The sequence below is a fragment of the Hippopotamus amphibius genome, chromosome 10 (genome assembly GCF_030028045.1).
Source record: "Hippopotamus amphibius kiboko isolate mHipAmp2 chromosome 10, mHipAmp2.hap2, whole genome shotgun sequence".
NCBI classification, from domain to species: Eukaryota; Metazoa; Chordata; class Mammalia; order Artiodactyla; family Hippopotamidae; genus Hippopotamus; species Hippopotamus amphibius.
In genome coordinates, this window is record NC_080195.1 from 109980850 (window position 1) to 110125028 (window position 144179).

General features: G+C 45.6%; 1 protein-coding gene across 1 annotated transcript; it reads right to left on the reverse strand.

Annotated features, from left to right (window-relative positions):
• Positions 1 to 2560: 2560 nt before the first annotated feature.
• KCNJ6 (potassium inwardly rectifying channel subfamily J member 6) lies at positions 2561 to 116404 on the reverse strand. Its single transcript, XM_057696444.1, has 3 exons — positions 116317 to 116404; positions 81393 to 82313; positions 2561 to 2886 (listed from the first exon to the last, which is right to left on the reverse strand). Exons 1-3 carry the CDS (start codon positions 116402 to 116404, stop codon positions 2561 to 2563), a joined length of 1335 nt encoding a protein of 444 aa, XP_057552427.1.
• Positions 116405 to 144179: the final 27775 nt, after the last annotated feature.

Below are 144179 nucleotides of genomic sequence, written 5' to 3' on the forward strand. Positions count from 1 at the left end.
GGCCCTTCCTAAGGCTACAGTGACGTAAGGCCACAGTACCTCCCCACAGCCTGGCAAGAAGTGTATGGGGCTCCCTCCTCCTCCTCAACTACAACCTCCTCTTTGGAGTGTGTGGAATGAACAAACGATTCAACAAATACTCAATGCAAAAAGTGAAATGTTGGCAAAGAGGAAAGAGCTATGGCCAACAGTTTTGTTTTCCATATGGTCAGTGCCAAGAAGCAGTTGTCTTGATACAAGGTGTCAGAAGTGGGAGAAGAGAGACTGCCCTGCCCCCCACCCACCCCATGTCAAATTGAGGAGCTACTTTCCTTGTTTCTGGGACATGCTTTTTGGTAGACAAGGTCCCCAGACTACAGTGAAGGCCTGTGCTGTCTGGTCAGGGAGGGCAAGGGCAACAGGGAGGGGCGGCTAGTTTGAACTCTTTGACCTCCATGGTGCAAAGCCTCAAACTGAGCACAGCTGTAGAAGCTGAAAATGAACTTGGATCCAGTCAATGAATGTTTATGATGGATGATTATGTTAGGGAACAAACAGTGTATAAATGCAAAATTAATGCAGGAGATCTGCTTCAGTGCAAAATCTCCACCTGCCCTTGAGGTTTTGTCTAAGATTCTCTTCCTTTCCTTATTTTTTCATTTGAAAATTTTTTCATTTCGAAAATTAGATTTTCGCTATAAAATACTATTCCTTTCTCCCCTCCTTTTCCCCTTTCTTTCTTCCTTCCTTTCTTCCTTCCTTCCTTCCTGCCTTTCTTTCTTTCTTTCTTTCTTTCTTTCTTTCTTTCTTTCTTTCTTTCTTTCTTTCTTTCTTTCTTTCTTTCTTTCTTTCTTCTTTCTTTCTTTCTTTCTTTCTTTCTTTTCTTTCATTCTTTCTTTCTTTTCTTTCTTTCTTCATTTATCTTTGCAGATTAAAATGAATTAAGGCTGTAGTTTATTGTTAGTTTTCTTTGATTGGAAGACACTTTGGATTTGATTTCTAACCTGTGGCATACTCTAGAGAGATTTCTTAGACAGTCACCAGGATTGGTCATCCAATCTTTGAATGTTGAACTCTGGTAATTTCATAATAATAAAAGAAATAATAATAATAATAAATACCAATGCAAGAAATGCTGATGGATAAGCCCCCCAGGTACAGGAAGAGTGCCATGGAGTCAAGGTGTGTGAGATCAGTGATTACAGTATACTTAGTCTATTACATGCCATCATGAATTTCATGACTTTAGACCCAAACTATCTTTTACTAACTTACCATGTCTCATTTTTCAACTGTGATTGTAGAGTGGAAACAATTGGAGGGTCAGTGGTTTTGCAGAAGAAAAGTTTCTGAAACTATGGTTCTACAAAGGGTGAGAGCTCACTTGAAAAGCATAAGCACATCATTGGTGGGAATTCCCTGGCAGTTCAGTGGTTAGGACTTGGCACTCTTACTACTGGGGCCCTGGGTTTGATTGCTGGTCAGGGAACTAAGATCCCATAGGCCCTGTGGCATGGCCAAAAAGAAAAAAACAAACAAAAAAACTCCCAACATCCCCTCAAAAAACCCAAAAAACACATATCATTGGTGAAATGCCAGAGCATGTCTTCCTTCTGAAATTCTGCCCCAGGCTTGTCAGTGAGGCCCTTATTGTCTTAAAAAAGAGACCCCAGTTTTGTAAACATTTCACAGTATATCAGCATACTGGTGGTGGGTTTTGCCATCTACTGAACCTCCAAACTTCCCCCAGACCTATGGCTTATTAGATTCAATGAAAGGGAACAGTGAGGTACCCAAACGACTGCCAGTCTGGGACACAGAACAAAGGCCATGCACTGAAGGGCCAGTGGTCAATGGGACCAAAGAAATCCAGAAAACAAAGACATGGGAACAAAAGGTGTACTGTACTTTGGGAATCTTTTTTTTTTTAAATCTTATTTCTAAAGTTATATATCTAAACCTACATTAATTTTACATCTATGTACATAATTTAGAAGTTGTGTTCTACAGTACTTTTGTACATGCTGGGTTTTATTACTAACTGCAAAAAAAATAATTACATAAGGCATATATATGTACAGTGTTTTGTCTTCACCTCCCCTGGGTCCTTTAACTGCAATGCCCGCAGGGGGCAAGCACCTTGCCCTGTAGATGAAATTTATTGAGATGTATAAAACTGAGGGCTCAACTCCATATCTCACTGCATGAATGAATAGGCACCAGAGACCTTCCTCATCATATCCCCGGTAAACTCTTTGACTCTTTTGAGTGATCTGGTATTGTACAACACATGCAGGTAAGTAGCGTAAATCTCTAGGAGTTGGATGTGTCGTATTCAGGGAGGAGACCAGGCTTGGGCCACAAATGAGGGCACATGATGCCTTAACCCAATCTGCATCTACCTTGTCAATCTGAATAACTGAGAGGGCAGGTAGATATTTTACACCTTGAAGATTAGTTTTCTGGTAATGCCAAACTTAAATATAAGGAAAGAACAAAGTAACAGAGACAGAAAAGAAAGAGAATGAGAGACAAGGGAAGGCTGAGGGGGGAGAGGAGAAGGGGTGGCCCAGCCAGGGGACTAAACTTTGGATTCGTTCTCTAAATTCGCCACATCACCGTTCCTCTCTGTCTGCTCCTCAGGGTTCTTTTCTTCCTCCTCAGTCTCCAGTTCTGCGTGTTGGTTCAGTTTGCTGGAGACGGACCAGCTCAGGGGCAGCTCGGCCCTGCTGGCTAACTCGGCCAGCTCTTTGGCACTGAGAGATGGGGTGCTGGTCTCATAGGTCTCGTGGAAGCTGTTGTAGTCGACTTCGTAGAACCCGTCCTCCAGTGTCAGGACAGGGGTGAACCGGTACCCCCAGAGGATCTCACTGGTGATGTAGGAGCTTCGAGCTTGGCACGTCATCCCTGCAGAGAGGAGAACGGAGGCTTTAGTGTGTGTGAGTGTGGGCTTTGCATCGCCCAGGGGACTCAGGGAGCCGGGCATGATGGCTGCATGTGATGTTGAGACTGTGACCTGCGTAGGCTGCTGTAATAGGGAAGAACAGATCTGAATCCATGTTAAATCTGCTTCTTTTACTTTAACCTTGTATTCTGTTGCTTTTGCTGTAAGTTAAGAATGTTGCCTATAGCCTGACATATACAAGATAGCCCATTCTCAAAGCTCTGACCTTTAAAGATATAACACTTTTCCATTGATATAGAGATAAAAAGTTGCAGAAGAGAGAAGAGCATTTGTCTTGTTGGTGGTTTACAGGAGCATCATGACCTGACCCATGTGAACAGCTGTAAGAACAAAGGTTTCCGGCACCAAGAAGTTTGCAACAACCAACCACACCTGCTCTCCTTTTAGTATAAAAGACGCCTGCATTCTAACTGGGGTAAGATGATTCTTTGGGACACTAGTCCACCATCTTCTCAGTCTGCTGGCTTTCTGAATAAAATTGCTATTTCTTGCCCCAGCAACTCGTCTTCCGATTTATTGGCCTGTCTTGCAGCAAGCGGTGCGAGCTTGGACTTGGTCACAGTGCCACAACTACAGGGGTATCTCTCTTGTTGTAGACATGTGCTACTATGCCAGAGGACATGTGGTGGAGACGTCAGGCTTCCCTGTGGAATCCCAGGGAGCGACGTGAGAGTTCTGGCTCACACTAGACAAGACTTGTCTGCAGGGTCGTGTATGTGCACAGGAAAACGTGTGCACACGTGGTTGTGCCTTGTCCACCGTTTGCTCCAGGATCACCTAACGTCATGACTCTGGTCTCACATTGCTTTTATGGGCTTTTCCTGAGCCCTACTGGGATTTGAGTGTTCTGGCCATAGACTTAGAATGAAATCTGACGTATAGAACTATACTTATACTGTCTTTAAACTGGAGGCCGCAGATTAGTGTTACTCTCCCACTGCTGTGACACATAGGCTACGACTGTGGTCCCCCAAATGAGGTTGGAAGGGATGCGCATCTGAGTGTGTACTCTCCCCAGGACCAGGGGAGACGGTTGTTCAGATTGTGTGGTAATATAATACTTTAAAGTTGCCCCCCAGCTCACCCACCCTTCCTGCTTATAGATAAGAAGACTTTTTCCAATTTGCACAAAAATGCCATAAGAGCTACTGGCAGCTCAGGAGTCAGGGATAGCTTCCTTTTAAATATGAAAAGGAAGAACAAGGGAAATCCCACTCATCTCTTTAGAAAAGAAAACCAGGCAACAAGTTTGCTGTAAAATACGGGGAATACCATTGGTGCATCTTTTTCTGAGGTTGAAGAATTCTCTTATGAAACTTCTCAGGAAACAAAAGCGTTCGTCGAGCCATTCCTTCAGGGTTGACTTTTCCATTAGCTCAGTAGGCCCAGTGCTAAGTGCCCATCGTGTTGCTAGGGACCCACGGAAATTTTTATTTTCTTTCAAAGTCAGAAGGATAAAAAAAGCAATGTTAGATAGAAGAAAATATTAATATATTCATCTTTATATAAAGTATATTACATATTATATAGAGTAAATGATATAATTATATATATTATATTATATAATTATATAAAATGTAATTAGAGAATTTTTAAATGGAATAAAGGGCCCACAAAGGTAAAAGTACGTAGGACTCATGATAGTCCTAGTGCAGCCCTGTGTTCATTCATCCAGGGAAGCAGTCAGTACATTAGCCCTTAGGACAGCCAATAAGATGTCCGATCGCTTTATGCTGAATGCAGTTGTGGTAAGAACAGGACATGTAGGTGTTACACAGAAGGGTTCTGATCTACAAAATATTGCCACAGCAGCGCACCTGCTCCTCATGGCTATAAGAAGAAAGTTGGGGCCAGGGACTGAAGTGATTGGCCCACTGCGGCTGGCAGAGTCTGAGCCCACACAGCCCCCTTCCAGCCTTCTGCTCTTCCTCTGAATCTCAAAATTGAATGGTACCCATCTTCAGTGTTTCCCTGAATGACCCAATTATTTGGTCCACCCACCCTCATGCCTCTAAAAGAAGTATTGCAGGGCCACTGGGCATTGCAAAGCAAAGAACAATAGCATCTTGCTTTTATTTCTCAAACAATGTCTCTCTTCTGAGTTACCAATTCTTTACCTGTGTTTCGCAGTGATGGGGGAAGACAGGTGAGGATAGGGTTATGTGGGCACAAACAGGAAGTCAACAGGAAAAGGTGATAAAATAACTTTATAACTTTTTCTTTTGCCCATCAAGGAAGCATATGTTTATTGTAATGTGACTAGAAAACAGAGATAGGCAAATAAAATAAAATCCACCTAGATTTTCATTTCTGGCTATGTAAATAGCCAAATGGAACTAGAAATTAAAAATACAAGTATTAAAATTAAAATCTGTATGGAGGTTTAATATCCCATTGGAATTGGCTGAAGAGAGAATTAGAAACTTGGGATACAGGTATGAAGAAACAGCATAGGATGCAGCCAAGAGGATGTCATTGGGGCTGATGGAGGAAGGGCCTCTGAAAACCCTCTCCTCCATGAAAGCAATGAGAACGCTGGCAGAAACTGACCAAGCAAACTCTTTTAGAACTCTGTAAATGAACTCCAGGAGTGTTTGCTCAAGAAAAATGGCTGAATCTCAGTAAAACTCTGAGCTTTATGGAGTTTTAACTCCCCCCCTGCTCGGCTTTATGTTAGCCTTCAAATCAACAGCCTGCAATCATGGTGCAAAAAAGCAGCCTAGCAACCACTGGAGGGGTCAGAGCAGGATTGGAGCTCTTTCAAAACCCCGTGCTCAGAATTGTCATTGTTTGAAGTTTCCAGCAGTTCCCTAGAAAACCTCACTTACAAGGCTTGTCTCTTCTTGACCTGGCACAGAGCTTGCCCAGGGCAAATAGCCCGTTCCCTTGGGTCGTTTGTCAAAAACAACCTATGGCTAAATTTTGTACTCCCCGCCAAATTCATATGTTGTTCTAACCCCCAGTATCTCAGATCATGACTATATTTGGAGAGAGGGTCTTTAAAGAGGTAATTAAATTAAAATGAGGTCTTGTGTGTGTGTGTGTTTGTGTGTGTGTGTGTAAGGTCCTAATCCAGTATATCTCGTGTCATTATAAGAAGAGGAGATTAGTTACACGGACACGGACAGAGGAAAGACCATGTGGGGACACAGGGAGAAGATGGCCATCTCTATCTACAAGCTGAGGAAAGAGCAACAAACCCTGCCAATACCTTGATCTTGAACTTCCAGCCTCCAGAATTACGAGACAATAAATTCCTATTGTTTAAACCTCCCAGTCTGTGGTACTTTGTTATGGCAGTCCTAGCAAATGAATGTGCTTATTGAATTCCACAGGGATAGTAAAATACCTTTTCATAGTACCACTTTAATAGGATTCATTTATGTAATCAAAAATGAATGTGAGATTTAAGTAAATGCTTGTGGATGCTTTTCCAATTTTTATTCATCTTTTGGTGTCCTAATTCACTTTAAAAGAGATGAAAAGAATATTAACATATTTGTCTAACAATATTAAAAAGTATTTCTAGTGTAAGTTGATTTTCATTTTCTTCAGAAAAATTCCTGTCTTACATATTGACATTGGACCCAGTCCATTCTTAGAAAAAATGTGGTTGTTTACTGAAGTTTAAAAAGTAACAAAATAAAACCAACTAAGGTGCAGCTGCCAGACTTACATCAGTGTGTGACAGTGGAGCCACATCAGTGTGTGACAGTGGAGCCACACCGGCGTGTGACCGTGGAGCCACGTCGGTGTGTGACAGTGGAGCCCTTGTGATTTGCGATGTCACTTAATTTGGTGACATGTGACTGTGACTCTGAGACCAATTTTTCACGGACTGCGTATTTTAAGCTTTGCAATGAATGTGAGTAGAGGATGCAGAATTTTCTTTGCTTAAATAAAAAAAGATTAAAAATGAAAAACATAAAAATATTCATAACACTAATAAAGGAAAACAGGAATGATAAACGTATATTTACCATGCACGTAGAAGTTTAGATACTACCTATCTATGTATGTATAGAAATATAAAGTAAAAGGGGACCGCCTTGTCTTCAGAAAAAAAAGAAGATTCTATCGGTGTGTGTACAAGTTGTGTTTGTTTTTCAGATAAGAAAGATCATTACGGTGTCCTGAGGTAGGTTTAAGTGAGTGAAGTAATCTCTGGAAAAAGATGTTTCTTTTGTCGCGATGAATAAAACCTGAAAAATATGATCTCCAAGTTTGGGTCACAGCCTTTACTCTGGGCACGCTGACTGTCTTGCGTTGTGTTTATATTTTTATGCCTGTATTTGTGCTGTTTGCTTTATCTTGAATGTCCTTCCCCCAGTGGAACCCTGCTTATCTTTCAAGAGCGATTTATTATCTCCTTTCTAAAGCCCACAGTGACAACCCCTCTCGAGTTAGAACTAGGAGCCAAGGGCTGCTAGAACCCTTCAGTGATACCCCTACAGGCATTCTCACAGCTTTTGCAGCTCAGGCTAAGTGTCTGCTTTCTTTGTTGGAGTGTGAGTGCCTCGAGGTGCGTGTATCTTCTTTATTTCCATATTTCTAGCATTCATCACAGAGCTTCAGTATTGGAGATTCCCCCCAAATACTCTGTTAAGTGAAGAGAATGGACCTAAGGAACTATACAGAAATGTTGATTGGAAATGTCTGACATGTATTATTAAATTAAAAGATGGATTGTGGTCCTTAGAAAAGAAAGCGGGAGATTTCTGCTTCCCGCACCATGTCAGATTACCTAGGAAGGGCCCTCAGCTAAAATACAAACTAGGTACTGGAAAGTTATAAAATCCCTCATTTTAATCAAAAATAAGTTCAATAAAAGGTAAGAGATGGGACTTCTGGGGCCGGTGACGGTGGAGTCAGTCCAGCCTTTCTCTCCCGTTGCTCACACACCAAGACTTCAGGACAAAATACAAAATACAAAATACACTGCAGACTCTGGAAAAGTTACCACTCGTGGGAAGATTGGGGAGGGGTACCAACACTTGAAGAGTGACTTGTTTGGGGGTAAATGTCTTCATTTGTTTTTGTTTGTCTTTCTCTCTTTTACCATCTGTCTTTAACCTGAGAGTGGTCCCCGTGCAAAACTGGGCCATGGGTGCTGGTAACAAAATCTCAGAGAGAAACCCTGTCTTTCTGGCCAAAGGACCGGGACAAGGTGCCCCTCTGGGCTGGAGAATGGGGGTGGGGATATTACAGTGTGGAGCTAAATTGGACTCCCTGTTAGATCTGTTTCTTTGACTTTAACCTTTGCTTTTTGTTGCTTTTGTTATTGTAATTGTACAGGATGGCCTGCCTCCGGGAACCCTGCCCCTCTGCCTGAATGTTGAACTAAAGTGCCTCTGCTCAGCTCACAGGCAGGCACTCTGCCCCGCCCACCTGTGTGAATGGCTGAAATTAACATATCCCCTCACCGAGGCTGGTTATTCCCTGAATCTTTTGAAGTCGGATGGCCCTTTCACGTTGCTTCCCCACAGCCCCTCGCTCTCTGGTTCTATAAAGCAAACTAGCAACCAGACCCCAATAAGGTGGTTTTTTGAGGAGACGTTAGTCTGCCATCTTCTCAGTCTGCCGGCTTTCTGAATAAAGTCCTATTCCTTGCCTCAACACCTCGTCTCCGATGCATCGGCCTGCTGTGAGGCGAGCAGAACAAGCTTGGACTCGGTAACAGGGAGTCATCATTGATTTTTGTCTCTCTGTGCCCAGTCCACAGTGCTGCCCTGTCTGGACCTGGGAGAACAATCTTTATGGCCAGAGGATTGGGAAAGGGGTCTCTGTGAACCAAAAAGTGTGTGGCTGCGTTTTCCTCTCTCTTTTCATCGCCTTCCTGTGAGAGTGACTCCGAGTCCGTGAAGCCAGAGAGCAGTATAGGTGGCCAACACGTGGAGGGAAGTCTGGCCTTTATAGACAGAGCAGAGGGGTCTGGGAGCTGAAAAGGTGGGGACAAAACCGAGAACAAAGGACAGGACAAAACTGAAGAAGAGGATCCCCTAATTCTGTGTATGAATTGATGCAAATCATGAATGAAAAGAAAAGATGAATGAAAAGACACTACCATGTGTTTCATAACATATAATCATACTTCGAAACAACATCAATGAAGAAACTATAATGAAAGTTCAATAACACTTAGAACTGAATGATTCTGAAATTTAAAATGTCAAGATTGTGGGATACACAGAAAGTAAAAAAAAAAAAAAAATATATATATATATATATATATATATATATATATATATGTAGACCTAAATGCTTATATTAGAAAAGAAGAAAGTCTTTGCAGAATATCCAACTTAAATTAGAAAAAGAACAACAGGATGAATCCATGGGAAATAGGCAATAAAGATCAGTGTATAAATGAATAAATTAGGAAACATAGTATTAAGAGAAAAAGCAAGTTGTATAGACTGTATAAAATATGATCCCATTTTTATAAAGCTAAAAGTAAGCATAAGTAATGTATCCTTTAGGGGCACATACAAAATTATTTTTTTTAAGAAATCAAGGGAATGATTAAAAATAAGTAGTTTTGTTGAGGTAGGGAAGGAATATAGAAGTAGATATTCATGTATCAGTAATGTTCTGGCTGTTAAATTGGACAAATTGGAAGTGCTTTCTTATACCCTGTAACATAGTACATGACATACATTATTTTGTACTTACCAAGTACATTTTAAAGATCACTAATTCCATTTTTGTTGTGATATTAGCCTGCTTATCTGTTGTGCAAAGGTTCTTCTTGTTCTGTGTTTTCACAACTTTTTTTTTCTTTTTCTTATTGTGAAGAACAGTTGGTTTATAATGTTTCAGGTGTACAGCAAAGTGATTAAGTTATACATACATACATATGTATTATTTTTCAGATTCTTTTCCATTATGGTTTATTGCAAGATATTGAATATACTTTCCTGTGCTATACAGTAGGACCTTGTTTTTTATATGAACTTATTCTTTTTATGTAAAGAATTGGAAACAGTAATAAAGAATTGTGACATAATCTAATCTATATAATTCTGCTTTGTACAATTGTTTAAATGTTTCCAAACATCTTTTGGCTCAAATTGGCTATATTGTCTTTTCTTAAAGTTATCCTGTGATCAGAACTGTTAACTACTCATTTATTTGGGTCATATTTATTAAAAAGAATCCTGTGCTAGGTACTGCGTTCCCAGCCTCAGCGAACTTATGGTCCATCTTTTCATTCCTGTAGCAGCTCAGAATCAGGTATTCTGACTGGGACTTCCAGAAGTGAGGACCCTTGCCTACATCCCCTAATGACCAAGGGCTCACGATGACTGACATCTAACTGTGTGCCTGGTGTGGGCAGGGGAGGGAGGGAGGCTCGGTGCCTCTGGGGCCTGAACTCCACCCATGGTCTCTCCTTGCCTCTGTCTCCAGCTAGTGGGGTTAAACAGAAATACATGGTTGTGTTTGCCACCCTTCAACTTGTTTTTTGTGCATTTTTATTTCCTGACAGTGAGTCAGAAATTGGGTGTCTGTAGAGTAGGCTGCTGCCTACTTAGCCTCCTTGACTGCTTTCTGTGCAGACAACCACGGGAAATTCTACAACTGAGAGTCAACTTAGAGGTGGGTAAGATGACATCGGAGAGGGGGACGTGGCTGTAAGACCTGTGCCATGAACGATAGTCCCCTTTTTTCCTTCTTATTTCTCATTATCATTGTCATGAAATATTCCTAAGCAGTAACTGTGAGCTGGGGCTTCCCTTGTCTATTTCATTTCATCCTTATAATACCCCCATGAGCAGGTGCTATTACTCTATCCTTGTTGTACAGATGAGGAAACTGAGGTGTGGAGACCACTCATGTCACATCCCTGGGGAGTCTGGCCTCACCATCTCAAAAGAAACAGATGGACACTGACATTGCAAGAGAGCATTGAGGCCAGCAGATCAGAGAAGGAATGTCCTGTTGGCATGTTCGTGGGTCAAGCATGCTTGAGGAGGCTGGTTAATTTTCATAGCAGCGTTCTCTGGTCTAAATTACTTCCCCAAAGCCCAAAAGTGTGTGTGTGTGTGTGTGTGTGTGTGTGGTCTTTACAAAATTATTACATTTCATAATTTCTCCACTGAGAGCTTCTCTATTTGGATCTCTGGTTAATCTTCCAAGAGTTTAACTTGCCTGGAAGTGAATAGAAACAGCCTATCTTTTTGGTGGTGTTTCATTCCTTGAGTGAGACTCTGTTAGAATAAGGAGTGCAGAAGGAGGGAAAACTTGTTGTTGGTGATGAACAAAAAGACCAGGAAGCCAGGAAACCAAACTGAGGCTCAGCTGAGGGACCCAACAGGCACTGAGCAAACACAGGTCAGGCCCTGCAAGATGGAGATTTAACAGGCAAAGCCCTATTTTTAGATTCATGGCGACAAGTGATGACTGGGGATGTTTGTGCAGAATACCAATAGGATGAAAGCCATCCTCAAGAGAGAGCCCCTTGGATAAAGCCAGAGGTATTCACTCAGTAGATAGAAAATGCATCAGAATCGCCCGGAGAATGTGATTCCAATAAAATAAGATGGATATAAGCCACACTTGCCACTTTGGAATTCTGTAAAATTAATCTGTATTGCCAGTATTCAGAAACAAAGAATTGACTGCAGACGTTTTGCCTTTTTATTTCAAATACCAGACTACATGATGCAATGTTTTCCTTTACTCTTTGTTCTCATTCTCAATAAAAACTGCACTGAATTAGTGCAGTAATAAAGGGTTCTGCACTAATGTTTATAAGTCTTCATGTGGGAGAATGATCTTGGTGATTTACCAAGCCCAGTGTCAAGAGGAAGCCGTATAGAGTAATATCTGCCATAATGTAACAGTGATTTTAATTCAGTAGGCTCAGCCAACTGCTGATTATTGAACCAACAACAAGCCCTGCCTTATGCTCAGATTAAAAATAACTTCCATAAGCAGTTGTGCTTCTTCTGTTACTGAAATATCGTATGGCCAGTGAGGTCCATCTCTAGCTACACACAAAAATATTGCATGTGTATTTTTTTTAATGTCTAAAAAAGACATTCTATGTGTGTACTCCCAATTCTACTCTCGTGAAAGTAGCTGATAAATTCATAAATCAAGTATTGAATTAAGTAATAAACATTGTTTATGAAGTGTTTATTATATGTCAGACACCAAATGCTTCAAGCATCAACCAACTACCAACATCTTACAACAGCCTTTTTAGGTGGATGATGCTATGATATCTATTTTACATACGAGCAAACCAAGGCAGAGAGAGGTTAAGTAACTTTTCAGGGTCACACAGTTTTATGGACTGAACTCTGTGCCTCCAAAATTCCTATATTGAAGCCCTAACCCCCATCGTGTGACTGTATTTGGAAATAGGAATTTTAGGGAGGGAATTAAGGTTAGACAAAGTCACCTAATCCAATAGGACTGTTGTCCTTGTAGGAGGAAGAGACACCAGAGAACGTTCTCTCGTTCCACATGCCACGTGAAGACAGCCAGAAGGCAGCTGTCTACAAGCCAAGAAGAGAGGCCCTACCAGAAACCAACCCAGATGGCTCCTTGCTTTTAGACTTCTAGCCTCCAAAATGATGAGAAAATAATTTCTGTTGGTTAAGCCACCCAGCCTGTAGTATTTCGCCATGGCAGACTTAGCAGACTAATACCGGTAAAAATGGAACCAGGGTTCTAATTTAGGGAGTCAGTTTCTAGAGCCTATGTCCTCAAGTGCCACACTATTATATCTATTTTTGAAAACAGGGATCATGTGTTCATTGTGACATTTATAATACCTATAAGTGCCTTATATTTACAAAATAAAATGGAGTGTGGATGAATCATCATGGCCAAAGGGATGCTGCCACTGGGTGTTGTAGCTTGGCTCTCAACTAATACCTGCTCACCATTTGTCTTTCCCACCAACCCTCCTAAGCTTTGTCTTCCATACAAATGTACTTATTCTCTACTCAACCTGGAGCACTGGCTACCATCTTCAGAACGTTGCTTGGAGACACTAAGCAACCTTGATCTTTTTGAAAGAAATCATGAGACAGCCTCAAATCAAATCACAGACTGCAGGATTCCTCTTCAACCTCTCCACTGCTATATTTGTATCTCTCTTCTCCGACAGTTCCGAGTTCCCAACAATCTATGTATTTATCATTAGCTCTGTCCTACAAGCACACAAAGCAGTTTTGGAATTATCACATCAGTAAGTCTACTTAGGAATTGTTTGCACAAGACTCAGGCCTCAAAGCAGAGACCAGATATGCTTCCAGTTGAAAGAGGAAAACCCCTGTGACTTTACGGGGAAGCCCTAGTATGTATCAGTAGACAGTGAACCAAAGACTGCCAAATGCCCTTGAAAGCCAATCAGAACACTTCCCCGCTTCCAAAAATTCTCTAATAGAACACTCACCAATCAAAGACTACCTTAACATTTCCTTCCTCTATAAAACCTGCTTTTCTTTCAAAGTCCTTTGAGTTTCTACCAGAAGGAAAGAGATGGTAGCAAACTATCCCATATGATCTGAATAAACCACCTTTTGTTAATAGTGCAGGTGCTCTTCGTACTTTTGAAACCATCATCCACAAACCTGTGAGGTAAAGTTAAAACTTGAAATTCTTTTTAATCTTAGACTGTTCGCACTGAGGTAGTACAATCCAAGCACTGAATTAATAAATTATCGAATTCATCCTTTTTCCTATGTGGCCATGTTATCTGTTTTATATCTAGTTAGGTTCATTTGTTTCTAATTGTATTTCCTTTTAAGATTTGCTTTTGTCATCCCCTTTTTTTTTTAAAAAAAGAAATTTTAATCACCTAAATAGTTCAAAAATTATCAGCATAAAAAGATATATTCAGAAAAGTCTCACTCCCACCTCTTCTACCCCATTTCCCTCTGCCTCCTATATGTGGCCATTTTCATTAGTTTCTGCTTTACCCTGTGTTTCCTTCTGTAAAATAAGCAAACATAGACGTACACACATTCTTATTTCTCATTTTGACCCTGCAGAGGAATTATATTTCAAAACAGGAAGCTGTATGATGATTTCCTTCTGCTAAAGCAATCTGAACTCTCTGGATGTGCTCATTTCCTTTTATCATGGAATCCTTGGGGTCCTCAATGATACAGTGGAGCTGAATAGTGGGAGCTGGAGGCAGCCAGGCCCAGGTTTGAATTTGGGCTGCCCAGAGCTGCGGAGTGGCCTAGATAAGCTACTTAGCTTCTCTTATTCCTCATCTGTCATAGCTGGGAAAATAATGACCAGAGTAGAGATACGATGACAACGTCTACAAGAAATATCACATGTGAAAGCCTTAACATAAGGCTCTGTTTGAGGACATCACTCTGTTTAAGTTCCCTTCCTCCCTTTGGTCAGCTATAAACGCTGATCTTTCTTGTAGAATTAGCAGCATTGATCAATAGCCTTTTTCCCCTTATATCAAGTGTTTTGTTGCTTGTTGATTTTTTCAAGTGGAATCAAAACCCTATAGAGAAAGATCTGGAGACATCATGTTTCATCTTCCTAATGATGTCAGGGTTTACTTAATGCCTTATTTTCTTTGAACATTTCAAAATACCCTTTAATGCCTGATATTTGAAGGGTCACTTGTCTCTTCAATGTCCCCCATTATTCATTATTTTCCAGGTAGTGGTTCTTACATTTTTTTAGTCGAGAACCCTTTTGGGAATCTTATGAAATTCATAGATCCTCTCTTCTTAAAATATGCAAATATACAACAGTTTGCAAATAGTCAAGTGCTCGGAACTTGCTGAAGCTCATGGGATCCTCTGTCCAAACAAAACAAAGAGAGGTGAAAACAAAGGAAAAAACAGTTCTGCTTTAGGGGAAGGTGTGTGTATGCATGTGAGGAGGAAGAGGTTTAAGGTAAAATAGAGACAAGAGGGTTTAGTTAAACTCCAACTGGCTTATAGGCAGCTTATGCCCTTTCACAGTGGCCAGTGCTCACCCTATCAGAATCTTTCTCACCAAATTGCAGTTGTCAATATTTGTTCCTACCTTCTCAAGTCTGGGGATAGATGGGGGTTCCTGCGGGCAGGAGCTCTGCCTTGGCCACCAATTTATCTCCATCCCCTGCTAGAGTGTTTGGCAACAGTGTTTGATAATATGCCCAATAAATATTTGTTAATGGCCAAATGAATGAAAGGACCCATGGGATAATAATACATTTATTCATTCATCAGAGATTTATTGAGGATCTATTATGTGTCTGGCATTTTGATGAATTCTGGGGGTTGAAAGATGACATGGTCCCTGGATTCACTGGATGTATAGTTTACTCAGAATGAAATAAGCACCTAAATAAATGTAAAATTACAACTGTAATAAATGCAGTGAAGAAAAGGTAGATTTTTCTATGCAACTATAACAAAGAAACCACACTTGGGTTGGTGTGGGAATTAGTGAAAGCATCCCTGAGGATGTGGCATTTGAGCTAAGACTTGAAGGATGAGCATAGGGCTGAGTGAGATAGGCATAAGTGTATCATATCAAGGAAGCAGCGCTGGCAGAGGGAGGCTCTATTGGAGGACGGTCCCTGAGGTGTCCAAGAAACTGAAAGACTAGTGTGTTTGGGGTATGGGTGAGGGGAGCTTGGTACCAAATGAAAATATTGCTCTGCGTACAGAGGGAAAAGTGACTTGGAGGAGGGCAAAGTATGTGTGGGGAGAAGAGTGAGGAAGCTACTTCAATAGTACGAAGAAGAAATTATGGTTATCAGAACCAGAAGAGAATCAGTGGAGATCGGGAGACTGAAATGGACTCAGGATATATTTAGGAAGCCAAATGGGTGGACCTCTATAATGAATTATTCACAGGGTGAGTTAGAAGCAAGAGCCAAGAATGATGCCCAGATTTTTGGCTCAGGCAATGGGGTGGATGGCGGTGCCGTTGGGAATCTTGAGTGCAGGAAAACTATGTGTTTGGTTTTGGGAATGTAATTTTATTGTGACCTTGAGATATGAAAGAATATTGAGTAAGTCATTGGGATAACCAAGTCTCAAATCCACAGAAGAGGTCTGGACTAGGAATATACTTGGGTTGCCAGAGGCATATGGATGGAATTGAAGCCTGGGGGCAGATGAGATTGCCAAGGGAAGGGTATGAGAGGAGAAAAACTGAGGGCGAGACTAAGCCTTGTGCAAATTTAATTAATGTGGAGGTGGAGAAGGATGAGCTTGCCCAGGATGTTGAGAGAGAGAGGGTGGCTAGAGAGACGGAAGAAAGCCAGAAGAGTGGAGGGTGGCGGAAGCCATGGGAGGGAAGTGTTTCCAGAAGGGCAGGGGGTTAACGGTGCCAAAAGTGATGATAAAAAATTGCCCCAAACTGAAAACTATACATTGTATTTCAGACATGGTGGTCATGGTCAACTTAGTGATAGCTGATGGGTAAAGGAGGTAGTGAAATGGTTTGAGAAGTGAGTTTGAGGTGGGGAAATGGGGTGAGTGAATTTAGGAAAGTTTTTCAAGAACCTGACCATGAAGATGAGAAGAGAGGGCAATAGTTAGCAAGGGATATCAGACTGAGTGAGTTTTTAAAGATGTGGGACACCTGCCCACGTTCAGATACTGATGGGAAAGGTCCTGGTTGATTGGGCAGGGCTCGATCTAAAGTGGGAGAAGAGGTAATCAATAGCTTATAGTTCTGGAGAGATGGATAAAGCTGGGAAATCCAGGTGGAGGGGCCCCTCTGTCCTCAGAGACTGTGGGTGTTGGTCCAGGTAGATTTGTGATATGGTGGCAGAGAGCTGAGGGAATTTCTGTCTGAAAGTCCCTAGTTTCTTTGTGAAGCAGGAGGAGGGTGGGGGAAGATTTGAAATTTTCTGTGGAGAGCGGGAGAGTGGGTTGATCAGAGAAACAAAGAAGGATTAAGACAGGAGGATAATCATGAACTTGCAGTGAATACTTGTTGCTTACGGCCCTTCTTCCCATAAGTCCTCAGAGTTTTATTAAGTGCACTCCCTCCACTATAGCCCAGAAACTTTGGGGCCCCATTTGGCTTAAGCTTGTTGGTACATTTCATTTACTTGGCCGTGGTCATTGGTACCAGAAGGCATATGAGGTTCCTTCAGTGGTTCGTTCAGGATGAATTTAAAGACCGTTGCATAAAGTGATGGGCAGAAGTGAGCCCATGATCATGAACCAGGGGCTGTGAAAGCAGATAGACAGGAAAAGATGACTGGGAGCAGATACCTTAACTGTCCATGGACTCTGCACTTGTGAGAAGCAACTAACCACCTAAGTGTTCTAGCCTGGATGTCAATAGCATCCTAAAACAATCTGTCTGACTCTGGCACCAATTTGCCCTGATGTGTTACCTTCTCTAGCCAGACTTCTGGGATTAACACACAGGTCCATTGATCTGCCAATTAGACCAAAACCAAATGAAGATTAATGTATTCAATAAGAATTTATTGAATGCCTTCTAAATGCCGGATTCCGTGCTTGGCAATGGGCATTCAGTGGTGACTTCAGTCTCAGAGAGCTGACCATCCAGTGGAGGGCTGCAGTAGGGCCAGTGACCCAATACCATTGATGATAAATTCTCATCAAATCTGAGTAAACGAATGAAGGAGTAAATGAGCTTCTTATGATCACCATGCTAATTCAGGGTGATTGGTCTATAGTCTCCTGAACGGCAAACTGCCTTTAAATTTCCCCTAAACTTCAATTCCCCTTCAAAGCTGTTCTTGATGTTCATTTAAATTTACTTTTTCTTCTATAAAAATACTGATTTTGAGGGGGTGGAGAAAGGAGATGGTGAGAATTTTCTCTGGGTCCAGACCCACATAGAAATGCTATCAAACATGCTAAGTGATAAACTGGTCCTGATGCTGACATCCGAAGCAGGGAGAAAACCTTGAGTTTTCACTGTGCTCTCTGTTGGTCAAGGAAACATCACTTTAGAGCTGATTCCTGCAGTGGGATTTTCCTGGAGGGACCCATGAACGTGCAGAGGGAAAATCTTTCGGGGTGTTCATGGTTGCAGTTTTGTTCCTCATGACCCCAGGTGTATTCCTGGCTGCCCTGTGTCTGCCCACACATGGAGTCAATGCATTTCATGGCTTTGTGGGGTGGCTGGAAAGGGGCCGGCTCTCAGCTTTGACTCACTATAAATTACACTTTGAGTCCAAAGTTGTACCAGTGGCCTGGACAGTGGGGCTTTCATTGACAAGAGCAAAACTTTGTGGAGAGCACATAAAAAAGACTCGGGAGTTTCAGAAGCCACAGCTATGAGAAGTGCAGTCTTCCTGTGCCACTGGGCCATCAGGACACGTGAGACCATCTGGGAGAGGGACGGAGTAGGGGTGTTGGTGGGGTGTGGGGGGACGTGACCAGCGTTTGCCGGGATTTCCAAGAAATGGCTCAGGATCCCCTGCCTTAGGCCTGACCTAGGCGTGGGAAGGGGCCGAGAGGAAAGGACCCCAGAGAGTTTGAGGGGGAATAGGGGATGCTCAGGACTCAGTGCCTTTTCTGAGGCGCCGGCAGATTTCAGGCATTGTGGAGCAGCCTGGGGTTGGCCGGGCTCCAGAGAGGCTGGCGGCCCATGCGGGACAAGCACCGACAGGGGAGTGTCTGGCATCGGCGTGGGGTGGGCCCCAGAGAGAGAGAGGGAGAGTGTGTGTGTGTGTGTGTGTGTGCGCGCGCGCGCGCACATGTGAGCAGACTGCGCATGTTCTTGTGCATGTGTGTGCGTTTTGCGCTTGTGCGAGCTCCCCTCGTGTGTGTGCAGTGCGTGTGTTCGCGAGTGTGTGCGCAGGAGTGTGTGCGCGCTAAACGCCCACATCCCTCCACCGACAGGGTGAAGGCCCTGGCAGCCGGGGGTGGGGGGCACCCAGCAGCTTCTACCCAGGAGCTTGGACACCTGGATCTTAGGCAGGGACGCCGTGGGATACCCCGAAGACCTTGCGGGAAGCAGCAAGGAGATAGGATGTACTTAAGCCACATCCTCATCCCTCGTGCCAAAATGATGTATAACCGACCCCAAGTCAGAGCGCTCCTAGGATGGGGCCAGGGGACACCGCGAATGACAGTTTAGATCTGAATTAACCACATTGAAAGTTGGAAGTGATTGTTACCTTTTAATTGCCAAATTTAAGGTTTCTTTTTTCTACTAGGAACAAAAAGTGAAATTAAGAGAAAAGTTAATTTCAGTTGCAGAGAAAGTCAGTTCTATCTCTACTTATCTGAGTGTTCCCAATCTAAAGTTATAAACTTGCCTTGAACATATTTTTAAAAGTTGGCTTCAAATTCTTAGAACTCCTCCTTCTCAAATGAAACAAAAAATGACATTTATATCTAAAATGCCATCGTCTTGGAGGGAAAAAGCAAGAGTTTTTGAGCCTGAGGATGTCCTCTGGTGAGTTTACAAAGCTTAGGAAATCTTATGTGATTCTATTACTCTTTTGCATAGTTCAACATAAACATCCCATTTCAAATGACTTTAAGATTCTAGTAAAACTGGAATTTTAAGTTTTGAGTTAGGAGATTAAAATAATATAGACATATGGGGGTGGGGCTCAGTTTTAGCGAGAGACTTAGGATCTTTCTGACGGGTAAAGGATGTACATGAGGGCCATTTCTATGGACTTGTGGGCTCCTGTCTGGTACATTGATTCATTGGTGTTAAAAGCAAGTATTGCAGTTTTGAGAACACTGAAACGTACATGAACCACTGCCTACATTGTTTTTGTGGAGAGTTAAAAATGTTGAGGGAAACTCTAGATGATGACCTCATCCCATCTATTTAGTTTTTTATAAAACCCCAAACTCAGGTGGAACTGCAGGCAGGAAACAGAAGGGCGATTATGTCCTGTAAAATCAGTTACGTGATCGTGGAGCTCCTACTGTGTGCAAGCTCGTTGGATTGGCTCTGCAGCTGACCACGCCGGTCCTCTTGGTCCTCAGGACCCTCTTCTGGGGCTCCGAGGTCCTCCATCTACATTTTCTCCCCAGATGATCCCATTCACTTGTGTGATTTCCTGCGCTCTGGCTTTCAAACCTCCAGCTGGACCCTCCAGCCTGATCTCCAGACCCAGACAGTCACCTGCCCCCTGGGCATCTCCCCTCCAATGTTGCATTAAATGCCCCCGATGGAACACATGCAACATGGGTCACTTTCCTTCCAAGCCTGCTCCTTGCCTCAGGCTCTGGATTCCAGGCCCTGGGACCACCACCTGCAACGAATTCTCTCCTGCCTCCAACATCCATGCCCTGAACACATCTGGTTGATTCTGACTCTGAAATATTGTTGGAATCTCCGGCAGCTCCCTCCTCTCGTGGCCACCTCCCTCACCCATGCCATCTCCAGCAGCAATTTCCGCCTTCAGCCTTTCCGCTCTCCTCTCTTACCTCCTGCCGCCACCAGAGTGACCTTGTAACAAAGCAGAGCTGATTATATCTGTGTCTGGCTTAGAGCCTTTCAGTGACTTCCTATCACTCCTAGAATAAAACCCTAAATCCGTACAGCAGTCTCTCCGGGTCTCTGCTACCTCTACCTGAAGCCCATCTTTCTTTCACCTGGCTGGATTGAGACCTTCCTTGGGGCCATTTCACCTCCCCAGGGGGTCTTTCTGGAGCCCTGCACTGAGTTAGGTCTCTCTGTCACTCTCACCCATCACACCTGCCTGTTCCCTTTGAGACTCTCACTGCAATTCTTGATAAAATGCCTGTATTCCCTAATAGAACATAAACACTGTGACAGCAGGAACTGTTCCCATTTTATGTTTCTGGAACCATGCCCAGAGTGGGACACGGTAAACGCCCAATAAAGAGCTAGGGAACTAAAGAAATGAGAGGAAATGACAAAGCATAACCAGCATTTCTGTCACTGATAACCTTACAATGCACTAATCCAGTTGGAGAGGGAATGTGTTCACCTGGGAAAAAGATAACGGGTGGTTAGAGGCTGCATATGATCAAAGCTAAAATAAGCAGACCAGGGAGTGTTTCCAAGTTTAAAGGCCAAGGGGTTCCCTCTGGGTTTAGGCTGGTTCTGAACCAGGATGCCTTTAGCTGAAGGCCCTGAAGACTGGGCAGGAGGGCGGCTTCAGCTTCGCAGAACCCACGTGCCTTGAAATTTCCATCAGTCACTTGCAAACAAGCTCTGGGCTAAGGTGCTACCATTGAGAACTAGACATTTCAACAAAAGCTCAATTTGGCATCCTGTAGATACTGTTGGTATCCCAGTGGGTGACCTAGGTCACTAGACCACCCCTTGCCACAAATTTGCACCTGGGCAGTTGTTTACAAAGCTGAAATTGAAGAGAAGGATCTCAGCAAAGGTAGCACTCAGCAGTTACTGGAGAGAAAGAACATCAACTGATTTGCATTTGATTTGGCCAAGAATACAAAGCCAGTAACACCTATCAAAACAACTTTTAGTTCTCCAACCTGAGGCTTGTCTCTGCCTGTAAGAGGCAGGTGTACAACCCTCGATCGTTTTTAGTGATGGTTTACGTGCGGGAAGGGAACAGAACATGGGGACCTCGCCTCCTGATTTTCCTTTAGGTTTATGAATCTGTCCAATCTCTCAGAAGAGTACAGAAACTGGAGACCCTTCACTGAAAATTAAGTATATCTTAAGCCTGGGCTAGACATAGTTCACGTTTACTGCCTTTTCATAATTGTTTATGTTTTCATTAATTTCCCACCTCGGGAGCTACATTTGATCAGTTTGCAGAGATACAGTTTCCATGTTCTAGGAGGACCCGTTTGTACTCTGCCTTAACAGCCTGTCAGAAGAAAATGCCTTGAGAAGGACAAATACTGTATGATCTCACTTAAATGTGGAATTAAAGAAAAACAGAAGCCACCAAACTCATGGAAAAAGAGATAGATTTGTAGTTACTAGAGGTGGGGGTGGGGACGGGGACTCAGAGGAAGGTGGTCCAAAGGTACAAACTTCTGTGTAAGAGAAACAAGTCCTAGGGATGTAATGTACAACATGACCATAGTTAATACCACCGTGCAGTATATTTCAAAGTCGCTGAGAGAGATCCTGAGAGCTCATCACAAAGAAAAAACATTTTTCTTTCTTTTTTCTTCCTTTCTTTTACTTTTGCTTTTTTCTTTTTGTATCTATGATGGATGTTAACTAAACTTATTGTGATAGTCATTTCACAATACATGTAAGTCAAATCATTAGGCTATATGCCTTAAACTTACACAGTACTGTGTGTCAATTATAGCTCAATAAAATTGAAGAAAAAAAGGAAATGCTTTGAGCATATTTTAAATTCTTCTTAAAGTTAAGGGCATACTTGCAGAACAATAGCTAAACTTCCTGCCCTCCCTCCTTTCCTAAAAATCATTTTCTGAAAGATTCAAAGGTGCCCTTCCCACAGCGGGAGGGAAAGTGATGGGCGAGGGAAGACGAGTGTGAGAGAGGCAGACTGCAAGAAAGCAGGTGTTTTTCTTTTAAAAGAAAAACCAGACCTTAAAGGATTTTTTCAACCACAAGCAACAGATTTTTAAAAACAAAGAAGACCTTTATAGACTGACTTACAAATCTAGTGACATTCTTGTGATCTGTTGGAATTTCCTTGTTCTTCAGTGAATGATGAACAGTAACGAACTTGGGGTCACTGCTACTTAAGATTCTGTTCTGCACCCTTTCTTCAAATCTGGATTCTTTCCTGACATGTGGAAAATTGGGTTTGGTTTGTAGCGTGTGAGGCAAGCCTTCAGAATGAGCACATCTTCGTAAACATGCGTCATCCCATGAGAAAGGAGAGCTGCTTAGGCTAAGTTCCGTGTTGAAGTCTGATTTCAAGTATGCATATGAACTAACCTCTACATTCCTCATTCCAAACCAGTTATGGTGAAAAATGTAACCCAGGAAGGTTTGATGCTTCAAATAGGGTTTTTGATGTTAAATGAGAATTAAACTTTTGTAAGGAGCGATGGAAACTCGGCGTGGTGAAAAAAACCCTCTCCGTGCTTCTTCCTTTGGCCCCGCATCACTGCTAGATGTCAAGGTTCTAGTCCGCCTGAGCTCCGGGCAGTGACAGGACCATCCCGGTCTGTTTCTATTCCCACTTCTTGCTTGTTATTATCCTGGCGTGTTACTGAGTTCTGGGAACCTCATCGTGAACTTGACTCTGCCTTTTAAGGCAAGAAGGATCTGAATAACGACACTGCGTTCCTCCTCGGGCTAATCTCTGCCATCTCATCTCACTGTTCCTCCGGGAGGGAGGCCGCGATGTTCCAGCCCGTTTGCTGGGAGATGCCGAGCAGAGTTCCTGGGAGACAGGAACAGCAGGTGCCGGGATGCTGGGTCACGGTGTATCTGCAGTCAGCTCAGACTAGTTGTGACAGTGGCACTTGAACAGTGTGGCACAGATTGTGTGCATCAGCCAGATTGAGGGGGGCGGGGAACCCTTCTCTGTACCAGAGGGAGGGAGACAAATCATATGTCGGACGGAATGACACACGAGTGGGTAGCACCGTGCAGAGCCCTTAACCTGTTCCTAGTCAATGGAACTCCATTTTATTTTAACTCTAATAGGCCTAGGCTGTTATGTTATCCTTATTGTACCCTCAACGTGCTGGTTTGATGCTTTTTAGCTCATTTCCTTGCATCCTGTGGTTTTTGGGGGTCTTTCTAAGAGTCTGTTAAGTGTAACAGACTGACAGAGGGGTGTGTGTGTGTTTAGGGTCATGGTGGCCTGGGGGAGCAGTATCTTGTGGCTGTTTCGTGGCTTGGTTCTGAGCTAGCGTATTAACTGTGTCTTTCTTTTCTGTGTTCTGATGCTTTGACATCTGGGGCCTTGCTGACCCTGGAGGGCTTGCCCCTCCCATGGTGAGCCAATCGCTGCAGGTAGATAGTAAACAGCTTGCTTGTGAGAGAGATTTTTAAGTGCAAACTGACCAGTCCGGAGCTCATACCCCCAAACACCTCATCTGTGAAGCGTTCACCTGCCCTAATTGCCCCCAGGGCCAGGTGTCAGACAGCTAGGGAGAGCTCCTATGCCCAGAGTCCACTGAAATCATCCAAACTAGCTCATCCTAAGCCTGCCTACCCTGCCTCACCCTTCCCATGAGTGAAAATGGATAAAGGAAACCTCCTTTAAAATGGAGTCAGGAAGTCCTGAAACTTACAGACCCTGGGAGGAAGAAAGATTTCCTTCTGACACCACAACACAAGCTGCCCACCGCCTGCAACTGATGACAAACCCCCATGCCCTTCCTGATTTCTTCCTTTTAAGCCCCCTCCTCTGTTCCCCGGACCTGCCTGTGGTTCACCAGAGTTTGCTTGTCCCGAATTGCAATTTTTGCTGGTAAATTACGTGGTTCTTTTTTTTTTTTTAAGGTCAACACTCCCCATGGAAATCACAATAAAAGATTTTCTCATGGTTTCCCCTTTCCCTCTGCCTCCTGGCCAATCCCCCAGTTCCCCCTCCCCGCCTTGTGGCAGCAGGCGCCCAGCTCAGTCCTGGCTACTCCAGGAAGAAAGGGCCTCCCGGCAGCCTCAGAACAGCACAGATGATGCCCGTGATGTCTGACACGTGGTGCTGGCTCAGATCACGTGTCCCAATCGGAGGTTCGGGAAACACAGTCACTGTTAGCGGTGCTGTTACTTCCTCACTGGCTACACCGTTGTCAACCAAGCCACGGACCCTGCCCTCTATTTCCTCCCGGTGTTAACTATTTTAAAATAGAGAAACAACTTTTCTGTGTATCAACAGGAAAGCTGAGGTTCAGTAAGGCCAGCAGATCAGGAGATGATTGCCATTGCAAAGATTTGTTATGGATGTCAGGAGGAGGAGTGGCGTGCCACAGATGCTCTGTAGACAGTCCTGGGGGGATGTCAGGAGCTCGAAGGGAAGGCACCTTTGAGCATGACCTCTGCCTTTCTCTTTCAAGAATTAAAATGTTTCCCAAAGGAGCTAGGACTCAGGGATCAAGGCCTGGAAGAGCCACAGGGGAAGAGGCTGTGCCTGAGAGGCTGGGGGCTGGCATTGCTGAGGCCAGGCTGCTCTGTGTGCAAAGTTTGGGCCTGTAGTCTTACAAGTGACAAGTTCCTTGCTCAGACCTCCACGAGCTGCCACCTGCTTGCCAAGCTCTTAGAATGCTCCTTAGGGCAGCTGTGGAGGAAGCCGCCCAGCCTGTCCTCTGGGCAGTGCTCGTGCACACGTGGTGGGCATCAACCTGGAGAACCGGTCCAGGGTCTCTGGGGGATGGATGTCATCTGGCTAATATTTAGATTTGGGGATGAAAACCAGAATCATTTATTTTCCTTTCCGGATAATCTAAGTTCATTCCTTTACCATTTTCTTCTAACCGAACTGTCAATAGGTGCATGTTTACCATGACTGCTCTTAGAATTGAGGGTCTTGATTTCATTGTGCCACTTCCCAGATGGTAGATGTCATGGTACGTTTCTCAGCCTGATGCGATCATGAAAACGAACCTCCTCCCCTGTTTCTTGTTATTTCCCACGGTCCATCATTTCTAGAGTCACATTCTTACATTGGGGTTTTAAAGTTTTTATTTTTCTTTAAATAACTGGAAATATTAAAATCACTGTGTTTCTCTTTTCCCTCTCCTTGACTTCTATTTAATTTTTGCAATTAAAATGTCCCTGAGCTGTGGTGGAAGAGACCTGAGAAGTTTTGGTCCAAAGAATCCTAGCACTTGGATTCCTAGGAGGAGGATGGGATGCCTTCTCCACTCTGGCAACCCCTTTAATTTCTTCTAACTGTTCAATATTATTCCACAGACTTGGAATTCATTACAACTGTATAACTTCTCAATGGAAGTTATTAAGGAATATAGAATGAGAAACTGAAGGAGACTTAGAGAGGCATTTTTTTGTATGTTGCAAAAGCCCTCCATGACATGATGAAATCAGTTGGAAACTGGGGTTTCTGTGGTGTGAGGCTGTGGGGATGATAGAAGTCCTTTGCCAGGGTCTGTCTGCACCATGTCCAGAGATGCAGCCTTGAAACCCTGAGCCTTTGGTGGGCTGTCCCTTGCTGATATTTCTGAAGGTGCTGTTTCCAAACGAAGCAGCCTGGGTTCTATTTTAGCCACAGTTGTATCCCGTATGTTTATTCTACATCACTGAATAGAAGGTGACCACGTGGTATGAACTTGACTCAGTGAGCATCTTCGACGACGGCCAGGGATGTTCCCCTGCCAAGACCTTCGTGGGTGACACAACCCTGCTTCCCTTGGTGCCTTTGTTTTATGTCCCCCTGGTGGCCTTTTTGGTGGAGAAGCGTTTGGGGAATATTTCTCTGTTCATTGGAGGCCCTGTATTTCATTTGACAACTCACAGCACTTCATAAGGACTCTTCTGTGAAAATACTGATCACGAGTGTATACCAGCGTGTGTGAAAGTGGTAACTTACGACCTGCATTAATCAGAAAATGTAGAGTGGAAGACCAACTTTAAAAAACACTAAAATGTTTGCATAAAAGGGTGTCAGCTGGAATTATTCAGACTGAGAAGGGGGCGGAGACAATAAGAGGGAGAGCACCCCTAGTGATCAGTACCAGTCAAGTCACAGGCCAAGGACACAGAAGACTGAGCTGGGGCCCCTCGCAGCTCATTTCCTGTTTGAACCTTAGCTATTTGCTTATCCGTCCCCCTTTCCCCTTCCCTGTTCAACAGTGAACTTTCTACCTTACGCCGTATTTACCCAGTGCCTTGCAAATAGCAGGTGCTCAGTAAATCAATGGGTGGATGGAAGAATGAAAGAACAAGATGAGACAGATAATCAAGAAATGGACCACCGACCTCTGGAGTGGAGGTGAGTTTGTGTTGGTCTGCACATGGGCCCAAGAGATGCAGGCAGAGAGGGTGGGAGAGGGGTCAATAGGAGTTGCAACAGGGGGTCCTTCTACAGGCATTCCTCCCAAGCCCGGGTCCCGGCTGTGGTGCACAGATGGGCTCCATCTTCTCCAGGCTCTGGGGCGGGGGGTGGGGTTGGGGTGGGGGGGTGGGGGGGGTGGGGCTTCTTGCCTGCAGGGGGCACCGAATCATCCAGCACCGTCTCATTAGGTGCATTCACTTTTGCAAAGGCTTTCTCAACTCTTTGAGGGATGGTTTCAGTCCATGGAGATTCTGTGTGGTTTGACAGGTTTCCTTTGGACACAGTGCCCCCTTTCTGCCCTCCCCTGCTCGTTTCCAGCCCTGCTTTTATCTTACGTATGTATGTACGTATGTATGTATTCGCTGCCTTGGGTCTTCGTTGCTGCACGTGGGCTTTCTCTAGTTGTGGTGAGCGGGGGGCTACTCTTTGTTGTGGTGTGCGGGCTCCTCAATGCGGTGGCTTCTCTTGTTGTGGAGCACAGGCTTCAGGGTGCACAGGCCTCAGTAGTTGTGGCAAATGGGCTTAGTTGCTCCACAGCACATGGGACCTTCCCGGACCGGGGATGGAACCCGTGTCCCCTGCATTGGCAGGCAGACTCTTAACCACTGCACCACCAGGGAAGTCCCAAGCTCTGCTTTTAAATGGAGAGGGGGAGTAGACTTGTAGTTGCATTACTTTGCACTTGACCTTTTTATAGTCTCTTTCCTTGGCTACATGTTTGGAGCAAAGTCTTCACTTATTTTTTATTAAATGTTTAATTGACTCTGGACTATGCATGCATTCCTCCATTATGAGTTGGAATCCACCTTTATGCTGTCAGTCCTTCAAATATAACTTTAAGATTTTTATTAGCAATCTGACCTGGGAGCTCCCTGTACCTCACTGATTCAGCAATCTGATAAAAAGTTTGTATTTCACAAAAGAGGCAGTGTTACTCTAATAGAAGAAAGGGGAGAAAGACCCTCCCTGGGCCAGGGAGAAAAGCCAGTAGCTTGCTTGTTTTCTCTCCTCCCCCTGCCCCATCTGTCTGTCTGTCTCTCTCTAGGCCCCCAGAGACTATTTCAGCCCTGGACCCTTATAAAGATTGAATATTCTCAAACCTCTAGGTAAAGCGCAAAAATATTGCCAAGATTCATGGTATAGCATGAGAGAGAAACACGTTTATTTATCTCTTTTTGGACTTGATGAACAAAAAGGTGTTCTCATTTGTGGAAATAACCAAGGAGCTCTCATTCCAGCTCTGAAAACAACTTGTCTGGCTTGTCTGCATTCCAGAAAAGTAGTACACTAAGATGTGGCTTTGATCCTGCCTGGCCCTTAAGCAAGCTTGGCCCACTCGAGACTGACTCAGAATGTCTGGGGCCAGTTCCCTCCTGTCCCCTCTGAGCAATCTGCCCCGACAAGGTGGGACTGGGCAGGGAGGAGGCAACCGAGAGTCGTTGTTGGGAGCAGGCTGCCCTTGTCTGCCTCTCACTCGCTGTGTAACTTGGGGCAAGGTACTTCATCTCTCTGAGCCTCAATTTCCTCATCTGAGGAATAATAGTATCTTTCAGGTTGCTGGGAGGTATACAAGGCATGCAGGGAATTTTACCCGACCTGTTGTAGGCTCTCCAAATAAAGAATGCAGCTGGAGGGTGGCAGCCTCCACACTTCCGTGCCATTCCTCCCTTCTGGAATATTCTTTTTCCTCCTGGGCCTGTCAAAGTCCCATCTAATGCCATGGGGAGGCCTCTCTGAGCATCCCGGCCAGCTTTATTCTCAGGAATCCTGGTTCATTTATTGTCTGTACCACTCCCTAGGGTCTTTTCATAGTCTGTCTATTGTTTTTCCCTTGACCATTTTTTTAGGGTTTTATTTATCATTATTATAAAAACAATTGAATGTGAGTCTTAGTTCCCCAACTAGGCAGTAAGTCCATGGAGTTTAGCAAATACGTTTCTGCACCCACCACCCTCATCCCTTAATTAGATAACCTGAATAGAATTTTGTGTCTTCTGCATAGGCTCAATACATACCTGAAGATAACATCTGAATAATATTCAGATGTTATGGAAAAACCCGAACAAAATTTTTGGCCAACCCAGTGTCTCAAAAGTGGGTTACTTCATTGATGCTGTTGGCACGCCACACATCTTTTGTTATTTTGAAGTGGGCACTCATTCCTGCCACCAGCCTGCGTCAGGTGTCATGTACCTAAATAAAAATCATGCAGTAATTCAGCAAGAGTGAGCACCTGTTACACGAGTCAGGCACTGTGTTGGTTATTGGACACACTGTGAATAAAACCAGACACTAGCCCTGTCCTCCTGAAACTTGTGGTTGGGGGGGGTGGTGATGAACATGGATCAGTGCATGTAAACTGCAGTGACTTTTATGTAACAAAGGTATGGAAGGCGATGGTGTCTATAAGGGTGGGGGATGTGGTATGAATTGGTGAGTAGAGAAGGCTTTCTTGGGGTTAGAATGAACATTGCCCAGGTGAAGAAGAACAGGGAGAGAAGAGAGTTATTGGGCAGGTGGGCTAACACCCTGTGGTGGGAGAGGGTGGGGTGGCTCTGATGGGAGACAGGACCAGAGAGGTGGGGTCCACACGCAGGCTTTCCTCTGAAAGCAATAAGAGGCCATTGCGGGGGGCGGTTTGAGGAGGAGCCAGAAAGGACCTGATCTGTGTTTTTATTGAAAAGGGCTCCAGTGTGGACAGTGGGATGGAGGACAGTGTGCGTGGGCACAGGAAGGCAGCCTTCCTCATGGTCTGGGTGAGAGGTGGGAGCAGGTGAGTGGCGTAGTCACAGAGAGGGGGGAGTGTGGGTGGATTCACGAGGTAGGAGTTGAAATGGGCTGAGCTGGAAGCTGAGGTGGAGCTGGGTGCAGGGAAGATGCAGGGACCCGATGTCTCCTGGGTTTCTGGATTGAGCGTCTGGGAGGGATGGAGGTGCTGTACACTGGCATGTGGGCTCCTGGGAGAGGACCGTACCTAGGGGGTGTTTGTGAGTTTGGTTTGGATGTACTGAGTCATAGCGCCTTTGAAAACCAGCCTCCAAGAGGAGCTTTCACACGGGCTGTTGGAGAAAGCATTTGGGGACTCCAAGGACAGGTTTGGGTTAGGGGTAAACTTAGGAGTCACCGGTGTGGGGTAACTGAAGTTGTGGATGAGAATGAGAATTGGAGACAGGATAGAATGAGGGAGAAGATTGAACCTTGAGAAACTCTGACATTCACGGCTGGTTACAGGAGTATGAGCTTGAACAAGAGCCTGAGGGATGGACAGAGGGGAAGGAAAACCTTGAAGGTTAGATGTCATAGGAGCTCAGGGAAGTGGGCAGAGCCAGAAGGACACTGTGGTCAACATCAAAAAAATGCTGGAAGGACAAATAAAATGAAGATTGGACCTGGCTCATTGGATGTGGAGACTAGACGTCATTGAGGAGCTGGATGAGAGCTGTGTCACTGGACCAGTGGGGTCAGACCCCAGTGGGAGGTGTGGATGGGCAAAGAGAAGAGGGAGGAAGGACGTACTGCCACCCTGCCTCAGCACAGACCCCATGACGACAAGGAGGCTCAGGCATGGAGCCCCCAAAAGTGTCTGGAGCCACGTGCAAGAGATTCCCAGGTAGGAATGCTGGTTGTCTCTGGGCAACTTTCACCACCTCTTAGGAGCTGAGATTCCGTCTTATGGGGTTTTTATGAGCACTGCGGATCATGGATATAAAAACATCCTGCACAGGTTGCCAGCTCGCCGTCCATCTCTTCAATTTGTAAAATGCATTCGTTCATTCATTCATTCATTCCTGGGGTCAGCGGAGGACACACCTCAGGGCTGCTGTGTCCCAGGCACTGCGAGCGTGGAGCCTGTAGCATCGCCCTCAGTGCTGGGCAGGTGGAAGCCGCCGGCAGGTCTCCGGCTGGTCCCCTGTCTTCCCCTGTCTTGACCAGTGGGAAATAAAGTTCCTGTGTCTCCTGAGAACTCCTCCCAGCTTGCTTTCCTTCAGTGACAATGACAGATCTCCACCCCACTGTCCCTGAAGGCAGCCGGTGCAGGGGAAAGGGCAGCAGCCCTCCACGGGTCAGAGCCCTGACTGTGTCCCCGGGCGGGTCACATGGCCTCATTGGCTCACAGGCGGAGCCTGTCCCCACCTTGCTCCCGCTCTCATTGGCCCCCTTTGATCTTCTCACGCGCTCTGTGGGTGGCTGTTGCCATTCCTGTTTGATCGATGAGCAAGTTTATGATTAAGCTACTTGCTGGAGGCAGAGGCCAATTCCTGCAGGAGCCTCCATGCAGCGTCTGACTCTGTTTGGGGACGCAGCTTCCTCCTTGGGCTCCAGGTGAGGACCCGTGTCCGAGCCTGTGCCAACACGCATGGACACCCCCAAGGCCATGTGGGACCCAAGTCTATCCCAGTGATTCTCAGAACTTATGGGAGCACAGGAAAGAACCTAGCCCTCCCCCACGGAACTTGAACCTGCGAGGTGTGAGAGAGGCTGACCGGGACAGAGGCAACACAGAGGAAGTTCAGCTGAGAGATGGAGGCAGGGAAGGTCCTCTGACATCGTTGGAACTCTTGAGTCAAACTGCATGTTAGCTAGTCCTGCCTGGGCTTGTGACACTGCTCTTCGTGCTCCAGCTCATGTGTGTGCGTGTGTGTGTGTGCGTGTTACTGGCAGTGAAGAGGGTGAGTGACACCCAGTGCTAGGACGTGAAGCCCTGAGCTCCCAGACCAACAGCCCCCTCCCCCTGCTCTACCCTGTGGTAGCCAGATTGCTTTCTGAAGTAATTATACTTTCAAAGATGACATCTTTGAACGTGACATGCAAATCAAAGCTGCTCTTGTTTATAAAGAAGCCGAATGAACTCACTGGCTGTTCTTTACAAGAATTTCAACAGACTCTTTATTCCAAGGAAGAAGTGATTCTAGGTTTTATGTGGATCTCCGTGCAGGCTGTGATTGTGTGTGTGTGAGTGTGTGAGGGTGTGAGGGATAAGATGGGACACAGGATGAGAAGAATGATGGGAAAATTCTTTGCAAAGGTAAAGTTCAAATATGTTCAAATATGATGTGACCTTCCATGATCATTCAGTTGATTCTTGGCTTCTGAAAGCTCCATGCTTAGCTCAGGGCCTTCCCTTGATTCTTCCTGCTGACCCCGGAGTTCCCGGTGGCCATGACTCACACTGCGGGGGCAGCATTTCTTCCTCAGAGACCATGACCTGGAGCCTGGCCTCGAGACGGAAGAGAGGGGATTGGAGGCAGGAAGGAGACCAGGCCGGCCTTGCAGGGCTGGGGCCGAGTTCTGGCCTCCCCTGGCCTGGCCTCCGGTTCTGTCACTGCCTTCTCCCCTCCTGTGTCTGAAGTTAGCTGATGCCACTACTGGAACACATGCAGCCCAGCCCTGGGGGCATCGCGTGAACACAATATCACACTACCACCTTTGTCCCCCGGTTTCTCTCCGTGTTCCCACAGCACACGGGACGCCCGTGGGCTTAGGGATCGTGCTGGTGTTGGCCATGGTTACGGCACGGCTGGCGAAGACCTGGCAGGCCCGGCGCGTGCACAGTGCGTTAGCAGCAGCAGGAAATTGTGCCTGGGTGCAGTGTGACGTGCCCCCCAAACCATGCATCCCTGGCATCCTCCTTGCCCAGCATCACAGGCAGCCTGCTTGCTCCTGGAGGCTGGCACCTTCATCACATCCCTCGGGCTCCTTCCGTGGCGTGTCCAGGGTCTAGGGGATGTTGAATAACTCTTTCCTGGAAGATGCATGCCGCTACCCTGCCGGCTTCAGACCCTTCATGACTGCTGAGGGGCCTGCCTCCACGTCCCCACCAGCTCACCTCTCTCTGTTGGGTCCTACCAAGGGCATCTGTGGTACAGACCGTGGCTTGGTGGGCGGACCTCTGGGCCCTGGCGCCCTCACCTCGAGGTGGGCGGCCACCAGCTCCACTGTCTTGCCCCCCCAGGCTGCGCAGAGCTGCAGAGAGCGACCCAGGAGGAGCTCCCGAAGCTAGGAGCTGGCATTGCCTCCAAGGGCAGTTTCCATTTCTGTCCTCGTCCAGTGTGCCTGTGTGGATGGTGACCTGGAGAACAGATCTTTGGTCTGGCTTCCGGCTGGGGTGCTGTCCTGGTCTGGGTGTGGGGTGAGGACAGAGGTTATGGTCCTGCATCATTTGGTCCCCAGGCCTCTCTTCTCCGGGAGGTGTGGGAAGCCACTGGAAAGAATGGGAGATGTTTGCTCCTCCTCTAGCCCTGGGTGTTGTCATGGTGCTTGTGCTTCCTTCTGGCCCTGGAGAGAGGTTCCAGGCGCATGGAGGATGGCCCTGTGCTGCTCCACTGGAAGGTCCCGGGGGAGGGGGAGAGGCTGCTCCTGGGGTGGAGGGGGTGGACGGAGTGCCCTGCCCAGGGGCCTGCACTGGCCTTGCTCTCTGGGATAAGGAGTCCCATCCCTCACCTCCCACCAATTCCCAGGCATCTGGGACCGGGGAATGCTCTCCCCCTAATGGCTGTGATCCTCTTCCACGTCCTGTGCTGGCCAGAGTCACAGAGGTGGTTGTGTGGCCGCCCCTGGGCCTGAGGGGCTGTGTGTGGGCTTGGACGTACCTGCTGGAGTGAACACACACAGGTGCCCAAGGACCCCCACTGGACCAGTTAGGAGATGGGGACAGGAGAGAAGAGGCCATGCCCTGGGGGGTCTCCTTGGGCTCCTGCTCCGGCCCCATGAACTTTAGAGGTGGGGCTGGGATGAGGCACAGCCAGGGGGGGCCCAGGAAGGCATTTCTGACATTGGGGGAGGTGGTTCTGAGTTGGGCGGGAAACTGCCCCGCCATCCCCAGAAGAGCCCACTTCTCCATCAGCAGCAGGAGAGCCTGCCCGAGCTCAATGGGGAATGTCGGGCCCTCTTCTCCTCCTTCTTCTCTTTTCATGCCTTTAAGGGACACTGTCACTGGCTACATAGGTTGTGGGGTCTGATGCAAAGTGAAAATGTAGGCATCTTGTTCAAAACTGTTAAGAATATCAAGACTGTGACAGCAGAGCGCTAAACCAAGTCAGGGCCCTCTGTATAGGTTGCTGGCTCAGAACACTGACCCCAAGCCTTTATAATTTTTATTAACCTAATTTCTTATTGAGGTATAGCTGATTGACAACATTATATTAGCTTCAGGTAGTATAACACAGTGACTCATAATGTTTATAGATCATACGCTATTTAAAGGAATTATAAAATATTGGCTGTAAAAAATAAAAGGGATCCTGTCCACTGGGAGAGGGTCCCATCAGGCTGACACCCATGAACCAGAGGGTCTCCTCTAATTTTCTGGACTTGGTGGAAATCACGCTTCTCTAGTTTTGCCATATCATTCCTGGTGGAAAGACAAATAAAGTGATTTCTCGAAACTGACCCATCTGGGCCACCACCTGGTTTGGAAAAGTCCTTGTAACACGAAGTGCCTTTTTGGGGGAAATGCCACATTGTGTTCTCTGACAGTGTCTTTCCTGTGGTTGTCTTGCAGGCTGGTGAAGTGGTGAGTGGGGTTTTGAACTCAGATCTGTTGTCTGTCCAAGTTCATCACACAATGCTGGACTGGACTCAAGCTCTGAGACTCGTTTTTCTAACTTGGATGTTTCCTTCTAAAACAAGCCTCCTTTTTCTGTAAATATTTACCGATCACTTTATTACACATGGAAAGGAATCGCTTTGAATGTGGTGCGGGCAGGGGACACAGCCGTCTGCAGGAAGGGCCCAATTAACTGATTTCATACCAGCCACAGCCTGATGGAGACATTCATTTTAGAGATTAAGTGGAAAATAAAAGCTAGATCAGAGCATCGCAAGCATATGGCAGGAACCCATGTGAATTCAAGGAAGAGACGGAAGCATTTGGACTCTGAGACAAGCGTGACATTGCAATTTTGTTTGGATGAGAAAACCGAGATCTCTTGGAAATGCCTCCTCATGTATGCGAGTGTCTCTTATCAAGTTTCTGCTGCTGTGTAGCCATTTAACATTGGTTCTAAAATATCTGCAGTGCAGAACATTTGAAAAGAGCTTTTCATTTGCTAAAATGTTGCAGCAAGCAGGCAGAAGTGATGTTCGCATGCAACTTTCTGATGGTTTAAAAAGCCTTGCAGAAATGGGGTGTGGTGATAATTTTGGTTTTTTTTGTTTTTGTTTTTTTTTGCTTATCTACAGAATTAGTGGAATATGTACCCAATACTGTGCTCTTTCCCAAAGGTACACCAGGCAGTTCAAACACCAGAGGCATCACTGATGGGAGAGGAAGGGATGCTGAGGCCAAAAGAATTCTCTTTGGCACAGAATCCTGCCTCATCAGGGGTGAAAGGGACACCAGAGGCCATCCCCACTCTCCTGTGACAGGTGGGGAAACAGAGGCCGCAACTGCTTGCTCCGGGCAGTCTAGCTGGCTACTGGCAGAGCCTGGGGCTCACCTCGACCCTCTAATCCCAGGCCAATCCTCTCTCCATTCTGCCTCCCCACCCCAGACATTAAGTATCTGTCTAGAAATGTCGGCTCTCACACTTCAAAACAGAAAACTCCTTGTTCTTTCTCCCCAAGTGAGTAATTTGTTTTCAGTGTTTATATTAGCTGGAAACTGAACTGGGAATACTCCTCACTCTGTTTTCAAATGAGATGTATTTTGATCAAGTGTCCTGGCCTCAAATGCTCCTCTGCTTTGTCAGGGCTTGTTGGTGAGAACTTGGTTCACGGATGTTCTCAGAGCGGCACGTGGAGCTTGGAGGAAGAGTTCCAGGCCATCGTCCCCCGGTTTTGTTTTTTTCCAGGCACATCTGGAACCTGCAGCACGGTCAGATCACACTGTTCCACATGAGAAATGTGCTGTGAGGTTTCATTCCTGACCATGAACTTGGCACCAAATGTGTTGCAGAAGTGGACCCAAAAGATGTGGCCAAGAGTGGGTAGATGACCCTTGAAGAGTGAGCCCCAGCTCTCAGGATCCCCTCACTGGCAGCCAAGCCTTTGTTCCAAGTGGTGGTGGGGGACAGGGGCCACCCCCTCACACCTGAGTCAGATCTTTTGTGACCCCAACTGCTAGAGAGGCTATAAGCGTCCAGGTAAGCCTGAGGTGTAACCAAGAAGACGAGAATGGAAGCTTGAGAAAGAGGAAGAGGCAGGAATAAAAGAGGGAAAGAGCAGAGGAAGGATGGTAGATGCACACGGAGGGCAGGGGAGCTTGTGCTCGCCACGATGTGGGACCTCCCTGGGGGTGGGCACGAGCTACACCCTCAGCTTCCTCACTGTGGGGGGATTCAGATGAGCCAGTGGTCTCCAGCCCCAACCCAGTGCCAGGACCACAGTCACCCTCGACCTCCAGGGGCTGTCAGGGACAGGGTGACACTTGGTCAAGTTTGCGACTTCAGGATTCAATCTGGTACACTCCTGGCTCCTTCTGGCTTTCCTTATCGGGTAGGGATTCAAAACCTTTTGTAAAACCACCCAAGCACTTTTGCTTCTGACTGGGTAGGCAACCAGAAAACCATCCCCCTCTGAAATACTTAGAACGCTGCATCATGTTAAAAATGTAGGTGTGGGTATAGATGATGTTCTGCGAGAAAGTGAGAATGTCCACTTCTAGCAGATCATTATGAGGTCTTTGAGAGAAGATAGTATATATCAGAGATAAGATAGTGTTTTAGAGTTTCTTCAACACTATTCAGACTTATAGGGGAAACGTTTGTATTAAAATTTGCCACAATTTTAATTACTGAATACTCTATTCAACTTCTCCTTTGAAAGGATCTATTGAAATGAATAATATTTCTATTTTTCTAAAACTTTTGGAAAATGGGCTAAAAGAGATATATCTAACTACGAGTAACTGGTATAATTAATTTTGGTTACTTTGGTTATTATATAATTGATTTGATACTACTTGATAGTATTAGATACTATTGGTACTTGTCTTGCTAACTCCTCTACCCTGCACCTTTGTATAATTCTTTGAAACTGAGAATGTGATTGACTATGCCTGGTGATGTAGTAGGAAAGAACAAATCTGACTCCATGTTGGATCTGTTTCTTTTCCTTTAACCTTTGTACTCTGCTGTTTTTGCTTCCAGTTAAGAATGTTGCCTGTAGCCTGAAATATACAGGATAGCCCATTCTCAAGGCTCTGACCTTTAAAGGTGTAACACTTTTCCATTCATATAGAGGTAAAAAGTTGCAGAACAGAGAATAACATTTGTCTTGTTGGAGGTTTACAGGAACATTGTGACCTGACCTACATGGACAGCTGCAAGAACAAAGGATTCTGACACCAAGGAGTTTGCAACAACCAACCACACCCCATCCCTTTTTAGTATAAAAGAAGCCTAAATTCTAACTGGGATAAGATGGTTCTTTGGGACACTAGTCCAGCATCTTCTTGGTCTGCTGGCTTTCTGAATAAAGTCTATTTCGTGTCCCAACAATTCTCTTTTGACTTATTGCTCTGTCATGAGGCGAGCAGTACAAGCTGGGACTCAGTAAGAGCAGTGAATCCTTTTGTAAGTAGCCGGTTTCTAAGGATTTGCTTTTAACAAAACTGAAACAGGACCTAACTTGTGTCTCAGTGTATGGATCATTTAAAATATTTTTTGATGATTAATCAATATATAATTTTTAAAACAAATGACTCTAAAGAAGTTCAGAGAACTGAGTGACAAGCTATGCTGATACTCATTCTACTGCTATTTATGTATTTATAGGAATAATTCTTGTCAGTACCTGTAGCTAAACTAATAATAAATTGGAATGAAAGTAATGCTTATCCCTGTCTCAGACTACCAGTAAGTAATAGTATCTACAGCTACATGTGAAAAATAAAAACTTCACCCTTGTCCTTAAGAGATGTATATACAATAAAATTTTGCTATTTATACTTAATAATTATTTACCCAAAATCAATATATTTATTTATTTATTTACTTTTGACTGCACCATGTGGCTTGTGGGATATCAGTTCCCCAACCAGGGATTGAACCCAAGCCACAGCATTGAAAGCCTGGAATCCTAACCACTAAGCCACTAGGGAATTCCCTTTACTTTTTTTTTTTTTTAATATATTTATGTTTTGATCATTTGTGTTCTACTTACATTGAAATGATATCTATCTAGAAGAAAACGATTTAAGCCTTGAAGTTTTATGGTTAGAAGAATTTTTTTCAAATTTAAATTTATATACGTATTCTTACTGCAAGGAAGTCTGACATTGTAATCAAAAGATTTGGAGGCACAAAAAATGGAACACACTAAGATAAAATTCTCTGGGGGAGGTGAAGTGAAAATATAAGTTCAAGGGAAAAAAAGACACTGTAAAATTTCAGATGTTTAAAGAAAACCTTGTCTTATGTTTTTAAAATAGGTGATATCTATTAAATTGCTATATATGTATATTTCATAAAATATATTTAAATGAATTATGTAATCATTTTATAGTTGATGTCAGTATTTACAATATGCCAAAAAATCTTTTGCAATTACTTAAACTTATGATAAACATGTTAGATATCAAATTAAAATTATTTGAGAGGCCAAATAGTTTGCCCTAATTTTTAAGGGAACAGAAAAATTGCATAAACCTCCCTTAGACCTCTTACCTAGAGCATTCAACTAATTCCCTAGTAAAAAGACAAAGATGGTCCTACTAACTTTTTAAAGAATCCAGTTCTTTGGCATCCTATTTATAAGAAGCATTCCATCAAAACAGTATGGTACTGGCACAAAAACAGAAATATAGATCAATGGTACAGGGTAGAAAGTCCAGAGATAAACCCATGTGCTTATGGTCACCTAATCTATGACAAAGGAGGCAAGAATACACAATGGAGAAAAGACAGTCTCTTCAATAAGTGGTGCTGGGAAAACTGGACAGCTACATGTAAAAGAATGAAATTGGAACACTCCCTAACACCATAAACAAAAATAAACCCCAAATAGATTAAAGACCGAAATGTAATGGCACATACTATAAAACTTTCAGAGAAAAACACAGGAAGAACACTCTCTGACATAAATTGCAGCAAGATCTTTTCCAATCCACCTCCTAGAGTAATGAAAATAAAACAAAAAATAAACAAGTGGGGCCTAATTAGACTTAAAAGCCTTTGCATAGCAAAGGAAACCATAAACAAAACGAAAAGAAAACCCTTAGAATGGGGGAAAATATTTGCAAATGAAGCAACCGACAAGGGATTAATCTCCAAAATATACAAACAACCCAGGCAGCTCAATACCAAAAAAACCCAGAAACCGATAAAAAAAAATGGGCAGCTCTAAATAGACGTTTCTAAAAGAAGACATACAGATGGACAAGAAGCATAGGAAAAGATGCTCAACATCACTAATAATTAGAGAAATGCAAGTCAAAACTATAGTGAGGTATCATCTCACACTGGTCAGAATGGCCATCATCAAAAAATCTACAAACAATGAATGCTGGAGAGGGTGTGGAGAAAAGGGACCCTCCTACACTGTCGGTGGGAATGTAAATTGGTGCAGCCACTGTGGAGAACAGTATGGAGGTTGCTTAAAAAAATAAAAATAGTGCTACCACATGATCCAGCAAACCCAACTCCTGGGCATGTACCTGGAGAAAGCCATAATTCGAAAAGATACATACCTCCCAATATTCATTGCAGCACTATTTACAGTAGCCAGGACATGGAAGCAACCTAAGTGTCTATCGACAGAGGAATGGATAAAGAAGATGTGGTACATATATACAATGGAATACTACTCAGCCATAAAAAGAACAAAATAATGCCATTTGTAGCAACATGGATGGACCTAGAGATTCTCATACTGAGTGAAGTAAGTCAGACAGAGAAAGATAAATATCATATGATATCACTTATATGGGGATTCTAAAAAAAGGCTACAAATGAACTTATCTACAAAACAGAGTTATAGATGTAGAAAATAAACTTACAGTTACTGGGGGTTAAGGTAGGGGAGGGATAATTTGGAAGATTGGGATTGACACATACACACTATGATATATAAAATAATAAGTACCTACTGTATAGCACAGGGAACTCTACTCAGTACTCTGTAATGGCCTATATGGGAAAAGAATCTAAAAAAGGAGTGGATATATTCATATGTATAACTGATTCACTTTGCTGTACACCTGAAACTAACACAACACTGTAAATCAAGTATTCCCCAATAAAAAGAAAAAGAAAAAGAGGCATTCATTGAACAGAAGAGCACAGAAAGTTTGAAGAAAAATAATAAGTGATATATCAGGCAAACAGTAACCAAAAGAACACTTGTGTAGCTAGATTAATATGTGACAAAATGGACTAAGGCCAAAATTATTGCAAGAGATGAAAGGATCACTTCATAATGATAAAAGTTTCTACTCATCAGAAGATATAAACATGCTAAATTTATGTACATCTAATAATATGTCTCAAAATAGAATAAAAAGAAATGGACACATTCACCAATGTAATGAAGGCTCTATTGGTGACAGGTAGACTCAACAGACAAGAAATCAGGAAGAACACATGTATCTACACAAAGAACACAATTAACAAACTTAATTAATATCATGAACATGTGTCAGACACTGCATCCGAGGGCTGGGGTCACATTCTTTTTAAGCACATACAGAGAATTTATTAAATTGACTATGTACAAAATCAGCAAACAAGACTTGATAAATTCCAAAGAACTATCATTCAGTTCACATTCTCCAGCCATAATGAAATTAAAGTAGAAATCAACAATAAGGAAGACTAGTAAGATGCCCTGCTTTTGGAAACAAAGCCATGTCTAAATAATTTATCAGTTAATAATCCAAGATCATAGAAATTAGATAACTCTTAGAATTGAATCATAATTTTAAAACTACATATCAAAACTTGTGAGATGAAACCTAAGGGACTCTTAGCAAATTAACTCTAAATTACATTAGAAAAGAAAAAGAAGACAGAAAATGGATAAGGGAAACATCCACTTTAAGAGGAAAAAGCAACAGAAATACTCCAAAGAAAAAGAGGTAAAGAGAAAATAAAGATCAAAGCAGAAAGTCATGAAAGAGAAAACAGTAATGTCATGGAAAGGATTAAATTGATTTTTTAGAGGCTATTGAAATGACCAACCCCTAATGAGATTAATACAGTTGGAAAAAAAGACAATTTAAATAAACAGTATTAGAAATTAAAAAGTTTACATAACTAAAGATGCATTAAGATATAAAAATGTAACAAGAAATATGAATTTATACTAGTATATTTGAATATTGAGATGAAATAGACAAATTTCTAAAATATATGTACCTTCCAAAAACTGACTCAACTAGAAATAGAAAAACCTGAATAGTCCTATAAATATTAAAGAAACTAAATTGGTAGTTAGAAGACGTCATAAAAAAGAAACACTGGATGGAAAAAGCGAAGTGGTTTTACTGTGGGCTCTTTTAAACATTTAAAGGATAGATAACTCTAATCATACAGAGATAGGAAAAAGGAAATATTCCTTGTATACATTTTAAAATTTCAACTAATTATCTAATTAATTTTTAATTGAAGAATAGTTAATTTAAAATGTTGTTAGTTTCAAGTGTACAGCAAAATGATTCAGTTTTTTATATATATATATATATGAACACATATATTGTTTCTCAGATTCCTTTCCATTATAGGTTATTACAAGCTGTTGAGTACAGTTCCCTGTGCTATGAGTAGGTCCTTGTTGTGTATCTATTTTATGTACAGTAGTGTGTATCTGTTAATCTCAAACTCCTAATTTATCTTCCCCTCTTCCTCCCCTACTGTCCCCTTTGGGAACCAGGAATTTGTTTTCTATGTCTGTGAGTCTACTTCTGTTTTGTGCATAAGCTCATTTGTGTCATTTTTTTTAGATTCTACGTGAAAGTGACATCATAGACATTTGTTTTCCTTTTAAGGCTTGGCGTAGTTATCGGTGGAATGGGATACCAATAGTGCAAACCCTACGGGATCCTTGTGAGGATGAGAGGAGACGATGAGCGCAAGTCACGTGCGGGAATAGGCATCAAATAAACAGTAACTGTTATTATTATTATGGGTCACACAACAGTTAAACGAAGCCTTAATATGCGGAGGTTGCTCCAGAGAGAGTCCAGCTGACACGGCCGTCCACGGGGGGAAAGTGGTAATCTTTGCAAGAGTCACTTCTCCAGGGAAGCAGTAATCGTTACTCACTCTGGTTTTACAGTAAACCTTTAGCAATTGGCAGGTTGTGGACAGACCTCACGGGAATCAGAAGTAGTTCCGAATTGTAAAGGGAAAGAACAAAATCAGGTGGGAAGGTAATTTTTAATTATTCCACCTAATTTCAAAGGGGCAGGTTTCCACCTTGGTGCCAGGAAGAGAGCTGGGATTCACCCAGCTGCGTCTGGAAGCATCGCCCCTCCTGCCTCTTTCAGTGGTTCAAGGCAGAAGAATAAGACTAAATTAGGGTTTTAGGTGGATCCAAGGGTCTGTTGGGTGAAATCATTCACCCATCCAACAAGCATCACAGACAATTTTGTACTTGCACGTTTTTTACTCCCTTTTAGTAATTCAAAGTGTATCTGAGAAACAAAATACCCTGACGGAGAGTTGAATGGCACTTGAGGGTGATGTGTGAATTCGTGCTAGAGGTTTGGTGGTTTAGTTATTTGGAGAAGGAAGTGTCAGACGTGGTTAGGGAAGGCTTCCTGGAAGACATGTGAATGGAATCCAGAGAATGGATTGGATGTGGGTAGAAGGAGGAGACGGAAGCGAGCACACATGCTGTGATGCCCAGGGACCTGGCTGGTTGTTTTTCATGTGCGATCTAATTTTACAGCCCAGAGCCACCCTGAGAACCCGAGAGCAAGACACTATTCCTCCCCATTTAGTAGGTGAGACGGCTGTGGCATGCACTGGTTAAGCAATTTTCTGTAAACCACACAACCAGGCGTGGAGGAATTCTCACCTGGGTGGGGGCTCAGAGGAGAAGGGAGAAGATGGGGTACGGAGGAGAGATCGGGGAATGGGCAAAGTCAGCTTGTGTTGACCCAAGAGCCCCCTAGTCCTGGCTTCCTGCTGGGTGTTTCCAAATCCCCATCCTGGATCCTTGGGGCTGACCCTTGGCTGAACTGGACTCTCATGGTCTGGGCAGGATGGCGTGACTTGGGAGCAGCTATGTGACGAGGGAAAGGAGTGAACTGCTAAGGAGGCTGCTGCTGTCATAGGGAAGAACCTTTGTTTTCTATTACAAGTTAATCACCAAAAGGATGCTGCCTATAAACTTAAATTACACATACTGAGTGTTAATTTAAAATACCTTTGTTTAGCTCACAGGAAACATCCTGACCAGGCCTACTTGTGAAGGGCCACAGGAAGGAAGAAATTAACACATCCCCTCTGGAGGCGGACCGGAACCAGGAAATGTTTGACTTTACTCCCTCCCCTCTTAGTGAAAAAGAAGCCTGGATTCTAATTCAGGCAAGATGGTTCTTTGGGACGCTAGTTCACCATCGTCTCGGTCTGCTGGCTTTCTGAATAAAGTCACTATTCCTGCCCCAACAACGCATCTCTTGATGTACTGGCCTGAGTGTGGCAAGCAGTACAAGCTTGGACTCAGCAACGCTGGGACATCCAGCTCCACCACCCCTGCAGCGTCGTCTCAGACAGGTGGCCCTACCTTTCTGAGATGCACTTTCCTCATCTGTAAAAGGGGACTACAATGTTAGTACCTCTTGCCTTGTTTTCCTCTTAGAAATCAAATGAGATGCCAGAGGCAGAGCACCCAGATCAGAGCTGGCTATGTAACAAGTGCCAGTAAGTGTCAGTTCCTTCTGGGTCACCACTTGTATCTTTAGGTCAGGGTTTCTCAACAGCACACCGTGGGCATTTTGGGCTAGAAAATTCTTGGTTGTGGGTGGCGCTTGGCAGCTCTTTCCTCTCAGCACATAGAGCCCGTCATGTCTGGACTAGGGTCTGCCCACAGAATCCCAGGGGGAGGACGGCAGAGCACTTGATGGAACTCAACAGGAAGAGGGAGTAGGGGATCTTGGATCAACATGGTAGGAGGTCAAGTAGCATCCCTGCTTCTGTCCAGCACCCTTCATCCCCCATGGTGACAACCAACATGTCTCCAAACATTGCCAAGGGTCTCTTGGGGACAAACTCACCCCTGACTGAGAACCACTGTTCACCAGGTCCACCTTGTGCAGTGAAGCCGGAGCCAAACTGGGCTTGGGCATGAAGAAAGAAGCACTCCTGCCAGGGCAGTGGTTCTTGCCCCCAGGTGTGCATCAGAGATCCTGGGAGTTTCTTGAAAGAACTGGTGCCTGGGCTCCATCCCAAGATTCTGGTGTCATTGCCTGTGGGCGGTATTTGCTCAAAGCTTACCAGGTGGTTCACAGCTGAGGACCACTGACGACAGGTTCCCAGTGGACCAGAACCCACACTCCTGGTGGCCTGACCTTGGCTGCAGGCATTTTCACGCATGTTGAAAGTGTAATGAACACCTACTACTGTAAGATGCTCCTGAGGTCAGGAGGGGGTGTTGAGATAGCTGCTTCCTCCTCCTCCTCTGACACTGCTTCTCTCCAGGGAGTGGCTCCTTCAGCTTATCCATCCTCCCTTCTAGACCTTTCATTTTCTCAGGCACAAGATTCTTCTCCAAGCCTCAGAAATGAGGGTGTGTCTCAGAACAGGGCTTTTCCTAGTCCACTTGCTTCTGCGGTTGGACCCAACTCACTTGTCACACACCTGTTATGACCAGATGCTGGGCTGGGCACCAGGATGTACAGATGGGTCAGACACAAGGATGCAGACAGTGACGTACGTAGTAACCAGATGAATGGGTGCACTTAATTTTAGAGGTGTGTTCACAGATAGAGGGGATAGAGAGAAAGGAGGGGTTGGCTGGGTGAGAGTGTTGCAAGGAAGTCTTCAAAAAAGATGGACTGGACTTTGAAGGATGAATAAGGGTTTACCAGATGGATCAGTGGAGGCAAGAAGAAGAAGAGGCTCTCCCTGGGAATTGTCCTGGCTATGCACTGGAGACACCTGGAGGACCCTTGGAAGAGAAGATGGCTGAAGAGCAGGGTTTAGCTGTCCTCTTTCACAGTGTGACTCTCAGCTCTGGGGTTTCCCTTTAGTGATTACAGCATATGCCACCCATGTGAAGTTGGTCTCTATCCGAGGTCCATGGAGACAGTGAAAACAGGCTACTTGGGAGTGTGGGGCAGGGAAGAACCTACTAGTCCCTATATAAGCACAAGTGCAGACTGTGGAGCTCGCGGGTGGCTTTTGCACCACCAACCCACCTGCCCCAACACTGTCTCTCCCCTGGGTTCCTGCAGCAGACCTCTCCCCTCTCCTGGCTGCTGCCACGCACAGGGTGACCATCTCATCCAGGCTCGCCCAGATTTAGCACTGAAAGTCCTACCACATCCTGGGAAACCTCTGAATCCCAGGCAAACCTGGACGTGGGTCCTCCCAGCTCAACATTAGCCCATGTCCTTTCAATGTGCACGTCACACCTTGCCACTCCTAGCCAAGCCCCATCCGTGACTCCCCTCTCAGAGCAAAGGCTTCAGTCCTTATAGTGGCCCATGAGGGCTCTCGGTCTGGAGCCAGTGGTCTCACTCCTTAGCTTCACCCTCTCCCCTCTGCACCAGCCACACGGGCCTCCTCGTTTTCTCTAAGCTGCCTTTCCCTGCACAATTGGCACTCACGTCCCCTCTGCCGGGAACACTCTCCCCCTTAGATCTTCATGGCTCACACCTTCCCTGCTTCCCTGTTGAGGCAACTTCTAACATTATCTTCTGAGAGAGACCTTCCCTGACCCCTCTTCCCCCACTCCAGAGCCCCGCTTCCTGCTTCCTTTTCTTTTGTGCGCGTCCCACCCTGACCCATGAACTTTCTCATTTAGCCCTTCTCTCCCACTCACTTGCATGTAAACACATGAGAGCTGGGGCCTGCTTCATTCACTGCTGTGTCCACACTGCCTAGAACACTTCATGGTATGTGCTCAGTTAATGACAAATGAATGAATGCATAAAATCCAGCAACTTGCTCCATTAGGGTGGCCAAGGAGGGGCAAGGACGTCTCTCCCCAGACCCACTGCCCCACCCCGCAACACCCCAGCCTCCCAGGTGGGCTCACCTTGCCCTGCTCAGAGCTGCCAGGTGCCCTGGGCTTAACTCAGCAGACGTCCTTCACATCGCACTCTAAGAGTTTCTCTTGGACTGAGCCCAGGAGGCCTGAACCGTGTTTTGTTGACTGTCCTATTACTGGGTCTGGTCCAGGGTCAGTGCAAACCTCACAGCCCTTTCATTATCTGGAGTTTTAGGGGTGATGGCTATACCTCGGAGATATGAATGCGCACAGAATAAACCTCAGGAGGAAGGAATAAAGTTAGGCGATGTTTTCCAGCGACTGACAGCACTGGTTTTAGAAACGGTCCGCCAGCCGCATGGGCACTGCGGGCGCGCGGCCGCTCAGGCCCGCTGTGTGGCCGCTGCACCACCAGGTGGCGCGCGCGCCCGCGTGTCTTTCAGGGCTTCCCACGCGCGCGGGCTGCTTTCTGGTCCCTGCTGACAGCGCTGGGGGAGGAGCGCCGGGCTGTCACCGCGAACACCCCTGGGAAGCCTCGGGCTGCACCCCGAGTCCTCGGGTCCCCACCATCTCTGGGAGGAGCTGCTTTTTTGATCTCTCCTCAGACCCGGGGTTTGGGAGGGCACGGCTGCCGGGCTGACTTTAGCCCCGGGGTGCCTTGGTCCTAGGCTGCCTCCGCTCTGCTCCAGGCTGAACAGAAGTTTCCAGCCCCGAGGAGAGGGTGTGTGATAAGAGAGGAGCTCTTGGCCTCTCGATTCAGACCCTGGAGGCTGTCGGTAGAGGTCTTTGCTTCTCCCGGCAAGCTGACTCTTAAACCACTGACGTATAGTGGGGAAGAAGAATTTGGAGGTCTGAGCCTGAATAGTCTGTCACTGTTACCCCGACCCCCAAGTTCCCATTGCTAGAGTCATCTTTAGGGCGGATGCCCCTGCAGTCCCCATGTCCGTGGGTGGCAGTGCGTTAACCCTGCCTGAGGCATTTGTCAGATTTCTTAACTGTGACTGGGACCTCCACCCCTCACGTGTGGTCCCCCAGGACCAGCAGAGGCAGCGTCCCCTGGGGGTTGGTTGGAATGCAGAGCCCAGACCTACTGAGCTGGAATCTGCATGTCAACATGCGGGGTCAGAGGCTGAGAGAGTGCCGTGGGCCTTTCCTCCAGGAGCTGGTCCTGCCATGGGTCAGTCGTGCGTTCCGTGACCCCAAGGAACTCATGGTCGGGTGGGCAGGTGGGCTCTAAACTCCCCTGGACAGGCCTTGTCCTCTGGTTACCATGGTATCCCGCTACCAGCTGACACTGGGCACCTGATGAATCGCTGTGGAATGAAGCATGAACACAGATGGACAATCCCAGGACCCTGTGGAAGGGCCCCAGCGGGCTGTGGGCATGTGCACAGGGTCCTGGGTGGCTGGAGGGCACTGGTGTGTTCGTGAAGGGGCTGTGCCCAGGGCCAGCCTGCAGGGAGGTGACAAGTGAATGAATAAAACAACAGGAAAGCAGAGGGGTCGACCTTCCTGCCAGAACAGTGTTTCTCAGTGGGCAGCTTGGCCTACCTGGGGACATTGACCATGTCTGGACACATGTGATGGTTACAACTGGGGGAGGGGTGCTGCTGGCATCTAGAAGGCAGAGGCCAGGGATGCCGCTGCAGAACACCTGCAATGAACAGGGGGCCCCACAACAAAGAAGCCCCAAACGTGAGCAGCGCCAAGGTGGAGGAACCACGCAAGAAAGCAGAGGGCCTCCGTCCACATTGCTGGAGATTTCCAGTTCCACAGTGGCTCTGCATTCCCCTCACGACCTCCACTTTCCCCAGTGCTGGGGCCTGAGACCTTATGCAGAGTGACTGCAGTTCTGGTCCCAGTTGACTGTAGGGAAAGGGCTCGTGGCCAGGCTGAAGCTGCACCCGGGAGCTCTATCTGTCCAATGGCTGAAATCCATCATTGGTTCGAGCCCCTTTCCCCAGATACCAGGATGCCAGCAGGCTCACTGCCCTGCTGGCCTTGGACGATTGCCTTTGACTGCAGGACCCGTCCCTCCTGTGGCTCAAGGCAAGCTCCGACCTGCTGCAGTGTGACAGCCTGGGGGGAGGAGGGGGTGGGGAGAGGACTGCTGTAAACACAACCAGGGCTGAAGGCTTTTCCATGGCAACAGCTCAGTGCTGGGTCTGCTCCTGCAGCACACGAGGCACATGCAGCCTGTGTCCTACCCAGATAGCAAGTTGGCCAAGAGAGCTTATTTTCAGTCCGTTGGGGGAGAAACAGTAATGTTGCTCAAGAGAACCAAATCCTTGGGTTTGTGAAATACTGGTGCTTTTATCTGCCCTTTCATTTCTTCTCCTGTCCTTTCCTGTCTTTCTCCTCTCCTTTTCCTATGGTTTGTATTAAAATTTTATATTTTGTTTTTCATATGGGTTTATCCTGATTAGGCTATTTTCCATAAGATTTTTCTTTAGTAAATTTCTCCAGAATATATAGTTAATCTTTTTTTTTCTTTTTTTAATCAATTAATTAATTAATTTATTTTATTGGCTGTGTTGGGTCTTTTTTGCTTTGCGTGAGCTTTCTTTAATTGTGGTGAGTGGGGGCTACTCTTCGTTGTGGTGTGCAGGCTCCTCATTGCTGTGGCTTCTCTTGTTGCGGAGCACGGGCTCTAGGCGCATGGGCTTCAGTAGTTGCAGCACATGGGCTCAATAGTTGTGGCTCACAGGCTCTAAAGCACAGGCTCAATAGTTGTGGCACACGGGCTTAGTTGCTCCATGGCATGTGGGATCTTCCTAGAGCAGGGATGGAACCTGTGACCCCTGCATTGGCAGGCAGATTCTTAACCACTGCGCCACCTAGAAAGCCCTAGTTAATCTTATTTTTATTTGACTATTGTAGCTCCATGAGGTCGGAAGCTGCACCTCTCCATCCATCCATTCACCCATCCACCTACCCACCTAACCATTCATCCACCCAATCATTCATCCAACCATCATCCATCCAAATATCCACCCAACCATCCGCTCATCTATCTCCTGACCCACCCACCCATCTATTTGTCAACACATTCTTTCACTCATCCATCTGTCAGCTCATTCGTCCAGCCAGCCAAATGTCCAGCCAGCCAAGTGTCCGTCCCTTCATCTGTCCATCCATCTACTCATCAGCAAACATTTGGAGTGTTTGCTGTTGGCCTGGCCTACAGATCTTACTCTCACGGAGATATCCTTCTAGAGGAGTGTATAAATTCACAATACAACAAGTTAAAAATTGCAATTTGAGTGGTATGTACAAAGTCCTATGGGGCCAGAGAGAAGTTGCTAGCTAACTTGGCAGGTAGTCAGAAAGATCTCAGAGAGGAGGGGCTTATCAGGAAAGCCTTGGAGGATAAGTGGAGAGCATCGGAACCAGCATTTATCTAGAGGGAACTTTTAGTAAGTGGTTCATTGGGACTGAGGCATGGGGTGCTGAGGTGAAGGTGGGCGTGGAGATGATACTGGACAGGTAAGTTAGGTCTCCATTGTGAAGGGCCTTCAATGACATACCAGGGAACTTGCATTGAATCCTATGGACAATGGGGTGCTACTGGCGATCCGAGGAAATGAGTGATGTGGGCAACGCTGTGTTTTAGGTAGATGCCTCTGGGTGCCGGGAATAGTTTCAAACTATGGCTTCTCAGAGCAAAATCACAGAGAGGTGGGGAATGCTCTCCTGAGCGACTTAAAGGTCTCCGGGAGGTTTAGAAGCCTTCGTTCTAGGGCCCTAAGCTCTCTTGCTGCCTGATTCCCAGCAACACCCAGAAAGCCTCCATGATGAGTGGTGGCGCCTGGCCTGGGAAGGGAGTGTAACTGGACCAGCTACAGAGTTTTGCATATGTGGTTGAGAGACCCATGTTATCCAGTAAACTCAGGGATCATGACCGTGACGGTGAAGTACATGGCCTCTGGGGCCAGACTGAGTGGTCCGCATCCCAGCTCCACTGTGTACCTGCTTTGCTATTCCACCTTCCTTCCTTCCCCATAAGTGTGGGCTGGAGTTAGCAACTCATTTCTAATGAAGACGTAAAAGCAGAAGTGATGATGTGTGACTTCAGAGATGAGGTTGTTCAAGGCACTGAGGCTTTCTCTCTGTCTTATTTGGACCCACATGCTTTGGAGAGAACTATCGGCCATGCGGTGAGGACACTCAAGCAGCCTAGAGAGAGGCCCACAGGGCACGGGACTGAGGCCTCCAGCCAACAGCCACGTGCCCCATCAAGCCCTTGGGAGACTGCAGCCCTGGCTTGTCTGCAAGCCTGTAAGAGAGCCTGAACCAGAACCACCCAGCTAAGCAGCTCCTGATTCTTGACCTACAGAAACTATGAGACAACACCTATTTGTTGTTTCAGCCACTAAGTTTTGGGGTAAGTGGTTGTGCAGCCATAGATGACCCGTACAGAAGCCCTATGCCCTTGGACAAGTCAATTAAGTCTCTGCTTCCTCATCCACATAATTAGGGTGATAATGACGGTGTCTCCATCATAGAGAGTCAATTAGGATTTTATGAGTTAGTCCATATAAAGTACTTAAAACAGGGCCAGGGTTGCATCAGTTGCTCAATCAATGGTCATTAGGTTTAACTATTATTGGTAGTCATTGCGTGAATTTTGGGCAAAGGTGGAAGAGTGGGGAAGAAACTGAGTTCTTCTGGATGAAAGGGAGGTGGGAATCAACACGCATCCTGACCATTTGGTGAGCTCTGCCATCCTGCACGAGGGTGAGGATGTCCGCCGGCCACTGAGGGGATGCGTGAAGAGGAGTGACGGGCACTGGGGGGAACCCTCTGTGCTCTGAGGATTGTGCGAAGTGCAGCGCCCTTTTTGTCCTGGTAATCCTCCCGGCTGCCTTCTGCAGTGATTCAGCGTATCACTCTCTTGCCTTCTAGACTTGGTTGAGAGAACCCCATCTATTGACCTTAGAAAGCTTTATCCAGTGTTCTCATTACTCATATTTTTGAAGCAACTGAATCTCTGTGAGCATCAGTTCCCAGGTAAGTCCTGAGTCAGCAGAAGGGCCAGTTACTGTTGTGACAACTTTTATTAAAATTCTTATTTGACTCTAGCTAGATATTTGTATATAAATAAATGGTCTACAGTGAATCATGCTCTTTTTTCTCTCTGATACAAAAGCTAAATGTGTAGATCCCATTCACTCTCTCTCAACTGGTTTCCCCAGCTGGCCAGGAGTATATATAAATAACAGCCCATTCTTGTTCTTCACTCATTTCTTCCCCTTTTGGAGTGAAAAGAGCGTATGAAGATTCCAACTCAGTGCAGGAATTCCTGAGGAAGCAAGCCGTCTGGGGACAGATCAGAGTGAAAGATGTGCTCAAGAGTGATGCGTGTGGAGCTAATGGAACTACTCATCACAGGCTGTGACCCTGGTCTGATCAGCCAGGGCCCCTGGGTGAGTAACTGACTATGTGAATTTCCAAGGGCCCCTGCAGGACGGGCAAACCAGCATGCATGGTGATGCTGTCTCTGCTGGCTTCCAGAATATTTGGCTGCTGTCAAGGCCATGCTCATTTCAGTCCTGTGATGGGACTGTTTCTCAGACTTATACTTCCCGTGACCGCCTAGCGTGTTTCACCCCCTCCCCCACGACGCCAAAAGTTCTCAGACTGCACCAGTCTCCAAGGATGCTCGCTGTTCGAGCCACAGAGCAGCTGACCAGCCAGCTCTGGGCCCCGCGTGGCTGCCATTGGAACCTGGGGTACCGGTACGGCGATGGTTCATTTTGTGTGTCAGCTTGAAGGGGCCATCGGCTGCCCAGAGATGTCGTCAGACATTTTGGGTGTGTCTGTGAGGGTGTTTCTGGATAAGGTTCACATTTGAACTGTTGAACTGAGTAGAACAGAGTGCCCTCCACAACCTGAGGATCTCATCCAATCCATTAAGGGCCTGAATGGAACAAACAGGTGGAGGCAGAGAGGGTTTGTTTCCTCTGCTTGATTGTCTCTGAGCTGGGACATTAGTCTTCTCTTATCTTCGGACTTGGCCTTGGACTAGAACTACACCATTGGTTCTCCTGGTGCAGCTTGCCAACTGCAGATTTGGGACTTTTCAGCCTCTGTAGCTGTGTGAGCCAATTCCTTATGATAAATCTCTTTATCGTCTATCTAGATCTGTCTGTTAGCTATTATCTGTCTATCATCTATCTATCTATCTCTATGTATCTGTCTATCATCTATCTATCTATCTATCGTCTATCTATCTATCTATATCTGTCTATCTATCTATCTATCATCTATCTATCATCATCTATCTATATCTGTCTATCTATCATCTGTCTATATCTATCTATCATCTATCTATCATCATCATCTATCTATATCTGTCTATCTATCTATCTATCATCTGTCTATATCTATCTATCATCTATCTAATCTATCTATCTATATCTATCTATCTATCATCTATCCATCTCTATCCTATTGCTTCTGTTTCATCTGAAGAGTTCACACTAATGTACATACTGCACAGAACACTGCAGCCAGCATCTCCGTGACTCTTCGTGGAGCTTTTTTAACCCACATCTCTGGGACCTCAGGGCTCACTGAAGAGCCCCTTCTCCAGAGTGGGCAGCATTCACTGTTTCTGGCAGATGTGATGTTTCAAAGGTTCCTGTCAAGGGCGCTGGGCTGAGGGTCATCTCAGTTGTGGAGGGAGCTATGACCTCAGAGCTGACTGCAAGAATTTCTTAACAAGAGATCTGTCTGCTAGGCATCAAGGAGTAAAGAGCTTAGTCCCACGGCCCCGGTCAGAAATAACAATGCCAAGGTCGAGATGTCCTCGTCTCTCTAACTCTCCAAGGCTTGAGAGTTCTCCATGCTTGACTTTTCCTGGCATTTTCCATTTGATGTAACAACTTGAAACTCTCAAATTAAGAGAGGAAATTCCCAAGGTGTTGGCAGACATAATGCGATCTAAGTGAAGGATGATCTAGAAATAGCCAGATGGTAATTTGATAGCTCGCCAAGCTTCTCTGATTGGGTCTGGCTCTTCATCTTCTGTGGATAGTTCCTGTGTTGGATTCAGTCTGTGAGGAGAGTGACAGGTGCTTACTGGTGAATTTAGCGCAGGACGCTGCGTTGCCCTGAGCCGAATAGAAACCTGTAATTTGATCGGGAGCTTCTGACAGGTGTGTGCCCAGGCCTGCTGGCTTCTCTCTGATCCGTCCCCCAAGGGCTTGCTTCCTTAGGAATGACTGCACTCACTCAGATTCTTCATAACCTTTTTTGATTCCAAAAGGAAAAACATGAGTCATGTTGTCTTATCTTGCTGTGTCAACGTGCTCTTTGTGAATATTTACATGGCTGGTGAATTATGCTAGTGAAGTCAGCTGGCAACAAAAAAATAAGAAAAAGAAGAGAAGGTAAAGAGGGCATTTTCTGGAAAGTCAAGGCTCTGGGCAGCCACCTTGGCCAACTGAGACCACCAGCCTTGGAGCTCCCGTGTAGTCTGAGGTCAGGGTGTGTGATGCCCGTCTCGGCTGGCTGATGAAGGTGATGGGTACCCTCTGCGCTATTTCTTTATTGAGGGGAAAGAGGTCTGGTGTGCCCACGTGTTAAGGGGCTGGCCTGGGCCTGGCACTTTTATATCTTTTTGGTTCCTTTATTCCATCCTTTATTCCAACAAATATTATTTCTTCAGACGATCTCTGAGGAGATAGCAGAAGGTGAGCTGTTACTTGGAGGGATGGAGTGTTCATTCCCCGCAGTTGTCATGACAAATCACCACAAACCGGGTGGCTTAAAACAATGCAAGTGTATTCTCTCATAGATCTGGGGGCCAGAAGTCTGAAATCAAGGTGTCAGCAGGGCTGTGCTCCCTCTGGAGGCTCTGGGGGGAGGATCCTTGCTGCCTCTTTCAGCTTCTGGGGGCTCCAGGTGTTCCTGGGCTTGTGGCCGCATTGCTCTCACCCCCGCCTCTGTCTTCACCTGGCCTTTTCCTCTGCGTCTGTTTCTTCTTCTCTTCTGTCTCTGATAAGGACTCTTGTCATAGGATTTAGGGGCCACCTGGGTAATCCAGGATGATCTCAACTTGAAATTGTTAGCTTAATTACATCTTCAAAGACCTTTTTCCCAATAAAGTCACATTCAGAAGTACTAGGGCTGAGGGCATAAACATCTTTTGGTGGGAGGGGTCACCCTTCAAACCCCTACAGACGGGTTGGTGCTTGAGACGTGACCAGAGTGGTCCTCTGTCAACCCAAGGATGACTGAAGGGGGCTCCATCTGGCCCTGCAGGCTGCTGGGTGGATGCTGCAAGCCCAGGAGCTTTCAGGAGCTCTTGAGCAGCGGGGAGCAAAGGCAGAGAGGCTCCAGGAAGCAGCAGACCCTCGGGAATGGTGCTCAGGCCAAATCAGATCTCCAACATCCAGGTCCACCTTTCTGAGTAGATCCAGCTTGCTCCCACCCACTGCGTCTCATCTCTGAGTGAAGCATTACTGGAAAAGTGTGTCCTCTGAAGCATATTACCATCCTGATTTACATTATAATTTCTTCAGCTGTGTGTTCCCAGAGGGAGGAAATCAGCTAGAAGCCATCACCCAAAATTCACATATAAGCACAAAGCAATTCCGAAAGAAAAGAAAAGTTGTGTTTGCAGAAAAGGATGGAGCCAGTGTCGCAAAGGTGGATTCCCTGGTGACAGACGTAGCTGTGGAAGCCAGCGCGATGTGGCTGTTGAGAAACCCCCGTTCTGGGAGGTATTTTCACGGTTCTTGCTTTTTTAAAAACAGCATTTAACGAGAGCAGCTTTGAATAAATCCTTCCTCAGGGTTCCCTGAAAGGAGATCATCCTTTTCCTCCCATCCCCCCTTCCTTCGCTCAGCCCATCGGCTTTTCTACATTTTTATGAGCATGTTGCAGCTAATACTTCTCAGCTGAGGAATCTTGGATGCACTGTCTTTCCAAGGGTCAGAATGGTCTATTTGCCCAGCTCAGCATGTTTGTTTGTTTGCAGGAAGAGGGAAGGAAAGCTCAGAGCCTGGCGGGGTGGTAGGAGGGGAGACAGGAAGGAAGCCAAGCCCAGGGCAGGAGCGGGCGGAGTTCTGCTGGGAGCTGAGAGCAGCCAGGGATGGGGAGGGGGCTGCCTCACCATAGTGGGTTGCTGGTCTGGACCTGGGGCCCAGCTCTTTCCTGATGTACTGCGGGGGAAGGAATCGTAACTTGGGTAGGCGGGGGCAGAGGGCACGGCTTCTGCAGTCTGATGAGCTGCCTGCTTGCAGCATCAAACTGTGCGGGGTGGGTGGGAGCAAGGCCCGGAGCGCATCTTACTGATGGCCTGAGATGGACAGCGACCACGTCTGTGTGAGGCCGACCTGCACAGAGGGGAGATATTCCCCATCAAGCCTTCTCCAGCAGTGAACGAACTGGTCTCCAGTCATACATAAGAAGTCAAAACTTTCCCTCTAGTTGTTGTGTTAATTTGCTAGAGCTGCCATAACGACGTGTCACAGACTGGGGGCTTCGGCAATGGAAAGCTATTGTCTGGAGGCCAGCGTCTGAGAGCAAGGTGTCTGCAGTTTGGTTTCTTCTGAGGGTGGTGATGGAAGGTCTGCTCCAGGCCTCTCTCCTGACTTCTGGGGGATGGAGGGAGGTGCTGGCCGTCACTGGCGTTCCTTGGCTTGGAGACGCACCACCCCAATCTCTGCCTTCGTCTCCCTGTGATGTCCTCCCTGAGCATGTGTCTGTGTCCAGATTTCCCCTTTTTATAAGGACAGCAGTCATAGTGGAGTAGGGTCCACCCTACTCCAGTATGCCTTATCTTAACTAATTACATCTACGATGACCTTATTTTCAAATAAACACACATTCTTAAGTCCTGGGGGCTTGGGACAGCATCCTGTGACTTTTGGGGGATACAGTTCAACAAGAACGATGATAAAAAGCTGAGCTGGCATAAGCTTAGACTGATACTTGAAACAGTCACCGTAACCCAAAGATCAGGAATCTTTACTACTGACTTGTGTTTCCTTTTGCTCAAGAGGGTCAGGCAAAAATCACAAAGTGCAAAGCTGATAAGCACCCAAATCAGCAGAGAGAAAAATGGATTATCGAGTGGGCAGTGTTAGGACGATCAGCTGGTCATTTGGAGCAAAGTGCAAGCTGGTTTCCCCGCTGAATAAAAATATTTTATAAATATTCAGGCTAAAGATAAAAAAATAAAAATGCCATTAACAAAGGAAGCCACGAGACAAAGGACAGATTGTGAAAAACATGTATGTGCAAAACATGTAACTGGCAAAGGGCTAATTTTCTTTATATAAAACAAGCCTTTTCTATATGCTAATGCATATATATGGAATCTAAAAAAACGGTACTGATGAACCTAGTGGCAGGGCAGGGATAAAGATCAGACATAGAGAATGGACTTGCGGACACAGGTAGGGGAAGGGGAAGCTGGGACGAAGTGAGAGAGAGTAGCGTTGACATATATACACTACCAGATGTAAAACAGATGGCTAGTGGGAAGATGCTGCATAGCACAGGGAGATCAGCTGGATGCTTGGTGATGGCCTAGAGGGGTGGGATAGGGAGGGTGGGAGGGAGGCTCACAAGGGAGGGGATATGAGGATATATGTATACATATAGCTGATTCACTTTATTGCACAGCAGAGACTATCACAACATTGTAAGGCAATTATACTCCAGTAAAGATCTGAAGGAAGAAAAAAAAAGACCTGTGAAGAAAAAAGTAAACACGCCCTCCCCCAAACAAAAAGAAACAAGCCTTTCCAAATTAATAAGAAAAAGCTAAAAATTCATTTGAAAAAACGGGCAAAGGGCAGTAAAAGCAACACCAGTAAATATATTAAAAGGTGCTCAGCTCCGCTCTAAGAAATGTAAATGACGCCTACTTTTCACTTATCCTGCTGGCAAAGATCAATGAGCTGCTTGTATCCAGTGTGGGTAAGAGTGTGTTTACACAGGCACGCACCCCTCTGGAAGCAGACTTGTACATCAACCCAACCTCTTGAGGGCAATTTGGCAGTATCTTTAAAAGCAGAATATGCATATCCTCTTTTCTCCCATCAATCTCACTTCTAAGAATCTACTTTATGGAAATCAAAGAGTTTCCTTGTAGTGTTGTTTGTAGTAGAAAAAATGTCGGATGCTACCTAAATATTCATCTGTAGAGGACTAGCTCTACAAATGATCACACATCCATAAAATGCAGTTTAAAAGAATACATGAGTCCTTACATAGATTACATTTTGAAAAAGTAATTAACCAGGAGCAAAAGCATGCTTCCATTTGTGTAACAAATGTAAATATGGATTAACGCATGTGGACATGTGCCTGAATAAGTATGAACGCCTCTGGGAGGCATACAAGTGGCTGTGAACCGTTCTCTCCCGGTAGAGGCACCGGAAAAGAGAGGGTGGGCAGAGGATGTATTTTTCATTATATATTCTTTTATGCTATTGCAATTTCTTACCACTTGTAATGTAAAAACATCGAAATTAAAATGAAAAAAACAGAGGAACCAGACATTGATCCTTCTCTGGCAATCAAATAGTTTTGCTCTGGGCAACTCTTAAGGGCACAGCTGGGGACAGTGACAGGTAAAATGTAATTGCTTTAGACTGAAGCAAGGAAAGAGAGAGTCGTCACCCAAATCAAACTGGCTATGTGGGTGGAGGATCAGGGTGTCTATTGCCTGGGAGGGAGAGAATTCCTATGATTTAATGAACAGGCAGTGAATCTGGTGTTTCGACCTCCACACGCCCCTTGTCTTGTGTTAGATGCTCCCAGGGCACAAGGGTAGACAGGGTCCTAGGTCTTTGGCCACAGGCCTCAGACTCCTGTGTGCCCAGGTGCCAGGACACAGATGGGATGTGGAGGGAGGGGATGAGGGTGAAAATGAGGGCGGGGGAGGGAGCCGGCAGCAGAACCCAGAGCGCACATCCTCCCTAAAGGCAGGCAAATTCCAGCTCTTAAGAATACTTGGCCAAACAAAGGAGGAACCTGAGGCCCAGCGTGGCTCCCGTGGCTGCCCCAGTGCCCCCTGAGTCTACGCGGTCCTCTGACACGGAGCACCTAAGGCCCCCAGAGGGCAGGGTGCCTTCTAGGACATGGGAAGGCCCCTTAGGGCAGAGGGTGTCATCCACACACATTGCCTGGGGCCCTTAGAAGTGCTTCAGGTGCTGGCTTGGGTTAGAACAGTGCGACAGGAGCATCCTCACTTGGGACAGGCTGCGCTGGGGACCTGGGCAGCTGGGGGCCTGGAAGGCTCATACCTGGCTGGGCCCCCCCCTACTGTCTCAGCCACGTGGGATTACATGCCGCAGGATGGATATTCCAGACGGCTGAGATTTTTCCCTTTAAATGGCAATATAAATAAACAAACCTGCTCAGCTGAAGCCAGAAATCTTTCGCCAGTGTGGCCAACACTCCCCTTTCTTTGCAAGCGACGATGCTGAGGATCCTCTAAGCGTGTTCTCGTGTCCCCGTGCCATCTTGCTGAAACCTTCCATCCTGTTCTGCCCTTCAGTGCAGACCTAACTCAGGGGACTGGAAGGTGTAGGAACGTGGGCTTCTCTCCTAAATGGTCCCTAATGACTGCATGTTTGGGCTCTTTTACTTTGATGTTCAGCTCTGGGCTTTCTTCACTCACTGCCAGACCCAACTCTCACTGCTTTCCACGTGCCACCTGTTTGCAAACCCATCTCCTCCATTTATTTACTGCTTCTGGTCTACTCTGATCTGGGTGTCCAGTCAACTGACCTTCTTAGGATTTCTTATTAGGAAAAAGAAAGAAACAGACTCTGCTTATCTTCACGTCAGCCTTAGATACCGTGCTAAAATGCACAAGGTTAAATCTGTGGACATTCTGACATCTTTTGTGGTCGCATTTCTGCCCTTACTTTTGGTTCTTTGTTGGATTCTGGAATCTAGATGGATCTAGTTGCAGGATAAACAAGTGTCAGTCGATTGAAATGTTTTTTAAAAGTGCTATTTAGACTATATTCAATGATTCTGGATGACTTAAATTTTCTTCTTGTTCACTGAGTCCTACCATCCAAGATGGAAGGCATCCCTCTTGTCTGACCTGGTTCAGGTATAGAACACCTGATGAGAAACAGAGAGCTCTCCAGTCTTTAGTTTAGCTGATACTTTGGTAAGGGCTTGGCAGACAGGTTTTTTTTTTTTTTCCCTATAGATGTAATTTAGAGCTAACCTGTTCTAAAGTTACCTGAATCCTATGTAAAGGGATTCCCAGCTCTTCTTGCTGAGATTCAACCTAAGAAAGAATTGCCAGCTAATAAGGAGGATGAGTGCTTTTTCTAACTTGGCATTTTTAGGAGTTTGAACCATCTGTCATTTTACAGGTGAGCAGAGCTTTGGAGCACTAGAGATATACCGGTACTTAAAAAGCTGACTTTTTTCTTCTCTCGATTGTCTGACATGTTTCACATTCAATGCTAAGCTCTTTTATGTAATCTTATTTAAATCCAGCCAGGTTATTCTCCCCTCTCATCAGGTAAAGGAACTGGGTAACCCCAGGTAAACCCCGTGTCTTGGTCAAGGACATGGTAGGGTCAAGACGTGAATATACCTTCTGATCACAAGAGATCACGGCTCTCCCTGGTGAATCTCACCCTCTTGGTCAGCCTAGTGGATCATGTAACACAACCATTGCTGGTGACAAAGACTCTCCCTGACCCAACTTTAGGCAGGCTCCTCTGAACCCTCGCTCCAATGAGGCCTTGACCTCTGGACTTCTGTGTTTGTCTTTCGTCACCTAATTTAGCAAAAGCCCTGCTAAGTCGGTTTAGCCAGAACCCCCATTCTGCCTGCCTCGTTTATCGGATTGCCCTCAGTGTCTGATCTGGTTCTTGGGCCTCACCACTCCCTAGATGATGTCTGATCACCCTGGCCCGGCTGTAGTAAGAGTCCAGTTAGGTTGGTTTGGTCAGAATGTTCCTTTACCCCAATTGTTTCCGCTTAGTACTTTTCCATCCACCGACACCTTCCCCCTCCACCACTTTAGCTAAAAGTCCCTGCTTGTCCGTATTGGATTTGGAATTGAGCCCAGTTCTATACTGAGATTTCTTTTTCCCCTATTATAATAGTTCCTAATTAAAATTTGCTTTTACTGCTTTAACCACTGTCAGGCTCTGGTTTTTCTTGAACGCTGGCAAGCCTTGTTCTGGGATATTGAATTCTAATGAACAAACAGCTGGGTCAGATAAGATACCTGAGGTTATTCATTAATGAGACCTGTCTGTACCGATACTTGGCCAGAAACCAGACTCGGTTGCTTAGTAAGTATTTTCTCTTAGTCCTACAGTTTTAGAAAAGGTATTTAATAGACACAGTGACATTACGGGTGGAGGCGTTGGCTAAAATATCAGGTCCAAAGAGAGCATGCTGGAGGTCAAACAGAGAATTCTTTGAATATATACTGAACTAATGTAACTTAATTGTAGTGAAGATATCATTAAATATATGCATATAGATATGCATAATGTGTGTATCTGTATATTTGTGTATGCATGTTCAATATATAGTAATATTATATGTTGCATTATAATATATATATTATTATATATTATAATATACATGAAAGTACAGTTAAAGTGCAGGAGAAGGTAAGAAGTCCCATCTGGGAAAGAACTTTCAGGGTCTACAGCTTTTAAAAATTGATCCCTTTCTGGTGGACTGAGCCCACGTAAAGAAGAAAATGATCTCTCCTACCCTTCACTATCCTTTGTGAGATGAAATTTTGATGAATTTCCTACCCCAGGATCACTTCAAAATCACAAACTGTAGAAGTTCTGATGGGTTATAAAGGGGAAAGGTGGCAAGAAAAGTTGGTAGGCAAATTGTGTTTTCCTTTTCTCCTCACTCCCCCTTCAAAGAGGTTCCATCTTCCTTTTCTATTTCCTTTTAAGGGACTCGGTGTTCTCATCCTGTTTCATTATTATCAAAGCCTCCCAAGAAGAGGGCGTTTATAGGTCAGGTTGATTTTTTTCAGAGCGTTACTTATCCATCATCTATCCCAGCACAGTCCCTAGTTCTCAGTACGTAGTAGGCACTCAATAAATCCTCATCCTCCCGCCCTTCCTCCCTTCTTCCCTCTCAGGAATGAACAATATATTGTTAATATGAGAAAACAGTTGCCATTCACTGTCAGAACAAATGACACATTGTGCTGGGCTGTTTGTGCGTGTGTGTGTCTGTGTTTGGTCGTGCTGCATGGCATGTGGGATCTTAGTTCCCAGACCAGGGATCAAACCTGTGCCCCCTCCATTGGAAGCTCAGAGTCTTAACCACTGGACCACCAGGGAAGTCCCTGGGCTATTTGTGTTTTGTGAAGGACAAGGTTTAATCTCTTATTTATCTTCTGCATAGCATCAGGAGTCAGTGGGACACTTGGGTGGCCTCGGAATCCTTTCCTCACACCATTTAGTTCACATCAGGGAAACAGTGGCTCCTCCCCACCATCGGGGATGGTTTGGGTCCCAGGCTACGAATCAAATGTTGGTTCTCAGGTGGCCAAGGCACCAGTTTATTCTAGGGAATTTAATTTTGGATTGAGGATTTAGAAAGATGAAAGACGTCTGTTGCAGTGAACTAGAGACTGTTCTTATAAAAACTCTTGCCTTCTCAATATAACATTGTGTAATTAAAATTATCAAGTAATCAACACAGGATACAATTATTTAAAAGTATCCATATATATGAAAAAATTACCAGTTACTATAATCTTTTATGTTATCATTATGAACTATTTTCTCTCCAGAGGCTTATCATTTTTCATTTAATATTTTTGTTTTTGCATGTAGGTGTTTCTATTCTACAGTGTACACCTGACAGTAACCATTTCCCCCCTGAATCTTGTTTAAACTTATAAAAGTTTAAGGACTGTTGACCACAAGACTTTTAATATTGATAAAATGTCTGTCTGCATTGGAATAACTGAGCACTCTGTAGGAGTAATTTTTTGATTTTAGTCACTGCCTGCAGGGCAGCTGCACACCTTTGCATCTGTAACAGGCATTGGTAAAATACAAGGTCTTTGCTGTACGAACCTTAGGAAACCTCAAGATTTTTAATTTTTTCAATGGCCTATGAATATTTTCCTGAATTCTGGTGACCTGTTTACTTATAATGACACACGGCCTAGTTAGCAACCTATGCTCACAGTCAGGGCACAAACATGAATTAAAAAAAAAAATTGGTAGAGCCCTTCCTTTTCCAAACAGAAGATGGATCAGAAGTAGGCATAGATCAGAGTAACATATTCATGGTGAAGCTTCACGCTACTTTTCAATTTCAAGCCAAACATCCTTAAGCTGCATCTTTGAGGAGGAAGGATGGAGACGGATGCTGAAAGTGCAGGTTCCCTAGCCCAGTAAGCCACTGCAGGGACCACTGGCCAGGTAAGGGGTTGGAGGAGGTGGGGAGGTCTCAAGTCATGCTGTCTAATCCTACATTTCTGACTGTTTACCTTCAGCTTGGGTGAGGAGTTGGGTCACCAAGCTGGGTTCTGACTGCTCTCTTGGCTGGCCTTCATGGAGCCTGGCAGCTGTTGCTGGAAGCTGGGAAGACTTAACACGCATTGGGTGAAGGCACTAGCTGAGCCTGATGTCCAAAGAGCTCCTCTTGGATGTCCTGTCCTGCGCCTGATTCACAATTTTGCCCCTGGCTGGAATGGTCTCCAGGCATGGCTTCAGCCCACTGTGCTTTGCTCAGTTTTTGGCGTGAGTTGGAATAGGTAATAATAGCGGGGTGTGGTGAGACATGGCTGGAGTCACCCGGCAGGGGTGGGATCAGTAGAGTCACCAGCACACCTGTGCTTACCTGAAAAGCACAGCCATTAGAACTCTGTGGACCTGCAGGAGCCTTTAAGTTAAACAGGGACACAGATGAATACGAAAGTATTCATTCATTCAACATGCTTTTGCTATAATCCACCACAGTGGACCAAATACGTCTTCTGAGATGTTTCACTCTGTGATTAAAAGAAGATTTCTCTACCCTCAGCTGATTGCCCACTTATTACAAGCGATTCCTGACGTAGCTGAATTCTGACACACTTTGCTAGTCCCTTGGGGTTGGTGGCAATGGAATTTGATACGTGTCCACTGCCCTAGAGAGCATTGAGAGGCACACACATTCCCGTTAAACTTTTGTATTTCAACTTCCTCCCCCTCTCCCTTTGAGAAATAAATGCAATGCTTTTCTCCCCCTTTCAGAATAATCTCCAAGGGGCTGCATACAGGGTTCAAATTGTGTTTAAAGCTCATTGGTTTAAAGTAGACAAGATCAAGTATAACCTCTTCAGCTGTACCAACCCAGTTCCCACATTTACATTAAGAATAATGCTCCATCCCTGCTTTCCATTTTAGTAAAAAGATCAGGAAAATGATGGGAATGTAGGGGCCAATATAAGCCATGTCTTGGTTAGACAAACTATGTTCTCCTGATTCAGACAGGACTTTGGGGCTCAGAGGTTGAGTCCTCTCTCCCTGAAATAGAGTTTAGATCCTGGCTTTGAAGTGAATCAGGAAGACAAGAGAGTACTTATAATTCACTTTCAAAGAAACAGAGTATTGACAATTTGACGTTCTCTAAGAAACAGATCTCCCATTGAGATCCGCAATTACCAGTGACATGCCAAGGAAATATCTATTTAGCCCAAATTTCTAAAGTCACTTCCCTCAACTAAATGGTTATTTAGTTAAAGTTAGAATAAAAGGGCTGGATTAGATATGCTAAGTTTTACTCTATTAGTATAATATAGATGCCAAGAAGGGGTAGCTTTTTATACAAGTTTTTATTTGTGTTGTAAATAACCACAACAAAATGGATTCTGTGAGCAGCCTTGTAAGAACAGTCTCATTAATGACTGGCTACACTCTGTTTATGTTCCATTTTGTTTTCTGGCTTTTGTTAAAAAGGGTTAATGATCAGCAGAAGAATGGATAAAGAAGATGTGGTACATATAAACAGTGGAATACTACTCAGCCATAAAAAAAGAATGAAATAATGCCATTTGCAGCAACATGGATGCAACTAGAGATTATCATACTAAGTGAAGTAAGTCAGAAGGAGAAAGACATACCGTATGATATCACTTATATGTGGAATCTAAAGTATGACACAAATGAACCTATCTATGAAACAGAAACAGGCTCACAGACATAGAGAACAGCCTTGTGGTTGCCAAGGGGGTGGGGTTTGAGGGAGGGATGGAGTGTGAGGTTGGAGTTAGCAGACGTAAGCTATTATATATGGAATGGGTAAATAACAAGGTCCTACTGTAGAGCACAGAGTTTTCCGGTGATAAACGATAAAGGAAAAGAATATAAAGAAGAATACACACACACACACACACACACACACACACACACATATATCTGAATCAATTTGCTGTACAGCAGAAATTAACCCAACATTGTAAATCAATTTAAAAAAAGTTAGTGGGTAGGAAGAAACATTCCTGTGATACTCGCTATTGTGAAAGCAGGAAATTAATAATATTAATCCAATTTGGAAATCTATCAGATCAACTATTTAAATGTGATCATCTTTCCTTCTGCAATTGATGGTGCCAAGTGCTATGTTGTAGGTACTTTCTTGCTTCTTGATGATAGAATTGATGTTTCAGGCATCACTCAAGCAATGACTAATTCAGTGACATCTAAGCAGGAGTGTAAATACTGTGGTCTCTTGATGAGTGTCCCCAACTGAGGGATGGTGTCGCAAGTGCTTCTTTCACAAGAAGGGGGCTGTGGACTGTGCCTGAGCTGGAGGAAGAAGGACCATGTAGGTCTGGGCTGTGATGGATGAGTCCTCAAGCCAGAATCCTGGGTGACAGCTTGGAACTGACAACCACAGTCCAAATAGCCAAATCCCGTGGGCAAGAAGCAAGTGTGAACTGCATATAAAATAGATAAACAACAAGGACCTACTGTATAGCACAGGAGACTATAGTCAGTATTTTGTAATAACCTATATGGAAAAAGAATGTGAAAAAAATATATGTATCACCGAATAGCTTTGCTGTACACCTAAAACTAATACAATATTGTAAATCAACTATGCTTCAGTAAAAAATTAAAAACAAAACAAAACAAAAAGAAGCAGGCATGAGATGAGGCGGGCTGCATGGTTCTGGGCCGGGACAGGAGAGGCCTGGGTGGCTGTCTGCAGGGGGCAGGAGCTGTGCACGGGGCCTTGGGCCTCTCTGCTGGGCGGGCACTCTTGCCCTGAGAACCTGAGCCCCTCAGACAGTTGTCAGCAGGAGGGATTGGGGGAGGGTGGGTGCCACAGCACAGCTGATAATTCGAAAGGACTCGATAGATGATTTGGGAGGAAAAGCAGAAGCCCCATCTCGTGAGCTGAAACAGAGCTCCCAGAGCCACAGATGAGCCCTGTTGGCCCAGCTGCTGGGCCAACAGCACCCTTCCTGCCAGAAGGGCTTGGGAGGGAAGTGTAGAGAAGGTTCTGGATGGAGGCAGTTCCAAGCTGGGGGGCAGATATGGCGTGACTCCAGCCTCAGGTAGCTTTCCCTTTTAGAGGCCGATGGGACCCATGGCTGCCCTGCTGTGTGTTTACGTCAGTGGTTCTCACCAGGACAGGGCGACAGCATCTTTGCTCAGACCCCCACCTTCCCACCCCGATGGCTACTCTAGCAACTACAAGCTTACGTTCCAACAAGGAGAGAAGGGGTGTGGGCGGCTCTGGGCAAGGGATGATGGGGCACTTTAGGATTTTTCCTTACTGTCTGATTGTAGAATGGTGAGCCAGGTTTTAGTGGATTTTGCTTTATAAGAAGGTGAGTCAAAAATTATCTGCACTCTGGCTGTAGAATTTAATTAACTTTTAGAAAAGACAAATGCATCCTTTTTCGACATAATCTCCGTACTTTTCAATACGCTTTGTCCATCTGTCAACAAGCTTTTGTATTCCCTCATTAAAGAATGTTTTACGCTGAGCTGCGAGCCACAAATGCACTGCTGTCTTCACGTCTTCATCAGAAGTGAATCTTCGTCCTCGTAGGGCTGCTTTCAGGGGACCAAACAGGTGAAAGTCTGATGGAGCAAGATCAGGACTATAGGGAAAATACTTTAACACCACAGAATGAAGTTTTTGTCGATGGTGTGGGCAGAAGTGTGCGGACGTGCATTGTCATGCAAGATCGCAATGCCCTTGGATAGCAGTCCTCAGTGTTTAATCTGAAGTTAGGCTTCAGTTCTTCAATAAGCATCTCACTGTAACGAGCACTGTTGACTGTTGAAAGTTTTTCCTGATAATGTTCCAATACTGGTCCTTGAGAATCCCAGAAAACTGTAAGCATCAATTTTCCAGCTGATGGTTGACTTTTGAAATTTTTCTTGGTCAGCGATTGAGGATGTTTCCATTCCATACTCTGCCATTTACTCTCAGGCTCGTAGTGATGAATCCATGTCTGGTCACCATAATGATTCTCTTTAAGAAACTTTCACTTTCCTTAGAGTATTGGTCCAAATTTTGTTTGCAGATATCCAAATGCTTCCATTTATGGTCTTCTGTGAGTTGCTTCAGTACCCATCTTGCACAAAGTTTTCAAAACCCAAGTCTGCTGTGGATTACTTTGTTTTGAGGTGTTAAAGCATTCTCCCTGTAGTCCTGATCCTGCTCCATCAGACTTTCACCTGTTTGGTCCCCTGAAAGCAGCCCTAAGAGGATGAAGATTCACTTCTGATGAAGATGTGAAGACAGCAGTGCATTTATGGCTCGCAGCTCAGCCCAAAATATTTTTTAATGAGGGAATATGAAAACTTGTTGACAGATGGACAAAGTGTATCGATAAGCATGGAGATTATGTTGAAAAATGATGTATTTGTCTTTTCTAAAAGTTAGTTAAAATAAATTCTATAGCCAGAGTGCAGATACTTTTTGACTCAGCCTCATGTAATTTTAGATAAAGCACAATTAATCAAGTCACAGGTGTGGCAGGGTCTGTGTTCTAGGTGTCAGTGCAATAAAAGCTGCAGACTCCCAGTGAGGATGCAAACACTGTGTCCCTTTATTATGACACTTATGTGGTCCACAAGGATAGAAACGGCTTACATGGTGTTATGGACTCAGCTGTGTCTCCTCCCCCCAGATTCACGTTGAAGTCCCAGGCCCCAACGTGACGGCACTTGGAGGTAGGGCCTATTCCAAGGTAACGAAGGTTAAATGTGGTCATAAGGATGAGGCCTTAATCCCACAGGATTGCTGTCTTTTTAAGAAGAGGGAGAGAGGTCTCTCTTTCAGCACAAAGAAGAAAGGGCCCATGAGGACACAAGGAGAAGGCAGCCATCTGCAATTCAGGAAGCGAGCTCTCACCAGAAACCCAACCTGCCACCACCACCTCCATCTGGGACTTTCAGCCTCCAGAACTGCGAGGAAATAAACGTCTGTTGTTGAAGCTGCCCAGCCTGTGGTATTTTTAATGGCAGCTCTACACGACTAATACATGTAACCTATACATAGCAATCATCATGATGGAGGTGATGCTAGGGAGAGAAAGCCACCTAGGATGAGGTTATAAAAAGCACCAGGAATGAGGCATCCTGAAAATCACAAACACGTGTAGCCTTGCTACACGCACCACAAACTTGGTTCTGAGCATTATGGCAACCATAAGGGAGACCTGGCTAGTTATAGAATTTACAGCATGTGTCACTTAAAATGAAATCAATTCCTAAGCAAAAGAGTTGAGATACCATGGTGCCAGGTGAAAGGAAATGCTTCAGGGAGTCTAAGACACATTTAGAAAGGCCAGACTTTGCTTTTTCTAAAACCATTGATGAATTCATTCTTTCTATTGAGCACCTACCATGTGCCAGATTGTGCTAGTTGTTGGGGATAGAATAAAAGGGCACAATCTTTATCCTCAAAAATGTAGAGTCTGTTGGGGAAACCCAGCCATGTGATCAGTCACCCACAATGCAGTCAGACATCATGGAGATTTGTAGAAATGCAGGAGAAGCAGAGAGGGAGGATGTCTGAGTTTGCCAAGCAGTCAGGAAGGTTTCACAGGGGGTAGTGTTTGCAGGGAGACTCGGTGGGTGAGTAGGGGTTACTGGGAAGATAAATGGAGGAGGATATTCTAGGCAGAGACACATGTGCAGGCCAGAGGCAAAATAACCCAGGGTCTGTTCAGGAATTTCAGTAGCACATGCAGGTAGCAGGGCAAGTAACAGGGCTCCTGGACAGGTGGCATGACTGTGACACGCAAAGGAAATTGGACTGGATTCTTTAGCTACCCAGAAGCTACTGAGAATGTTTGAGCCGGGCAGTGAGGAGATGGGATTTGTAAGTTACAAAGTTTATCCTACTAATTGCAAGGAGGGGAGTTGTAGAAACCAGAGTCTATAATTAGGGAAGTTAGTTTGGAAGCAGTGTAATAGCCCAGAGGGAGGGGGTGGTGTTGTGAACAAGTGCCGTGGCCAAGATGCTGGAGAGGAGAGGACGTTTGGATGCTAGAGACAGGTACGAGATGGAAGGGACAAGCTTAAGCAGGCCGTCACATATGGTTGTGCAGTTTGTACAGTGCACAACTCACTACATCTAAGGGGTACAGCTATATTTATATATTTAGGACACAAATTTCCCAGCAGATGGCAGTAGAGTTGAGGAGGGATGCCTTTTCCTCATTTGCACAAAGGAGCCCTATGGGCTTGGGGAAATGGTTGGAAGTGAGAAGGCTGCAGTGCCCAAGGGAGGGGAGAGCATAGATGACAGCCAGTTTCCTGACCTGGGCAACCGAAGACTAGAGGTTCCATTCATCAAGGGGTGGAATACAGGAGAGGGAGCAGGTCTGAGTTTAGGACAAATTGTATTTAAGAGATCTGAGAACCACTTAGATGGAGATGTCCAGCACCAGTTAGCTGTCTGGGTCTGTAGCTCAGGAGACAGGGGTGGGGCTGTACCTGTGGGAACCACCTGCACACCTTTAGGAATTGATGCCAAGAGGCAGGGATGGGTTGCTTTGGGAGGATGTGCAGAAGGAAGTGATCAGGGTCCATGACAGAGCCCCTGGGAGCCACCAAGATTTTCAATGATGGGTAGTGGAAGGGAGCCTTGAAGAAGGGGTGTTTCCAGACTGTTTCCTAACGTCAGGAGGGAGAAGCTTCAGGCTGAACAAGGCCAGGTTGATTTGGGGGGAAGGGGACAATTTAAAATGACTTTAGGGACTTTCCTGGTGGTCCATTGGGTAAGACTCCACACTCCCACAGCAGGGAGCCCAGGTTCCGTCCCTGGGGAACTAGATCCTGCATGCATGCCACAACTGAGAGTCTGCATGCCGCAACTAAGAGTCTGCATGCTGCAACTAAAGATCCCACATGCCACAGTGAAGATCCTGCATGCCGCAACTAAGACCTGGAACAGCCAAAATGAATAAATGGATAAATAAATAAATTAAAAAAAATAAAATGACTCTAGGCTTTCTCTGGAGCTTAAGGGACCAATCTGGTTTGCGACCCTATAGGATGTTTCATGCATTCATCCCTCCATTCATTTATTCTGCACTTACATATTTATCCAGTATCTACTATGGTCCAGGAACTGTTCCTGGTACAGGGATATACTCCCAGTGTGCTGAAGCAAAGAGCAGGACAAGGCACTGCTCTCAAGGAGCTTACATTCTAACTGTTAACAAACAAGTCCACAGGATACCATCAGCTGGTGACAAGTTCCACACAGAGTGACTGTTGCACAGGGATGGGAGCCGGTTTTGACTGGGTGAGCTGAGAAGACCTCCCTGTACAAGAGCTCTGTGCTCACAATGGAGAGCCCGTGTGGCTGCAGCATGGTGAGTCAGGTGGGAAATTGGAGGCGAAAGCAGACAAGCAGGCTGGAGCCAGGCCGGAAGGGCCTTGTAGACCATGGCAGGGAATCTGTATTTTCCAAGTGTAGCTGGAATCCATGGGAGGGTTTTAAGCGTGGGAATGACTTGCTCTGGTTTACGTTTTATTATCATCACTCTGCAAAATGGACTTTGGTAGGGTGGTCAGAGTTAAAGAGGGAGACCTGGTTGAATGCCATTGTCTCCACATCGTGACAACTTACCCTGGGCCAGTAGCCATAGAGATAGACATATTTTGGAAGTCACACCTATAGGACTTCTGGACAGTAAGGGCAAGAGGTGAACCAAGGATAATCCTGCAGTTGCTGACCTAAGTTACTGCATGGTTGATGAGGACATTTATGAACATGGTGGAGATGGAGAGGAGAGCAGATGCTAGGGGGTTGCTAGGATCTCTGGTTTTTGCATTGGTCACGTGAGTTGTACAAGCATCTAAATAGGGATGCCAAGCAGGCAGCTGGATCTTTGAATTCAGAGCTCAGGGGAGAGGTTAGGACCAGAGATAGAAATTTGATGTCACATGCAAAAAAGATGGTGATTAAAGCCAAGGGCTGGGCTGAAATAAGAGAAAGGGATAATGGAGACTAGAACCCTGGATGGCATGGGCCCCGAGGTTTTGGGAAAAGGAGAAATAGCTTGAAGATGAGGATGGGAAGGAGCTTTCATTGAAGGAGAAGGGGGAGCAGAAGTAGTGGCGAGCGCCAGGGAAGAAAGTCTGGAAAAGGAGGCAGTGGTCAGTGTGTTGATGTGAAGAGACCAAGTGAGACAGGAATAGAGGGGTGGCCTGTGGAGCTAGCAGGATGGATACTGTTGGTGGGAGTCAGTGATGTGCTAGGAATGGAAGCTTATTTGGAACAGGAAGTGAAGAAGTGGCAACGGAGAGGCAGACAATTTTTTCTAGAAGTAATGTGGGAAAGAGTGTCTAGAAATGGGACAGGACTGGAAAGGGACATGGTACCAGGAGAAGTACAGTTTTGTTTTTGTTTGTTCTTAAAAATAGTAGATATTAGGAAATAGCTTTATGTTGATGGAAAAAACTATCAAGAAAACAATTGAAAATGGAGGGAAAAAGATGGTGTAGTCTAAACATCTTTGAGTGGGCTGAAGGGATGGGGTCTGGGGTTGGCCCCGGGTTGAACAGGGCTCCAGTCAGTGGTGAAAGGCCCAGGTGGGTGGGGGCATGGGGGGGGGGTTTGGCCCTGTGAGGATGCCAATGTTTCAGTCTGATTGCTTCTATTTTCTCAACGAAGTGTGAAGCCAGGTTGTTATCTAACAGGGAGTGATGTTGCAGGATTGAAGAGAGGAGGAAGTGGAGATCATGATTTTGGTGGATGAGAAAATAAGGAGACTAAGCATTTAAATAAATGCATACGCCTTGGGTCCATCTATGGATTTTGTTTCGTCATAAGAAGAGGCCCCGGGTGGGACCCATGAGATGCACTGAAGGCCACGTCACGTTTTTGTCTAACATCTTCTCTATCTCCTGTCCACTGGGCTGCCGCCTTCCCAGGTTACGGATGCTCCTCATTCATGAGATGCCCCCGGCCACCTGGGTGAGCATGTATCAGAGTGAACTCAAGGAAAGAGGCACCACTGTGTCATTCCACCCTTCAACATGGCAATAGAGGGCACCTTGCTTTGCTGACATGGGAATTCCACGTGCACCCAGCTAGTCTCTTCAGTGTCAGGAATGAGCATTTCCGGTCACAGGTGAGGCTTTTACTAAGTCATTCACCAAACACAGGCTGTGACTCTGCGCCAGGTCCCCACAGCAGCAGAGGCTGTGAGGTTGTACTGGAAACATCCCTGCCCTTCCTTGCTCTTGGCCTGGTTTGCTGATGGCCTATCAAGCTGTCTGCCTCCTTCCAGGTAGTCGTGACCCATCTGGCGTTGGCTTAATGAAGGTGACCTCTTTTTTCCCCCAGCCTTGGGGGCAGACACAGGGTCTGCCGCCCAGGCTGGACAAACGAAGGTCCCTCTGTGTGAACACAAAGGACTCATGCTGGAGAGACCCAGGGAGGTGTTTGGAAATCTTTCTTGCCCCATGTGGATTCATAAGAGCTTCTGCAAGAATCATAGACCAGCGTCATTTTTGTTCCCCTGAGGTTTTACACCTTTTTCCACTTTAGGGAGACAGACAACGATATATAATCAAGTATATGAAGCAAATACGTTATTGCTAACACTTCGTTACTACTTTAGCTCTCTGAGTTGTACTAAGCATATGTAATTTGGGGCCCGTGTGAATGTAGCATTAGTCCCTTTTAGGCTCAACCTTCAGTCTTGTCTCCTTGGTGCTTCCCACTGTGTGTTCTTCTCTAATATCATTAGCCACCAGTCCCTCCTTTATCCATCAGCTTTCACAGATTTCTATTAATAGTCACCCTATAGAAACTATGCTTCAGAAAATGTAAAAGAAAATGTATTTACCTAGCAAATGTTTCATTAAAATCTTCTAAGGATGACTTCAGTGGCTAGAGGAAAAGCATCATCTTCATCAACAAACCCCAGAAAGGGTCCTGTCGGATGTTTTGCAGTGAAATGGAAACCCCAACAGGATTATTTTAGGCTGATGAAAGCCTACATCTTTTTATTAACGTGCTTTCTGGCAGGAAGCTCAGAGTCAAAATTGATTCTTCCCTTTCAAAGTTAAACGTTATTTTCTCCTCCTTTATGGGTTTTTGAGCTGGCTGTTTGGTTGCACGTGGGGTTACACTTGGCATGGTGCCAGGCTGTTTTGAATGAGGTTGGCCCAGAGTGTCAACCGGCATGGTTGCCTGATAATTTTGACTTGGTGGAATCTGAGAGTATGAAGAAGTAGGTGCATTTTCAAGAGGCTCAGTGTCAACTGTTATGCAAGAGCAGATTTCCCCTACCTGCCTTCTGTGGTCAGGTGAGGTGAGCATGATGGAGACGCCAAGGCCAGTAATCAAGAGAGAGTATGTCATGGAGCCATCACTGTCAGTGCAGTAATGAACTTTAATCAATAGCCTCCACTTTCAGTGTGTGGTTGCGTACAATGCCTCCCCTGGAGAGTCACAAGGGAGACAGACTGGGAAGGCGGGCAGTACTGAGATGGAGCTCTGGCTTTACTACATCACCCGCTGAGTGACCTCAGACAAGTTACTCCCCCCAGCTCCCCACTCAAGAATCAACTTCCTCATTTGTTAGGTGGGGATGGTACCTACATTTCAGAATTGCTTTAAGGATTGCAAATAATGTCTGCAAAGCATCTAATAAAGCAACTGACACTCCCTAGGCACCTAATGAATGACGGATGAGAATAGCATTATTTACACAATCATAGATTCACTCTCTAAATTTATTGAGCACTCACTATAGTCCCTGGATGAATGACTTGCCTGTGTTATCTCACGGAATCTTCTTGTAAATGTAAGTATCATTCCCGTTTTTCAGAATGGAAAACGGTTCGGTGAAGTTAATGAATGTGAGGCGCCCCAGTCACATGGACAGCTGGGAGTGGAGGCAGAATTTGAATTCAGCCTGTCTGACCTCAAAGTCTTAACCAGTGAAGAGAGAATTTAAAGGAAGGAGGAGAAGGTCTGCAAAGTAGCTGCCTCAAAATTCATTTCATGGCACGCCTGGAGCTATGACACAACAGCCAAAGTGTCAAAATGTTTGCATGATGTTTTGTATTAGGTGAGAGAGGCTAGTTAATATGTGGTAATAAACAACCCAGATTTCAGTGGCTTAACCCAGCCTCAGGTTACTGCTCAGTCATGCTGCAAGTCCCAAATGACTTGGGAAGGGTCTACTTTTCAAAGCCAGTCAAGGGTCCAGAATGACAGAAACTTCATTGTGACATATGCTTCCATGAGAACCATAAAAGCAGGAAGGGAATTATCATGTTTAGCTTGTAAGGTTTCCACCCCAGTGATACTCATGGCACATGCTTATATACTGTTGGAACAAATGTAAGTCACGTGACCATGTTCAGCAGAAACAGGGAAATGTGATCCTAAAGTGGGTCTGGAAGCATGAAAGCTGGACATATCTCACAAACAACATTAATGTCTACTGCATATTTTAAACCCTAACTTGCAAAAAGTTTTTAAACTCAGTCTAGGGGTTTTCAAAACCATTTGGGTATCTGTGGGAGATTGTTATTATTTTGTTCTGAATTATTTATTCCAAGTCCCTGTGAGAGAATGCATTTCCCCGTTCCATGGGCGTCAGGCACTCCCATATGACTTGCTATGACTAATAAATGTCGAGCAGAAGTGAGGTGTTCTGTCATGTCTCCTTTTTCTCCTTGTCACGAGAATGGCATGTCCTATGTAGGGCTGCCCCTTCTGTCTGCATCTTGGAGTCAACAGGATGTGAACAGAGTTGCAACTGACATGTCATACCAATGAGAAGTAAACTTTTATGCTTTAAGCACTTGGAGTTTGTTACTACAGCATGACTGAGCTAAAGCAGACTGCTACAGTATCTTTATGATTGCCAGTAAATAGAGAAAAATGGAATTGGCTGTACAGAAATTCACAGTTACTGTCCACTTTGTTGAAGTATATCTATACTGTAAAGCAGAAGTATCTCTGAGGATTATTATGTATATAAATATTATTCAGTTGCGTTAACAGCACAAAAATACATTCTCCAAATTGGGGCATCAACTGGTACCACAGAATTCTTATGAAAAACCTAGGAGGGGGATTGGGAACATAGAAATCTTGTTTTCCAGTACAGACTCTTGGTCCTGTCCTCCCTGAACAGTTACCTTAGAAGACTTGCGAATGATCTATATTCATGTCGACTTTGGGCAGAAACTATAATGATGAAATGCTACTATCTATAGGGATGCAAAGTCTCTTCTGAGCCCAGTGATCCTCATTAATTCAGAGCTCATCGATTTGTAATTCATGGTAGGTAACTGGGGCAGAGGCCAGGCTGGCATTTACTCTCACGTTGTGAGTGTGCATTTCTTGCACTGGCTATCACGGGTTGACATTTGCCATTTTGACTCTTCGCAGTGCCTTCCGAGGGGAGTCATTTATCATCATGTGGAGATGCCAGCTGCATGGCCCCTGGAAACAATGGAGCCAGTCCCTGAGACGGACCCTCCCAAGTACCTGGCTTCCCTCCTCTCTATTGTCTTTCACCTGTGCAGTCTACAGAGGGAAAAGTGATCTGATCTAATAGAATCCATGAAGCTGAAAGGCCACAGAGGATGTAGATACCATTGTTGGTCCCATTTTAAAGAGGCAAAACTGAAGCCTTAGAGAGGTTAAGCGAGACAGTGAATGCAGCCACTGTGGCTTGAGCCCAGGATTGCCTGACATTATAAATGACACAAAGAAGTATAGATAAGCTGAGCTATGGCCAAGAGAGATTACCCTTAACAGAGAGGAGTACTAAGTAATTAATAGAACAAACAAGATTTGTAAGTCAGTTGGTATAACATAGAGGAGCAAGGGCACGCTTAACTGGGGAAGAAGCCCCTCTGGCTGTTCAGCTATTTAGCAGAGGGATGTGTGTGTGTGTGTGTGTGTGTGTGTGTGTGTGTGTGTGCATGTGTGAATAAGTTGCATGTTTTCCCCAAGGATCCTCTTCTGGTCATTAGAAATTGTGTGGTAGAACTTCTTCACTGGCACCATGCTGTCAACACTCATATTACTGAATGCCCTAGGAAATAATAAAGCTCAATTTATTTAAGGATGCTCTAATTAGAGGCTTCCCACTCTTTGACACTCATCTCTTAATTTGAATGGTGCAGTTTCTTCCCAACATGAGCACTGATTTCAGAGTTTGAGTCAGAGCTAACTTTTAGTTGCTAGTCTGTTATTTTTATCCCTTGGGTTTGAACTTTAAATTGTATATATTGTGTGACCACCCCTGACTTCTGTGGAATGTCTATTTTACCAGCTCCTCACTGCCCATTTGGAGAAGGAAGAACAATGTATTTTCTGCTATTGGTGTTTATTAATGAAAAGTTTTACAATTATCCAGTATGTTTGTCTTTTCAACCACAATAGCATATGGTGAACTTTATACACTGCCATCTGTTATGAGATCCTAAGTACCTTTTAAATTATGAGAAATGTTTAACAGAAGTATAATGTTTCACAGTGTTATAGTAATCTTTCTTCTAGAGGGGTGGTGGAAAAATTTAAAATTCTATGTGTGCTCTACTGTATCCAACCTCAGATTGTTAGGACCAGAACAGTGTCCCCAAATTGCTTAGGATCACAAAAAATTTACTATATTTGGGGAGCAGGTATTATCAGTTTTTATCCAGCTATTGACACTATCAAGGTATATTATATTGAGGTGGACATTTGGGAGGAAGCCCTGAGTAAATCACCTGGGCCTAATGCTCGAAGAAGAAAGCATGGTTGGATTTCTTGATGTTGATGAGTGTAGATTTCTATCCAGGAAAAATAAATTCACATGTCTTTGAATTTTTTTATTGTGCCTTGTAGAGATTTACTAGGAGATTTTCACCCAAGATCTTGGCAGTCCAGATCTTATCAATTAACTCTTTTCCCAGGCTAGGTAGTTGGGGTTACAACTCTTAAAAGAAAAATGGTAAATCTGGAGATAATGACTTGCCCGTGGAGGGATTAGCAGTAATTTATCTAAAGGAGAAAATAAGATTTGAAAACTATAATGGCTATGAAAAATCATTAGTAGAAACAGCTTCAAAGTACTGTAATGCTAACCCTCAACTGTCTTAGCTGAGAAATGCCACCTTTTCACATTCTGTGCTCTCATATTCTCCTCTGTTACAGTGAAGTGGCATTTTGATTATGGCAAAGAAAAGTGGTCCTTGGAAATCAGATGTGACAGGAAATTACATTCTTCCAGGAGTAGATGATGCTTTTGTAGATGATGCTTTTGTAGATGATGCTTACTAATTTCAATTTCAGAACAGTTTTGTGGCACATCTCATTTTAATATATGGTTGTTAAAAATTCATGTGAGTGTAATAAAGAATTTTAAAATGAACTGATAACATTGGAGACAGACAGAGAAACCTTAAAGAAAAAGCGCTCATGGTGGGAGAAAAGAGAGCCTGTCTGCACATTAAATACCGGTCGTCTTCCTGCGTGCATTGCTCTACAGAATCTTCATGAAACGACAGCATTCATAATGCAAAGAGCACTGAACTTGGTGGCCAGACAACATCATCAGTGGCTTAGGGTTTCAAGTTCTTGCTCTGCCCGTAACTATCACACCTTAGCCAGCTCACTAGTCTTGCTGGGCCTCCATTTCCTCACCTGTAAAGTAAGACTAGGGAGAAGACTCTTGCAACTCAAAAACGCTGTGATCTGTGATGTGATTTATGTGACTAACCTCTCTTCATGTGAATAAAGTTACTCTAGTAATGGAACTGAGCTTTCCTACCAGGAAGGATGGTTTGCCCTCCCTACTTCCAGTTTGCCTTCCCCTACATCTGATATACACTCGTCCTCTTCCTTGGTAACCCATAGATACTGACTTTTGGACAGTCAGCCCTGCTTCCTCACCTACAAAATTTTATCTAGTATATCTTCACTAAGTTGGCATCCTCCCACCCTCTACTTTCTCCAGTTTTCTATGTAGTATATAAATATTTCAGAAATTCTTTTCTTTGAGAAAAACTTGAAAGAAAAATCCCCACAGAGATGGAAGGGAACTCATAAACTAAGGCTTGGAAGAGGTCTCAGCTAATCACAGTGTGTTAACCTCATTATGATTCAAACAAGCAGATTTAAAAAAATTAAGAAGACATTTATGAGGCAAATGGAAGTTGGAACATTTAGTAGATGTTGGATCTTAAAAATGATTATTAATTATTCTAGGTGTCATAACAGTGTTACAGTTTTATTTTGAAAGGAGTCCTTATCTTTTAAAGACAGATATTGAAATATTTGCAGATGAAATGATGTGATGCTGGAGGGGCAGTGGGTGAAGCAGATGAAACAAGTTTGGCCATGAATGGACAATTATAGAAATTGAATGATGGGTACATGGGAATTGATTACATGATTTGGTCTACTTTTGTATAATTTTTATGGTTTCTGTAATTAAAAATGTAAAAAAAAAGAGCTTAAACTAGATAATCAACAAGGACCTACTGTATAGCACAGGGAACTTGACTCAATGCTCTGTAATAACCTATATGGGAAAAGAATCTGAAAAAGAAGAGATATATGTACACGTATAACTGAGTCACTCTGCCATACCCCTGAAACTAACACAACATTGTAAATCAACTATACTCTGATATAAAATAAAAATTAAAAAAAAAAGCTTAATGGGGATTCATCCTAAGGAGACATATTTGCTGAGGTGTTGGAAAGGGCTGCCTGTCATACTTGCATAATCGTTGGGGGTAAATATGGAAGTTCATCAATCAGAAAGCCTATAGTGAGGCGCTGCCTGGCAACGGGCCCAGCTCTGTGTGGCTGTCATCTAGCCTCCAGGCCAATTTGCCCTCTATAAATAACAGTCTATATGAATGCTTTACTATTTTAATGCACATTTGCCGCAGCTGCTCGGCATGTTTGTTTACGTAGCTGTAAACCCTTCTGTAAACATCACTATCTCCAAATTGCCCATGTGTGAGGAACATAAAGGGCCCCCTTTAAAAATATATTTGTGGGATGAGACACGGCCAGTCCCCAGATGTCTGGGTGGCTGGTGTCAGAATTTTCCAGGGTTTGATTCATTTTCAAAAATAGAACCACATGACTGGAAGGTTCTTGGGAGGTGACACATCCCCCTGACTCTGGGCAGGACCAGACCGAACCCATCCACCAAGAACGTGGGTCTGTCTTTTGTGGGTGTGAGTCTGTCTTTTATTGAGGCCAGAGAGCTCATCGAGTGAAGGACTGGGGCCAGGACATGCAGGACATCGAAGGCGGGCAAGACTCACCTCCTGCCTTCAAGGAGCTTACTTGTATTTTCTAAAGACCAGCCTGACCCTCAGTGATGTGACAAAGCAGGCTTGGGGCAGCCCAGCTGGGGTTGGAATATTATGTGTCAACCAGCTGGCCTGTGCTGGGCCTGAGCACCCGGCGGACTGAAGGACCTGTATGGTCTGCCTACGGCATGGTAGCTCGAATCTCCAGAAAACACCATGTCGGGGGCGCTGTGTGTCCACAATGTGCAAGGCAGGAAGGGGGCATCACATCGAATTTGCGATGGTGGTGGCGGTGGGGCTCGTCCTTGAAAGAAGTCCCTTAACTGAGGTCACTGATGGTAGTTCAAGGTCAACCAAGACATATTTTCAAGAAAGCAGGAGTCAAGCAGAGGCCGTTTTGTGTCCGCTTGCTGTTTTCATGGCTCCTGACTCCCATCTAGCCCTCCAGTGAATAATGAGATCCTGTGAATCTCTTTTCCTCAGTGTGCCTTTGGTCCACATTTATTTTTTTCCTGCGGCTTTGCTTCATGGAAGCATCCCCCGCCCCCTCCAGTGGCCTGTTTAATATCCATAAACCCCAATCGTGCGTTTCATTCACAAAGGAAAAAGTGTCCCCTTGAAGATTAAGAGATCAGATGGGCTGGAAAGACTGAATTGTATGAATCCTCTCAGGAAGGGATCAAGACGTATCCAGCTTCCAGACAAACCCAGAACTTTCTAGAACACTCCTCCCTCCACTTCCCAGAAATTAGAAAATTATTATTATTTTTAGAAAGTTAATAGTGGTTGCCTTTTCCCAAGAACAGGGGTGTGTTCTTTTTTGCTGGCAAATACCCAGTTTTCTGTAAGAAAGCAGTAGAAAGGCCACCGAATGCTCGGAGGCAAGTATCACTGTGAATTACCAACAACGGATGCTCTGGTCTTTGGAAAGCCTCACTCATTAAAAGCTGTCATCAGAAAGACAGGGTCTGCTCCAGGGAGAATTCTGACTCAGGGACATCACAAAGATAATTTGCTTATTCTGGATGTATTTACTTTTCCAGATTGGGCCTTGATTTAAGGGAACACAGCTCTTGCAATCTGAAGCTCAGATTAACACCAGTAACCAGAGGGTACATCTCCACTGGCTTTTGCTTCTCGAGCTCAGAGATGGAAGGAGAACAGGGCTTGTCCACTGCCCTCCCTCCTGTCCCATCCGGAGAGCTTATAGTGAGAAATCTAATATTAAAACCCAATCACCAGTGGTCAGTTCATGCTGCCGGAGGCTGTACCTCAGTGGCCACCACTAGGGGGACCCAGAGTCCCGGTGCTTGGCGGAGGTGGGAGAAGTTTCTGGTCTGTGGGAAAATGATGGAGCTCCCTGTTTGAATTGGTTTCTCCAAGCCGTCCTCACCCCTCCTTTCCCCTCCTCCACCATCGTTGCCCCTCCTCCCTCCTCCCACAAAACTGTTGCCTCACAAGTGCACCCCAAAGTCAGGCTCAGGGTACAGATAGCCCTGTGCATGTGTGCAGCACTTATTTAGAATTTCACAATAATTATTTCTTTTTTGACGTTCCTTTTGTCTCATGCAAAGGAGCACACTTCATGCAAAGTCTTTTACTCGTATTTTCATTGTTTGCTGCATTTAAAAATCCCATTGCAAAAGTTTTTACCACCAAAAGAGAAATTTGTTAGAGGTAATGACCTTGCCTGTTGGCTCCAGGGAGACTGAGACATGGGACCAATGACTTTCATTGGATGGATAACTGTGGTCAGGTGGATGAAGAGTCTGGGGTCCAGCTGGTGACCATGCATCTTCAGATTGTGTAAACCCACCCTGAGCCTCAAGTTGGAGACCTCAAAGCACAGAAGGTCAGATTGTGTGACTAAAGAGGATCTCAAGGCTAGTATCGATTAACTCAGAATAGTAAAGCATTGCATGAATTAGTGTTCAAGTTTATACTTTTCCTATTGGGCACTATTGTTAGCTTAAGTCAGAATTTATGGCTCTATGTCATGGAAAGTTACAGATAAATATGGGTAGAACCTTCTTTGCTGTTGGGATGAGTAACAGGTATGAAAAGATGTGAGTGAAGAGTTCAATAAAAACAGACCATTTCTCTATTTTTAGAACAGGTCTTCTTTGTTAAAATATACCAATAATTAGCTGTTCACAGCAGAAGGGTCAATAGAATTATGACGAGTGGATCTCAGTTGTTTTATTTCCTGCTAGAGTTATTTGCTGGGTCTCTATTATTATATCTACAGGGAATTTTGAAGGTAAAGTATAGAGAAAAGACACCAAGTGATCACTTGATTTAAAAGAAAAACTAAGGCTATGGGTCTTGCAAATGGCTCCCAAAGAAGGGGTGAAATTGCATTTTTATTAAAGCAATTTGTCAGGTTTCCTTTGAAAGGCTTAACTTCTTCCTCATGGCTTGGCAATAAATAACTTCATATATTTAAATGAAACAATTTTTTAAAGCCATCTGAAAATTGCTTTAGAGAAAGATCAAATTTTAAGTAAATATTTGAAAAATTATATTGAGGCGTTTAAAAAATTGTTTATTAATTTATTTTCCCAAGGGCTTTTAAAAAGCTAAATGGTTAGACTTCTTGGTGGACATGCTTACAGCTATAGGTCACATACTATTTCATGAATAAGGAGGTTGTGTGATTGGGAGTGAGATTTAGTTTTCCAAATTTTGTCATAAACAAGTATGTGAGGTCCAGTTTAAAATGAGCATTGATCCCACAGATACTCCAACCAGATGGAGCATGCCTTACCTGTAGCTTCCACCATTCCTTCTAGGATGACCACAATTTCCAGTTCCTCTTTGGGCAGCTGGGCTTTGGAGATCTCCCAGAAAGGACTCTGTTGGTTAATTTCGTGGCTGATGATGAGTGGTGACACCAGAAAGAGACGGTCATCCCCAGTGTAATACCCTACATTGATGTCTGTCTGGTTCAAGGGGATGAACTCCCCCTCCGAGGTCTGTTTGGATTTGATCAACTTGGCTCTGATAGAAGCCTCCACGATGTGGGAATTCCTCAGATCCCCTACTCGAAACATCAGGCACAGTTTCCCATCCCGCATGGAGATCACCGCGTGGGTGGAGAAAACCAGGGTCTCTGCCCTCTTCTTGGGTTGCGATATTTTTACAAACATGCATCCCACCATGAATGCATTGACAATGGACCCCAACACGGATTGGATTAAGAGCAGAATAATTCCCTCTGGGCACTTGTCCGTGATGACCCGATAGCCATAACCGATGGTGGTTTCTGTCTCTATGGAGAATAAAAAAGCAGAAACGAACCCGTTGAGGTTGGTGACACAGGGAGTCCATGAAGGGTCCTCTATGTGGTCCATGTCTCCTCGGATGTATGCAATTAGCCACCAGATCATTCCAAAAAAGAGCCACGTCACTGTGTAAACCATGACAAAAATCAACAGGTTGAATCTCCACTTGAGGTCCACTAAGGTGGTGAAGATATCTGTCAGGTAGCGATAGGTCTCCCTCACATTGCCATGGTGGACGTTGCACTTTCCATCTTTCCGCACATACCTCTGGATTTTCCTTTTGGTCCGGTCTCGGCTGATGTGTCTTGGCAGGTCGTCCCTGGCCTGCTTAGGCAACTTTGGCTGGTGAATGGCCACAGGGCTCTCAACATCCTGGTCCATGGAGTCACCCTCCAGGACGTTAGCTGGTGGTTTGGAGAAAAGAAAAGAAAAAACTGAATGAAAATCTGTCTCTTTGGGGGTCATGGAAATTCCACTGTGGATGGTATATGGTAGGAAACCATCATTTGACCATTTGGGTAGCTATTAACAGAGTAGGTGAAGCTTTTCTTGGGGGTGGGTTGTCATCTGGACAGGTTGCCTTGGACTCCTGTGCTCTGTGATCTAGCTTGTGTAAGGATTTTACCACCCTTCCCACCAGGACAGGGCTTACTGCTGTGAAATTTTCTCCCTGCCAACAAGTTCTGAGAGTTAGCTCTGACAGCAGGATATGTCCCCATTCTCTCTAAGATGCTGCGGTATGTGAGAGGCAGCACCCTCTGGATAAAGAAATGTTTAGATTCAGACAGCGTTGTTTCTAGCACACAGCAACTGTGGGTTCCTGGTCGTGCTATCAGTTATGGATCAAATTGTACCCCGCCCCCCATCTATATGTTGAAGCCCTAACCCCCAATGTGACTGTATTTGGAGATGGGGCCTTTGAGGACATAATTAAGGTTAAATGAGGTTACAAGGGTGAAGCCCTAATCCAAGAGGAAGAGACACCAGGGGTGTGTACACAAAGGAGAGGTCATGTGAGGACACGGTGAGAAGACAGCCACCTGCAAGCCAGGAAGAAAGGTCTTCCACACCAACTGAGGTCTTTAGAAGCCAACCCTCCTGGCACCTTGATCTTAAACTTCCAGCCTCCAGAACTGTGAGAAAATAAATTGCTGTTGTTTAAGCCCCCCAGTCTGTAGTATTCTGTTATGGCAGCCTGAGTAGACCAATAGACTATTCAGATTCATTGACTGACCCTCCGTTTTCACATTTACAAAATGATAATCATGATAGACAATTCATAGGATTGTTATAAAGCTAAACAAAACTATGTACATGATATGTGCCTGCATGGGACAGACACGTAACAAACATTCCCTTGTAATAAATTGTTCCTTTGTTACCCTCCTTATATTTAGGGGCAAGAATTTTGAGTGAACTCTTTAAATTGGTTTTTATTGGTAAGTATGCATGCATTTTACCCTAATGGTTGATGCAATGCCACGGTTAAAAAAAAGTGTAGGGGAAACGTTCTTTCTCTTCCTATGTGTTTACACATTTGATTTGGTTTCTGCCTCAACATTTAACATTTGCAGTTTTGGCTTGTGGTTATTTTCTTTCTGATGGCCTTCATGATTAATGCATTGGTACAATCATTTGATGACGAAGCATTAGGAAAACTCTCCTGGAATCCGAGTGCAAAGGGACATTTGGAACTGATGCTGCTATGAAACACATATAAACCACTGTATGAAATTCCTTGTTCAGCCAGTAATTTTAAAGCTTTCTGAAAGTTTTATAAGCAGTTTCTTCCCTCAGGTTTTTATTCTGTGTCATTTGACTCTGCCGTGCATTTTCTCCCTTTGGTTAGAGGCGAAACACAGTCTGTTGAGAAAAAAACACTTATCTGAATAAGAAAACAGCTGGGATGGGACTTGAGTGGTACCAACTAAACTTATGGATTAACCTTGCTCATGGTTGGATAGTTTCCTTAATAAATCAATCCCATAGATCTGTTTTTATATTTCAGTACGAGGAAGGGACAGCGTCTAGTCTGCAATCCTGATGTTTGGCCTGATAGCTTTGACTTTAGATCACTGCCCTCAGTAGCTCTTCATTTGTAAAGGAGGAGCCTTGCTTTTTGTCTTGGAACAGAACAGACACCAGGGCAGGAGTCAAAGGAAGCCGCTGAGACGGGGACAAGATGAGGGGGTTGGGGGATCTGGATGGGGGTCATGGCGATGTCCCTGCTCACTGCTGGCACCCCCCGCAAGGTGGGATGTTTGTGGCTTGGAAGTCATCATGTCTGAGCTCTTGCTGCTAGTTTTGCCCTGAAAGGGCGTCTCTAAATGTGACTTCATGTGGGATGAACTCCACTTAAACTTGGCCAGGCTGGAGCGCCCTTGCCTGCAGACCTGGAGTGTGGCCTGGCCTTGGCCCAGGTGGGGAGCTTTCTGCCTGTGCAGAGTCACCCGGGGTTCTTGTTTCCCCAAGTTGTCAGGTGGAGGGGAGGTGGGGTTGTCAGATTAGCTGACTCCTAACAGTTTTCTGCCATCTTTCATACTTTAACATGTCATGGAGGAAACCTACTCTCACCCCAGCCCCCAATTTGAAGCTGTTTTCTCCATTTTCTGGCACAGTTGTAACCTTCCTGTTTGAAGGGTTGATGCGTGAGTAGAGATAAGTGCTCTGGGCAGTCCCAGGAGGCAGTCAGTTGACCCTCTAAGTCCATTTTTTCCCTTTTCCCAGCTCAGGACTGGACCACACTTCCCAGCCTCCTTTGCACTGAGGGGCAGTCACATGCTGAGTCCTGGCCCATCAGGAGTGGGTGTGCTCTTCTGGGCCAAGGCCCTAAATGGTGGATGTGCCCCTCCTACTCCCTTGCCCCTTCTACAGGGGATGATGGAGTCACGAGGTGGAGGGGCCTGGGTCCCCGGCTGGTGGCAGAGAGCTGCCATTTGACTAGAAACAGGAAAAAAAAATTGTGTTTGAGCAGTTATGTATTTTGTGTGTGTTATCAAGTTGACTTTTCTCTAATGTTATGGGCAGCAGTACTGGTGTGGATAAGTAGACAGAAAGGTTCTCAGGGGGATTCTGTGGGAAAGAGCAGGGAGAGAGGAAGAGAGGGAAGTTGGGGTGTTTGGGTTTATAGTCCCAAACTGGAGTCACTTGTGCTAAGCTCTACATCAGGCAATAGGAGACTGAACACCTATCCTAACTGCAAGTTCAGTCCGTCCCAGGAATGTGACCTTTTACCAGTCAGTATGGAATTTCCTGGCCACAGATGAGGTAACCTACATAGACCCCTGCCTTTCCCCTAAGGCAGGTGACCTTGTGTGAAATAATTCTTAATTGTTTATGACTTCCTGTCCCAGTCCTATCCCCTTAGGCCTTTAAAAACAACCCATTTTGTACAGCGCCCCTCCTAGCTATTTGCTAGATGGGATGCTCCTTGATTCCTGAATGGCTGAATAAAGCCAACTTGATCTTCAAATGTACTCAGTTGAATTTTGTTTTTTAACAGTGTCTATTGAGAAATAAAATATTGCCTGCCATATCAGTAAACAAAGGATGTCACAGTCATCAGTGATTGCAGCCCTCCAACGGTGAGCCCTGAGGGAACTCAGGAAGGAAAAGAATACCTGTCATCTAGCAGCCATCAGATTGTGGCCACTCCCCATGGTGAGCCCTGAGGAGTCTGGATGTGAAAACACAGGATACTGGCCCCAGATAGCTGAGGGGCATATCACTGAATGATTTCAGTGAGCCCAGACCCTTGCATCTTCCCATGCATAGAAAAGCGCTGAATTCCTAACTTGAGATACCTAGTTTTCTTTCACTAACAGTAATCTTTTGTTCCTACTACCTGCCCTTTGTTGCAAAACTCCTACGTATCCTGGTTCCCCCATAGCCTCCTTGGAGCAGTTTTCTCAGGGTTGCTTGAGATGCTGCCTCTTGAGCTTGAAGTCCTCAGTATCTCTGTCAAATAAAACATAACTCTCAACTTTTAGGTTGTGCATATACTTTTTTTTCACGCGACACTACAATGAGCTAGCATGTGGTTAATCGAATGTCTGTGTTTTGCGTCAGGGGAAAAAATGTCAGTGCATATGCTACTTAAGTGCCTTTTAAAAACAAACAAAAATGGAAGCAAACAAAGAAAGCTAAATGTCCCAGGGAGTGTGGTGGAAGGTGGCATTGGAGTAGGGAAGAAGAAATCTGACTCCATATTGGATCTGTTTCTTTTCCTTTAACATTTGTACTCTATTGCTTTTGCTACAAGTTAAGAATGTAGCCTGAAATATACATGACAGAGGATTCCCAAGCCTCCGACCTTTAAAAGTATAACACTTTTCCATTCATATACAGATAAAAAGTTGCAGAACAGAGAATACCATTTGTCTTGTTGGAGGTTTACAGGAACATCATGACTAGACCTACATGAACAGCTGCAATAACAGAGGATTCTAACACCAAGAAGGGTGCAACAACTAACCACACCCTTCCCTTTTTAGTATAAAAGAAGCCTGAATGCTAACTGGGGTAAGATGGTTCTTTAGGACACGAGTCCACCATCTTCTCAGTCTGCTGGCTTTCTGAATGAAGTTGCGATTCCTGCCCCAACAGATCATCTCTTGATTCATCAGCCTCTTGCAGGGGCGAGCAGTATGAGCTTGGACTTGGTAATAGCCTCAAAGGTGCCACTGCAGGTGAGGCAGTGGGTGCCAGTGAGATGCTTCCAAGGGAAGGTAGGGAGGTAAGCTGGACCTCCCACTTGATAGTGGCTGGAGGGGAACAGGCAGAATTGAGAAACCAAAAAAAGCCAATGAAATGTGAGAATACCTGGAGAGTAAAGGAGACTGAAATAGGAGTCTCAAGGGGCAGAAGAGGTGAGGCCAGCTAGGAGGAGAGGTGGGGTGTGGAGCGGGCAGAGGAGGGCAACCCAGCCTGGAAGCCTTGTCCAGAGCGATCACAGGAAGCCTTGGACCAGGGAGAGGGCCGTTCCAGGTCTGAGCTGTGAGCTGCTTGCGCACCATGGGCACGAATGCAAATACGCACAGGGGAAACACAGAAGGTAATGTTAATGATACTCTTAACGTTTTCTTTCTTTCTTGGAATCCCAGGTGTGACTTTGAGGGGGTGATGTGAATTGCATTTGCAAGAGCATTTGAGCTGCTCAGCAGGGTGAGCTGCAGCTGCGGTTGGGAAAGCCGACAGTCCTTCTAGCGTTCCCGCACAGCCTCCCATACAGCCCAGCGGGGGCACAAACGACTTCCCCCATCCCTCAGCCCCCACCCTCAACCCCCACCTCCTCTTAGGAACTTGCCCACGGCCTCCAGCCAAGCGCATGCGCATCGGACTCGGTGGCGTGACCAGAGATAACGTAGAGGAATTCTCTGCTAACTGTGAAGTGCTGTACAGCCTGCAAAAGGACGGGAGGAGCGGCGCTAAGGATCTTGATGATTTACTTAATCTGAGTTCCTTTGCTGTCTTTTGGTTGAGAGTAAATGTGACTCTCTGTGAAGAAGCCCCCACCCCATCCCCCATGTTCTTTTCCTTTCTATTAGAAAGATGATCAATTTACATAAAACTAGGTAAAGTGCAAAATGGCCTGGTGTTGAACTTTAACTTTGAAGAAATAACATGTGACTGAGTTACAGACTAGAAAGGACCTGATCCCAGAACCACGGGAATCACCTCGAATTTGGGGGGTACCGCTTGTGGAGAGAAGGCTGCCGTGGCAGTCCTGGCCAGAATAGATGTTCTCCTGATGGGAAACGCTACATCGCAAATTATATATGAATTCTACGGGGGAAACTTACGGTGTCTGAGAAAATGTTCAAAGAACTCTTTGAGAATTTTTAGTATCATGGAGGAAAAACCCAACAGAAAAACGAGATGGATCTCAAATGCACAGGAAAAATCAAAGATTGGAAGGAAAAGCACACAGATATTAACGGGAAACTTCTGAGATGGGGGTGCTTTTAGTTTTACTTTTAAACTTTCTGATTTTTCCAAATTTTCTAGAATGACTTTATGTTACTTTTACCATCAGAAAGCAAAAAAGGTATTTTCAAACAAAACGTTGAGACTCTCCTGGCACGTGATTGATGGAATCTAGCCCATAGGAGCTAAATAATTATCAAGTACTTGATCTGAAGGTGTTCCACCCCATATATCTGGCAACTTAGAAACAGACATTTGCTTCACCTGAATCTAAGAAAATCATAAGTAAACCCCATGGGATGCTTGGAAGTGGAGGAGTGGTGGGCATACAGAATGCTTGTGTGTCTGAGACCTCTAGAGAGGTAGGTGTGAAGTATAGATTAGAGGCAAAGATCTGCACGCTTTTTCTGCAAAGGACCAATAGTAAATATTTTAGACTCTGCAGGCAACATAGGTGTCTGTTGCATATTCTTTGGTTTTTTTGTTTTGTTTTGTTTTTGTGTTTTTGAAAGACTTTTTACAATGTTTAAAAAATGTAAAATTATTCTTAGCTCATGGGAAGCACAGAAGGAGGCTGCAGGCTGGGTTTGACTCCCTGGACTGCTGACCTCTGGATTAGAGAGATGCTGGAAAGAGGGAGAAATGGCTAGCTGCTGGATTAAGGGAGCAGCCATGAAGGTGAAGAGGGGGCACTGGATTGGGGGCTGAATGAGAAACAAAACTAAAATTGGAGATTAGTGACGGCAGAGGGAAGTGGGCAGGAGAGTAAGGGATGGCAGGATGGTTGAGACTGGGAGACAGAGGATGATGTGATTTGTACAGGTTCAGTTTAAAGTGTCTGCAGACACCCAAGGGAGATCTCTTCTATGGGAAATTATGTGTGTGGGACTGAAACTTATCAGCGGCCTGGACCGAGCTCTAGGTTTGGAGGTTGTGAACACACATGTGTGGAAGTGTAACTGTGGGTGTGGATGAAAGTTCTCCGGGAGACAGTGGAGTGAGTAAGAGGATGTAGAAGACAGGATTCTGGAAAACAATTGCAATATGAAGTGAGAAGTAGAGAACCTGGAGGGGGTACTGAGGAAAGGATGAGAGACGTGAGAAGAGGGAGGGTAGACAGGAAGCCAGGAGGCAGGTGGGACTGGGGTCTTAGGGGGCAAAGGGGGCATTTGGCACATGCTGTGGGGACAACTAGAAGAAAAGTGATGAGTCCCTTCTTTCTTCCTCATATCAGAATAAGTTTCAAGTGGATCAAGGATTTAAATGCAAAAAATAAAAATAAAAATTAGAAGGGGTAGAAGATGTGAGTATTTTTATAATTCTCCAAGTTGAGAAAGCCTTTCTAACCATGGGAGGAATCCAGAAACTATTTTGGGATGCTGGTATTTTTGTCAATATAAAAATAATAGATGTTAGTAAAAATAAAAAGTAAGAAGACAAGACCACAAAAAATATTTGCAACGCATAAAATATATATTCCTGATTTACAAAAGAAATAAATACCTCCATAGAAAAAAAATTGTCAAAGGAAATGAATAAGGAGTTTATGAGAGAAGAAATACACAGAGCTGAAAAGCACATGTTCAACCATGGCAAAGTAAAAGCAGTGCAAATATAATAACATTTTTCACTCTAAAGTTAGTAACATTAAAAATAAACCACAAATACAGTATGTGGAGTTTATGTGTGTGGAGGGCAGTGGAATTGCGAATTTGCACATATTATCAGATGTGTAAACTGGCAAAATCTTTCTAGAGGACAGGGTGACAGTAGGTCTCACAATTTAGAAATGATTAGGTGCCTTGTATAGGCAATTCTGGATCTAGACATTTATCCTAAGAAAACAACTTTACAAACGTTTATCTATTGTGGGCAGGGGATATTGCAGCCTCATTTATAATAGTTAAAAATTAGAAACAACTTAAATATCTACCCACAGAGCACTGGTTAAACATATTGTTGCGGCCATCATCAATGGAATACTATGCAGTCATTAAAAATAATTTCCCAATGTTTTGGGGTCTTCAACTGTTTATGCAAAAATCACCTTCTTAATGAGGACATTTACCTCCTCTTCTAAAAATCACAATCACTGATGCCCAGTCCTCATATCCCTCTTCCTTATGCTACTGTTTACTTTTTTTGTAGCACTTTTCACGTTCCAACATGAAAGAAGTTATTTATTATGTTAATTTCTTATTGTCTGTTGCCCCTGTCAGAAAGGAAGTTCCTGGGTGGAGATCTCTTTGGGTTTTCCTCACCGGTGGATCTCAGGCTCTGGAAACCCCCACACCTATTTATTGAATGAATGAGTATGTGTTTATCAACCTGGCAGGTTGTCCATGCCATAGTGTGAAGTGAAAAAACAGAATAAAACGTATAGTTTACTTTGCATATATTGCCTTCTCGCATTAATGTGTGTGTGTGTAGAAGAATGTTCTCCAAAATGTTAATTTAGATCAATTTCTGAGTTGTAAGTTTGTGGGTTGTCTTGCTTTCTTTCAATTTTTTTCTATATTTAAACTTTCCCTTAATGGTTCTATCATCTAATAAATCAGTAGGAAACATAAAGCTATTTCTGTTTTAAATAACTGAAACAAATGCTGCATACATCTACTGGGGTGTGTCCATTGGGCTTGGAAATTGGGATTTACTAGTGTAGTGGGTTGAATTGTGTCCCCCCCCCATTCATGTCCACTGGAACCTCAGAATGTGACCTCATTTGGAAGTAGAGTCTTTGCAGATGTAATTAAGATAAGGATCAAGATGAGATCGTACTGGAGTAGGGTGTGCCCCAAATCCAGTTAGAGCATCCTCACATGAGACAGAAAAGGACAGACAGAGACACAGAGAAGGCCATGTGATGGCAAAAGCAGGGGGTGGAGTGATGCAGCCATAAGCCAAGGAACACCTGGAGCCCCTGGAAGCTGAAAAGCAAGGTGGGATTCTCCCCTAGAGCTTTTGGAGGGAGTATGGTCCTGCTGATGCCCTAATTTCAGACTCCCTCCTCCAGAACTGTGAGAGGATACACTTCTATTGTTTTAACCCCCTCACTTTGTGGCAACTTTTTGTGGCAGCCACAGGAAATTAATACAGTTGGTGACCTTGAACCCAGGGAGTTTTGAGCACATCTAAACCCTGAGAAGAAGCCAGAGGGGAGAGGTTGACCCTACAAGGAAGGGGGGAGTGGGGGAGGGAGGTGTCTGATGGAATGGAAGTCAGCAGTGCTGTCAAGAGCAAAGGTGGGGGAAGGCATGTACAGAAAAAGGAATGGGCTTCCTCCTGAGAGAGGTAGGGGTGATATGGGGAGGAAGGGAGGAAGATGGGAAGGCAATGTTGGTGACATCTCTCTCAGGCTTTGTGTCATGGAGGAGCTTCAGATGGGCTCATTTGCCAGTGTGAATTACAAGAATTCTGTACTGCAGCAAACTCATTGAATTGGATCTCCATCTTGCAATGCAAATAACTGAACTCTGTGTAATCACAGATCAGCCAAAGCTTTCCCCATCATTACTGGTCAAGAATAGCACATGTAAACATGTACTTGTGCACTCCTGTTCACAGTAGCATTATTCGCAATAGCCAAAAGGTGGAAGCAACCTAAGTGTCCATCAACAGAATCATGGATAAGCAAAATGTGGTCTATACACACAGTGGAATAGTATTCAGCTTGAAAAAGGAAGGGAATTCAGACTCATGCTACAACATGGGTGAACCTTGAGGACATTATGCTAAGTGAAATAAAGTCACAAAAAGGGCAAATATTGTATGATTTCTCTTATATGAGGTCCCCAGAATAGTCAAATCCTTAGACACAGAAATTAGAATGGTGGTTACCAGGGGCTGGGGAGGAGGGGATGGGAAGTTAGGGTTTAGTAGGCACAGAGTTTCAGTTTGGGAAGATCAAGAGCTCTGTAGATGGATGATGGTGTTGGCTGCACAACGATATGAATGTACTTGATGCCACAGGACTGTAGACTCAATAGAATGGGTAAAATGGTAAATTTTATTTATATACATTTTACCACAATAAAAAAGTAAATTGTGTTAACAAAAAGACAAGCATATCTATTTTCTAAATGAGAGGAGAAGATTAGCTTCTTTTTTTAAAAATAAATTTATTTTTTTATTGGCTGCATTGGGTCCTCCTTGCTGCACTCGAGCTTTCTCTAGTTGTGGTGAGCAGGGGCTACTTTTCATTGTGGTGTGTGGACTTCTCATTGTGGTGGCTTCTCTTGTTGTGGAGTACGGGCTTTAGGTGCACGGGCTCAGTAGTTGCGGTGCATGGGCTTCATTGCTCCGTGGCATGTGGGATCTTCCCAGACCAGGGATCGAACCCACGTCCCCTGAATTCACAGGGGGATTCTTAACCACTGCGCCACCAGGGAAGTCCCAAAGATTAGCTTCTACAATGCTTTCCTGTCTTACTTCCGGAAAAGGTTTACAGACAGCAGTGCTGAACTGGACAGAGGACGGGGTGGGTTTTCCCGGTGTATTCACTCCTGCATTTTTCCATTTATGTTCCCATTGATGACTGGAACACATTTGAGAGAGAACTCGAAGCTGAGTTACAAGTGGTGTGCAGAGTTCAAATTCAATAGTTTGCTCTTGGCCCCTTACCCTGATGCTTGTCTTTCTGCCTAAGTCCTTATCTGAAGAGTCTCATTCCTTGGGGCTGGTGGTGATGCTTGTCACTGACGTCCAGTGTGTCACAGGGAGGTGAAGCCATTTTTATTTGTCCTGTACCTTGAGCTGTTGTAACTATGGGAGACTATGATAATAATCAGAAATCCAGACAGACTGGAAAGTTTAAAGTCACAGGTGTGCGTGTGGCAGAACATCTACTACATTCCACTGGGAATATGTGACAGAAACTACAGGGCAAACGCTCCTATTAAAATCTTAGCTTGGAGCTTCCACAACGTGAACCTGAATTTAGAGTGTCTAGTACCCACTGTGAGGTCAGAGGACTAACCCTGGCTGCTCTGCACAAAAATATGACTTTGTATGAGATACAAGTTCAGTGCTCAAAGGAGGGAAACGACAGGTCTCTTTGGACAGGGCAGAGGAGACCAACATTTAATACTGTGATTTCTCTTCTCATTGGATTTCAAGAATAAGAACCTTGGATAGTTAGAACCATTAGGAAACTCTCAGGACCACTGCATACAGTTGTGTAGGTTGTGCACTGCACAAGGGTGCCCAGAGGAGGGGAGCAAGAGGACTGAGATCCAGTCTGTGCTTGCCTGCCTAGCCAGCAGTCCTGGAACTGTGGCATCATTTATTTGTCCTCCTTTTTAAATTTAAATTTAAATTTTTTATTGAAGTGTAGTTGATGTGTTAATATTATATAAGTTACAGGTGTACAATATAGTGATTCACATTTTTAAAGGTTATACTCTATTTACAGTTATTATAAAATATTGGCTATATTCCTTGTGTTGTATGATATATCCTTGTAACTTACACATAATAGTTTGTACCTGTTAATCCCCTTTCCTTATCTTGCCCCTCCCCCCTCTCCTCTTCCCACTGGTAACCACTAGTTTGTTCTCTATATCTGTGGGTCTGCTTCTTTTTTTGGTTATGTTCACTAGTTTGTTGTATTTTTTAGATTCCACACATAAGTGATATCATACAGCATTTGTCTCTCTCTGTCTGACTTATTTCACTTAGTATAATGCTCCCCAAGCCCATCCATGTTGCTGCAAATGGCGACATTTCATTCTTTTTTTGTTACATAGGAAGAAAGTGAGGCCCCAGGAAGCCAACCCACTTGCTAGGAAACAGAGCCAGGGTGAGCTCTGAGTCCATGGAGTCCAGTCTACATTCTCTCACCTTCCCTGTTCTCTGAAGAGGGGGCTGCCTCAGGTTTTTCCCTTCTTCAGAGACTTTGGACTTGGAGATTTCCTTCTGGAGTGAGAATCCCTCTACTGTTCTCTCCTGATTAGTCCAGTGTGGGGCTTAGCCTCAGCCAGACCTGGGGCATCCCTGCTCGGCTGCCCACCAGCTGGGGGACTTTGAGCTACTGGTGCTTCATTTGCTGATTGGAGTGAAATGGTGTCCTGCTGGGTTGATGGGCAAATGAAATGACATAATTGCGTTGGGCAGTGTGGCCTGTGACAAGGCGCTAGACTTTGGTGGCAGGCCCGGTTGGGACCCTGCTCTCCCACCTCCAATCTGTGTGCCTTTGCTCAGGGCACTTCAGTCTCTGAGTGTCAGTTTCCTCAACTATAAAATGAGAATAATAAGACCTACTTTGCAGGGGTTACTGTGAAAAAGAAATACATCATCTGGTCTGTAGCAGACATTGAACAATTGGTCACAATTATGGTGCTGTCTGGATCGAAGAAGGTACACAATTTGTAGCTATAATAATCACCGTTTTTATAAGTTCAACATTGTCCTGGAAATGGTGAGAAATTCAGATGCAATCTGAGACACAGATGGGTAGACCCATCTGGAAGCAAAGAGCCTGCTCGGGGACACAAGATGCTCACATCATCCCATAACAATGTGAGCTGCACTCTACACGGTAGACGAGAGACTAAGGATGTGCTAGCATGTCAGAGACAGGGGTCGGCAGTGGCTGGACTAATTAGCAAAGGCATCTTGAAGGAGGTGGGAAATGAAAGCCAACCTTCAAAGAGCATCTCCTATGTGTTAAGTACTGAATGGGGCACCACAGCCACCAGCAAGCGTTGACCCACTTTACAGGCGAGGCAACGGAGATCCATCCGGTCGAGTCTCCTGCAGAACTTATGCGTCTAAAATATGGTCGAAATAGGACTCTCCGTCAGGGTGGCCTGATTCTGAAGCTCCTATTCGTTCCTTCTGGCTACCGTGGAGAGATGTGAGGACGTGTGTGCACACGTGCATGTGTTTGTGAACAATGCCGGGGAAAGTGTGGTAATGAGAAGGATACTGCCTCACTCATGTGTCCTTGGAGTGAATTACCCCGTAGAGTGGAAGAGATGGAAACAAAAGTGTGATGGATTTGTGGGGTTGAATCCCTCCCATGGGCCAGCGTTGAGCTCTGTGGCTTCACCTGCTGTTCCAGCTCATTCCCATCCTTCCGGAATCTGTGTGGCAGATTTGAATCATCAATTCAAGAAAGACTGAACGCCTTGCCTGAGATTTGCCGTGTTTGGTCCAGGCCGCTGGCTCCGCATCTAGGGCTCTTGCCATTAACCAAACATCACAGAGATGCGCCACGCGCCAGCCCCATGGCACGGAGTGGGTTAGGTGAGCTGTCCCAGAGCTTGAGAGCATGGAGGGAGTACCGGAGAATGCCACGGGGGATCCACCGAGAGTGGTGGGAGGAGCAGAGGGGGCAGGAAGTGAGAGGGAGGAGTTAGCGGAGGGGAGAAAGCTTCCCTGAGGGGAGGGTCCAGGTCAGGGAGACCCATGCAGTGCATTCAGCAGTGGGGAGGGCTTTAGGTTTGGCAGCTGGAAGACCACTGGCAGCTCTGAATAGAGTGGTCAGGGTGCAATTCAGGCTGTAGGAGAAGGGGGGGATGATGGGCTGAAGATGCAGGAGACACTCTTTCTGTAGGTGGAGGGCGGTGGCCGGGTGGCTGGGAATAATAAGCAGGAGACCTGGTTTCTCAAATGACGGAGGAGCGGGGCCGGTGGAAATGGAGCGATGGGGAGTTCTGGAGGGAAGCACCGGCATGGGAGCGAATGAGATGTCCCAGGGTTGGGAAGGGATGGAATTCAAGCATCGCCCGCAGAGAGAGGACCACCCGTTCCTGTCTGCTGAAGGCACCGTGCCCGGCACAGAAAGGATGACAAACTGTGTGCAGCTCAGAACAGGGACAGCTGTTCCAGTTCTTTCTTCTACCTGGCCCTGGACTGTGGTTCTTCATCCTGGAGATCCCACAGAATAAATCTGACTTTCCAGTCTTGAGGAGGGACGAGGAGGGGCGGGGAGAGGTGAGAATGTGGTTTCTTAGTTCTGCAGTAGAGCCGAGCCCCAAGACCGCCTCCGGAGGATTCTAGAATTGTGGGATGCCAAATCTTCTACGAAGCGTTTGGTAAGCTCTAGAGTGAGGACAGGGGAAGCTGTTTCAGAATAACCAGTCCCTCCCTGACTGATGGGCATGACGTTTCTGTACATTTTCTGGGGCAAGACTGGTGGGGCTTACTCAGACCACACCACATGGTGGGTTTTCACAGTGGAGAAAGGAATACAGCCCTCATGTTAGCCAGAGTTCTAATTTTAGACAGCTGTTTCAGCTCACCACTTCCCACAGACCCCTTTCTGTTAAGAATTCTAGCTAGTGGAAAACTGAATTTTGTCTCCTTCACTGCCCTTCTCCTGGGAGCCACGGTAATTGGGTTTCAGAGGGAAAAGGGTCCTGGCAGTTTACTTCGAGCAGTGACCAGGTAATTGAGGATTCAGGATAACTGGTCCCCACAATGAAACACCTGCTGGGAGACTCCATCTTCTACCAGCAAAAAAAGCGGGGGTGGGGGTAGGGGGTGAGGGGTTGGAGAGCAGGCTCTAGGGTATTTTCTCTGCTCTAACAAGGCGTGTTAAATTTTACAAGAAAACTGTTATTTCCCTCCATCATTTTCCCCCCTCACCTTCACCTTTACTGCACAATCTACAGGCATTATGTCCTTTAACTTTGCACCTAAAATTTAAGCGATAGCATTTTGAGCAGGTTAAAGCCGATGGCCTCTTTTCCTATGAAAGCTTGTATCCTCCGAATGTATTTCAGTGATTATACTAATTCCTGCATCAATGAAACTGCACTGCTTTTACCAAGATGTGGTTTAAATTCCTGGTGAAATTCCGATTGGAATGCAAAAGGCCTACATTTTGCACCTCATTAAATCTGTGTTGTTCTGGAGGAATCTGCTGTTGGCATTTCAGAGTCTTTTGAAGAGAAGCCTGTTCCCTTCAGTCATTGCCTTAGCACTCAGGAACGAGCATGTCCTCAGCCACATTTGGGGTCTGAAGATGCAAGTCCCCAGACAACCACAAGTCCCTGATCTTGGGCCACTGACCTTACTTCCCCACCTCCTGGTGCCTTTTTTCCGAGGACAGCTGGTAGACAACTTACCCCACCAGCTTTCATCCTGAAAAATATTTCCCATCTACAATTGTTTTTTTGGATGAAATAAGAAATTTCTTTTAAAAGGAAGCTTGAAAAGAATGAAATAATGCCATTTGCAGCAAACGTGGATGGACCTAGACATTATCATACTGAAGGAAGTAAGTCAGGCAGAGAAAGACAAGCATCATGATATCACTTATATGTGGAATCTAAAAAAGTGATACAAATGAACTTATTTATGAAACAGAAACAGACTCACAGACATGGAAAACATATTTATGGTTGCCAAAGGGGAAAGCGAGGAGGGGATAAATTTGGGATTAACAGATACACACTACTGTATATAAAATAGACAAACAACAAGGACTGACAGTACAGCATAAGGAACTATATTCAATATCCTGTAATAAACCATAATGGAAAAGAATATGGAAAAGGATATATATATGTATAACTAAATCACTTTGCTGTCTACCAAAAACTAACACAACATTGTAAATCAACTATACTTCAATTAAAAAAATAAAAAAGAAAAAAAAAGAAAAGAAAAGGAAGTTTGATATATTTTTGAATGGTCTCTAATCCAATGAAGTAAATTGCATCTTGCTTTCCCTGGGAAGCAAATGAAATATAATTTTAGCCATAAGTTCTCAAAAGACTTCAGCGAGGTTTCGGTAGATGTGAGAATCACATCTCACTGTCTCTTCACACATACGATTACCTTCCACGCGGCTTGTATTCCCTCCAGGTTTCAAAGGAGAGAGCGGCTCTCTGCCAGCCGCAACAGACAAGTAGGTGTGGCCATTCCTTCACCTCCACCCCTGCTTCTAGGGCTACCCCAGTTTTCTGTGAACCTGTACCAGTGTCCTGGATTGTCTTCAAGATGGCCCTTGACTGACGCCAGCAGCCCGCCAGGCAACTGAGTGGGCATCAGATCTCACCGGCTTCATTTTCTACAGTCTCTTGTGTTTTAAGTATTTTTCTCATTTGTTTGAGTCACCGTGCATTGCCCGCCCAAGGCTCTGAGATGCTGGCAAGGAGAACCTGAATCTCGAGGCTGGATGCGGGTTTCCGCCAGGCTCCAGGAATACCATTTTTCTTTTCATAATTATTTCACTGTCTGGGGACACTTTATAAACAGCGTAGGGGTGGGTTTCCTCCCATTAGGGCTAAGAGTGGGGGAGGGGTGTTGCAAAGTGTTCCCACTGGGAAGAGTGGAGTGGAATGTACCTCCCTCACTTCCAGTCTGTGCAGAAGGGAAGCTGCCGAGGCCTCTAAAGACCCCACAAAGGGGAGCCGGTCCAAGGATTCCGCACAGGAGAGAGCAAGACATGGGGACGCCTCAGACCCCCTGACGCCCCCTCCAAGTCCAGAGGACTCTGTAAATTGGCCTAAGACAGCTCCAGCTGGGGGAGAGGGGTGGGAGAGAAAAGCCTTGATCGGAGAGTTTGCCAATTCCTGTGCTGTAAAAACTCCCACCCTGGCTAATTCCAACCTATCAACTATTGACCAGCTCTCAAAATTCCCGAATGTGTAGCAGTTGACTCTCATGAGCTGGTATGAACCTACTTCTGCACCCGGCTGGACCAAATTCTACACCCCAGAGTGGGGGTGAAGGGATGCTGTTGTGAAGGGGAAGGAAGGTGAAGGCTAACAGGGTGAGGAAGCGCTGCCAACTCTGTCTCGCTCTTGGAGAGTTCTAGAACAACCTAGCATATGAAGGCTGCTGAATCACCCTGTTTTATGGATAGATAATATTCCAGTTACTTGTAATTGCTTAAATGTGTTTCCCCCAGAGTTCCACGTCTAGGTTCCACGGAACGTGTATCTGAAATGCAGATTTGCTGGTTCCTGGGGTGCAGTGGGAGTGGCAGACTGCTGGGTCCACACTTGGCCTTCTTTGCTATTTGCTCGGGGGCTGGCCCGCCTTGCTCTCCGCTCGGCTGACACAGTCAGCACTGCAGGCTGCTCTGACTCCCAGTCTTCCCATGGTTCTCGGGGCCCATCACCCACGCTCCTCCTCCCTCCCCTTGGTTTAGGAAAGAGAGACGTGACTCAGTCACCTGTGATGAGCCAAGACGAGAGTGACATGTTATCCAAATAGAGGAAGACTCTGACACAAATGGGAGGTTACCTTAGACTCTGTTGCTAGACTCTGAGGGTAGATGGAATTCAAGCTTCTAAAATAGAATCACTTAACCAGAAACGGGTACAGCCCAGGGCTGGGAATCACCTACAGGCTCTTCCTGCTGCTTTTTCTTCTTTCACCTAGTGCATCTTTTCCTATGGGCTTGAAAATGCATTCCTTCTATGTTCAAGCATGGTGCTGCCCCTCAGGGCGGCAGGGTGACCTCACACGTCAGCACCCAGGCTTTGGGCATGCTTGTGTGTTTATCCCCCTCCAGTCCTTCTCCCCAAAGTGCTTGCCTCTGGGGGAGGCTGGTGCCAGGGCCAGTGCAAGTATCCAGACCAGACCCCACCCCAAAGGGTCAGTGCAAGTCCCGGAGCCTCCCCAGAGGCATAGTTTGGGGCAGCTGGGCAGAAGGGGTGCTTAAAGCCTGAAGTGACTTGAAGTCCTTGAAGTGACTTGTTTGGTGGAAACCCAGAGCTGGAGGCAGAAGGCAAAAGGACACCTGCTCTGAAAGACCCAAAGCAATCTCGCTGGTGGAGGCTAAAGGCAAAGCCTACATCCCTAGAGCAGCAGCTGCTGCTGTTATGGGAGCTGCATGGAATTCTTCAGGAAAGATATACCACAATCAAATGCCCATCCCTGAAAAATGCTTGCCTTTCCCTGCTGAGATAGTATCATATCACAGCATCCCATAGACCATGTGTCCAGGGGGAGAGGGGATGCTGTCGTGGAGCTTCTCAGTGGACATGCCATTTGGGATGCACTTGGGATCTGGACTCTATAAAGGAAGCAGGATTTCTTCTCCTGGCTCTCACTGGCTTCCCACCAGCTTAGGCCTTGGGTGAACTTCACACAGAGTCTAGGGTGAAGTACAGCCTCAGGGCTTGCCTCAAAACAGATGAGCTGAAATATGCATCCCTGACGTCTTAAACAGGCTTAGCGCCCAGTCTCTACCATTTGGACCCCATGACTTCAACTGGGAGTCACATGCCACTCGCTGCGCTAGGCACTGGGGATACAAAGATGAATAGAAACTAAATCCCTGCCGGAAGACACCACGTTCTTTTGTGGCCAGAAACTGGTCTGAGGTCAGGGAGGGAGTGAGGGGAGATATATTTTTGGAATTAGAGAAGATGTTCTTTTAAAGATTGTATTGGAATAGGGGGTGTCAACTTCATGGGCATGGGATTTCCTTTTGGGGTGATGAGTGTTTGGAAACTTGACAGAGATGCTGGTTGCACAACTTTGTCAATGTACTGAATGCTATTGAAATGTACTTCAAAAAGATTAGTTTTTGGAATTCCCTGGCGGTCCAGTGGTTAGGACTCGGTACTTCTGCTGCAGGAGGCATGGGTCTGGTCCCGGGTCGGGGGACTAAGATGCTGCCTGCTGCTCAGTGTGGGGTGGGGGGGAAGGAATAGTTTTCATGCTATATGGATTTCACCTAAAAAAAGTTGCATTAGATGGTTAAAATCCAGAATGCCTACCCACCTGCCTATGCCTGAGAAGCCCACGCGCAGCTGGGAGATGGCCTAGTGGGGACATGAATAGAGGTGAGGACTGTCCCCCCAGCTCCCTGTTCACATACCATTCACCCCTACAGGCTCCAGTGCCAGCCATCATGTCAAAACCAGCCTAGGATGTCTGGCAAGTCATTCATAACCAGTGACTGTGATGAATGCCCGTGAGCTTCAACCGATGTTAGCATGTCACAGTCACTGGACGGAAGATGCCATGCTTAATCAAGTTCTTATGCAAATTAGACAATAGTTGCCAGCACAGGCCATTGCAGTTGACTGGGTGACAGCGAGTTTTTCTCCTGAGATCAATTTCCCAACAAATCACTTTGGGTGCACCATCTTTTTCCTTTCATGATGTTGGCATTCCTGGGTTGGCACTGATGTCACGGGGTGCATGGCAGTTTCCTTAGAAAGCACGGCTTCTTCTTTCCTTGAGTCCCCCCGCTCTGTCTGGGCCCAATGCCAAGGAATGACCTGTTTCATCTTGCCTCTCTTTGAGTGTGTTTGCTGGAGGTGAAAGTCTCATTTGGGGTTAGAACGGCCAGAGGTCGGCTGGATTTGTACCTATCATTCACTCGCTCCTTGAGGACAATTCCCCACTTGAACCTGCAATACTTTGTGAATTTCCATCAGGCATTGGAAATATTTGCGTTTTCCTTCTTCTCCCAACTCAGGCCACGTGTTTCTCTTGCAAAATTAAGTGCCTTTGTAAAGGAAAGTCAGGAGGATGATTTCTCTGCAATTCTTTGCCACTTTTCTTTATTTGTTTTTGGTGTATCTTGCTAAAAGGAAGAAACAGTTTCCCTAAGCAAAAGCCTTGCACTTTGGAACACCTTTGGGCAGCTCTGACCACAATGGGTCTTAAATTAAGTCTTTGGTCTTGAGAGGGAAAGAGGTCTGGAAAGTGGACTGTTGATTTCCTCCTGTTCATTCACAGCTAGTGAGGCCGGGGCCTGAGTGGGCTCTGGGATGGGGTGGGAACACCAGCAAAGGCTCTGTCCACTAAGCCACAGCTCTGGACTGTTTCTGTATAGGAGGTGGCAAATTACTGCACAATAAAGCTGTTTAGCCCTACATGGCTCTGTCTGGGAACTTAAGGCTATTCTGGTCCTAGGTTTTCAAGTCTGCATTTGAATGAACTTGGAAGGCTCTGTGGCTGAGATGTGCTTCTCATGGAAGATGCCTTTGGCAGAGAGGGAGAAAACTCTCATCTTCAGAGAGAGGAACTTCTTGGGTTCTGCATCCGGTCAGCTCTTAGGGAAGCCGGGTAGAGGAATGGGCTTGGGACAGTGGCTTCTGGGGTTTTCTGATGCTGTATGTGTTCAGTGTTCACATCATGTTCTTTTTAAACAGTGAGCTCTTTTTGATTCTCTGCTCCCACAGAGAACTGGCATGGGCCATGGTGACAGGCAGCCCTTGGGGGTAACTGTGATGCCCCATTTGGTGGTGTGTATCTCCCGAGACTGACTTATGAACAACCCCTAGATTGCAAACAGCCTTGTGTTTCCCCGCCCCTGTGGTCTGTCTGCTGCAATGCTGTTTGTGTTTCATGCTCTTGGGATATGGTCCTTTTAAAATGACATTTTCTCCTGCTTCTGTGCTCCTCCCCTGGGGCCCATTGGCAGTGCTGTGTGCTCTGCTCAGCCTCCTACTGAACCACTCTTGCCTTTCGATTCTCCAGCAAAGGTTTATTTGATTTCTTTAAAGTCATTTGATTGAATTCTCAACACAAGTACATACACTGAAGTAATTACATCTGCTCTTTTTAAAAGAAAAAATAGAAATCTGTGTTCTTCTCTCAACTTTGCTTTGGCCGTGGAAGTCAACGGTTGCAAATGATGTGTCCTTGAAAAGTCATATTTTATCTAGCTTTGCAAAACTTTTGGCTTGTACCATAAATTCAGAGATGCTGGTGCTTCTAACCGTAAATCTAATGTTCCTGTTTATTTCCTTTTCCCTGAGTCCCAAGAAATATTTTTCAAATAAATGCTCAGGTGGACCGGGAGAGATTTTGTCTGTGTGTTTGCTTTAATGGACCCTGCGTTGGTTTGGGTAATACTGTTCATCACACAATAAGGTGTAGTGGATCAGGTGCCAGCTCCTCTCCCTCCTGCACCAGCCCTCTCTAATAACTTCCTCTTTCAAGGCTTTTTCTTTTTTAAAAATTTGTATTGAAATATAGATGACTTACAGGGTTGCATTAGTTTCAGGTATATGGCAAAGTAATTTAATTATATACACATACGTATATAATATGTATATTATATATATATTCTTTTCCATTATATGTTATTACAATATATTGAATATAGTTCCCTGTGCTATACAGTAGGTCCTTGTTGATTATCTATTTTATATATAGTAGTGTGCATATTTTCATCTTAAACTTCTAATTTATCCCTCCCTCACCTTTCCACTTTGGTAACCATAAGTTTGTTTTCTAAGTCTGTGAGTCTGTTTCTGTTTTATAAATAGGCTCATTTGTATCATTTGTTTAAGATTCCATGGATAAGCAATATCATGTGGTATTTGTCTTTCTCTGTCTGACTTATTTCACTTAGTGTGATAATTTCTAATAACTTCCTGATACGTGCAAAACAAAGAGAGCCTTTTTATCCAGGAAGTTTCTCCTTGGATGAGCTGTTGGGCTCATTCTGTCTTGGAGGAATGAGTAACTTTTGCTGGAGAGAACCCTGGGGTGGTCGCCAGAGGAAGCACTAGGATCTGCACTGATATGACAGCCACCTGCCACGTGTCACTACTGGGCATTTGAAATGAGCCTGATCCAAACTGAGATGTGCTGCAGGTGCAAACTAAACAGGGGATTTTGAAGCCATAACATGAAAAGTAATGAAGCAATAATGTAAAACATCCCATCAGTGATTTTCCTATTGACTGCATTAGAATGCTAACACTCTGTATTATTATATTGGGTTAAATAAAATATATCGCTATGTTAATGTCACCCATTTACTTTTCCTTTTAAATATGCCTCCTGCAAGATGTACGATAACAGGAGTGGCTGGGATTATGCTTCCACTGGACGGGGCTGTTAGGGAACATCCACGACTCAGCAACGGCTGCTCCTTCTAGTGCTGGGAACGGAGTTGTGTCCAGGGAGCAGCCAACCTGCTGGCTTAAGTGAGAAAAAAAGGGCTGCCTATGGAAGGGGCAAACCTGGGGGCCCAGGATTTGGGGGGAAAATGAATAAGGAATTAAGCACAACTAGCTGAAAAAGAGTTAAGAGATTGCTGACAGTGTGAACAGTTTTCCATCTTTGGAAACAGTGGCCATTTAGCCTGTTCATTCAAGCATGGGCAGGCTTTCTGCACATCAACAATAGCCTAATTTGTGCCTGGCTGGAGAAGACAGACATTGAGAGCATCTTACTCTGGTGCTCTGAACAACAAGGGGGCTTGGCAGAGGGGAGCAGTTTTTGGAAAAATGGACACTTGCGAGAGGAAAAAGTGAGATGTGAGGAGGTAATGTGTCTTTTGGTTTAGGTGAAGGGAGGTTTTATCTATTTATTTGTAATTTGGGGTTCTTTAAAACCTCCTCCGGGATTTTTAAAGAAAAATTACAATACTTATGAAACACTTATTGGCATCCAGTGCTGAAGGAACGAGTCCCAGATGTGACACACCAGTGACATTGTCTGTGTGGACCATCTTATGGTTTGTCATCTTGCTCTTTCCTGCCAAGCCTGTTCCTTCAGGGTAGCTTGTCGAGGAGGCTTGCTGGGACAACTTTAGAAACTGTGTTCAAGGAAGTGCAAACACTGTGACCCCATAACTCTCCCCCATTGCCCCTCCCCCCGGAGCCCCCAAAGACCATGAACTTCAAGTCATCTGTGTTTCGTTTGACCCAATACCTTTGTTTAGAGCGTTCCCTAATTCACCAGAAGACCTGACTGCTGAAAAGTATGACTGCAAAGCTGATGCCCGTCCTGATTCTTGCCTCTAGGTCTCTGATCCCTTCTCCTTCCTGGTGACCTTCTCTGACTTCTTCTCCTGCTTCTTCACCTCACTGTTGGGGTCCCCCAGCATTTGTCCTCAGCCTGCTTCTCTTCTCATCCCTCGCTCTTTGTCTGGGAGAGGTCACCTGTGCTGAAACTGTCCTTACATTTAGATGACTCCCACACCCAGCTCTTCAACTCAGATCTTTCAATTTCCACACTGCCATATTGACTTGCTTGCAAGACATCTTCACCTGCATTTCCCATGGGAACCTCAAAACGAACATTTTCAAGATGGAGCTCATTATCCCCAGGCTCTCTGGGCTAAGTATTCTCCAGGTGCCCCTGCAGAGCCTCCCTGAACCCTTCTTGATTTTCCACATCCCAGGAGAATGGCCATAATGGGTGCACCGGGTCTCTCATGTCCTCTGGCTTCCTGGTGGGTTTAGCTCATGGGAGGCACTGGCAGGAGACGGAAGGGCAGGTCGACAGTGGAGCCTTACCTGTGGGCTCCAGGTTGAGTTGAAATGGATTGAGTTTCTCTGCCTACCACCACAGTCCCATTAGGTGGCCCTCTCTCCCACAGTTCTGTCTGGTTTCCTTCTTTGGCATCTTCGGACTCAGGGTGGTGGTGATGGCTCCCCAACCCTGGCTGGTTTCCCCTAGCTTTCCTCACACCTCCATAGTCTCTCTTCTAACCCTCCACATCCCCTCCACCCTGTGTGCCTCCTGTGTCCTGTAGACCCTGACACATACCTCTCCCATGTGTTCCTTCCCTTTCCAGGACTCCACGGATGGCACCAGCCCCTGCTCAGAACCCCAAGCCAGAAGCCAGAGGCAACCTTGCTTCTCTCTCCTTCACCCCACTGTCAGCAGACACCAAGTCCCACGGCTCCTTCTTCCTAAAAGCTTTTCCTCTTGGCCCCACTTTGCTATCCCCCTGTACCAGAACTGCTTGGGTTGTGGAATAAATGAAGACCAAGCACATGAGAAAAGCAAAGACTATTAGAGTTTGCTGTAGCAGGAGAGTCAGCTATGTGACTTGCATTTTGGCAGAGACTCAAAGGCAGGCAGAGGAGAGGGAAAGCTTCAGAGTGGAGAAAAGGGAAGGCTTCAGGTGTGCCCTGGTTGGAGGCTATAGGTCTGGAGAAGCTGTGGGTGGCCAACTAGTAGGGAGATATCCTATGTGATTGTTTAGGGCTACATAGTTAGCTTTCTTTAGTTGGTGCTAAGTTGGAAGCAGAAACAAAAATTAGGAAAGCTGTCAGTTATTAATCAAGTCCTGGCCATTTTGAGCCCATTGTTATGGAAGTCAATGTTTAGCTTCCTGGGTCTTGCTAGAGATGACAGTCTGGGTTTCTAAACCTCTGGCTTATAGCAGGCTGGCTTCCTGGGTTGTTTATTGTACATAAGGGGTTGGTTTCCTGTGCAGATTGCTGCAGGACATGGGGTCAATATTCTATTTTTAAATATGGTCTGGCCATTGCCTATTTGCTTATTCAGTCTCTCAGGGTCACTGTCAGTTTTAATAAGCAACAAAAACGGAACTTTATTTTTTGTTCTTGATTATGAAGATAACACATCCTCACATAGAAAGTTTCAAGCAACCAAAGAAAGTACAAAGAAGAAAGCAAAAAATTCACCCTGTGTCCTGCCGCCAGAGATAACCACTGTTAACATTTCAGTGACCATCTTTCCAGATACCTTTGTGCATCAACACACCTTCACACACAAATGATCAGCCCACGCATGCCATTTTGTAGCTGTCTCATCAGTTTTCATCTGGATTTCTGCAGGTGTGTCCAAGTTTAAGTCACGGCTCCAGTCTTTCCTACCTCAACTTCCCCTTTTTTAAAAAAATTTGAAGTATAGTTGATTTACAATGTTGTGTTAGTTTCAGGTGTAAAACAGAAATAGACTCCACCTTCCTTTTCACCGAGCTTCCAGAAGGGCTCTTTCCAATTCAGATGCCATCATGTTCCTGTCCTGCTTTACATTGTTCAGTGGTCCCACTGCTAAAGTCCAAGCTCCTTGGTAGTGGCTGCCCGTGCTACTGATAATGTGACCTTGGCTTTCTCTCTGCCTGAACCTAAAGATCCCATGGTTCTCTAAGGCACAGTACTCTTTCACACACGTGTCTTTTCACATGACAACGTCTTTTCACTTCCACTGTCTTCCGTGCTCTTCCTCACCCACCTACAACTTATCTGGGTCCTCAGGACTCAGCTCAAACTTCCCCTCCCCAGGGAGCTCCCAAGATTGTAGGTTCCCAACCTCCCCACCCAGTGCCTGCAAATGACATCACTCAGCACGTCATGTGACAGTGGCTGGCTTCCATGCCACACTGCCCTGGCAGACGCTCAATGCTCTAGGGTAAGTGGCTACATCTCACCCACTTTCTCCACATCCCTGTGCATGTAATGATGTGGGGAACACAGTGGAGGCTCAGCAGACATTGCCTGAATGAGTAGATTGGTGGATGAATGAAACTATATGAATGTGTGTGCTTTTTGCAGGAAAATTCACTTTTCCCCAAATCAATAAGGGAGCCACACTCCCCTGTAAATAGTGGATAGCATGCATCCCTATTCTCCCAGATGAGAGAAATTCAGGAGAGATGACTAGGAAGCAAAGCAGATGGCCTATGATTTGCTGGAAACAGAAAGAATTATAGGTCCAAGCAGCTAGAAGCACAGATCAGGTGTGGGCCTCATCTAGGGTTTCCCACTCACCAAGCAGTATCCTCTTGGGAAGGTGGTGGGGGTGACAAAAGTGGCAGAATCCCCATTCCAAAACCTTTCCCGGAAGGCTATCCTTCACTTACAGTAGCAGTTCAAGTGAGACAAGTGAAGATTAACTGGTTGCGGGACTAAAGGCCAGCAAGAAAAAACTCAAGCATCATGGGACTGGTCATTTGTCTCTTATGCAATGTTTTTCAGAATAAATTTCTGAGATAGGCAAGACTAGAGACCAGGCTTATCAGGAGTATGTGTTGTAAAGGGTGGCAACAGGAAGAGGGTGTTAGGATCTTGCTGAGTTGCAGGCATCATAAATGAGGATCTAGGTTTATTTGATTTATCCTTCCGTGGCACATAGTGTACAAGATAATACCCTGGTGATGTTCACATCCCAACCCCTGGAACCTGTGAGTATGTACATTACACGGTAAAAGGAAATTGAGGTTGAAGATGAAAGTGAGGTTGTTAGTCAGTTGGGAGATTATCCTGGGTTCTTAAAAGTGGAAGAGGGAAGACCAGAGAGGTGGCAGCATAATTTCAAAGATGGTAGAATGAAGCCACCAGTCCAGGAATGCAGGTGGCCTCCAGAAGCTGGAGGGGACACACTAACAGAGCCTCATCTAGAGCCTCCAGAAAGGAGCACAGCCCTAATGACACCTTGACTTTAGCCCAGTGAGACTCGTGTCAGCCTTCTGACCTCCAGCATTGTAAGATCATACGTCTGTGTTACTAGTGCAGCAAATTTGCAATGATTTGTTATGGCAGCAACAAGAAAGAGTTCAGGGCGGTAGATCCTGTGGTAAATGATCAGGGAAGAATGGGTTTGCAGCCTTGAAGAAAAGATACGTGCACATGACCACTAGGGCAGCAGTGGTGATCCCAGGACTCTGGTGTCTTAGTTCAGGCTGCGATACCAGCATACCAGACTGGGAGGCTTCAACAACTGACACTTATTTCTTGCAGTCCTGGAGGCTGGGTCCTAGGTCAAGGCACTGGTTGATTTGGTTCCTGGTGAGGACTCTCTTTGTGGTTTGCAGATGGCCTCCTTCTTGCTGTATCCTTACATGATGGAGAGAGAGAGAGAGAGAGAGAGAGAGAGAGAGAGAGAGAGAGAGAGAGAGCACTCTGGGGTTTCTTCTTACAAGGCACTAATTCCATTAGTGGGCCTCACCCTCATGATCTAATTATCTCTCAAAGATGCCACTCTCAAATATCATCACTTTGGGGGTTAGGGCTTCAACATACAGATTTTGGGGAGACAAAATTCAGTCTGTAGCATATGTGGGAATGCAGAATGTGGACTAATTATCTGGGATGAGATGTGAAGGGGGAGGCTGAGGAAAGCATGGAGTTCTTAGGTGGAAAAGTAGAGGCTTAGGAACATTCTGGATCCAGGGGCAAGTTTAAACAAAGCCTGAGATTGCAAGAAAGCCACTTCCTTCTTTTTACCCAGAAGTTTAGTGATCTGGGTTTGTTTCGAGTGTATTCTCTGAGATGAGAGCGGAGGAGAGTGATGTTTACTGAATTCACTCTATATGTGCAATTCTATCTTCCCCCAAATGCTGTGAGCAGATGTCATTTGTATTACTATTGTTAAGATATGGGGGAGGGGGTTCTGGAAAGTTTCGTAGCTTAATCAGGACATCTGACATCCTGTCTCAGGTCAAAGTCCATGCCCTCCACAATACTCACTTTACTCTGAGTAATTCCCCCCTGATTAAACTGTGGAGAAACAAGAAAAAGCACAAGGTCTCCTCTGACAGTAAATGCTATATTTAAAACAGGGCCTTGCACATAATGGAAACTCAATAAATGTTTCCTGAATAAATGAATGAGCCATTTCCTCTCCTTAAGACTAAACATTTGGAATGGTAGTCTACAACTTTTTCATGCTCCCTGAATCATACAATACTTTGTTCTCTTTGATTGCCCCATGGCTTGTGTTTTTAAAAAGTGTCCTAGCACAAGATCCAAATAGATCCCAAACAAAAGTTTTCAGCTTTCCAACGGTAGGATTTTGTTGGCTATTGAAATTGGTGTCAAAGCCCTACATTCTTCTATATTTTTTATGACTTTTGGAGCCCTGCCAAGATAAAGCTAGAATCTCTCCTGTTGCATATGTTGGTGTGAAAATCAGTGAACACTGAACAAGTGTGCAGAGCACTCTGTGAACTCTGGTGGAAGGTTTCAGAACATACAACGTGTTCTCAGACCCAAATAAGCATAATGAGAGGAAGAGGCACACTGCGGTCATTCAGCAGACACGAGAAGGCAACTGGCAGAAAGAGAGCTGATAAATGGGCTGTCCTTTCTCCCTCCCTGAAAGGGGCAGGTACTTCACCCTTTCGGAGAAGTCCAGAGGGATTTGTGTCTTGCCTTTGGGGAGTTCTTTAAAGTCCTTTTGTCTCCCAAAGATTTGGCTGTGGGAGGCAGAGAACTGGGTTGTTTTCAAGGGGTGAAGCTTTGAGGTTGAATCAGGAAAACCTGGCAGAGGCCTTGCTAGAGGCAGGGAGGAATCCCCAAGATCCGGAGAAGGGGGTTGGTTTTCAAAGTGTTTATCTGGGGGAAAATATGACAAAACGAGTGTACTGGTGACAGAAAATGGAAGGATTCATAATCAGAAGGGTCAAGTCTCAGCAGAAATTTTCAAAGATCCAGTTTCTTTCCTTTCAGACTGGTCTTTTGCTTCTGCCCCTGGCTGTCTGTGAAGTCCCAACACGCTAGGTCGAGGTCTGACAGCTGTTCCAGGACCTTGCAGTTTAATTTATTATTTTTTTCACTTTACTCAAATCCATTCTCGGCTTTGTAGTACAAGGGACAAACCTGTGCATCTGAGAATCCCCACTGGGGTTTCATGGACCTGAAATTTGGGATCCCCATGGAGCTGCAATGACAGGAAAAAGGTCCAAGGACAAAACTGTGGAACAGACCTCAACATTAAGGATTCCAAGGTGACCTCTGCATTGTGCTGTCTTACTAAGTAAAGAACAATCAACCCTGAGTAGGCAATGGATATTTAACCCTCAGGTGATGTGTATCTCTCACCCCTACACACCTACAGTTACACTTTTTCATGAGCGTCGCTACTTTTAGAAATGTACAGATTAATGTCTATAATTTCTAGATTTCCAGTTGCAGCATGGGTAGTCTAGGTGATAGATAGGAGGTGGGTTGGGTCACACGACAGCAGGTATGTGGCTATCCACTAGCTGGTCAGAGGGAGAGGTGGGTGGGAGCAGGCATTGGCATCATTTCAAGGAAACTGGGTTTGTGCCAGGAGCAACTTTGCTTGGGAAACAGTTGACAGAGAATGAGTGTGTGCGGGTGAGGCTGGGCAAACACCAACACAACCTGAAGAAACATCCTCTGGCGACAGACGGAACATGGCACCGTGCCGGGGACCCTGCAGGAGCCGCTTAATAAATACACTTGGGCTTGATTTATCACTAGGCTGTGTGAGATGGAATTTTTATAGCACCCATGCCTGGAACCCAGCTGTAACTCTCTGTGTTGTGGAGACAAAGTAGAGATGTCAGGACTGTCCTGGCCGCCTTCCAAGAGGATTTAGACTCCAGCATAAAGGGAGGCTTCCTGTTTAAGCTCATCGTATTGCAAGAAACGAGGGAAGTTATGTTTGTGGGCCATGACCCTAAGAAACTTCTACTCTGTTAGCTTAAGGAGGGATTCTGAAAGAAGCTGGATGTTGAAAAATGGTCTTATGCAAGTCCTCTTGCTTGCTGCAAGGACAAAACCTATTGAGGCAGCGTGGGGTGCAGGGCAAACCACTGCCTTTGGAGCCAAAGTGCTGGAGCATGTATGTATGACGATGTCACAGGGCAGTAATCCCTCACACTATTGCCAAGGGAGCTGCAAACCAGTGTGAACTGATGAGCAGGAGGACATTCTCTTAGGAGAGGAAGGGGCTGGGCTGCAAAGTCACAGAGCTGAACCTTACCTGTGGATAAAACATTTGGGTTGATATGTTTTTAAAAAGCTTTCTGTTTTATTGGTAGCAGAGCACAGAAGTCTACATTTACGCAGTCGTTTTATTAGAAACTACAAATGGTAAGAACGGGGAGCTTGCCTGAAGCTGCGATCTTGCTACACACTCCCACAAGCCCTTGTTATGGGTCTAGGGTTAATAAAATTAACGGAACTAACAATAAAGCCTTGGAAATAAGAGAACCCTGCTTGTATTAGTGTTTCATCATGTCCTTTTGAAGAAGCCACTAAACGGTCAAGGAGAGAACATCTTTGAGAGCTCTGTAGGAATAGTCTTTTTGGAGGGGACCGCTTAAGCAAGTCCAAGAAACAGTGGCGAGAGCCGGACACACAGAGCGGATGCAATACCGTTTGCCTTTTATCTCATGAACATTTGCTAAATGTCCAGCCTCTCACTGGAATTCTTCATGCCTAAAATAATTCAAGATGTGGCTGTAGTGTGAGTCCTGGATTGCTGGGCATTGTATTAGGAAAATGTGGCGAGTGCTACCTGCTGAATTGCTAAGGAGCTCAGCCTTGCCCCCATCTTTCTCTGTGCTGATGCTGGGCCCAGGGAGAGCAGGAGGGAAGCAGGACACTTATTGTTATGATGGTGAGGTGCCTCTTTTCACACTTACACATTGCAGCCCTCTGCGAGTCAAGTGCAAGGTTGGACACCCCTGTGTTTGGAGTTAGTTTGCACTTGCCGAGTGTAGTGAGAAGTGAGAAGCTTCTTTGCTTAGCAGACCCAGTGGACTAGGAGGTTGCAGGGAAGGAATTCAGTTGTCCAGAGACATTTCAACTCCCCTTTAAATGTAGTGTTTACAGTGCCACGGAAGGGTCCTGACTCTAAGCAGCTCAGGTTCCGTGTCCTGAGTTTAAAAGTGTGATTGTGGCATCTTTTCAAACCCTTCCTCTCAGAGGGAAGAAAGATGTGGAAAAATGATGAACATTTCACAAACCCATGTCCTACTGTAAGCTCTTTTACTGTTATGAGGTCTTTAAAGACAAGAACAATATGTTTTTCGATTTCTGTACCCTCAGGCCCTAGCACAATACTTAATCTATGGTCATTCCTCAGTGCATTCTTGGTAAATGAATGAGCGAAGGAAGGAGAGAAGGAAGGAAGACATTTCCACTGTGTGGGCAGATTGCATCTAGTTCAAAAGAGTGTATTAGCACAGCTAAAGAATGGGTAGCAATGGAATTTTCTCTACAATGTACAGTAATCATGTTCCTTTGCAAATTCAATTTAGCCTTCAATGGCTACTGAGAGCAATGTTGTTAAAAGAAGAGCCATCTAGGAGTCTCATGGATCTGTCTTTCACCAAGTGGAAAGTGGAAAAACACTGCCCCACAAGGCATACTGCTTTGTGTGCTCATGAGACCTTGGACCCCACCAGAGTCTGCCAGGTCTGCAGCCCCCTTTAGAGCGATTTTCCCCTATAAGCTGCCCTGATTCATTCCGAGAGGTCCTGCTACTCTGCTCACAGCTGATTGGACCACAGGGGGACACATGACCAAAAAGGCAGCTACTATAGGCTGACCACCAGCCTATGGATGACCTGACATGGAGCTCCGCCCATAGGAGGTGCCTCTCCTGGATGGTGGCTGGTCAGCCAGTCTCCTCCTCCCTGGAACGTGAGCCAGGTAGAGAAGTCACAGGTGGCGGCAAAAGCTAAGAGGGATGCGGAGAGAAGGCAATGAGAGGAAGCTCTCAGGGAGAAGGAAGGAGAGGAGAGCAAAGCCAGGAACAGGCAGAGGAACGCAGGTGGAGAAGCCAGGTCCCAACATGGCAGACATGCTGCTACTGGGTCACCAGAGCCACCAGAACCCAACGGCGCTGATAAACCCTGGAAACCAATGAGGCTTCAGTCCCCAGGAAACCTGGCCAGGTGGCCACAGGCATTATTTAAACAAACCCCCTGACCCCGGGCAGCCCAATAGGCTTCTTTAAGAACCCTTGTTCACTTCAAGGGGCCAGCTTGGTCTAGGAGATACAGCACTAAATCTGTGAGTTTAGGGTTCTGTGTGCTGTGGGGAACTGAGGGGACCCTAGGAAACTGTAAGGCATTGCCCCTGCCTGGGAAGGAATTTAATACTTGAGTTGAAGATGCAAGAAAAACCCAAGGTGGTGTATATTAAACTTCCGAAGTGAAAGGGAAAATGAAGGCTTCCAGGAAGTGAGCAGGGCAGGGAGCAGGGGGATGGCCTCTGAGAAAGCAACCCCTGAGCTGGGTGATGCCTGCACAGTTACCTACGCGAAGGCATGCATGTGTGTGGCAATTGCCTGCCTTGTGTGCAGCCAGGGTGGGTGAGGGAGGCCGCCTGCACCTCTGCAAGCCCTGGGGTCCTCCTGATACATAAACGTGGAAACATGACTCTGAACTTCTCAAACAGCCAGAGTGAACAGTTAGGGCCCCAGATGGCATTACCCAGCTTGGGTGACAGCTGCGATCTTGGATGTTCCCTAGTGCCCTGTAATCAGAACACTGGGGGCACGTCTGTTTTTTCCTGGGAACCACGGGTTCCTGACAGGAGAGAGAACACGACGAGAGAAGCTTCAGCCAGGTGTCAATTGCAAAGGGCCGAAGTGTTCTGTTCACACGAGGCTATGTCCCAGTTTCATAAACAAAACATAAACGGGGCTGTGTCTGGAGAGATGGACAGAGGTCTGCCTGGTAACCAGGTAGGAACGCCAAGTTCTCGGCCAGGCTCCACTCCTGATGCTGAGAGGGGACTCTGGAGAGGAAGCTGGGAAAGACCTATTTGGACCATGTTAAGGAAGAATGTATTTCAGAGGGCCCTCTGTTCTGCCTTCTCCTATTTCTTTTCATCATTTGAAATTCCTGTTACCTGCAGAACAAAGGGACGCTCACTGTGATGTGTTGCAGGTGAGCCTTGAAAGACTCCTTGGCACCCTTGAATTGTAAAGCAGGGCGCTGATCTGAGTCCTCCCTCTCCTTGGCTTCTGAGACATCTGAGGCCACTGCCTTCACTCCTGCGGGATGCTCTGGACTTCCTTGGCTGGTTTTATTCTGTTGGGAACAGGCTGGACCCTGGAGCATGTACTAATTGACTTTGGAGTGTAGGGCTTCTCCCTCACGGGGTCTGAGATCAGAGGTGGCATGCCTGTAGGTAGTTGTCATGAAAATGTCTGGAGCCTGGATAATACCTAAGATCCTGCAACCAGTGGAGGATTAAACATGGGTGGCATCTACAAGCCTATGCACTAAGTTTTGCATATGAAGCAGATGTTGCTAGAGGAAGAGAATCTCCGGGGCAAGGAAGGCCCATGCCAGTTACTGGGAATGCAGATGTGTCCCTGGTGGGTTTTTATTTATTTATTTACTTATTTATTTTTTTAGGATAGTGAGGCTTCCCTGAAAGGAGGCCTTCTGGGATCCCAAGACAAAGCATTCTAATTCTCCACTGCTGCTGGCTAGAGCAAAATGGTACTGGCTTTTTAAGAGACCATGAGTCTGTGAAGAAGTAGGAGGTTTTTATCTGGGATCTTCTAACTCCATCGCTTGTGAGCAGAACGCAGAACTGGTCACAACAGCTCGAAGCCTGTGATTTGGACTGATGGGTGTTTCTATTGCTCAGCAGTTCGTAAGTACCCGATAAATGTCACTTTGTTGAATAAATAAGTGAAAGTTTGAAATGAAAGATGAAACACGCTGTGTCTTTATCGCCTGTGGTTCTGATTTTTCTGTTTTAAAACTGTGCTGTAGCCTATGGGACAGGACTTAAGGCCATTGCAAGCCTCCATTTACTCACCCCTACAGGTGTGTGAGTTTCCATCGATGTGCACGTGGAAGGCTGTGCACACCAGGAATTGCAGGAGGGAGTGGGGTACTGTGGCGTGAGGTGTGCCAGTGGGGTTTGCCTCACCCCTAATTGTGGTGCATTTCCCGCTTAGATGTTTACGATAGTGAAGGAAAGAACTGGATGTCTTCCTTCGGGACTGGGAGTGGTAGATTTCCCTTCTGAGAGGCTGTCCCTGGGCCGTTAGCCATTTTCTCAGTGCTGAGGGGTCTACGGCTGCCAGCTGTAGGCTGGCACGTGTGAGCACATCTGAGTAACACGCCGTTGGGGTGGGAGCAGCTGGGGTATCTTAGGGCTTCGAAGTTTCCTGAAGGACTGAGGCTTCTCAACAGGTAGCCAAGTGACAAACCAGCCAATTCTAAGATGTGTCCAACACTAAGATGTACAGACTGCCAGCATCCCTGAGAAACGAGTCTTAATTCCTCAAAGACACACGTGGAAATCTAAAAAGTTTGTTACTGGCTTATTTGCTTGAAAGTCAAGATAAATAGAATTTTCTAATGCTGCAGAAGGAACAGAGATTACAATAAGGAAGGAATATTATCCAAAGGAACTTGGCTGACTTTTACAGTCCCTGGTTCCTTATTTCTGAGACATCCATGTTCAGTGGTATCCGGAAAAGAAAAAAATGCACAAACACACACGCAAAGGCCCTCAAAGAAGGCAAGAAAAAGCAGTGCCCCAGGGACAGAAGACTCTTCCCTGAGACTTTTTTCTTGGTTAAGTCCTGCAAATCTTCAAATGGTACCTGAGAGCTTTTCCATCTATAGTTGAAAGTCTTTTTTTTTTTTTTTAAAGCAAACCAAAAGAGAAAGCAGGGAGAGGCTAGGTTTTCTTGAAAACAAACACACTGGCTTTATTCTATTTTATTTTTTAAAATTTTATTTTATTTTTAAGCACTTTTTCCTCTCCAATTTTATTTTATGTTATTTTTTAAAAAATTTATTTCATTTTTTAAATTATTTTTGGCTGTGTTGGGTCTTAGTTGAAGTGTGGGGTCTCAGTAATTGTGGTGTGTGGGCTTAGTTGCCCTGTGGCATGTGGGATCTTACTTCCTTGACGAGTGATGGAACCTGTGTCCCCTGCATTATGTGATGGATTGTTTACCACTGGACTACCAGGGAAGTCCCCACACTGGCTTTAGAGATGCAAATCTGTGTGCACCAGTCACCAGTGGCAGTTAAATGAGAGAAGGGCTTGAGCTGCCCATGGTTTAGAAGGTTTAGATGTTCATCATTGTGACAGCTACAGAGGTCTCCTCTACCTGCCTCGGACTGAAAAGGCGGCTCAGCCACCTTGAGGTCCTGGTCACAGTGTGAGCAGCCGTGTCGGGGTGAGGGGGGTGCTGCCATGGGGCCTGACCTCACAGTGTGAGGGACGGACACGAGGACGTGGTGTGAACCTGGTCACTGCGTGGAGGCTGTTGGTTCCTGCCAGCCCATCTCACACGGCAACTGCTGGCCCTTGGTGGAGCCAGCAACTTCTGGAAACTTCTGTGTTGGGTGAATGCGTCCTGCAGGATGCGTGGGCTGTCTGAAATCTTTACTTAGTGGCTCTAAATGGCCATTTGGTAGAGATTGAGAAGGAAAATAAATAGCCAGTGGGGTTGGTTTCATTGAGATGCTTTTGGATTAGAGCTCTTTTGGGTTTTCTGGATGGATGGATGGATGGATGATGGATGGATGGATGGATGGATGGATGGATGGATGGATGATGCCCAGTTTCCTTATTTGGAAACGGGGCTGGTGGCACAGTTCTGGGTTTCGTGAGGTAGGCTTGTCAAGCTCCCAGCTCTGGACTCAGTGTCTGCTGGCCTTCTTTAGGACTTTGGCAGAACCATCACTGAAAATGAGCAAAAGAAGGGACTTCCCTGGTGATCCAGTGGTTAAGACTCGGTGCTGCCAATGCAGGGGGCTCAGGTTTGATCCCTGGTCGGGAACTAAGAGCCCACATGCCATGAGGTGCAGCCGAAAAATTAAAAAAAAAATAAGCTTAAGTAGAAAAACTGACTCAAAGAATAAAGATGCAGATGTAGAGAACGGACTTGAGGACACGGGGTGCGGGGCGAAGGGGAAGCTGGGACGAAGCGAGAGAATAGCATTGACATATATACACTACCAAATGTAAAAGAGATAGCTAGTAGGCAACTGCTACATAAAACAGGGAGATCAACTTGATGATGAGCGATGACTTAGAGGGATGGGACAGGGAGGGCGGGGATATGGGGATATATGTATAAATACAGATGATTCACTTTGCTGTACAGCAGATACTGGCACAGCAATGTAAAGCAATTATATTCCAATAAAGAGCTTTTTTTTTTTTTTTTAAAGGAACTAAACGCTAAGACAGTTAATTGTTCATTCCATGTCAGAAAAGAAAGGCTGGACCTTGCTTTGTAATAAACACAGGGAACGTGAAGCCATCCCTTGAAAGGACATGGGGGCCACGGACCCCACTCTCAGGGAATATGTCCCAGGAATCGGTCTGGCTGGGGGCCCTGGGAGAAGACAGCTGATGTGCAGGGCGATAGAGGCTCAGTCTGCGTGCGGCGGGGGCTCCAGCTCTCAGAGCCGCACTGACATCCTTCTCCATCCTCTGCTCAGGAGGGCGGGCAGCCTGCTGGCAACTGCCACTTCTGCCCTGCTTTGTGGCCAGAACCAGTGTAAAGCACCAAAGGGAGTGTCTGGCCCATCACAAGGGCTCAATTACAGCAAGATAATTTCCTTTATTGTCAAAACAACCATTCCATGTTATAGAAAAGCGACAATGACCTTGACTTGTATGAAGTCACACATCTGGCGACTGGCTGGCTTGAGCCCAGGTCCTCCGACCTGACGTCTGATTCTCTCGCAAAATGGGTCCCCTAGAAAATGACTCCTGATTAAAACACCAGCTGCAAGAAGGCGTCAGAATCTCAGCTCTTGGGATGAGATCAGGTTTTGACCCCCCTACCCTTGCAGTTGCTCACAGGCTGGGAATGACTGCCTGGCATTATCTGGGGAAGCTGCAGGTTCCAGGTCCTGCATGGGCGGGCAGGGGGGAGAGTGTGGGTGTGGCAAGGGAGGAGACCCTGGCTTGGCTTGGGGCCTTGTCTCACGTGGCCGCAGCGGAGGGGGTCTTGGGGAGGCTGCTCCGGCTGTCAGCTATCTTTCCTCTCAACGCTCTGGGGACACCACATCCTTGCCAGAGTAAGAACGTGAGTGTCCGGAGCAGGGGGCTGTCACGGAGGTGGCTGTTCACAGAGGTCTGCAAGGGGGATGCTGTGTGACTTCCCGGAGGTCCTCTAACTCTTCTGTCTTTAGACTCAAAAGCTGTTCGAGGTCATCCATGGTTGCGTTGGTAAGAGTGTGTGTAGACTAATGGCAGCTGTTTGGGGAGAAGTTACCGTGTGCCAAGTGCTGTAAATATTAGCTCCTTTTCCAGTTCTTAAAATAAGAGCACGCCCAGTGGCAGGTGGATAAACCGACACTTCAGAGATGGGGCTGGGGAGAAGCCCTGATTTGCAGCGTTTGCCAATTTCCGTGGTATAAATGCTTCCAACCACTGCTGATTTCAGGCTTGTCAGCAGTTTCACAACCAGTTCACAAAATCCCTGAGTATTTACCAGGCGGATCTCATGAGCCAGAGGAGCAGCTACAGCACATTTGAGGTATTGGTAGTAAGGGATTTTACGGATTTAGGAGGTAAGGATTAGAGATTTTATGGGTGAGGAAATTGAGTCTAGGAGGTCACCTGGCCTCTCATTGTGGGTTGGCAAGAGCTGAACCCCTGTCCAGTCCTTCTCTTCTTTTCTTTTTTTAAAAAATATTTATTTATTTATTTATTTATTTATTTTTGGCTGTGTCAGGTCTTAGTTGTGGCAGGCGGGATCTTTCATTGTGGTGCGCTGGCTCTTCGTTGCGGAGTGCGGTCTTCTCTCTAGCTGCGGCTTGCAGGCTCCAGAGTATGTGGGCCCTGTAGTTGTGGCTCACAGGCTCTTTAGTTGTGGCATGCAGGCTTAGTTGTCCTGTGGCATGTGGGATCTTATTTCCCCAACCAGGTATCGAACCCATGTCCCCTGCATTGGAAGGTGGATTCTCAACCACTGGACCACCAGGGAAGTCCCCGAACCTTCTTCTTTAATGCCTCCTGGCCTCCATCTGACCCTCAGCCCAGTGGTGAACTGTCCATGTTCAAGGCTGGGGAGGAGATGGTCGCTCGGTTCAACTTCCTGCTCCCCCAGGTCAGGCAGGGCCAGAGGCCTTGCAGAGAGGACTTGGTCCAGCCACATCCCACAGCTCATGGCTCGCTCTCCCTCCTCTTCTCTTCCCACTCTAAACTGGCTTGCCGCTGGTGCCCCTGTCTCCTGCTCGATGCCCTTGACCTCTCCTGGTGCCCTCTCCCTCTTTTCACTGCTCCTGAATGAGCCACACTGTAGCAGTGGCAAGATTGCACTTAGTGGCAGAGCCCTTGAGAAGCTGGAAATAAAGCCCGAGGGAAGTGGGCCGCCAGGAAGACAGGTGAAACGCTGCCTCTCCATCTCTGTTCCAGCAGCGCTCACACTTGCTCACCGGCTCTAGGCACCCTGACCTCGCCGATGTTCCAGAGACCCCAAGGTCCTTCTCTCTCCGTGGGGCCCTTGAGCTTATGGTTCCATCTACCTGGAGTGCCCATCACCCGATTCTTCCCATCACAGATGCATCTGTTTCATTGCATTTCACAGGTATTGTGTTTTTACAAATTGAAAGTTTGTGGCAATCCTGCACCAAGCAGATCTATTGGCACCATTTTTTTCCCACAGCGTTTTCTCACTTCAGGCCTCTGTGTCACATGTGGTAATTCTCAAAATATTTCAAATCTTTTCATTATTGTATTTGTTATAATAATCTGTGATCAGTGATCTCTGATGTCACTATTGCAAAAAGATAGCAAATCACCAAAGGGTCGCATTTTTTAGCAATAAAGTGTTTTTTCTTAATATGTGAATAACTTTGTTGTGTAGCAAATTTTTATGTTTATTATTTATTTATTTATTTTTATTTATTTTTGTCTGTGTTGGGTCTTTGTGGCTGTGCACGGGCTTTCTCTAGTTGTGGTGAGCGGGGGCTACTCTTCATTGCGGTGTGCCAGTTTCTCATTGCAGTGGCTGCTCTTGTTGTGGAGCAGGGGCTCTAGGCACACAGGCTTCAGTAATTGTGGCACATGGGCTCAGGAGTTGTGTTGCAGGTACTTAGTTGCTCCACGGCATGTGGGATCTTCCCGGACCAGGGCTTGAACCTGTGTCCCCTGCACTGGCAGGAGAATTATTAACCACGCACCACCAGGGACGTCCCTACAGTGTTTTTTAATTAAAGTATGTACATTGTTTTTTTAAGACATAATGCTATTGCACACGCAATACACTACAGTCTAGTGTAAACATAACTTTTCTATGCCCTGGGAAACTAAACAAATGTGTGTGACTCACGTTACTGTACTATTCGCTTTATTGCAGTGGTCTGTAACCAAACCCCTAATATCTCTGAGGTCTGCCTGTGTTGGTTGCTTCTTGCCTTTTAGAAAGTGTTCCCAGATCATCCCATCTAAGTAGCTTTTCTGGCCTTCTCCGTATAACACCCTGTTTCTTTCCTTCCTGGCATTCCTATCATCCTTAATTCTTTGACAGTCCTCCCTTCAAAAGGTGGACCCTGGTTCCCCTCCTTTTGAATGTGGGCTGGACTTAGTGACTCTCTTCTGATGAACAGAATGTGGCAGGAGTCATGGTGTTAGGACTTCTCAGGCTGGGTCATAAAAGGACAGCGGCTGCCTGGCTCTCTCTGTCCCAGGTTGCTCTCTCTGGGGGGACCAGACGCCATGTTGTGAGGATGGCCAAACAGCCCTGCAGGGAGGCCCACGTCAGGAGGTACTGATGCCTGCCTCCAACGTCCAGCACCAACGTGCCAGGTGTGTGCGTGAGCCCCTTTGGAAGCAGACCCTCCAGCCAGCTGAGCCTTGAGATGACAGTGGCCCAACCAGCATCAGATGGAACCCAAGTCATCCCGAGCCTGTCCTGCCCAGCCAAGCCAGCCCCCAAACTCCTGGCTCACAGAAAATGCCAGAGATTGTGTCTCCTGCTATTTTAAGCCACTAGGTTTTGAGGTGTTTGTAAAGCAGCCATGGCAAATTAATATGTACATTAAAGTGCTATCGTTATCCTCATTTTATGAGTAAGGAAACTGAGGCTCAGAGAGGTTAAATGACTCAACTCAGGCCACACAGGCTTAGAATTCCGACAGAAGTGGTCGGATTCCACAGCCCATGCTCCTAATCACTACACTATTCTAGCTCCTCCCCAAATATCCTCAAACCCTTTTTACTTGTGGACAAGGTATCTCAAATAAGGGATGGATTGGGTGGTGGGGAGGCACCGGGCCCTCCCCTCTGCGGTAGATGCAAATTCAGGCCCTGCAAACAGGAGGGAGGCCTCTGACTCAGGTGGGTGCCCCACACCCCAGGGATGGAGGATCCTGTCTCATGACCACTAGCCACTCAGCTGTCACGCGCTGGTGCCCCCGCTTCTGTGTCTGCTTTGAACCTCAGGTGCGCTCTTCCTGCTTAAGAACCAATCTTGTTCCTTCATTCTTATTGCAGCATTTTGGGGTCCAAGAACACTCCTCCCCACCTTTCATCAGAGCCTGCCTGGCCCTCTTGTCATCCAGAAGAGGAGGCCCAGGATGAAGAGGGCTCTCTCTTCTTTTACTTTCCTTACCTGTTCTGGGAATGGACCCTCCCCCCCATTCAACACACATTTCTGGAGTTGGGGGCACGATGTTAGCCCAGGGTTGTTTAGGGGATGGCCAGAGGGCCTTGGGCTGAGTGCCTGGGCTCAATGGGGCACAGCTGGTTTAGACAAAGCTGGGGAGGTGAGGAAGGAGCTGGAACAAAGACACAGCCTGGGGAATCTGGGTTCCAGGCTCATGCAGCTGGGCTAGGAGGGTTGCCATGGTATACCCTTCAGAGTACGAGCAAGTGTGGGGTATGTATGTGCGTGCAAGGGGTGTCTGTGTGTGTGTGGTGTGTGTGTTTGGTGTGCTTGTGTGTGTGCGCTCATACACATTTACACATGCACACAAGCTCACAGCTAAACGTTTCACACCTTTGACCCCAGAGTCCGATAAAGTCCAGGGAGGAGGGAGTGAGGTCCACAGGTTATATAGAAACAGCAGATGAGTAGCTGAGAGAGTTTGGGGCCAGCCTGGAAACTTGCAGCTCCCTGGAGGCAGGGATGTTTGTCTGTTGTTGGCTAGTTTTTCTCAAATGTGTGGGCAAGATTTGACCTGAAATCTGAGATACCGAATGTGGACGTCTTTACCAGGTAAGGACATCACATACCCTCTTCCTTTTCCATCAGGAGAAACTGAGGTCCATCTGAACTCTCTCCTCTGCCCCCCACCAGCAGGGCAGTGACCCTGAGGGTATAATGACACCCAAAGTAGCCATAAGACACTGCCCAGTCACCCCAAGCCAGAAGTGCCCAGAACACACTCATAGGTTGAACTCTTTCAAGGAGACTCCACTTTTCTCTAGAAAGGATATGCCCACAGCTGGTACAGAGTGGGCACCCAGCTCTACCTACAAGATATCACCCTCCACGGCAAGAAGCCCTGCAGCCCTCCTCCCCTCCGCATCCCAGCCTGTCACCCAGAGGTCCCACCCCCAGGAAGACCTAAGTATCCGATGGGAGCCGAAGTGAGAGGGAAAAGCCCAGCCAGCGCGGCTTCCCTGATTTCTCAGGGGCCCTGCTCAGCTTGGTGGCCCTGGTGTCACCACTCTTAGCATCCCTGCATGTCATGCCCCCCCACTGCCACGCTTCCAGTGGCTTCCTGGGCAGAGGCAGACACCCAGTCTGTGGAAGGCAACTCATAAAAGGAACAGGTCATGAGGTTTCCTAACCAAGTTACTAGAAATTAAAAAATTTAAGGACAAGCTGGCCACAGGGGCTCCAGTCCTGAGTGATGGACAGGATGGACCTGAGCCTTCAGGGAGAGGAAACCGTGCCCTTCTCCTGGCACTGGCCATGCAGGACTCCCTGCCCCTTGGCTGGGCACAGAGGCTGCCCCTCTCATGGGTGTCCTGACTGGGAGGCTACAGGGCCTCCAGCGAGATGCACACGTGTATGCCAACCACACCCACAGCCATGTGCACGTGCTGAGCAGAGCTCAGAGAGCTCACCACCAAGATGCGAGGTGGTCCCCACCACAGCCTTGGGCAGGCGGAAAGAGCCGTGAACACCTTGGTCCTCAGGGACCCATCCAGCTGCATTTTCTGATTGGAGCTGTTCAGCTGTGGTCCCTGGCCCTGCTTGCACATTAGGATCCTGGGGAAGATTCTAAGAAATTCCAGCATCTAAGCCCTACCCCAAGGCAATTTAAACCCCAGTGTCTGGGGTGGGGCCTGGGAAGGGCCTGTTTGCAAAACTCCCCAGCTGTTTCTGACTGGGTGAGAAGCAGCTGCAGAGAAAAATGATGTTCCCATCGCGTTTCAGCAGGGAACTCTTCCCTCCACCAGAATCTGCACCAAGGAGTAAACCTGGGCAGATGAGGACAGGCTGCTCTGAGTGATGTGCGTGCCCTGTGGTTCCCCGGCTTCTGAGAAACTCCGAGTCATCAAAAACCAGGGATGGGCGGCATCCACTGCTGGATGGGAATCACGTGAGAGGAATTTTCCAAAGCTCCTGGAAGAACACAAGGCCGGCCCTCACCTACCCCCGGCAGCGTGCCGGTCCCGGGAGTCAGAGCCTGCTGCCCCCGCCCTGCCCGGCACTGCTGCCTGCAGGAGAGGAGTCTGCAGACCCCTTCTCATGCACCCCCAGGACTTGAGAGCAAGGATGGAGCTCCAGGCGGTGAATAGCAGGGAAAACATCATCTCTGCCTCTCTTCCATCCTCCTGTTCTGCTTCTCACTCCTGACCCCAGAGGGGCCACAGAGCCCATGCCAGCCCCTCTGGCTGCTCTGTGAGGCTCAGGCATGCCAGCGGGGCAGGAGGTCCTGGCCAGGCCCACTCCTGAGACCTTCTCCACCCACTGGCGGAGGAGGGGAGAAGGGGGCCCGGCCCGGCCTCCCTTCATCACACCCGGTCTTGACTGGAGAATGGTGGAGCCTGAGGTATCGGGCAGCCCCAAGGATTAAGCCCTAGTGCAGTGAGGCTGCCCAAGCCCCCGACCCAGGCACCCGGTGCCCTCTGCTGGAGAACATGGCCTGGGAGTGACTCCCGGGCACAGCAGCTGCCACCTGCTGCCCATCTCTTTTGTGTTCCCTCTGTCATTTGGAAGAGCCACCTCCTCATTTTAGATCAGAGTTTGGCTGTAGGCTCACCCCATGGCAGAAGCCAGATTCTTCCAAGTGGAGCTGTTGCTCTGCTCCCAGGAAGAACACCATCCCCACCAGACCCCCGACTGGCAAGGGCAGCAGGTAGAGAGTCCTCTGTGTGCGGCGTCCGCCGGCTGAGATGCAGGGGTCTTGATAAATGGAGGGTTGCCAGTGTTGGGAGGGCAGGGCCGCTGCCCAGTGATGCCGTTGCTCCCTGTCTGCTCTGTCCCATGGTCCCTTCCAAGATTTGAACCTGAGCCACAGGGAGTCCTGGAGTCCACATCCCCCCAATACCCTCCAGGATGCCACTAGCTGTGACCGCTGTGCTGGGGAAAGAGAGGCTGGGTGACTCAGGAAACTGCTGCTCCCTCCATCCCTGGACCCCCAGGCACCATCACCCTAGATCTGGGTGCATCCCTGCAGGAGCAGAGGTGGCCTGACCCCGTTTCCAGGAAGGAAAGGTTTGCACACGGTCCTCACGTGAGTGGCTGCTGTTTCCTGACACCCCGGCCAATACCCAGGCCATCCCTCCCCCACCAGCCCCTGATCCTGACCACCTCCAGGACAGAGGGTGGCTTTCAGTAGAGCATGTGGAATCCTCACGGCCTGTGACCTCACGACTTTGGCTGTGCCAGAGACAGTCACGGTCAAGGGTGTGAAGTCTGGCTCCTGGGCCCTGTCCTGAACTGCCCAACCAGGCTGTCTGCATGGGTCTGCAGGGCATCCGCGGGATAAACAGAGACAATCAGCATCCTCAGATGAGCCCAACTTTGCTGTCTCCAGAGGGGAGAGGGCTTCCAGGCTCCTGCCCAGAGAAGGGGTTTCCCAGCAGCCAGATGCTTAACTTGGCCTCTTGCAGGAACTGACAGGTCACCACAATCCCTACACCTGGGGGAAAGCTGCCCTTTCACCTGCTAAGCCTGGAGGCAGACCCCTGGCTCACCCTCTGCCATAAGGTGAGCAGCCAGGTTTGGGGTTTTATTTCTCCTGCAGGAAATAAACCAGCCAGAGGACAGGCTTTCTCTGGGCACAAGCTCTCCCCTGTGGGGTATGAATCAAGGCCTGCACAGCCACATCCAGGCTTCTGAGGCTCCCCTGAGATTCTCCAAGGCCCCGTGGGGAAGGGCAGAGGGGAGGGTCAAAATTCAACCTCAGGACTACCTGGCTGAACCACCCTTTTTCTGTGAGTTGCTGAATTAAAGCCTCTCTTGGCAGATTTGACATTGTGGGTCTTCCCACGTGCTTTCTGAAACCTTCTCCTCATCACCCTCTGCAATATTTGTGATGATGTTTCAAGAGATTATCTGAGTGACAACTAGCCCTCCTACTGGAGTATCTGCTGCAGGAGAAAGAGTGTCTGTACGATGCACAGCTCTATCTCTGGTACCTGGACAGTGCCTGGCCCACGCAGGGCATCGTGACAGTGTCTTAAATAAACGACTGGTCTTTGCTTCCCCCTGATTCATGCCATAAATTACTACACACCCATAGGCCATGTTGACTAGAAGGGGAACCAGGTCCTTGATCAGCAAAGTGGTTTATTATGACACCAGTTATGTTTAAAATGAAGTCGCATCTAGCTGCTGTGGAAAGCAGTGTAGAGGTTTCTTAAAACACTAAAAATAGAATTACCTTATGACCCAGACATTGCACTTGTATATATACCCCGAAAGACCAAAAACACTAATTCGGAAAGATACATGCCCCACTATGTTCATAGCAGCACTATTCACAACAACCAAGATGTGGAAACAACCTAAATGTCCATTGACAGATGAACGGATAAAGAAGATGCAGTGTGTATATAAGGAATACTACTCAGCCACAAAGAAAGAATGAAATAATGCCATTTACAGCAACATGGATGAACTTGGAGGGTATTATGTTAAGTGAAATAAGCTACACAGAGAAAGACAAATACTGTGTGATCACTTATATGTGAAATCTAAAAAATACAACAAACTAGTGAAAATTACAAAAAAGAAGCAGACTCACAGTTATAGAGAACCAACTAGTGGTTGTCAGTGGGGAGAGGGGAGGGGGGAGGGGAAATGAAGGGGTTGGAGATTAAGAGGTGTAAACTGTTATGTATGAAATAAGCTACAAAGATATTTTGCAGAATATAGCCAATATTTTATAATAACTATAAATGGAGTATAACTTTTAGAAATTGTGAATCTCTATATGGGGCGTCTGTAACTTATACGATGTTGTACATCAACTATACTTGAATAATAAAGAAATGAAGTTGCATCATAGGTCAGATAGCACCTATGGAAACTGACAGCCTATACTATCTCTTTACAAAGACTGTGGTGAGTGAAGTTGAGGGCCTGGTATTGCAAGAGGTGTCTTGTTGTGAAATGAATACAGAAGCAATTGACGTGAAGAGACTTTAAAGTAGCAGGTTGAGAAAACGGGACTATGTGAGCCATTAGCTGAGCATCTGGGAAGCGTGACGGCTGAAGGGGGAGCAAAAGAAGAGAGGGACGTTAGCACGCGATGTTCAGAAGAAAATCCTGCAGGAACTTGTTATTTTTTCGTGGGGTTTTCCAAAATGAGTTTCCAGGCCGTCTGCTGGCCGATTGTATTTTAAAGGGTGAGCGTGTGCTTGGTCATCTTGTGACCTGCTAGTGCTTTGAAAGCACTTTCAGAATGTGTCTCAACCAAGGGGAGAGTTAGGGAGAAGCAAACCATGCAAACAACCCAGAAGCTCTGCTCCAAGGTGCAGGCTCAGAGGCACCACAAACGTTTCACTCAGAAGTGCACGTTCTCAAGGGGGAAGAAGAGGTGGTGTGCGGGAGCTTGCCTGACTGGCTGGTGAAAGCTGATTGTCAAGTTTTAGGTTTATGAGCCGGTTGTTAGACACAGCCACTGTTAAAAATGAAATTATGTATGGAAACAATCTAAATGTCCAATGACAGATGAATGGATAAGGGAGATGTGGTACATATACACAATGGAATATTACTCAGTCATAAAAAGGAATGAAATTTGGTCATTGGTAGAGATGTGGATGGACCTAGAGTCTGTCACACAGAGTCTGAAACGTCCATAGTGAAGCTGAGAAATCTGGTCTGGACTTAAGGAAGTAATGGGGAGTTTTTAATAATGTAGGTTAAACTTGAGTGTCTCATGTCTGTACCTGTTACCTTGTGAATACCACCAGAAAACCTGAGGAAATATTCTTCTAGTATTTGAAAAATATTATTTGATTCAAGAAGTTGTTCAAGTCATTGATAAATGAGTGACGTTCTGACTTGCATCTTCACCTTCTTTGTTTCACTAAATGAAGATCTCAGCCGACATTCATGTTTGAATGACACTCATCTGTCAATGGCAACCATAGGTTGTTTGCAGAAACAAGCGTTCTGGAAAATTCCACAAAAGCATTTTGTAAGAATCCATGGGCCATGTGGAATTTATAGTAAAAATTACTATGTACATCATTATTTGTAAATTGTGTGCTATGCATCATTTAGATCAGTACAATTTATTATAAACGTGTGTGTGTGCGTGCGTACATTACTTTTCCTGGAGAGCCTGGTGATAAACATTTACCAGCACACCACTGGTTAGAAGCTGCAAAGTTATCTGATGTTAAATGTAACACTCTCATTCCGTGTCCTCAGCAATATGTTCATGAATTTTACATCTCGAGAAAGCACAGTGTAGTTCTGGGCAGCTATTTTCTGGGAGGGATTGGAGCTGGTTCCTTGGGTGGGTAGAGTAGGAGGCCTCTCTTGCAGTGCGATTTGGCCCACTGAAAGCCTACCTACCACCCCTTAAATACCCGCTCCAGGGGTCTGTCTCCAGTGTCTGACATGGGCCCTTTTGGAGACAGGTGGGTTGTCACTAGGCTAGAAAGGGATGGATGCAGGGACAGAAGGCATGGGGTGGGTAACACAGCAAGTGCCTCGATTTTTGGCAGGATTTTAAGCATGCATTTAATCCACTAGATCCCATGGTAGTCCATCTGGAGCAGAAGGCAGAAGAAAGAGCCAACTGGCCGCGTAAACTCTGATAGCAGGAATGGGACGGAAAGCTGGGGTGTGAGAAGTCCATACGGGGCAGGGGCCCCCCTTGATGGAGTTCGAGGAAGCCTCCCAGGGAGGGAAGAGGTCCAACCCCCACCTGCTTTTCAGTTGCACTGAAGGAAATGAAGGCTGAAGCTAGACAAATGGGGTGCAACCCTTATGAGGCCGACTCTGATATCCTGAGGGTCTCCCCACCCCCAAACTTAGTGCAGGGAACCCTGTGAACGGGATCAGAACCATCCTGAAGCTCTTTTCTGATAGCTTTAAGAACTGTGGGACGCCCATCTTTGTCCAGGTGAAAAGGAAGGGACCTGTGAGGGATGCACATTGCCTCTTCCTCATCCTGGAGAAATCCTGGGTGTGTGTTCCCAGGTGGGCTTTCAAATCCATGAATGACAACACAGGATGGGGTCGAGGGTCAAAAAGAGAGAAGCACTGTGGTATGTAAGGTCCGCAAGGGATCTTGGAACATTTTAGTTCAAATCCCACCCTTCATGGAGAAGGAAACAACCAGAGTAGATTAGTGACCTGTTTCAGGGGAGGGGCTGGGCTACCCTCAGGGACTGTGGCTGCGAATCCTACCCTCTCACCAATTCCCAGCCAAGATGAGAAGGTTGAGGAGAGGGCAGAAAATCAGAAACCCAGATGAAAGGGGTGGTGGTCAAAGGTTTGGTTGTTCTCTCCCTCCCCAAGTTCTGAAGTTGCCTTTTAAAAAAATTCTGAGATGAGAATTTGCATTTAATTTTCCCGTTTCCTCTAAAAGCGTGTATTGATTAGATTTCAGCTTAAATCAGTGTTTGTGTTTTATGCACAAAGGTTGGAAAATGGTCTATGTTTAGAAGGAGACACAGAAATCTGGAGGTCTGGGAAATCATATGTGAGAACTGAAAAATTTTTTTAGCAATGTGGGTTTTCATGCAAATTACATTTCTAAAGGACTTGGGTAAAATTTTTAAATTAAAATACTGTAGGTGGCTGTGTATAGATTTTTTATTTTCAAGTGTCTGTATGAGTCATGGTGAGTTGTCTGACTTTTTCTTCTCAGCCATATGTCAGCCTATTCGTCCTTCCCGAGCTGGTTGGTTAGCAGAGTCGGTTGTCTGAGGCCACCCCATACGGGTCACTGTGACATAGCAGTCAGGGACATCTCTGTGTGACAGGATACTCAGGGCAGTTCAGGGAACCCTCTGAGGGACCACATGCTTTTATTTGGGCTTCTGAATGAGCACATTGATAACAACACAATAGGAAGACACCTAGCCTGGTTTGGGAATTACTGCTCTTGTATCTTTAAAACGTCTGGCAGTTTCTTATTCTTACTCAATTATCAAGCTAAAGAAAAAAGTAAGAAAGAAGAAAAATGAGAAACTCAGTAACCTAAATAAAGCAGTTGGATTTACAAGATGGAAAGTGGCACTAGAATTACACGGTACATGGTATCACCCGTCCTCTCAATTGTCCTGCCTGAGGAAACGCTAATGGCCTCCCCAGAGGTAGCTGCCTTGCAAGACACTGCGGATTCAGTCCATGACTTTCCCTGCTGTTGATATAGACCTACTAGGCAGACATTCTGGATTCAATACTTTATCTGGAGGGTCAGAAAGGGCTCTAAAACTTTATTTGTTTGGACGAAACATGGACTCAAAAATGGTCTAAACTAAATGAAGCTGAAATGTCAGGCGTGCCTCAGTCAGTCTACTGTGGAGGAAGGCAACCAAAGGCTGGGGGTAGATTGAAATGTTCAGGAGAAGTTACCCTCCAGGACCTGACCTGCTCACTCACTCAGAGAGGATTCACAGGAGACACCTTTTGCAGGAGTGTGAGAAATAAGTCAGTGTGGGCACTAACTATGGAAGAGTCCTGTGTTCACTCTTCTCTGTGGGGCAGACATTCCAGTGGTAACGGCTACTGTTGAACTGAGATCTCTAAGTATTGATGCTATGAGGGTAATTGGATCCCAGAGCGGCAGGAACCAAGTGTTGGCACTTAGCTGCAAAATACGAGGTGGTCATGGTTACTGTAACGGATGGTGAAATAAAAGCAGTGATCATTATAGCCTGACTCACAGAAACTATGGGATTTAGCTGGTTGATCATGGTGTCTCTAGAAAAGAAGCCGATGAACAGTCTGCTAAATTCTTACTTGAGCTGTACAAGTGGAAGAGTTCTAGGTCTAGTGAACAGAAGTCTAGTGACACACCAAAACAGAGAGTCATGGCCCCTGAATCAATTCCCGGATTTGGGCCTGTTTATCGACCAAGAACCTCTTTAACAAAAGGGAAATCAGGTCCCCAAGAGGAAGGATCCCAGAACATTGTCAAAATTTTATACTATTAATCATTCTCCCAGTCTTTCCCAGAGCGATCTACAGCCCTTTACCAGTTATTATGCACTGGGGAAAGGAAATAATGGGACATTTTAGAATTACTGGACGCTGGGTCTGAACTGATACAGATTCCAGGAGCTCCAAAATATCACTGTGGTGCACCAGTCACAGTAGGAGCTTATGAAGGTCAGATGATCAAGGTCAGGTACATTACACACTGGGCTCAGTGGGTCCCAGAACCCATCCTGTGGTGGTTTTCCCAGTTCTGGAATGCATAATTGGAATAGACATACCCAGCGACTGGCAGACTCTGCATATGGGTTCCCCGATCTGTGGAGTGAGGGCTTATAGTAGCAAAGGCCAAATGGTAGCCACTAGAATTGCCTCTAGCTACAAAAATAGTGAATCAAATGTAAGGTTGCATTCCTGGAAGGATTGCAGAGATTAGTGACATCATGGAGAACTTAAAAGGTACAGTAGTGGTCATTTCCACCACATTCCCATTCAACTTGCCTATTTGTAGAGAAGACAGATGCATCTCAAGAATGACAATGGATTTATCTCTCAATCAGATGGCGATTCCAATTGCAGCTGCAGTTCCAGGTGTGGTTTTGTTGCTTGAACAAATCAGCACACCCTCTGGTACCTAGTCTGCAGCTACTGATTTGGAAAATGTTTTCTTCTCTAAACCTGTTAATAGAGATCACCAGAGATGGTTTGCTCTCAACCAGCAAGGCCAGCCATACACCATCGCCCTCCTTCCTCAGGGGTATATCAACTCTGCATTCTAATGTTGTAATAAAATCTTCAGGGAACTCGATGCCCCCTCCTTCCTACAGGACATCACATTTGGTTCATTAAACTGGTAACCTTAGGCTGATTGGACCTAGTGGGCAAGAAGCAGTAACTACTTTAGACTTCTTGGAAAGATGTTTGCATGCCAGAAGTTGGGAAATAAATTCCACAAAAAGTTCAGGGGATTTACATCTTGATGAAATGTCCAGGGGTTCAGCGGTGTAGGGCATGTCAAGATATCCTTTCCATGTTGAAGGATAAATTGTTTCATCTGGTCCTTCCTACAACCCCAAACGAGGCACAATGTTTAGTGGGCCTCTTTAGAGGCAACATATTTCTTACTGGGGTGTGCTACTCTGGCCCGTTTATTGAGTGACCTGAAAAGCTGCTAGTTTAGAATGGGACCCAGAACAAGAGAAGGCTCTGCAACAGGTCCAGGCTGCCATACAAGCTGTTCTGCCACTTGAACTATATGATCCTGGGGATCTGATCACGTCTGAAGTGTCAGTGCAGGTAGGGATGCTGTCTGAAGCAGTTGGCAGGCTTCTGCGGTTGCATCACAGTGCAGGTTCTTACCATTTCATAGCAGAGCCCTGCCATTCTCTGTAGATAACTACTCTTCTTTTGAAAAATTCCTCTTGTTCTACTACTTAGTAGAGACCAAACACTTCACCATGGGCCACGAAGTTACCACGTGAACTCAGCTGTCCCCCATGTATCGGTTATTGTCCGGTCCACGAAGCGAGTAAGTTGGGTGTGCACAGTAGCACTCCATTGTCAAATGGAAGTGATGCATACAAGATGGGTGTGTATGAGAGTGCTATCAATTTCAATCCATGCACCTGGTTGTTCATTTTGTCTGGAAGAAGAAATGGCCAGAGGTATGAGGCCGTACAGAGTCACGGGCTGTGGCCGATAGCGTGGTTAGACAGGGATTTGGAAAAATATGTTTAGAACACTGGTGGCAAGGAAACCTGGGAAAAGGTATGTGGATAGATCTCTCCGAATGGAAAAAGAATGTGAAGATATTTGTGTCCTTTGTAAAAGCTCACCAAAAGGTGACCTCAGCAGAGGAAGATTTTAATAATCAAATGGATAGGATGATCTGTGCTGTGTGTACTGGTCAGCCTCTTGCCCCAACCACTCTGTCATTGCCCAATGGGCTCATGAACAAGGTCGCCACGGTGGCAGGGATGGAGGTTATGCATGAATCAGGAACTCACAAGGCCACCTTGTCTACAGTCACTGATGATGTCCAATTTGAGAAGCAGGCTGGACCAATATGGCACCGTTCCGTGGGGGTAACAAGCCCACTGCCTGGTGACACATTGGTTACATTGGAACACTTCCATCATGCAAAGGGCAGCACTTTTATTTTTACATGAATAAATACTTAATCTGGATTTGCCTTCTTGTGTAAAAATCTTCTGCCAAAACTACAAGCCATGGATTTAGAGAATAGCTCATGACTGTCATGATATTCTACACAGCATTTCTTCTGATCAAGGGATTTACTTCCAGCAAATGAAGCGTGATAATGGGCCCATGTTCATGGAATTTACTAGTTTTACCATTTCCCCCTTTTAAAGACTCAGTTGCAGCACTAGGTAGGTGGAAATACTTTTCAGGGCTTGGGCAATGTCCTCTAGGAGTCAATATATGCTCTAAATCAGTGTCCAATATATGGTGCTGTTTCTCCTATAGATTCACAGATCCACTCACTATTACCCTTCATTATCCACTAGCAACATTCTTGCTTTGCATCCTCTCATCTTTAGGTTCTGCTGGTCTAGAGGTCTTGGTCCCTAGGAAGTAATTCTTCCACCAGAAGACACTATGATTGCATTGAACCGAAAGTTGTGACCACCATCAGCTGCTTTGGGCATTTCATGCCTCTGAATTAACAGGCAAAGAAGGGGATTAACGTACTGAACTGGGACACTTGATTCTAATTACCAAGGAGGAATTTGATTGCTACTACACAGCGGGGTAATGAAGAATATGTCTGGAATACAGGAGATCCTTTAGAGTTTAGAGCATCTCTTAATAAAACCATATCCTGTGATTAAAGTCAGTGGGAATTCACCCAACCCAATATATACTTGCAGGACTGATAGTGGTCCAGACTCTTCAAGGATGAAGCTTTGGGTCACCCATGAAGCAATGATAATGGTCTTTTAGATACACCTACATGGCTAAGCTACAGTCTCTAGTTATTCACTCAAACACCAATCTCGAAGTTGCTGTGAAGGTATTTCATAGACGTGATTAAAGTCCGTAATCAGTTGACCTGAAGTAAAGACGATTATCCTAGATAATTTGGTCATGTGACAAGTTGTAGAAATGACTGTGTCAGTTATGAGTCTTTCTTCCTATTTTTTAAGGAATATATTTGTATTTGTATATTAACCAGCTATTTTTCTTTTCTTTCTTTTCTTATTCCCTTATTATCTAACATATGATCTATTAATAATCATTAACTTTCAGCTGTGGAAGTACAGAGTATCAAAGAAGACAGAATAACACTCAAGGGCTTTGCATCCTTTTCTGGGAAAAAGGAAAGTGTGTTTTGATTGAACAAAGGATGTTTGTGTCAAATTAGGTGGTATTATGACTTGGATATTGTCTTTGTTTGGAAATTAAGTATGGTGAAGGAGACACGAGTGGTTGCCAAGTTGATAGGAGTTAACGGTGGTCTTTCAGATGTAACAACATAGCTAAACTACGGTTCCCAGTTCTTCACTCAAACTCTCATCTAGATGTTGCAGTGAAGGTATTTTGTGTATGTGATTAACTTTTATAATCAATGACTTTAAATAAAAGAGATTATCCCAGATAATCTGGATGGGCCTGATTCAATCAGCTGTAAATCCTTAAAAGCAGGGTTGAAACTTCGCTCAGAGAAGAAGAAATTCTGCCCCTGGACAGACGCTTCAGCCCAGGCCTGAGAGTTCCAGCCTGCTGTTCCCTAGGGCCCACCCTATACAGTTCTGATTTGCCTCCACACCAGTGTAAACCAACTCCTTGCAGTAAGTATCTTGATATATGTCTCCTACTTGTTCTGCTTCTCTGGTAAACCTTAATGGATACACTAGATTTGAGCTTCTAGTGGATGTGGGAATGGGTATCTGCTCATCAATCTTAGCAATGGGGCTGAAAGCACTGCTGGATCCAAGGAGACTTTCCAGATGGGTAATTCTGATTTACAGTAAATACGGTAATGACCACCTCATTTGTAACGAATATTTTTTGGTTGAAGTGCATTATTTCCAAAGAGTATGCTTTTTGGGAAAAAAGAGGCAGGGGTTTCTCTGGGCGAGTAAGTTTGAGAAGTGTTGTTAAAGAGATGTCTCTATTTCAGGATTTCTTAAAGCCTTACACAGCTACTACGCATGAGAGGTCCAAAAGGAACATGATGGAAAGTCTCCTCATTTGAATATGGAACATTTTCCCCCCTCTGGGTATTGCAACACTAGAATCGCATGAGAGATATTTTAGGAAACACTTATCCATACATTTATGGTCCATAAATAAAATTCTGAGTGGAAAGAATCTTATCTCCTTAGCTTGCCTTTTACTTCACCCATAGTAAATTAAACCATAGCCCTACTTTTTAAGACATTTTATAATAAAGGTGAAAAGCCAAAACTTAAAGAGTGCTACAAAATTATATTTGAAAGAAGAATTTTCATATCCTAATCTCTAAAGGATACCCAGTGGGAACAGTATGCCAAGAGAATTTATCATTATTTGCACATGTTATTACGTTTACACCCAGCTGCTGAAGTGAAAATCTTCTAGTTAGTACATTTAGGACTCCTTGATAGAAACACACACACACACACACACACACACACACACACACACACACACGTGTGCACACACACGTGCATATACACAGACACTTTACAGCAGAAATTCAACCACTTTACAGGTTACAGTCTATGAAAATTGCTTATTTTTCTATTTGAGATTTTAATATTTATTTTAGAACTACCATACTCAAATTGTACTTTATGATTTTTCCAACAGTGAAAAAAAGAAACTAAGGCAATGTTGCAAGATGAAATTTTCCAAACGGGTCCAATTTTGAAAGACTAAACTATAAAGCTCGAGAGACTTGGGTAGAATGTCTCATGATTACACTACCACCTTAGTATTTTCCAATTTTTTTCTGGATAGCATATGTTTCTCTTGCTCTTTACTATCTTCTTGCCAAAAATTTTGGGGAGTTTATTTGGCTTCCTCATCTTTACTTTTTACATCTTTTACTTTACATTCTAAAAAATTTTATTCTCCACTAAATCTGATAAAGTTCATTTTGAACGAGATAAATATCTAATTTACATATCTCAGTAGTATGAAGATACTGCTGCCGTTTCTTTATGCTGTGCTATGTAGGCTGTGTGTACGCTGGACCACGGCATCAGCTCAACAGGGATGCTGTGAAATGATTGCATCTGCTCAGGAAAAATGATGATCTCATGGGAAAAATCTTTTTCATCCATAATACATTAGCAAATTCATAATTGGAGAGAAAACCTACTTTTTCTGTGCCCATCGATTGCTCTAACATGCTACTTAGGCCCTCAAGGGCAGTCTTAGGGACTTATGGGTTGCTGTGTCCCTGGGGTGTGGTTATACAGTGGACTGTATATAGTAGGTGCTAAATAATCGCTGTGGATGATGATCCCTGTGTGCTGCTTCCTTCAATTTGTGCTGCCTGGGGTGGTGGTGGTTGGTGGGGGGGGCGGTGGTGTGCTGCTGGGAGGAGAAAGGTTGGGAGGTGGCAGTTGGGTCAGAGGCTTCAGGGCTCAGCAGAGGTTCTTTGGAAATTCTGTAGCATCCTGGGTTCCAGCTGGGCATGAACTGGGCAGTCACTCCACCCTCTTGTTTTCATATTCAGGGGCAGGACATGTCCTGTTTATCTTGCTCTCCCCAAGACCTGGACAGTTCCTGGTAAGGAAAACGTAGCTGCTATCTTCTCCTTTCTGTGAGTAGGGAGTGGAGGAGGGTGTGGAAGCCCTAAGGCTCTCCTTCAACCTGTCGTTCCCCCGCCCCCCCCAAGACAAACGGGAAGGTGCATCCACATGGAGGTGGGTACTTTGGAGGGAGGATGGATTGCCAGACCTTTGTAATTTGGAATCTAACATGTTGCACACTGAGTTCTATAGTTCTCTCCAGCCACCCTGGGTTGGCACCAAGTCACACCTTGCCCAATGCCTGCAGCAGGGCTAACAGGTCGGGCCTATTGCTCTACCATCATCCCGGGGTTAATCCTGCTCCGTCCCTCCCCAGTTCCCCAAACTGCTGTTGAATTTCCAAAGAGCATTTCTGTAGCTCCATTTCGAAGCATCCCTTCCGGGTACACCTCCTTTCCCCTTGGCCACGCCCTCTTTACTTCATACCTGGCTCCCTACATTTCTTTACCATGGGCCCCCTCCGCGTCATCCTTGTGTGACGATTTTCCTAAACACTGTTCTTACCCCCTCTTTCCCTGCTTATCAAACCAATCTCATCTCTGTGGCAGGACACTGAAGATTGGGATTGTCCGTGTCTCATCGTTTATAGCATAGCAGTTAAGAGCAAGGATTCTGGAGTCAGAAGGCTGGGTTTGAAACTCAGTTCTGCCCCTGATAAATGAGAGACCCCAGACAAGTTTCTTAGGTTTCCTCATCTGTGAAATAGCAATAAAGCATTTACTTTACAGGATTGTTTAAGATGCTAAATAATTGTCTGTGGCGAGAATTTTAGGAGATACTAGTAAATCACACAGTTACAGGGTCATACTCTCATTCTCCTAGCAAACAAAGGTCACTGCTCTCTGCTACTCTTTCACCTCCTCTGCTCAGTGCTGCCTCTGCTGTCCTTTTCCCAATCCCCAAGTCCTCAGATTGGCCTTGCTCAGCTGTGGTCCAGCTCTCGCATTTCTACCCTTAGGACCGTGCCTGGATTGTATTACCTTATCCTTGGGTGGTTATACTTGCTTCTTATATTTTGTCTTCCCAGAGACATTGTCCATGCCATGTACCCAGAACTCAGAATAGAGCTAAGCTCATAGTTTTAGTATTTTTATTAAGAACTAAGTACTAAGTATTACACTTAGTTAATTAAAGGTGAAGAATTGGCATCTTTTTTTAGAAGTTGAATTGCATTTTTAAATATAGTATGAAGTGGAGTTAACCACCACCTATCAACTTCTGTTTTCAACTCACATAACACGAGTCTTGTCTGTTCTTCTGAAGGAAATGAAGCATCTGGTGCAGACTTCTCAGTCTGGCTCTTTTACCAGTGTGCCTGGTAGCTGTTGATAGCAAGAGACGCTTCATGGGTGCTGGGAAAGGCATGTTAACCTTTACAGTAGAAAGGAAAGCAATGGGTCCCCAGGTATAGAACCAGGAACGCTACCCTTGACAACAGCCCAGCCAATGGGCAGCCTATTGTATCAGGAGCCCCAGACATCCTTGCTCTCTGCTGCTCAGAGACTCAGGAATGATGCCTGCTTCAGAAGAACAGGAAAATGTTCCTAATGTTCTTACCATCAAGCTGGTAGCAGATGTTTGAAAAGAGGAAGGGAAAACATGACCCAAAGCATTAAGGCCACTCTGCTTTTTCCATGCTAGAAAAAGAACTGTGTTTGATCTATGTCAGGGGTTATATTTGAACAGAAGCTTCCTGGGGATTGGGGTATAATTTTGTATGCTAGGTCTCGCTTGAATGAGAATTCCCAAAGGAAGGTCCTATTTCCCCCCACGCATTGCTACTTTGCCCTCTCAAAGTCAGTGTTTCTCTACACCTGGCTTTTGAGCCTCTTCTGTTTCTAAGTTTGTTGCAGCAGCCCTCCAAACATAAATACCTCTTCCTAGAGAACTGTCTCTTCCTGGAGAATGTGGAAAAAGAATGTATCACACTTCTGGAGGTGCTCCTCTTTTTTTTCTTTTCTTTTTTTTTGGATTTTTCTAATTTTATAGAATGAGGTGGTATTATTTTTATGATGGAAAAATAAGTCAATATATACCTCTAAAGGTAGCAATAACACTGCTTCTGCTCATTAGTTCTTGCTTTTGAATTGACATTAGGGAATTCTGTGCTCTGGTTGTTGCATCCATCCCAAACTCTTTGGTGAAACTTTTGGGCCCCTAGACTCTGGCTCCCTATCACCATATTTCTTTTTAAGCCTTATTATCCATCTTCTGTTTGAATTAAGACAATATCTCCCCATTTCCTGTATCCCCTGCCCCGCAGCATCTGTCCCTTTGCTCTGTGCTTGCTGGTCCCTGGAGGCCTCTCTTCTGCCTCTGTGACCCGACTCGCCTGTCAAAGCTCATCTCTGATTCCCAGCACTTTCTTGAACCACCCGGGTTCATCCAGACACAGCTGTCTCTTCTCTGAATTGTTACCGTCCTTATTATCTGCAGCAATAATATACTCCCAGTAATATCACCTTGCGTTTGAGCAGCCCCGTGCTGTTTTCAGAGCATACTCACACCCATTACTTCATCTTAGGGCTGGGATTAGGGAGAGGAGAGTGAGGCCAGGTTGTGGTGAAGGAAAGTGCAGTGTTTACTGCAGGTGCCAAGCAAGGAGTCAGTATATTGGTTTTACTGTGCATGGGCAAGCGGACCCAAGTTTGGTTTGGTAACACATGTGGGGACAACAAACTTGTAAAAAGCCCAGTCATTGCCCTGACCTGTCCATGAGTCTGCCTGTAGACCCCTCTGCATGTCTAGGGAGTTGACTTCCTCTGCTTCAGAAGTCAAGTGTCCATTTGATAGGAGAGTCACCGGAGCTGTCTGGGAGAGAAGAATTTGACTGAGAGCAACCCACTCGGGGGACCTGAGGAAGGTCAATGTTTAGTTGGGTTCCAGGAGTCTCTATTTTAAGCAGGAAAGAGCTCCTTAAAAATTGGCTAATATTTCTGTAAAAGAATATATGCTATTGATTCTGGGATGAATATGACCTTTGAAGGTTTGCTTGTACCATCGTGTGGCAATGAGATGAATTTTTTGGAATCACATATAAAATAGTATATACTTAATATCTTCTACTCTTGAAATAGAAATGTAACAGTGTATGCCTTTGAATGTGGTTCTGTTGAATTTGGTGTGATTCAGATTGGCTCATGGCTGGATTCTTATCCTGCTAGGTTAGGGGACTTTTGTGTCACCTCACTGGACAGATGTGTGTGTGTGTGTGTGTGTGTGTGTATGGGGGCGTCCCTGACTGCCTGTCATTCCTCTGTTGGTCTGGGGTCATTCTGCCTGTTTGAAGATTGGAGACAGGGCATGGATCTAAATTATTACCTTGAGAGAATAAGATAAAGAAGGAATGTATCATTCAGCGCTAAAAAGAAATGAGCTATCAAGCCACAAAAAGAGATGGAGGAAACTTAAATGAGTATTACCAAGTGAAATAAGCCAATCTCAAAGGCTACGTACTGTATGTATGATTCCAACTATATGACATCCTAGAAAAGGCACAGCTATGGAGACAGTGAGAAAGATGAGTGATTGACAAGGGTTATGGGCGGGGGTAGGGATGAACAGGTGGAGCACAGAGAACTTTCAGGGCTGTGAAATGATTCTGTATGAGACCATAATGATGGGTAGAGGTCATCATATTTTTGTCAAAACCCACAGAATGTGCAACAAGAGAGGGCCCTAATCTAAACTGTGTACTTTAGTTGATAATCAAGTATCAATATTGGTTCATCAATATTGTTACAATTGTAACAAATGCACCACATTAATGCAAGATGTTAATAACTGGGAAACTCTGAGGTGGGGAGAGAGGGGGTATAAGGAAATTGTGGTTTCTGTTCAATTTTTCTGTAGACCTAAAGCTTTAAAAATAGTCTATTAATTAAAAAGAAGACAAAAGAGAGAAAGAAGGAAGCCTGTTTGTCTCATCTTCCAGCAAAGGGCCTTAGCTCCAAACAACATATCAGGGAGGGAAGCTTGGTTGGCACAGGGTGAAGCAGGGCTCCTTCGAGATGCAGTGCACGTCTGCTCCCATCAAGCTGGCTCAGAACAGCCCAGTTTTCTTTTCCAACCCATCACCCATCCTGCATTTAGTCAAATGGAATTTTCAATAACATGGGTCATGCCAGAAGCTTCTTGACATGACGAATGTTCCTTGGGAATGTCAACTTTGATCCCTATCTGAGCTGCCTTGGTTATGTGACACGTATTTTCACTCACAAGTATAATCCAAACCTTGGCAGAGGCTGGAGTGAGGAGACAGACAGGGAAGTGTTAGACTGAGGAAGAAGGAAAGTGTTTACATCCCTGATACAGCAGGCCTGGGAGGTGAAACTCCCTGCTGTAGGCAGAGCTGGGATTTCTTGCTAATGGAGAAGGAGTAACTGGTACTTGCAGAGGGGCCCATGTGCACTAAGAAAAAGTAGGATGATGAGGAACAAGATGAGAGTGATACCCATCAATGTCCCCCACAAGCCAGGTACTGGTGTAAGCACTTTATAAACAGAAACTAATTTAATTGTGACAACAACAGAGGTAGGGTCTACTAGTATCCCATTCTACAGATGAGAAAACTGAGACTAGATTTGGTTGTGTGGATAAGATTGCATAGTCAATAAGAAGCAGAACAGAATTCAAATCCAGTCTTCTAGCTCAAGATGGTGGCCTTTCCCCAAACCACGTGGCCTCTGATTAGCCCCTGCTGACAGGTGACAGCTGTGAGTCCAGCACTGCCCAGTCCACAGGGGCAGAGAGCAAATGGGTGTTGCCTAGGATGACCTAGATACAGAGCTCATATATACAAATATTCATGCTGTGGGAATTTGAAAAAGGACATCCTGAAGGTGTCTGTGTCCTAATCTCTGGAGCTTGGGGACTATGTGACTTTGCTTGGCAAAAGAGACTTTGCATTTAATTAAGCTAAGGACACTGAGTTGGGGAGATTAACCTGGATTATTCATAAGGCCCAGTATAATCACAAGGATATTTATAACAGCAAAGTAGGAGTGTCAAAGTCAGAGAGAGACAAATAGACAGAGAAGGAGGAAGCAGAGGTCAGAACACTGCAAGGCCACAAGCCATGGAATGTGGGTGACCTCTAGAAGCTGGAAAAAGAAAGGAAAAGGATTTTCCCTGGGAGCTTCCAGAAGGAACCAACCCTACTGACACCTTGATTTGAGGACTTCTGGCCTCCAGACCCAGAATTGTAAGAGACTCACTCTGTGTAGCTTTTTTGTTTGTTTGTTTTTTTGGCCACGTCACGCGGCTTGTGGAATCTTAGTTCCCAGACCAGGGATTGAACCTGTGCCTTGGGCAGTGAAAGTGCAGAGTTCTAACCACTGGACCACCAGGGAACTCCCCTCTGTGTGGTCTTAAGCCACTAAGTGTGTGGTAATTTGTTACAGGAGCAACAGGAAACTAATATACATAGGCAACACACACATACACATAGTACACAAACACGTATTTGCAGGCATTTGGGGCGGAGCTTGCTGACTCTGACTCCTGGTCCTTTCTCCGTCCACTTGAGGTCTGGCTCCCCAGGGCCACTGGCCTCCCTTCATGCCCATGACTTCCCCCTCTGCCCACCAGGGGGCCCTAACTTTGACCTGGTTTGGATGATAAATTACAGTTGGCCCTTGAACAACATGGGTTTGAACTGCGTGTATCCACTTATGCGTGGATTTTTTTCAATAAATACTGCAGTACTAGAGGATCCACAGTTGGGTGAATCCTCCAGATATGGAGGCCCCATTGATGGGGGGGCTGAGTATAAAGTTCCCTGGGTTTTCAACTGGGGGATGGGGGGTGGTTTGCCACCCCTAACTCTTGCCATTTTTCAAGAGTCAGCTATACATGGTTGTTCCATCTCTACTTACCCTTCAGTTGCCTGTGTGTGATTTAGTCTCTGAACATTTAAAATTCCTGGCTGGCTTCTTCCTGTCACCCAGCACACCCCTGATACCTCCTCCTTGAATCATGGTTCCCCCCGCAAGCTATCAAGCCCAACCTCTAATTTTACAGAAGAGGATGATGACTTCTAAAGATGTTAAGAGGGAATTGCTCAAGGTCACATGAACTTAGTGCCAAAATGTGCCTTGAGCTCAGGAATCCTCCAGTGATGATTCCATGAGAAGGATCTCCCCCGCTGATTCACATCGCTCAGGGCACACTGATGGGGGTGCTGGCCCACCAGGACCTTATACCTGTGTAACCTTCCAGGTCTGACACCTGAATCCTTGGAGTCTGGTAGTCTCTTGGTTGAAGATATCTTGTTCCTGCTGAGCAATCTTTGCTATGGTAATGGACTGAATTTTTGTGTCTCCCCCAATCCATATGTTGAAGCCTAACCTCCAGTGTGGCTATATTTGGAGATGGGGCTTCTGAAGAAGTAATTTCTGCTGCAAGAATGAAAGAGGTCATAAGGGTGGGGCCCTGATTTTATAGGATTAGTGTCCTTATAAGAAGAGACACTGGAGCTTGTGTTCTCTCTCTCTATCCTCATTTGCATGCCAGAGGAAAGGCCATGTGAGGACACAGGCAGAAGACAGCCATCTACAAACCAGGAAGAGAGGTCTTATCAGAAACAGAATGAGCTGGTACCTTGATCTTGGACTTCTAGCCTCTAGAACTGTGAGAAATAAATGTCTGTTGTTCAAGCCATTTATTGTGGAATTTTGTTAGAACAGCACGGACAGACTGATGCAGCTGAGTCTACATCTGCCTGGCACTTATGCCCCTCAGTGTTTGTACCCTTCCCCTCCAGTTTTCTCTCACCCTCTCACTCACAACTCTGCTTCCAACATAAACCATTCACCACCAACAAACAGAGCACAGATGTGTCTCAGCTGTGCCTGGCCTGACCATTCTTGTTGACCATCAGTGGCCTCCCACTCTAGAGCCACCAGTTAAAGTCCCACCTTCCCTGTAAGGACCTGCTGGAAGGACCGTCCTGCTCACATCCCTCTGCCTCTGATGCTCAAGGAAGTTTGGGTTTACAGTGGCCATGTGTTAGGGGGTGAATAGTGTCCCCCAAATTCATGTCCATCCAGAACCTCAGAAAGTGACCTTAAGGAAATAGAGTCTTTGCATTTGTAATTAAGCGTCTTGAGATGAGATCATGCTGGATTTAGGATGGATCCTAAATTGTCCTTTAAAGAAGAGGAAGGAACACAGAAACAGAGGGAAGATGCCATGTGAAGACAGAGGCAGAGACTGGAGTGATGTGACCACCAGCCTAGGAATGCCAGGAGCCACCAAAGACTGGAGGGGGCAAAGAAGGGTTCTCCCCTAGAGACTCTGGAGGGAGTGAGACTCTGCCAACAACGTGATTTTGGATTTTTGGCCTCCAGAACTGCGAGAGAATCAATTTCTGTTTTCTTCAGCCACCAAGTTTGTATGATTTGCCCTGGGAAACTAGTACCCCAGTATTACAGGTATTTGATTTCACACCCGCTCTTCAGGACAGGTGCCTCATTCTAGTTAGCATGGTGCCTCCCCAGCATCCTGACACCAGTGAGCCTGCAAACCCGTACACTGTGCTAAGCCCCAGTGCGTGTCCCCAGGCTTCTCTCTGTCACGCGTTGTGTTGCTCAGAGGTCCAGGGGCTGGGTCTGTGTTTCTCAGCACAGGGTGGTGCCCGCCCAGCTCCAAGTGTGTGTT

Bases quoted from the DNA above. Each gene is read 5' to 3' on its own strand.
- KCNJ6 (XM_057696444.1), bottom strand. From the start codon at position 116,404: ATGGCAGCACCCCCCTCACCCCGACACGGCTGCTCACACTGTGACCAG. The intron at 82,314-116,316 runs GTAGAGGAGACC...CCAAACCACCAG, and splicing joins GCCTTTTCAGTCCGAGGCAG to CTAACGTCCTGGAGGGTGAC. The intron at 2,887-81,392 runs GTAAGGCATGCT...TCCTCTCTGCAG, and splicing joins AGGAATGGTGGAAGCTACAG to GGATGACGTGCCAAGCTCGA.